This window comes from Achroia grisella, unplaced genomic scaffold, assembly GCF_030625045.1.
Source record: "Achroia grisella isolate CSIRO2021 unplaced genomic scaffold, CSIRO_AGI_Agris_v1 utg204, whole genome shotgun sequence".
NCBI lineage: Eukaryota > Metazoa > Arthropoda > Insecta > Lepidoptera > Pyralidae > Achroia > Achroia grisella.
The window spans coordinates 1,506,159-1,650,337 of NW_026712703.1; the positions used below are offsets into that span (position 1 = coordinate 1,506,159).

The window sequence follows — 144,179 nt, forward strand, 5'->3', positions numbered from 1 at the left end:
TGAACTCACTAGGCTGGTAAGCATAATACTTATCTCGTCTGTGAAGACGACCAGCCAATATTGATAAAAATAAGAACCGTAGATTCTGTACTGCAGTCTGAAAAACGGGATGTCCGAAATCTGACAATATCATAATCATCTAAACATTATCACTGGAAATGTGACTACTATATCGTATTTTTTGAGATCAATTTTCACTGATGATGTAATAAAAATACAAGATTCTATTTAGTTTTCTCAAAGAGCAGAGTTAAAGCAATAATTGCAATATATTGAACTGTATTTAATTTTATAAAATTAATGTCAGATTATTAGTAATATCTTAAAATGAATAAAAGAACACTTAAAGGAGTATACGCAATCTTAATAATAATCTGCATTAACTCAAAAGTTTTTTTATATACACTTAATTTTAAACTTTTAAGTTGATATTTAATCGAATTATGTGTTAACTTTTAAGTTGATATTATATTTTTTTACGTATGTCCTATTATTATCAAAATTGTTTTATTATCCAATATAGTCTTATCCATCAATTACGACTATTAGGACATGAGTATTAAAATATGGTACAGTATATATAAAACAAATTAATAGTACTTTATTAAAAGTGCTCTTGAAGAGATTATCTGTAAATTGCCAACGTGCTTGGAAAAAAAGTTTACAGTCACATTTTGTATTACATTGTATCTTGTATATTGAAAAGATAGAAAATATTTCTATTGCCGACGATATAGGTTTTTTCCCATGGCCACATTTCCGAATAAGACTCTAAAAAATCAACAAATTTGTTAACAAAGTATTTCTAGTCAATCAATATTACCCCATACCATTGACTAAATACAAAATAGGAGGCCTGAATATAGACAAGCTTAAATGAGATTAGGCAGCTAAAGTCCACCGTAATCCCGTGGGTGCCTATAGATGAACAGGGTTACCGAAACTGGCCCACAAAATGATGACATGACGACCTAAACGCATAAAAGGTTCTAGTTCGAACTGATAAAATGAATTGGTGGGAAACGGCGACGAATTCTAATCAATTTACCTAAAATTGAACCGAACCAATCTAAAGTAGCATACTACGGAACAGTAACTTTCATAAAATGAAACTAGTAATTTCTACTTATCACTGTCACCTGTCATAATTTATTATATACCAAATTAATACAAAACAAGACGATGATTATGCTATTTAAGTGAGTATAATACGTTCAAATTAATTACCAGAAAATAACAGAAGGAAGTGGCATGCTATGGCGTGCGTGGCTTTCATCGGCAGAACAAAGTCACCGCGCAACAAGTGACATTTCGTCATTCCTTACTAAGCAGCTTACTAACGGTATATGCTTTTTCTTACCACTGAAAATATTCTAGAAAATTCACTTTTATAACGAACACCGAAATGAAGTACCATCATAAAGCAATGTTTGTCTCATAGCAATTTGGTGTGTAATTCCAGTTTCCACTGCATCCTCTCCTCTTGACAAACAGTTCGTATGAGTTTATTTACTTTTCTCCACTTTTAAAACAGAATGAACGTGCATTGAGCATGCGCGAGTGAGGAGTGAGAGGACTTAAGGAACAGGATAGCAGACAGTTTCACTCGCTCCGACCAATCGATTAGTCGCATAACGATAGCGGCTTCTTAAATGCAGATGTGTCGTGTACACCAACGTCAGTCGGTAAGCGGCAGACGCCCGGAACACCCGGCCATGGCTGCAGAGACTCTATTTCACGCACACGCTGTTCTTTGTAGTGACCGTAGCGTTCAGCCGGGTCTAGACGTCTGGCACTCTGCCGTGCTCTCACATATTCAGGCGCAGTGAAACCATAATTCTATCACTATAAACACAACCTTATAAACTTTTGTAGATCGCTATTTCCTGATTACGAGCCGATCCGGTCTGTCTTTAATCACGCCGCGGACACTTGATAAGTGCGGAAATTAAATTATGAAGTGAACAAAGAAAGGATTGTATCCCAAAAAGGTAAATTAATGCATACATTTAGTATCGAAAATGGTTAGACGAAAATTTATTTACATATCTAAATACAAGGAACTGTTATTAAATATTCACTGAGCTTGAATATTTAATAACTGTTACCCCGGATCGACTATTTACATTTAGCCATCAATTTTTATACTCTGTTTACTTTCATTCGACAATTCCGGGAGAATGTAAAAGGGAAATTTTAATTGCCTTTTTGTCTTTTAACAATTGTTTGGAACGGAAAACAAATTAAATTATCTCAAATTATCTATGCAATACTCATTTTTTATGAAATAAAGCCGACTGAATTATAAACAAGGTACAATACTTACAGTTAATTGCAAAATTCATAAATCTATGAATAGTGTTTTCGCTAGCATATTACTAGCGAAAATACTAATCAGATATTGCCGTCCTTATAATGTTTGACAATCTCATGATTTGTTTAGACGTTAAATTTTGTTGATGTTGATTATTCTATTCTATTCTATTCTAATTAATTACATTTAAGTAATTTATAAATATCGCTAGATCTAGGCTAGTATAACTTTAATTTCATTAGAGATTCAAATTGAAAGAAATATACACAAATATGTTTGTTTTTACTTTAAAGATGTGCAACAAGTTTAATAGCAAAATATAATAATCGGTTTCCATATTGCTTTAAAAAAGGACAAGATAATGAAAAGATTTTTTTGTAATATTTTAATACGCTGCTTTGTTGTCAGAAAAACAATACCTAACAATATTTACATGTTGTATTCCAAATATATGTATTTACAGTCGCATTTACTCTATGCCAATGCAGAGGTTTTCCGTAGATTGTCAAGGATAATGATGTATGTGTTCAAGATATTATTCTATTGCCGATTCTAACTTCGATTACGATAGCTCGCATTAAGCGAATAATAAGACCGCGACCTTCGTGATGGCAAACTAGCGATTTTGAATTAAAATACTATTAATCCTACTATATATAAAAAGAGAGCGGAATTTGTAAAGATGAAAGTAACATTGGAACCACTGGACCGATTTTACCTTTACTACTTCCATTATATACAATTACATTTTTGGAATACAAAACTCACACAGCTGTACCCGAGCAAAGTCGGGGCGAGGCACTAGAAACGACAAACGTCTAGGGCCACTAGTGGTAATAAATGATATTAGGTTTTTTTGCATATAACCTCCTAATAGAAGTGACAAACGTTTATAATAATCAATTAGCGTATACCATTTATCTTAAATTAGTCACATAGATTTATCGCCGAAACGATTAATAATACTAACTTCATGCACATTTGAACATTTGGCAAAAGAATTGAATTAGCTTAACAAGAAAAATAGCGATTTTCACTTTATATTTCAAGTTTATTTGGCACACGACTTCCTGCAGCATCGTTTTCTTTTCAAACTAAACTCGTTCATTGGGTACCGACGTAATACTAAAGTCATAGTCTTATACCTTTAGCAGATTTCCGAACGACAGTTGTCACCTTATATGCTATCTCATAACCTCTACACCATTTTCGTGATATTGAACGTTTTATTTAACGATTCGCACGTGGGTTTGTCAGTAGATATAGAATATGATTACGTTATTGGAATACCTATTTAGATGTAAATTACGATAGAAATAGTATCTATTATAGTCAAGAATCAAAATTACATATGATATAAAATAAATGGAATAATACATTCTTAATATTGTAATTGTAAATACAAGTATATACTTGTTGTTAATTTTCAACGACTACACTAATAGTATACAATACTAGCTGTACCACCAAACGTTGTTTTACTATATAATTTTGTAATTAAAAATAGGGGTAGGTGGTAGTAGGGCGAAATATTTGGGTAAAATAAAAAAAAATGTTAAATAATATATAGCCTGAGTTACCCTTATCATTGTGGGTTTGAAAACTATATAGTGTTGGTTGATTCTCAGACCTACCCGATATGCACACTAAATTTAATAAAAATCGGTTAAGTCGATTAGTAATAAGAAATAAGATTAAGGAGTTTGGTAACAAACATATATAATGTTTGATCTTAATGTTAGATAGGGCTAATCTTTTATCTCAAAAAAAAAGCAGATGAAATTGCTGGTAGTAAAACATAAATCGGAATAGCTATTTCATTAATGTAGTCTAATAGCAATACCTTTTTATGTTCACAATAGCAATATACTATGTTAGCACAGAGGAGAAGAGAAGCTGCCATTATCGACATTGTAGTGAACGAAACACTTGACATGTCCACATTTCGCTGAGTATATTTGAATTCACTGTGGCAAAGATACCGCCGGTTCTTCTATTGCTTCTTTTAGCGCTTGTACAGCTTTTTTTTACCTAATATCGGTATTTCCATCACATTATAGATAATCAGAAATATATATTTACACAAAGTAATGGTCAGAATCGAACTCGGGACCTTTGAGTTTTATTGCGGTTGTAAACCAGGATCGATGCTCTCGAAAATAATTTGTATAAATAGAAATAGAAATAATCTTTATTCAAATAAAAGCACTATAAGCACTTTTGAACAGTCAGATTTTTTATTCTATCACTCATTCAGAATGCAGATTCATCACAAGAAGAATAAGCAAGAAACTTGTATATTGCTCTTTTGAATAGATGTTTTTTTTAATGTTATTATCTTTTAAAAGCTATTACATAGGACATTTACTACAATATTTTTATCTATTACTAATTCCTTCAGTCAGTATTCTTCTGTAGCCCAAAGCCACTTGTAGTGGACAAGTTACGGTTTCCACGTAGTCCATGACTTGACGGTGCTCTAAGTTTTCTATATTGTGGTGATTATGTCATAATTCAGTCCATGAATATTATATTGGAAATTCTCATTTCGTCGTTGATGTACATATACTGACCTGTTATAATAATTAGTACGCTAATCATTATGTTTCTGATATTTCATATTTAATAATAATCTACGTCCATTATTGTAATTGTAATTTCACTTACAACTCATACAATATACTAGCTAGCTGTAGCTGTAGTTTGTAACAGAAAAAGTGACATCGTTTTATCCTACAATGTATATTTTACCAAGTTATATCAATAAGTTTTAAATTCTGAATCAAAACTAGGCCTTTTTATTTATTTATGGCTATACTTGTATATATATATTATCCACAGGCTACGGTAACCATTTACCATCAGATGGGCCGTGTGCTTGTTTGCCACCATCGTAGTACCTAGTAGTATCTATATAAAAAAAGGCTTAAGTGCTTATAATATCTATATGCAGTAAAGACATCTATTTTAATCGATTGTGTTAATTTTGTACTTGAATTGTCAACTTTCTAGTAACCATCGCTTATGGTACATAAATAGTACCACTGTCAGCATGACATATTGTGACGCCTTTGATACCCCTCATGTGCTTATATTCTAAATGACTAAAATGCCTCTGTACCCTATAATTGTAACACCACACACCCATCAACTAAAAGACAGTTTAAAAAGGTGAAACAGTGTCAACGACTAAGTCTATATTTAAAGTTATAGCATAGAATTATCAAGATCAAAGTTCAACCTACCAATAATATTTCAGATACTGACGTTATTCAGAACTATATATATTATTCATATTTTTATAAATAAGTACTAATACTGCCTTTGTACAGTTTATAATAAAAATAATACAATGATAGACCTAAATATAACCGTATTATCGTAACATTGATCTATTATATGACGTTAATCATTAACTATGGACACATACGTCATAGATCAACAATATATGATTTGATTATTCAATGGATTTATATTCATGTGTAGCAGGGAAAGAAACTTGGAAACGAATAGATCCCAAGACGTGGCATGGGTGTACGTTTCCGATGCATATCAACACTTACCTTCACTAATCTGTCTCTAATCTGTCTCTGTGTTGCTCTACATATCTACCCAACAAAATCTGATATGAACCTTCTATTGCAGCTGTACAAGGCCCCCTCCGATCGACCCCCCCTTCCAATTCAAACGGGGATAGAAATTACGACGGCTTTAGCTGAGGCTCAAACCCCTAGCGGTGGCCTCAGACTAAAGTCATATCCGTCAGGCGTAGTAGGCCGTCAAGAAGTAGGCCCTCAGCCGCTCTATAAGTCCATTCGCGGGTTTGGAGTGCCTTCTGTACTCGCCCCCTATCGTCCGAGGAAGCTGCGGCCAACAGCATTAGAGTAGTCCGAAAAAAAAAAGAATTGTATAGCTTCTTTTTTTTCGGACTACTCTAAAGCTGTTGACCGCAGCTTCACCGGACGATAGACGAAAGCATTAGTAATACTGGAACAAGGCAGTGGTACGTGCCGAACTGTACAGTTAAACAGAAACCATGAGATAAAATAATAAGATGTGATGTATAATTTTATCTTCGTGTCTATTTTTTTCACTATAATCTACACTTCTCTATAAATATTTGATGTTGACTCCATTAGTTATTTATAGGGTACGTTTATATTCTGAAGTTCTGACGGAAATTCCAAAGTAATAAAATATAGCAAAAACCAATTAACCTTAAGCGTATTGTCGAAATTTCATACGATCGAAATTGTGGTCAATAGTACTGAATAATTTAAGAGGATGTAACGTAGCATACCGCTAGTTGTACATATGAATTTAAATTATGTATCCTTTGTAATAAAGTGTTGAACGATTTTAATTGGTTCCTGCGTTGTAATTATAATCATTAAGTTATTAGCTAGGGTTCGGTTTCGAATTGTGAGGATAGAAATTACAGGTAGCATGACATCTTAGTGTGATAGATACTCTTATGACTCCCGACATGATAATGTGATGTCTGTGGTACTGTTCTTGTATTCACGCTGAAGCATGGCGTAAATTACATTTATTCATATCCCATATTTTCCGCTGTAAAGGCTTTTGGGGACTTCTAATAACTGAACACTAGAATTACTTTAATTTTTTATGATTCGCACTAGTTCTACTGGAAGACAATGAGCACAAATTAGTTTTTCTTCTTAGTTAACGAATGAATAAGTAAATTAAGTTTCCATTTTCCACCCGTTTAAGTGTAATTAAATACGTAACAAATATCCAAACACCTTAAAAACCTCTAAACTTATATATGAGTTGTTGTAAGTTTTCTAGTAAATATATTTCCTACTATAATGCAGATTGAATTGGGAACATATTGGCATAAAACAGACATCTATAAGCGATAGCTCAGCTTGGGACAGTAGAATTGCCGAAGACACATGAGTCCTTTGACCGTCCCAAATGTATAAAATTCGACTTATTTCTTAAAGGAAACCTATTTGTATAATCAATTTCCTTTAATTATAATAAAATAAATTAAAAGGGATATAATATACAATATATATTAAATAGAATAAATAAAAATCGATATATTAATATCGATCAGGTCTTATAAAGGTTAAATTTTTTTTTTAACTAACAATGTAAAACTGAAAATTGCCGAGAGGCATCAATTCTACTCATTCATAAGTAAGGCTCAATATGTATGACAAATAAATTAACATACATGATATTATTTATATCTTCATTGTTTTTTATACACTTTCTTAAAATAGTGCTTATGAAAAAAACAATAGTTGTTAACTGGCTTAATCATATTGCTGTATTACTGGCATATAAGGTTGTAATTGGACACGACTTCGTCTACTTTTAGGTAAAAATTATTACTTTTCAGGTTTAGCTTAAGCCCGTTCTCGTGGCACAATCTGTCTTTATGTCAAATTTCATTAAGATACGCTTTGGCATTTCATTAGTATAGACTTATAGATATTTTTTTTTACTTTTAAATGTTTAGTAAGCATCGTTAGAAAAACCTAATTAAGTAAAATTGGATCTATCGTACTGTTTTCTCTAATGCAAGTATTGAAGAAGTTAATTCTGTTTGGAAAAAAACTTTTCAAGTTTTATATATATTCGCTCTAATAATTCTATATACTAAAAATATTACCAATCTTTATATTTCTTGTAATAAATAAATTCACTTAAAATTAATATTATTATATAGATATTATTCTATATTCCTATAGCGACTTTCCATAAACCCATTTCAGAATTTATTATAAGGTAATATATTTCAAGATGAATAATGTAGCATCTATATATAGACTTCAAGGAAAAGAATTTAATGTTGAGTTCCATCAAAAGTATTTGTAATATTTTAAATATTATTTGCTAATGTACGAGTAAACATTATGATATAAAAATATATGTATCTCTTTAATTTTCCATAACTTCTGAGAATATAGCTATGACATTAAAATAGAAGGAAAGGATTTTTCACTATTTAATTTAAGATATTCCACAAAAAAAAGATCGCGAATGAAATGTATCCTAATTCAGTAACATTTTACTAATCTTCACTTCACTTTGGAGGCAGTCTATGTTAGTCTTATAGCGTAATATGTATGGATATAGGAGTATTATTTTAACTAGTGTATTTATGTTTGTATAATATTTTTGTATGTTGAACTAGAACAAAACAACCGACTGTGCCCATGAATGTCGTTAAGTTTTATTTAGATTGTCATTGACACAAAGGAAGAAGAGGACTGTCTTTTGGGAGGATTTTTCCCATTAATATTTCCTGCCATCTTCTTAGTAATGATAAGAAGCAAATATCGGGTGAGACTATCACTATCACTAAAATTATGACATTAAAGAAACAATTTTATTGTTGTATAAAATTTTAGTATCCATCGTTTGAAAGGATCATTTTGACACTGTTAAGTATTCTGTGCCTTAATCTAAACAAAATCCGCCATATTGGATTTGGCGCAATGTCTTTTATCCAATGACTTTCGGAGTATTGAATAATATCTTATTCAGCAAAATACGTTAAGCAGTTTAGGAATGTTAAAGCCACGTATTAGCATATCCATATATATAGAGTAATAAAATTACAACTCTTCAAAATCAGATGTATTATAAACACGATTGTTAATTATAAAAATTTCGATGTATGTGTTATCGTATGTAAATAGTAGATGGTAATCTCCAGAAGCAATGCAACATTTGATGAATAAAAACTGAATAAACTTCCCGAATAGAACTGTACCCAGCTGAACAATTATTCGCCATTTAAAAGGTATATTGATCCTGATTAAGATAGATATTCTTTTTTTATATCGCAATGGTGACAAATTGCATACGGCATATCTATTGATTAACGGATATGTAATCTATGGATGCTTGAAATATTGGGAAAAACGTTAAATTTTAATACACCATCTTTAAAAGTATTCTAATATTCCCGAGGGTTCTACTAAACATCAATATACACATATAATCGAAACGTATTATAATTGTTCAACTTAATCAGAGCGCGACGTTAGTACAAATGAAATATTATTATTTCTTAAAGCTCAACTCGCAGGCATTTTAATGGATATTTCTTGTCCTATTTTGTTACTAAGCTACCGTGAATTAATAAATTTAGTCGAGCTTTCCTAACCACTAGGTACCGTATATTCATCGTGGTGAGGTTCTCGCACTAATTTCCGATAAATTTGTGCGTTCTCGCGAGTAAAACGAGCTATGGGGAGAAATTTATGGCTTTTGAAACGGTACTTACCTTTTGAATTGAGTGTTAATCTTATGTAAGACGTGGTGTGCAAGCGATTTTAATCTTCATACCCTACTGAAATGATATACTGAATAACAATAAACATAAACACATAAATATTCGCAGAAATATAGTTCCGGATGGTGTAGTCAGAGGCGAAACACCGACAAGCACAAATTTCACTGAAAACATTTGAAAGCAACGTTGTCCGGATGGAGCCCACTGTTTCTTTGTTAATATTTTTAGTGTTATCCGTCTCCACTTCCATAGTTAGACACCAAAAGTTTTAGTTGCTTGCGTTAGTTTCTAACTGGCAATAAAAATATTTATCATTGCCAGTCAGGAAAAACTACATCTGCTTCATAAATAATATGTAAAATACAATTCAAAATATATTATTAAATAATATTTTACTATACATTAAATAAATGTTTTACTATTTTTACATATCATAATACATATCGTAATACTAAAAACATAGCCACGGCTTTCAAATGAAAAAGTAAGAAGGATTTACTAATTTATTGTGGGTTGTAAGTGGCTTAGGTTGAGTTAGTTTTACATGAAGTTTCTGAAAATAAATTTAACTTTACTAACAGTTAACACTTATGCACCTAATATAGCTATAAATAATAATTTTAATTAAAAAAAATGAGAATTTTAGTAAGAAAGTCAAAGGGTCAATTAAAATAAATTTATTGGCATAAAAAATTCAAACAGAGCACAATACCAAAGTAAGTTTCAAATTAATAGCGTGTTTATAAAGAGTTACCTTGCTGACATTCGGAATAAGTTAACTCTGAATAGAGATCAAAACGTGAACAGATTCTATCGATAGCGTTGAAACGAGTATACCCGTTGAATTATTAACGCTTATCGTTGCGTTCTGTTAAGTAAACAACTCTATTTTTGCTCGAGCCAACCTTAGATAATAGCAGAAATGCTTCCCCTTCCCAACTCATGCGGATTATTTACCTGTATCTGATCCTTTGTCTATTCTCGCTTCACAAACTCCGCTTTATTTGTTTTACGCGATTGGTTCACTCCGCCATAACAAATGAAACGGAGTTATTATTCGTTTGACCGGATTAACTTCTTCACAAAACAATAACGCTGCAGGATTTTGGTCAACTCGTTTAATTGTATTACGAATGGTTGTTTGTTTTGTATAAAACTATTCTAGTGATGAAGCGATATTAGTTGGTAACTGGTTTATCTCTGCGCAAGGAAAACATTTGCCTAAATGAGAATATTCATACTTATTTACAAATCTAACGTTTATCTTCCGTTGCCAATTACTCGTGTAATAATATTCTATCTAATTTCATTGTTTTAATCGATAATATTCTATCTAATTTTCGACAGAATATTATTACAAAACAATATTTAACAAACGTTGTCAAAATTTTCACAATATATGTTAAATTTAAACCATATTATGTCTTTGATTTTACTAAGTATATGAAAGGCATAATATTTATAATAATGAGCGTCAAAATAATCTCTGTCACTTTTTAAAAAGCAATAAAAAGAGTGATAATACTCAAAGGATAAAACAATTACAGCGAAATGTGTCATGAATTTTCTTTGAAATAAAATCAAATAATCTTTGAGTAATAAAATTAGATTTAGATAATATGTTTTAGAATGCTATATCTGTACCTATGGAATCTGAATATAATTATTCATTATTTACACAATACTGTATACTATATATAACAAAGGAATTATATAGACGAATTTATTTTTCATTACCGAAGAGTATATTTAATTACCTATTTCGCTCATTAGAGACTTCTAACTTTGTGCGATACATTTTTAAATAACGTAAACGAATAGAAGGAAAAACGTGGAAACAATTCTATTTATAAGGATTTGATGTAATTAAAATAAAAACCTTCTGTAGTTTTTGTTCAACAAGAACGACAGGAACGTGAATCATTGAAATCACACTAGTATTACAATTAGTGATTTTCATTTTGTATAATTAACATGCCCACTACATACAGATTAATGATCACAAATCCAGATTACGTTACAGAAAATACATGTTCAAATTGCCTGAACCGGAAACAAAGCTTGAAACGTCATGAAATCTTCACTCATGTATTCAAACTACAAGAAATTGGACCTGAATACCTTCCTTAAGCCATTTTAATTTTCTGTAAAGTTATGAATAACTAGCGGGATCAACGTTATTTATGTGCATTTAATACTCAGGGAAAATACTAATTAAGATTTATGTAATTATAACTTTGTTAAATCAACGGAAAGTTCGTAATAACTTCTAAATTTCAATTTCATTATTGTAATGTGAATCGTGAATTTTTAAACGATAAAATTTGTCATTTGCACTTCTTACGCATATATTAGCATTATAAGATATATAATACTACCACTCTTAATGATTTGGGTTGCCATTGATATGTCGTGTATCGTCGTGTCTATCGGAAAATACATTTAGTTGTCATTGAATCTAAATGAAGAAGAAATGAAGACTGACTAGATTGATGAAAACACACACTTAATTATTGGAGTAAATGGTATCAACACTTTTATAATTGTAGAACGTGATGATTGTAAGTAAATTAAAAGGAAAATATCTGTGTGCTTCACTTTCGAAATATTCAGGTTTTGTTTTGTAAGCACATACCGGATCTTCCTTGAAAATCGACATATTGACAGGCATTGTCTACCGATCAATGTCGAGAGATTTAATACGTAAGTACACGTACTACGTAGTTTCAGCTTTCCTATACAATTGTTCATCATACATTTAGAATTATGTTTTCCTTAATTGGTAGTGGTGACGTAAATATACCGTTCTATCTCTTGTCTTTTGTTGTTGTTTTATATATCCATATATGTAGTACTTTGCTATTATCTAAAACATATTCTCGACCTGTGATTTCATAAGTAATAATATTATATACGCCATCTTTAGATACACTTTGCGAATTCCCGTTAATTGAAGCATCTTCCTAATGCACCGTACGTGACCTACTTACGCGACTAGTGGGATGCGGGAAGTCTGACGAAATGCTCATTTATCAATGTAGAGATACAGCTATCGAAATAGCGGGGCGTAAAATTTGTTCAAGACTATTTCCTTTTGATAATGACAATTGGAAATCAAGTGATCAAAAACTATATTTGGTGTTTTCAAATTGTTTAAACCTTGCATATTATTTCTACTACAACTGGAAAAGCAAATGAACCAATGAAACTTCAACCTTAGACTAATGGCTATTAACTTTAAAATCTCATTGATTATTTATTTGTTACACAACTTGTAACGAACGGACAACGAACAGTTGATGAAGATTGTTAACTATTGTCTATTGATTTAACGTAAGCCCATAGTGGGTACCAGTCATATTCAGACAAACGAATTATGTATTTAAGCATTCAGCATGAGATAAATGTAATTGTAAATTTCGTTACAACATCTCATCCTTTTTAAACTGAACTATGGACATAAAGAACCATGCCATGTAGATAATATATAAAAGTCTTCATTTGGAAGATATATCTAATTCTCTTCAATATGAATTCCGATTTATCTTTTTTCAATTTCTAATAAATTTTCTCTTGTAATTGTTACAACAGAAAATTTATTAGAAATTGAATGAAATTGAAAAACCCTTAGTCCTAGGATGTCTGTGTTACATAAGGTATTATCTCTCAAATTTTTGTTTCATACTAATCTGTCAGTATGTTAATATATTTCATGTTATTTCTATTCTTAAATTATATCAATTTCGTAACTTCTAAAAATAAAGAATTCTAAAAATAAAATAAATTTTTAGAAAGTTTTAATTTAGCCTTTTAGCTGCAAAGTCGAAAGACAGGTCTTTTATAAAACTGTAGTAGACTGCTAAAAGAGAAGAGAGATACCGCAAACGGGACCAAAATAAAAGTGATCAATACGGTGGCTGATTAGTCTTTATTTGGGACATAAATCCACCGAACGTGCAAACTTTTGTTAGAACTGACAACCCGAGACGCAGACAGAGTTTGCCAAGTGAAAAATGTTCCAACCCTAAAGTCACTGCACTCTATTTTAACTATAAAATATACTCATATTTTTTGCTGAAACCATTTGAAAATTAAAAGCGCTTAACGTGATGAAAACAGGACAGAACGCAAGTCTGTTTAATGTGATGGATCCATGTGAAAAATGGTCCAAATGGACGACTTGGGCGTTCCCAGACATTTAGGTGTTATTATTTTATATACTAGACTAGCTGAATAGTTGTGATAATTATTATATTAAGAAATTGAACAAAGTTGCAATTTTTGGAAAGGAGACCCTTAATTCGAATGTGCATTCCTTGTGCACCTACATAAACGCGTTATCTTTACTATTTGTGAGACGATTTTGATAATCGTTTTTGAATAGAAATGTTTTAAAAATTTTTGATCTCGTAGAACATTTTAGTCACTTATGCAAGTCAGTTTTTATATTAATATTTTTCCCTATCTTTCAGTTCAGTCTATAGTTTCATTTAACAAGAAACTTATTAATCTGTAGCATTGATATTTATCCGTAGTAATTTAGGTTTTTTGTGAATCAAATATTGCATATGTAAGTACTATGTTATCAATATCCATTATATTGAACAACATTCATACAATTGCATATTTTATAAGGCAATATAAACTCGTCGGTAACAAACCGCGCAAAGCTTCAACCAGTACGGTTTTGAGTATATAAATTTTGTTGGTAAAATGAAAAATGATACGATGCAAGTTATGCTAGGAATAAAGCACCCCGCCTGACTTCACGTAACATGTGCCCGTATCTCATTCTATGGAGTCGACACTGCAATATTGTATAACGTAAAAATGTTACTTGTCCGTGTTTGTTACAACGGTTCTGCCTATTCTAAACTACTTTTAGAAACTCTATAAACCCTTTTGGCTTTCACAAAAATTTCAGTTTGCTGCACATCGGTTTATATGACTTATGAGTTTCCTTTGATTTAGTCTTAAATGAAAACAAAATTAAAAATCAAGTATATGTAGTACTACAAAATCACCCATACGATCGATCTATTGTAGCATTGTTGACTTTAGCTGGCTGGAGGGAAAAGTTGGCGAGTATATAAGGTACTTCAAACCCGCAGAAAGATTTGTGGAGCGGCTAAAGACCATCTCATGACTGACGAATACGGTTTAAGTCCGCGGGTACCACAAGGGTTTCGAATTCCTGCTCAGGCCATCGTAATTTCGATCTACATTTGAATGAAACGAGGTATCGATCGGAAGGGACATAATTATGTAAATACACCGACTCTGTCAACACGAGGAATGACAAATAGAAGAGAAAACTTACTGCGACGTTAGATAATAAGGACGATTATCAAAAGATAATAACATTTTTTTGTTCTTGTTGCAGGCGTGAGACGATCCAGCACTGATGTAGGCGCTGTACCACTAACCATCATGGACTGGGTGATGGTGGCCAGCGCTCTGCTGGCCTTTCTTTTATATTACAATACCTTGGATGCGGGATTCGTCTATGATGACAGGTAATTGTAAATAATGGTTATATGTAGTTAGTAAATCCTTCAGTCTTCTATTTGTTTAATAATAAATATTACCATTAAACAAAATGGTAACGTTTATAAGTAAAAAATAAAATAAAAGTTCTTTTTTCACTTCATGTAAACATATATTTTGAATGGCTTTCTACAGTAAGAACAATATTTTCTATACGTGTTAAATTAACTAATGAGAAATATGTAAATAAGAAGTATTAATTTAAGATTTTAATTTATATCATTACTTATTCTTACAACATTTATATAATTAGTGGATTGCAATCGATATTTAATTACAGTTATAATATGATGAGACAACCCCTCGGTAATTTACTCATTTAGTAAATTCAAATCAATTCAAATCTTAATTCGAACTCAGGACCCACTGGCAATTCAGTATTGTAAACTGCTTCTACATACATGCTTACAGAACAGAGTTAACATTGTCGATGATCAAGACCACATGGATAAAATAATAACATAGTGATCAATACTGAGACTCAATTATGGACAAAAGTTTTTACATGCACACCCAGGGTCAAGTGATTAATGTAATGATGTAGTAAGCGTGCGTATCTTGTGAATGTGTACTGTCTTTCGTAGATATTTAGTCACGTACCTTAAAGACAATGTACAAAGAATTTTGGCATACATGACAGATGTCTACAAATTCCGAATTATACACTACCTACTATTACTGAATAATATGAAATGGGAGATAAGATATCATCTGACGTCGTACCAATTAATCTGCTTATTACATTCAAATCTGGGGGAACTGGAGGTCCCCTCTTCCAAACATTTTATTTTTCCTAAAACGAATTGGCTATATATATCTAACGATATTAATAAATCTATAGCAGCCGAACAGTTGGTGAAAGTCGCACATTAAGAGTATTCTTAAGATGCATAATCAATTTTTAATATACGCATACCCATTAGCATTGCATATCTTTTTAATGTTATATATATATAATAACACCAAGACAACTCTAATGACACAGCATTTGTCACTTGTCAAGTAGTTCAGGTGTTATGAGATAACAAATGGGAACTAATACTTACTTGTCTAAATATACCAGAAACATTCCGTTACCCTATCTAAAAGGCGTTACCCAATTGGGGAATTCAACAATACCGGCAACGTCACGACAAGGCTAAGGGATTGTTAGAGTAATTAATAAATAACATTCCCAAGGGAACTGTAAGATAAAAGTGGTTCGTTGTTATTAATTGCTCAACTTCCGCACTGAGCTTACTACGGTTACCTTATTGAATAACTAATGAAGGCATACAAGTTCAGTCGGCGTAATAGTAAAATCTCAGACTCCCAAAAAAACATCTGTAACAACCTTAATATCAAAATCATATTTTTGCGACAACCATTTTTTTTTTGCTAATATTTATTTTTAATTATTTTCTATACCTTTTATATCTGGTAGTAAAACAGTATTCTATATATAATAATAGTTTTATACTATTAATTTTTCCATGTAACCATGTAAAAAAATGATGTAGACATGTTTATAGTTTCATTAGTTACAAAATTTATAAATACACAAGAGCAGAGATTTATAAATTTACATTCTGAAATTAATTTATAATCTGTCAATTGTTATATACAGTATATACAGCATTGAATTCACTACTATACACATAATAATCTTAATCTGAAGTATCAATGTCAGTGCTTAACTCTTCGTACAGCAAATTCAGTGAAACGAAAAAAAAACATGTGTACAGTCCATTGAATTATATATATTATTATATATGTGGATCACAAAATATTGTAAGAGAATTACTCAGGCATCTACACTGTATGTTCTGAGATACTATTGAAGCAGATTATGGAAAAATCGGAGATCACTAATATAAACTATACCGAAGTAATATTTAATTTATATTTTATAATAACCCGATTAGAATTTTCATTAAAATAGACACACGAAAATACTACTACGAGAGATATCGAAAGATATTCTTAATTAAAATTTTACGTAGCTTAATATTCAGGCTTGAGATATTGTTAAATTTTGTTCGTATATTTAACCTGTTTTACATACGAAATAGAATAAAAGAATATATTTAAAAAAATATGTTTAATTTTTGGTTGTATTTAATGGTACTGTCGACTGTTAACTCTAGTTAACCCAATAGCGGAAAGTTTTTTGTCTATATATTTTATTTTATTCGTCCATCCCAATAAGTTATAATTACCTACATTCTCCATCGGACACGATCAGCATCCAGCTGAACAAGCTGTAACAAGTGAGCTGACTAACTCACGTAATTGCATTCACGAATATTTCTCATTCATTCATAGAACGTTACAGACCGATAATGGTGATAGAATCGATGAACTTATCTGGATCAGAGCTCGCCGAAAACCACTTCAGTGTTTCGTAATTGAGGGCTTACGTGACGACTCGACGCCGCAGCTGCCCGAACTTTTCCTGCAAAAACTTCCGCACTATCCCCTAACTTTATCTCAATCTTCGATTCTACTAGTGATGCGAATAGTTTTACCAATATGCGAATACTGATGTTTTATGATTTGCTCTGATGGCCGAAAAAATCCATTACTTAGTAATGTTTAATATTATATTTTTATATCATTTGTTAGAGCTAACTACACTATATACATATGAACGACAGTATCAACAGTATATTATTATGTCGTTAGGAGTAATCAAAGTTGTAGATCAGGTAAACATGGAATCTATAATACTTCAACGGCTAAACTTGTGTACTTTAGCTATTTCCATAGCATTATGTCGTATGGTATTTTGTTATGGGGCAAAGCAGCTGATATAAATACAATATTTATTTTACAAAAGAGGGCCATTCGCTCCATTTATAGCATGGGTTCCAGGGAGTCATTGCGAGAGTGTTTTAAGGAATCAAATATCCTCACCGTTGCTTCTCAATACGTTTATGAAAATATCATGTATGCCAGGAAGAATATAGACAGTTTCAAAAGAGTTAGTGATTACTAATACTTAAATATATAACAAATATTCGTTTTATGGCAATTCGTAAGGTTTTACAATAAAATACCAGAGTCTGTTATCTGCCAGAAAAAAGATTTAAATGTCAAATAAAACACTTCCTTTGCAAAAAAGCTTACTATAAAATTGAAGAATTCGTTAACGATAATAATGTTTTTCTAGAAAAATTTTAAATACATAGCACTGACAATATTATCTGATTATACTAATAATGAGTGCGTAGCGATTTCTATGTTGATTGTATACTGTAATTATTTATATAAAAAAAAAAAAACATCTATTAAAAAGAGCAACACACAAGTTTCTTGCTCATTCTTCTTGTGATGAATCTGCATTCCGAATGAGTGGTAGAATCAAAATATGACTATTCAAAAGTGCTTGTAATGAGTTTATTTGAATAAAGATTATTTCTATTTCTATTTCTATTTCTATTTCAAATTATGAATGGAACGCTAATTTAAAATATCTAATGCGTACTATATTATATACTGTAAATATATAATATATTCTTTGCAGTCAATAATTTTATAAAAAATATTTTTGATCGTGAACAACGCTATTATTACAGTATTTATTATCACTTTTATTATTTTAGCTATCATCAAGCAGTACAGCTTTGTAGCACTGTGACCATCAGAGATCTATTATGCTCGTTTAATTTTAAAGTTCGCTTTAGATTCCTGTCAGAAATATGTCTACTGATGTATTATATTTAGGATGGACATATATTATGAACTAAGTTATAATTTTTTTTTATAAAAGTTTATGAGATACGAGTATAATATCTATATATAGATAAATATAAAAATAAGGAATAGATATGTGTATATATAGATATAGATTAAATCAAGACCAATTGTGCATGGATGGGTTACAACTAGAGGCCATTTCTCTTTGTTTCCGTGAAATTCATATTGTTATATCGGTAGCATATGTTGCTGTTAGCTTACGGCCCTTATCACAATACAGATATTATTTTTACCAAAACAAAATTATATATGTGAATAATATTTTACTTCTGTTTCTACTACTAGATAGTTAATATATCAATTCAGTACATACAATCATTCAAATGAAATATAGACCACGACTTTTTTTCTGCAACTGACAAACAAGCTGTCTGATGGTAAGTGGTAACTGTCGCCAAAATTACAAATAATAAACAGTACTACAAATTCCATTAGGAAGGATTAAATACTATATCGCACTTTAACCAAATAGGTGATATAGTGGTACCTACATAGTCGACTTTTGACAAAGTTTACCTTGGTAGTTCATAGATTCTATAACACATTACTTATGTATTGTATTTTTATTATAATATAGACACCCTTTTCCATATACAGTTATACAAAATGACAGTAGTATAATAAAAATAAAGTACGATCATTTGTTGTGGTGTCAAATGAGAAAAGTTTCATCGTAAGAATTTTTAAAACAAACATGAGCATGTTTGTTTTGGCATTGTGAAAACAAAATATTCGGGGAGCCAAACTCTACGCCATAAAGTGAAAATGCCAATAAGTAGAGCCTAGCAAGGTATTCGTATTTCCAATTTCATTTTATTATAAGGCGTGGAAGAAAATTTCGAATACGCTTTGATATATATATAAAACATATTTGTCAAAGATTTTAACAGGTACAACTGTACCTAAATATAGTCTCATGAATTTTATTACATTTAATAATTTGATATATATATAATATTTATCACCATTATGCACATTTTTTAGACTTTTTTAATTGTGTGCATATACATGAATCCAATTTATTGTACTCCGGCGAATGCAATAAATTTTTATGTAAATTGTTTAGAAATTCCCGTTTATACGAGGCCGGAAACAATAATAATATTTCGTATTAATGTGTTGGAAATAGCTATATTGGGGCCCACAGCATTATTTTTATACAGAACCTTAATACAGTTGTATTAGAATATACACATATGTGTAATGTAAATTTGGAAAATAAAACTTAAGATATTCTAGTTAAAAACAAAAGAAAACTGGAGGGTCTACGCTGTTTATCTGAATAAAGATTATTCCTGTTACTAATATCGTTATTGATCCTACCTAATATTAATAATACCTAATACCTGTTATTGATCCTACTGTGTCAAAACCTTAGTACCTATTATATTTATAGTAAAAACTTAGTTTTGGTATTATTAGTGTTTATCTTCTCTTTTAGATAACATGTTTTCCAATTGCCTCTACATAAATATAATGACATATATAGACAATAAACTTCTTAAATAAAATTTCGTCATTTAATAAGTATCTTTTCGTAAGATTTGAAGCGGGAAAGTTCGAAACGAAAGTCATTTACGAACAAAATACTCCGAGAACTTTTTATGTAAATAAGTGAAGGGAAAGGCGTCTTTCTCACAATTTGCAATACAATGGCTGGATGTTAGAGATGATTTTTCCTTCTTCGCATAGTAAGCACGATTTTGGTCCCATAAAAATATATTATTCAATAGCCTATTTCACTGGATTTCCACTCCAAATCTAAAATGAAGGGATAAAATGTATGAGGAATCAATATATAAAAGGATAAAGCTCGCATTAGTGACGCGGGTTGTTGTTTAACGTGAGTCAATGGCCGGGAAAAATTGGCAATCGTGGGAAGATTTGAATTTGAAATTTACATTGTTTGATCATATTATTGTTATAGAGACCCTTCCGGCGATTTAATGGCATTTATCGGTGTGCACTGATAAAAGCGAAATCAAAGTGTCAGAAAAAATCTTAGCTTGAAAACAGTTTTATAGTACTTATACGTACACGTATATATTTAACACCGACTTGGACTCCACATGTCATATATTAAAATCTGGCCGATACAAAGAAAAAAATTTGTGTGTCAATTTATATTTCTTACTACCGGTGATTTAAGCACCGATATTGTACCAAATTTATCCCAGACTCGGCTGTGAAGCTGTGATAACAGACATGACAGTATATATTTTATTGCTACACAAACATTTTCTAAAGTACATGAAAAGAAGGAATATTGGCAACAATAAACGTTTAGTGAAGACAAAGTCGGACTAACGAAAATTGAGTCCAAGGAATTGTAGCGTCACAGGTCACTAAGCTTACACAGACGACCATTCGACCGACTATAGCCTGGTGTGAGTTCGCACTTCGCCCGGAAAGCGTCAAATATACGGTTCAGAAAATCAATTCCAGAGAGGCGATTGGTACATTTAAGCATGTCCATTATTTAAACGGCATTGGGCCCTACGTAGTGAAAGGTTCGTATTGCAGGGCACCGAGCCAAAGATTCGGAAAAATACCGTAAGTTCCAACTGAGATGAACGAATACCCGAGCAGGTAGAAGGGTAATATTTTATTTAAATTAAACAGTTAGGGACGCACGTTTGGATTTGTTCTTCCTTATATGCCACTAAATTTTGATGTGTAATGCAAATAAAGGGTATCAGATCCCTTTCTTGCTTAGATTGATTCATTTATACTATATGGTTAAGGATAAAGTTTAAGTACATAAAATGTAGATAGAAATGGTAATATATAGTTTCCGATGTTTAATTGCTAAAAAGTCATCTGCATTAAACATGTACTACAATTTCATTTATTTTAGTATCCAAGCAGCTTGCTGTACTGCAGCTGTAGTAATTGTTTTTTATAGTAGAAGATGCTTGGTATCTTAGTCCTACGGAATGACAACGAAAGAGCGCTATCACGTGATGGCGTGATATGCGTAGTGGTTGTATGGTATAAAATATGGTAGGTCACGGTGATGGCAAACGAAGACTTTTAAGACAATTGGATTTATTTTCGACACATAAATTTTATAATGTTAATTAGAGATATGACGTGCGGTGTCGATCGCATCTAGGTGCAGACTGCGTGGCGTCTGTTGCGCCGGTTATAAGTTTTTTTGAAAACGACTACGACACCGCATGCAGAGACAATAACATAGACAAACATCATTTTAATTATTTTGTTTTTAAAGGCACAGAACGCGTCGCTTACACACCCCACCCCAGTGTTGAGCCTGGCTCAGCACTCATTATCCATCGAAATACGAACGACACGCGTCACCGGCCGTTTCAAAATGCCAGTCTTAGTTTTCAATTCTACGACCCTAACTCGACCATCCCTTCCTGGAAACACCTGCTGAACCACAGCTTTCAGCCAGAAATTACGAGGTGCATCAGGATCGACAATAAGTACAAAATCACCTACCTGTATCGGTGTCTGGTCGTACTGCCATTTACGCCTAGGTATTAGGTCAGGAAGCACTTCTCTGACCCACCGCTTCCAAAACATGTCAGCGAGCCTCTGCGCCTTACGCCACTGTTTACGTAGGTACAAATCAGAGTCATTAAATACACCAACAGTTGGCAAATTTGATGACGAACCCAACATAAAATGATTAGGAGTTAGAGACTCACTACTACCTACTTCTACCGATACATGTGACAAGGGTCGACTGTTGACAATATTCTCAACTTCCGTCAGGAGCGTGTTGAGTACTTCTTCACGTGGTGCACGTTCTTTTAAAATTACCCTAAGTGAAGTCTTTACACTCCTAATAAGTCGCTCCCATGCCCCACCCCAGTGGGGACTGGCAGGCGGGATGAAGGTCCATTCCACTCCATTATTAGCTGCTTCATTTGTTAGCCTATCAAAATCTACCTCATTTATAGACTTCTTCAGCTCAGCATCAGCGCCTCTCAAGTTTGTACCATTATCAGAGTACAGCATACGAGGCCAACCCCGTCTTGCTGCCATTCGACGAAGAGCCATAATGAGGGAGTCAGAGGTAAGTGATGATACCAGTTCTAAGTGGATTCCACGGACGGTCAAACAAGTAAATAAAACTCCATACCTTTTCTCTCTATGTCTCCCCACAGTGACCTCCATGGGTCCAAACAAATCCAGACCACAGTGTGTGAAAGGACGCTGATGATGAGCCAGTCGTGCTTCAGGCAGCTCTCCCATTCTCGGTACCTGTGGTTTTGCTCTTTTTATTCTACAAAACATACATTTATATGCTACATGTTTTACGGTTGGACGTATTCTAATAATCCAATATTTCTGTTTCAGGTTGTTTACAACGGTTTCCTGGTTCCCGTGGGCTGTCTTCACATGGTTGTATCTAACAATTAATTGAGATACCTGACTACGCCCGTCCAAGATGATAGGTCTCTTCATTTCAGGTTCAACATCCGGTGCAGCATCTATGCGGCCGCCGACACGGAGAATCCCGTACTCATCCAGAAATGGAGATAACGTAAGTAACTTACTACCTTTTGACAAACAGTTACCATTTTTAATTGCAGCTATTTCATCACCGAATGACTGTTCTTGTGTATATTTTAGCAGCAATCGCTCAGCCCTCTTCATGACTGTGCAAACAGTCTCAATCTGCTTTCTACACTTGTATATAAATTTTAGAATACATGCCGTAGCCCTCACCAGTCGTAACCAGCATGAAAATCTTCCTGGGTCAGGTACAGGTAAGTTACAATCTTCATGTTGTATTATCATTACTCGTTCTAAACTCATTTCATTTATCTTATCGATTATATTCACCGGCCACGATGACTCATCGCTGTATAAGAATGACGGACCTCTAAACCATTCATTTTTAAAAAGAGAATCGTCGTAATTTTCTCTCGTAGCGAGATCAGCAACATTTAATTTTGTAGGTACATACCGCCACTCCTCAGGGCGGCTTAGCTCGTCTATTTCACCCAGCCGGTTTGCTATGTACGTTTTATAGCTACGTGTATTATTACATATCCAGTGTAGCACGGTACTAGAGTCGCACCAAAAATAACGCCTTACTGGATTTATTTTGTGTTCTCTGATTATTGTATCTGCCAACCTCGCAGCCAATAAAGCAGCTTGCAATTCCAAACGCGGCACGGTAGTATGACTCACGGGCGCGACACGGCACTTGCTAGCTATGAATGACATACATATATCTTTATTTACGTACCATCGCCAGTATGCGACTGCGCACATTGCTTTAGTCGACGCATCGCAACACAAGTGTAACTCTAAATTACTATATTCACTTCCAGCCAAAACCTGTTTCGTAGCGCCTGTCACTACGTCATTGCAGCGGGATGTCGTAGCGCAGCTATTAGCTACGCCAGTTTCGTAGCCGATAGCCCGTTCGGTTACGCTTGTAGATGTAAGAGAGGTGAGAGAGGTTATGTTTACCTGAACTGATGTGCTACGTTTTATCGCTGACTCGCTCCCACTCGTCGCTGCTTGATACCACCTCGGCAGACGGATATTTTTTATTTCACTCGTTAGTACATTGACCCACTGACACCATTTTTTATGTATGTCATCTGTTACTAAGTCGTCCCAGCTGATTCCAGCGCGCCAGGTATCTTGCAACATTATTTTACCTTGTATAGAAAATGGCGATAAGAATCCAAATACATCGAATATTGACATTATGACTCTGAGCATAACTCTTTTTGTTGGTCTATTCTTACCATTAATTATGTCATGTGGTATGCGCTTGAGAGACACATCGAACCCCAACTCGTCTTCGCGCGGGTACCATATCAATCCGAGCGTACGTTCACCTTCGCATTCTTGATCTATTTTGAACTTTACGGCCGTAGTACCTAAGGACTCCTTTGGAATACTATCCAATACGGCTGGACTGTTGCTAGTCCAATTACAAATATGAAAACCACCTGATTTGTGAATTTTACTAATATTACGTACCATTGTTATGGCGGCGGCCTCGTCTGGCAAACTGTCTATGTAGTCATCCATATAATGTTGATTACATATCGCTGCTACGGCGTTTGGCATCGATGACTCATACCTTAGTGCGTTTTTATTCTTAATAAATTGAGCTATGAACGGTGAACATTTCGCGCCAAATATTAATGACGTCATCACGTACGTTTTTTCATGTTCTGCAGGACTGCTTCTCCACAGAAATCTGAGTGCGTTCTGGTCTTCTTCTCTTACCTTTATCCTTAAAAACATATCTTTTATATCGCCGGTCACCGCTACTCTGTTCTCCCTAAATCTTACCATAATGCCGAACAGAGATGTAAGTAGGTCCGGCCCCTTCAGTAGATAGTCATTTAATGACAAACCATTTGTGCTAGCTGCGGCATCGAAGACCAGACGTAGTTTTTTTTTATTTGGGTTGTCTACCCCAAAATGTGGTAAGTACCATGTCCGTGGCGAGACACTGCAATCTTCCAACTCTCTGGCATAATCATTTTGTAATAAATGATTAACACGTTCGACATACCTGTTACCATATTCCGTATTTAACATAATTTTCTTTTCTATACCTTTTAATCTGCGTACAGCGTTAGGGAAGCTATTTGGCATCCTGCAGCTTTCATCTTTCCATGGTAGCCCAACCTCCCACCTGCCGTTGATGAGTGTAGCAGTTTGCTCCATCACTGTCAGGGCACGGATATCATCAGCATTCTCCCGTGGCTTACCTGACACTCCCATGGACTCGATGGTGAATGACCGTCGCACCTCGTCATGGATGTCTCGTAACATGCGCTCGCTCTCGTCGACTGGTAAGCTGTGTAACTCAGAGATAAGGAGGGTCGAGTGGGACGATTGTTTATGTTCCGGTATACCTAAACAACCATGTATACACCAACCTAAGGGAGTGCGTGTAGCGACGGGTTCATTCTTATTACCTAAACTAGTTTGCAAAGGAATTAACAAATGATAATTATCCTGCCCTAATAGTATTTCAGGTTTCAATTTTTTTATACACAATTCATTTTTAATTTTACGCAAATTTTTATACAAGTTGTAATTAACAGTAGATAAATCTTGTATAGGCAAATCTAAATTATTTATGGTACGAGCTTTTACAGTATACACATCATTATTATCATATGAATTTACAGAGAAAATATCAAAGGTTACAACAGTAGTGTTACATAAATTTACAGAATTATTCCATGCACCACACATACGTAATGTGTCGCTGGGGCCGCTCAGTCCCGCGCGGTTAGCGAGATCGGTAGCTATGAGCGACACAGTTGAACCGTCATCAAGTAAGGCGGTGGTATTAATAACACCGTATGGTCCACGAATTTTTACCGGCACTACTTTTAATAACACTTGTTGATTATTTACGTTAATATGGGTCACAGTTTCACTCACGGGTGGACATTCGTTCACTTGTTCGGCGGTGACGTTGCTAGTCCTGCACCCGGTGGGTACGGGGTAGTGCAGAAGCCGGTGGTGCGCTCCGCCGCAGCCATCTTTATCGCAGGCGGGCGCCGGACATGTTTCGCGCTCATGACTTGACAGTAAACACTTGTAACAAAGATTGTTACGCTTAATGTATCGCCATCTATCTTTTCTTAGCGCTTTTTTAAACTGCGTACATTTTGTTAAATCGTGTCTTGAAACACGACAGTATTGACACTTATCATTCAGTACTAAAACAGAATGTGATCTGCTACTTATATTATTATCATAATTTTTATATTTATCGCTGCGTGCATTTATTAAGCATAAGTTAGATGTTGTGGAAATCTTTACTGCTTCTTGAGTTAGAAATTCGGATAATAATTCTAATCTAGATTTCTTTCTTTCTAGTAACAGTGTGTAACTATAATCTGACCACTTAGATACAAGAACAGTTGGCATCTTAGATAATAATAATGTAAATGCATCTATACCTTGTAAATATTCCTGGCGGCCGACGGCTCGTGTTGCTTCCACGAAATTCTGCACTTTCACAGCAAAGTACACTATGTCCTTTTGATATTCTTGTGACACTGGATGTAACTTTTTTAATTCTTGTATCAAGCGTGATATAATTATATCTGGATTACCGAACCTTAGTTCCAGTGTCGCCATTAATTTATCAGGAGTTACGGCGCTGATGAGTAAAGCTGATACCGCTTCCTTTGCGGCTCCACGTAGACATTTCCGTAAACGCCATAAATTTTCCTTCGGATTGAAGTTGCAGACTTCAGTCGATTCTTCATAGGCCTGTTTAAATTGCAGCCATTCCATGGGGTCCCCTGAGTAGTATGGCAAATCCTTCGGCGTGCTCAATCGAGACACTAATTTAGCATTCGAGTTGCTATTCGCAGAGGCGGCGGCCATGTTCTTTAGAGCGCTTGCTAGCATCTGAACTGTAGTACCATTAGTGCCAGAATCTATTGCTGGCGGACACGTGTCACCCTGTTGAAAACCATGATCGTGGGCAAACTGTGTGTTTTCCAATTCTTGCTGGCTGTGTTCGACCCACCTCTCCACATTACTATTAATGTTGGTGCGATTATCCTCTAGGTCTGGACTGTATTCTGCTTCTAAATCAGCTAGGTCTGCTTCCAATTGTTTGTCAATTAATTCCATTTGAATTTTAGCTTTCTTCTGTGCAGCATCGAGTTCTAACTGCTTTTTACGTGCCAGTACAGATGAATACGAAGACTTCGTGGACTTTGCACGCTTCGTTGTAACGGGCGTCGACGGTTGGCATTCTTCTTTACAAGTACCCGCTTTTGAATTTGTGCTCATAACGGTCACCGTCTTCTCTTCTGTAGGCTTCATATTACTCGGCCGTGGCGTATCTTGATACTGTTCAGAACCAGGATGCTGCTCCGTCTGCATGCAGTCCTTATTGCGTGCAGTACTTCGGGTGCCTACCATTTTGTGCGCTGGTGGTGTGCGGTACATAAATCCGGCCGAATGACCAAATGTATGGTATAAAATATGGTAGGTCACGGTGATGGCAAACGAAGACTTTTAAGACAATTGGATTTATTTTCGACACATAAATTTTATAATGTTAATTAGAGATATGACGTGCGGTGTCGATCGCATCTAGGTGCAGACTGCGTGGCGTCTGTTGCGCCGGTTATAAGTTTTTTTGAAAACGACTACGACACCGCATGCAGAGACAATAACAAAGACAAACATCAGTTTAATTATTTTGTTTTTTAAGACAGAACGCGTCGCTTACAGTGGTGTTCATGTATATATGCCACGATCACTACTTTTCATCAGATAGGCCGTGGGCTTGATTGTCATTGTAGTATAAAAAGAAATAATTATGTATGCCTCAAGTAAATGTCTACAAATAATACATAATAGTACAAAAATTGTTATTTAACTATCTTTTTTATTTGTTATTGCATCAGAAGTTTGCTTAATATACAATTTCCCAAGAGACCGTCTACGTTGTAATAGGTGTCAAAAATGTACACAGGGTGGCACAGTACAAGCTGTTTGTAGTATTGACCTTTATGTTTCATTAAAAAGGTAAAACCAAACTCCGTAAAAGTTATACTGAAAAACTTTTTTAATCAAAGCTGATGAATGTGCCTAACGCCGCTATATTTTTAATCTCGGACAAAAACTGGAATGTTATTAGTTCAGTTCAGTTGTGTTTTGTACTCAAGTTTCTGTACAAATATGTTTTCAGTTGTTTACTAAAATTTTAATTGCGAATAAATTTGATGAGGTTTAATATTTCAACAATAATATTATAATATTTTAGAGGGTCAAACATATCAGTAATCACAGTATAGGTGGTATCACGGGTAGAGCTGTTCGTGTATATATGCAATGTTTACCTTTCCTTATACCATAAAAATATATATTTAAAAAATAAGATTATTTGTTACTTTACTGCCCGGTTCGACTTCGCACAGATGTCAATATATTATACATATATTTAAACCTGCCTCTCGAGTTACTCTGTCTATAGGTTAAATAGAATTAAAATCGGTTGCCTAGTTTAAAAGATCTAAACGTACAGATAGCGACAGCGACTTTGTTTTATACTATACTGTGTAATTACGTAGATTTGAATAGAAGCCTACACATCAACACAAGGATTTATTATTTCTAATTGAAGTGAATTTCTATTCTTACGTAACCCTAAAATCATGGTTCTAAAGTAAATGAAACTCGACAAAATAGAATTACCGGCATAAATTTAACTAAAGCAATTTCCATATCTATCTATTAGGTACCATCTTATTATTACATGACAGAAAAACCTTGAATTTATTGCTACCAATAGACGAACGTCATTAACCATTTATTTTTCATATGACAGTCGATTGATCAAACCATAATTAATGGATGACATCTAAATTGATTGATGGTTTTGCGATTATACGATGAGATAAGTTACAATAAAAGTGGACTCTTCTATCTCGTAAACAGGTTCATATGTTAAGTGCAAAGATCATGGTCGAGATTTCATCGTACCTTAAACATATCCTAACTGTATATTAAAGGATGAATATTATTTATTGACAGTATTGGTTTGCACATTTTTAAAGCGGTGACAAGACATTACATAAAATAATTACTAAACTGTACATTAAAAATATAGGTATATAATACAGAAATATAATAAACAACTCTTATCGGATAATTAATAATTGATCATCGTAGTGTACATTACACTTGTCATTTACACATTTCTCATACGCTTTGTATGTTACAAAGTGCACACATCGTATGTTAATATAGTTGAATGATATTATCAGCTTCGCCTTTGATTATCTGTGTGTAAATAATAATCTGCACTCACCTCAACATCATTGTCATAATATAAAGCTTAGCTCCAACAATACTTATTATACTATATACAGAACCTACATCTACTTTTATTATATCAAATAATGACCCTTACGGAGTCCTTATTTAAAGGAAAATATAATAAATAATACTAATTACTCGAAACCATAAGATTCAAATTAAATTTAACACTATAAATATAAAACGACTATCACTGAATTTTCTTTATAAAACACATCGAATATCAAGCATTGTAGCTTAAAAGGCAATTTTATTTGCAGGCGGGCGATCCTCTCCAATCCGGACGTCATCGGGCACACACCTATAGAAGCGTTATTTGAAAACGATTTTTGGGGAACACCGCTTGCAGACCCTGGTTCCCACGGCTCCTACCGACCACTATGCGTCGCCACGTATCGACTCAACTATGCTTTCACTGGATTTAGACCATGGAGTTACCATTTTTTTAATGTCGTACTACACTGCATTGCAACTGCACTGGTAGTGACAGTAGCGCGACGCTTACTGCCTTCTTACTGTATACGAGTGGGAACCGTTGTTGCTGGATTGACATTTGCAGCTCATCCTATACACACTGAAGCTGTAGCAGGCATTGTAGGTAGAGCAGACTTAGCGGCCTGTAACTTCTTTCTACTAAGCTTTTTACTCTATAGTGAACATATTCGCCTACGCGAAGACCGACACAGAGGACAATGCCGACATATTAATAAGAATAGTGTTATTCACCAACAAATATCAACAAGCGATCAATTTAGACTAAGCTGTCACGGTTTAGTACAGCATATTATGATGAACTTTCGTAGGTTGTTAAAAGCTGGCAAAGCTGGACCAATGAAAGTGTTAGACGCTTGCGACATGAACACTGGAACAGTGAGACTAAAGTGTCAAAATAGTGATAGTGTCAGTGAAGATACTTGTGAAATTTATCAGTGGCTTACCTTAGCTGGAACACTATTGTTCGCCACTGCAGGAACTCTTTGTAAAGAACCTGCTATAATGGTTCTACCTCTTTGCATATTCTACGATTTTCTTAAAAGAACTCGACGAGAAGAATCTTATTCCAAGGTAAGATACACTATTTATACTTTGCCCTTTTCGTTCATTTTATAAAAGGGTCTAGTATTTTTATTGTATAAAGTCAAGCATCATAAACTTATGAGAGATTTCGAGATCGAAGGGTTTTTTGCTTTCAACTTTGAAAGCAAATGGCTGAAGAATGATTTATTACTTTATGATATCTAATATTATTATAATGTGCCTTTCTTTTTGTATATAATTTGTGGCTAAACACCGTGAATAGCCTTTGCGAACTTTTTATCGCGTCGATAAAAGGCTCAATGAAATAAAAGTACAAACAATCTCTGACTCGAAGAAAAGAACATGCTGCAATCTGTCTTCTTGAACTAAAGTCAGTACTAATCCAATTGTTATCCCTTGAACGTCTTGATTGTTTCGAAGTCGTGGCCAGAAAGTTTGATCAGATGACTTGTAGGATAACTTTACAGAAACTGTAATTAGTAATTGGCAAACCGTATATCACTAAACGCTGTAATAAATTTACGATTCTTAAGTCTTTTTCTGTAGCCGATAAAGTTATTATTAGCACATTTTAATTGGTAATTTTTTTGCATCAAAATATCCAAAAATAAATTTATTAGCTGCCATATTTGTGAGGAGAAAAATAATATAACTTTAACTTATACCGTTTAACATAAAAGAAGCAAACATTTCAGATAAATTTGCATTTACAGAATTGGCCTGTATTTTGGATTTTGGAGTAATAAGAAAAAGAATATAGTTTCCTGTATTCGTCATGCTATAAAGGATATTTTTTAGAATATACTGTTTCTTTCTTCCGTAAATTAAATAAAAGTAGGGTATGTAGGCCAAGATAATTACTCTTGTCAGTTTCTCTAATTAAATGTAATAAATAAATTATGATTTGATTTTTGATATTGATTATGATACTATGAAAATTTTATTCTTAGGATAGAACCATCTTATTTCGTAGTACAATATCTTAACAATTCATTATCAAATATCAATAACATAATAATCAGTTATATTCATTTTTGGTTTCACCCATATCTGGTGACAAAACCCAAGTTGTATTATGAATTTTTTTTTATTTATTTTAGTAATAAATAGTAGTTTTATTTTTAATAAAACTAAACTTAGGTTTAGACACCAGTTTCATTATAACTTTTTGATTAAGGTTTCAAATTCTATAAATTTCATTACTTCATATTTTAAAGTATTCATTATATGTATCTAATTGACATGAATACATATGTCACGAAGTCACTTGGAAAATTTGCGAGCGGGAACACAACTACTATTTTAATTAAAAATGAAGTAGGTAATAGTAAAAAAAATGAGTATTTTTCCCAAAACAAACACACAGAGAAGGAAAGTAACAAAACAATAATTAGTCAAAAGTGGCATATAAAAAATAGATATCTAAAATATAACAAAATTAATAATGAATTTCTACTAACACTTCCGGCGAGTGAATGTACCTATGCACTTTGAAGTATAATGAATTTTAATTTAATGAATTTATTGCACAGAATCGTTATAGTCATGAATAGTATGTTAATTAAGTCGTAACGAAAATAAAACATAAAATAAAATGAGAAGAGCACTCGCGTATAAAATGCCGTTACCACATGCCTGAAGTGGCCGTTTACAGCGAGCTAATTAAATCGAATTCTCGAATGCGGACAGACCGGGTAGACATATTATGGGCACGGTTTGCACTTAACGTTTATTTGATTTTATATTGCGAAGTGGGAAGACCTATAGTTAGCTTAACTATACGTAATTTGTGTGAGAAGTACCTGCTACGTTTTTCCTATATTTATTTTAAAGCTTTCTTACTGTACTCCATTACACTGATATTTGAATTAACATTAGTGCATTGTAAACTTCATTAATTTAAAGTGAAAGACTTTTCAAGCATCCATTCATTGAGCAGATACGAATAGAACAGTTCTTGGCGCCAATTTATGACGCCTTCCCTGATAACTTAAATATTTATGATTTCCACTTTTTACAACATCGGTTATCTGTTCTTTCTTTCTTTCGATTTTAAACTCTGTATATCAGATATTTAAGTTAATATACATATATAATACACAGCGCAGTTGTATTAGTCTAAGATTATGGAATAGGGACCTGTTGCACTTAGAAAACCAATAAGTAAATATTTTAAGGTCATTCGTTAAACTGCAAATGAACTGTCCGTCAGCGAAAAGCAAATTAGTGAGTTCAAGACAGAGCAATTATAGAGTATCATGATGAAAACGGTGTGGCAACCGAAGTGATTAACGTTTGACGCTTCACAAAGCTAGGGTATGCTAGAGTGGTGAGGCACATTTAAGCGAAGTTAACTATGAAATGTCTACAAATCTTATGGTCTACAATTCTAGTTATAGCTATGAAACTTTGAAACTAACTTATAAAGTCATAACTTCTATAGCACTGTATTTCCAAGACACTTTTCATATGTTTCTGTAATAGGTATGTTATTTTATTACTATAAATGCTCTACTTACTTTCTGTTCGTAGTTATTATTGTCTTAAAATATTCTTCTTTTATAGAAAGCGGTATTACTCGTATACTTGTTCATTTAAAAACGTTTACAAAGGTAAACTGATTGAGTTTAATGATCGGAAAGAGAAAAATAGCAAACTGAAACTATTCCAATTATGGTAGGTAGAGTCGTCTATTTTAACATATGCACAGTTGTATATGTCCTGGCAATGATTCTATAAAAATATTTAATTTTATTATTATTAATATCATAATCCAATTCTCATTTTATTTTGTGTTTTTGTTATCTTGTAGGTGCTAGTATGAAGAATTTTGATCACATAATCAGATCACAAATTTTACTATTTCTATCCTCAAACTAGATTCCAAACTTATTATAGCAATCTTACGTTGGGGATAAGAAAATCTAAATTATAACCTAAAATTCCAGCTTATGACATATAGTTGAGGATTTCATCTCACACAATAAGCAGTTCCATAGTACATTCCCTGTATAGTAACATTTTATTGCCATCGCCTTCGCAAGTTTATGTGATCTCATGCAATAAAGTGATAAAACAGTTAGCTCGCACAACGTTACGAAACTGCCACAGATATATCGACGCGAACAATAAAACTGCCATTAAAAGCGTAAACTTGCCGAATGTTTTGTTTTCTCTTTTTCATAATACTATAACTCATACGAGCCTTGGTGTTATGGATATGGTAAAATATTACACAAACCCGATCCTAATGTCCAAAATACCTCCATCAATATAAAATTACTGAAATAAAAATGAATTCCTACTTTTACTCAGGGTGTAATTTGTCGCGCACTGTATTGTTTAACCGCGATTACACCCTTATCGTTTATGCAAATTAGCATTTAAATTACATTTAGAATCCTAGCGCATGTATAATGTTTGAATAATAAGTGAAATCTTATTGTTATTTGAAAAAGAGGTCACATTGGAATAACAATCAAAACGTTAATAATAAAGTAATTAGCGAATATTTGAGTAAGAATGTATTTTATGGGATCGTTTAAAATATGGTTATTACTAGCCCACTCTGATAATAGAAATTTTATCAGATTTTTTCAGTTTCTTTAGACATTTGAAATAAAAGTAAGACGAGGTAAATGGTATATTAACACATGAACAACAATATCCATAAGTAAATTCTCTCAATCAAGCTGATATTTATATAATTTAGTTTAGAATTCATGCATTATTATGAATGAATTCTAACTAAATAAAGCAAAGGGGCGTCAGCTATTTAACTCATTTTTACTGGTTACTATAAATATGTACACTAATTTCATATAATACATAAATGGACGTATTATTTTAAACACATTAAGTACATTTAGTATTTGCTACTAAGCTATGTAAAGATGAACAAGTAAAATATTAGAATAAATTACAATAAACAAAAATTACTCTGCAAATATTATATATTTTTACTGAGCTACGTAAATAAAAAAATGCGTGTCTTATTTGTTTTTTGAATTGAGCATAAATATTTACAGACCCACATATGTATGTACATAGCTACACATTTGAATACAGTGTTGAACTCGTCTCCCCATATACTCGTACTATATGTTGAACAAAATTGTACGTCGCTCTTGCAAATGTGCCCAAGTTAACCCTTCTCAAGTACCTTTTATACCACTTTGAAAACATTTTTATGAATGAGTTCTTACGGCTTAGCTCGCGTAAAATTGGTCTAACACTAACACAAATAGTTTTATGTAATTTGCTCAATTATAATCGGACACATTTTGTTTGTAAGCTAAGCAAAAAAGCAAATAAGCTGAGTACATAGATCATACATTTTCAACTAATTAATTAAGGCTTGGTGAAGACATACTTCACCATATATTTCATTATACATAATGCTTTCATCAACTATACTATAGCATAAGATAAATATAGTGAATAAATAAAGGATATTCACATTAAAATAAATTCGTACAATAATGAAAATTAGCAATACGCTTAGCCAAATGAATATCGATTCAACATTTCTGCGCCGCCGGCTCATTTACTCCGCATAAAATTAGTATCTGGACCTTTTCGCGGATAGCGTCCAATATTTCTCCCATCTTAAGGACTGAAGCAATTTTGTGTAGCTCTCAACATTAAATTAACATTTGGGCTTTTTCTTCTCCCGCTTACCCTTCGTTCTTTGCCGTCCCTAGCCCAGTATATTTCAGCGGTCGCGTAATTTGTGGCTCGTAAATGTTCTGAAATTGGTCATCCCTTTGGTTGAGGTGAATTTATGGCCTCCTCGGTCGGCCTGTCGAAAGGGGAATTAATAAGTCCCCTCTAATGGTGAAACGTACCCTTACCATCAATTTGAATGCCCCAAGATTGCTGCGGACCAGCGCTGGAACGAGCATCTGGACATGAAATATCTTACTTACAAATTCTTATTCATTTTGTGAGCCCGATAAATTGGATTTCCGATCGATGGCTCTTTTTATTATTATTGCAACCTATATAGTATTATAGTCAATTCATTGTTTGGAAATTGAATTTGACGTAGATTGGTCGTATTTGCAAAATTGAATAATCATTTTAAAATTTATAATTTATTCGATGAAATTAATAAAATTGAGAATTTATTAACTATTATTATAACAAAGCCTCGTTGTATCAGTACAAAAATCTATTGGAAACTTTTAGGACGCATTTATTTCAATACTCATATTTTTCTTTTGACACGGGTGATTATTGGCATTTTGCAAACATATTATGAGCTACAAGTAGACTTCATACGCGATTACTTTTCCTTTATGCATATATGTGTATCTCTTTAGTAGTCCAAAAAAACCATAGTTCGCTCTTTATTCATTTATAAGCTTATGACAACTGAACACATTCATTAGTTCCAAGTAAAATTGTATTCCATTACTTGTCGTGTAACATTGATTTTTTTCTTAATCTACATATTTCTAAACATTACCTACACGTAGAAGCCTATGTCATTACATCTATTGTTATTCAATGTTTATTCGTTGGTTATTACGTATTCGTGTCGAGTTCACGCTGCCAACATTAATGAGTAAATAATGGCTACCGTAACTAGCATGTTCAAATAAAATATAGGTGAGTATATAATTCTTTGCTTTGAAAATCACAGTTATTTGTATCCTTCCTTGCACTGACAAATGTAATCGATGATACTCGTAAATATCGAAACCAGTTTCACATTTTCAGTGAGCGTTTCAAATGATCGTATTTTATGTTTCAATATAATCGAAAAGAGATAAACAAGAATGGTTGTAAATAACATTGGTTGAACGCCTCCTTGTCTTGAGGAAAGAATAATGGTATTTTCTATTTCGTTAGGTTATTCTATGTATAGTTGTGTGCGCTCGGATGACTGCCAGCTGGGCCACACGCCGCGCAGTCCTACTGTCCCTCCCGCACACAGATGTATGCTCGCTAGAACTGACATTTAATTAAATGCATCCACTAATGGAATACATATCGCAACCAACAATTATTATTATTCACATTACACTCGTATATTTCGCGCCGCGTCCATTTATTCCATGTCACTGTCATACATTTAACAACAACCTATTTAATTTTAAAAACTATTTATGTTAGTATTGAAGCTTGAAGGATTAATAAAAAGAAATTACAATGGAACCAATAGCTAAAGTAATGCCGTTGAGTGAGGGAAGGATTCAGTGTCAAATAAAAGAAATGTAGATTTTTAACTTTGTAGAGAAAATATAGACGTTGGTAGCTTAGAACCATTTTGAATAACGAAAGAAAGAAACGTCTCTAATCAGAATGTATAATTGACGGTTGAAATTGTAACGAGAGCAAATACAAAGGACTCGTTTTATATATATTTTTATTTTGTAATGTTTAGTAATGATACGTAATGTCACACAAAATAAATTTAGAGTGAGCATTTCTCCTACCTGATTACACTTTTCTGTAAAGGATTTACAGAAAAGTGTAATCAGGTAGGATTCTTATTTAACCGATAGTTTAACTAGCAACGCACTATGATTCTCTTTAAGATATTTTGATTCTATACGTACTTTGTACGTTTTTTGATGATCTATATTTTTGATAGGCTACTTTAGTACAAACTGCTAGCTTTCATAAATCTATACTTATTACAATGGCAACATTTTCTTCACGTACATAATATTAATAGTAGCTTGCAACTAACATTTACGACCTCTCCATAAATATCTTCAGCGTCCCGAGTAATTGCTACTTCAATTCTTTCTCTATATCTAGTGCACCGCCGATCCTAAATCAAAGAGCCGTGAAGTCCCCCCACACTTCCATATTTTCGCACCCCGACAACGTCGTATAATGGCTATTGACCAAATTTATCGACTTTCGTGTCATATTTTCATCTTTATGTGGCGTCGGAATTGGAATCACATGTGGTAGAAAAAGCTTTGCCACAATAAATTATTCAGATCTTAGTCTTTTGCATAACTATATTTTATTGATGGCGGAAATTGTTCTGTATTCGGCTGTATTTCATATTGATGCTATAATAATGAACGGCTGAATGGCGGATATAATTACAATAATATTATATATGCGATTACGCATATCTTATCATAATAGACAATCAAAAATCATATTACAATAGAAGTGATGAGCAATTAATTGATTACATAAATTAAGTAGTTAACATTAATTTGTAGTATCTCGTAATGAAGGATGGAATTTGTGTGTAGTGTTATTACGATCCGCAAAAATAAACATTACTTACTGAAATATTAAATTTGTATTATTCATTCAAATTAAAAACAAATATAGATGTAACAATAACGGAAAAATAAGTTTTTGTGTGAATTATTTGTATTTGTAAAATTATTTCAGTATATGGTTATAAACGATCACAACACTATAAATGTGGTGTGGAATTAAATTGCAATAAAATATTATAAATAGTTTTCGATTAGTAGTTTCATTTAGTGTAAAAATAGAAGATAAAAATCAACGTATACAGATAACACTACATACAGCCTCGGATGTTTAGCGGTTTAGCACACCAGTTTAATTCAGATGGTCGCAAGTTTAATTCAGACGGTTCAAACATTTGTATTCAGGAGTATGATTATATCGCTCAGCCGTTATCTATGTTTATCGTGTAAGTATTTACAAAAAATATATTCAAGTATTTATATCAGTGGTTTAGTCTATATAACACAAATATGAAATTATTAACATTATATGCATTCAAAAAATTTTTGCTCTACAAATTTAGAAGTCAACTAACTAACAATACATAGCACTACTACTCACTAGTTTTCAAAAACTACAACGTGTTAAATATCGATCCAAACATCCAAGCTTATTATTCTCTTTCACAACCAGAGACCAAAGCACCCGTTACAAAAAAAACTGTTATTTCTCTATACCTTTTTACGACGGTTATCGCAAACTTTATGCTTAGATATAGAAATCTAAGCGTCAAGTTTTAGGAGGATCGGGCTCAAATTGCAAAAGTTATGACGCTGTGACGGATAGATAAAACGAGCGTGAGGAAATTATAAGGGTTCTGTTTTTACACTAGATCGATATTAACACTACAGGCAGAAAATATAACATAGAAAAATGACTATTCAAATGTGCTTTTATTCAGTTTATTTTAATAAAATTTATGTCTACTTCTATTGTTGCTTCACAGTAAAAATTGGTAAGATGCTGATACTAACACAAAACTGTACAGGCCATAGGAATATACATCGGGTGTATACATCATAATTTCCATGCCCCTGTACCATGACTTAGCTCAGTATAAAAGTATTTTTTGTATTCTTCGTTCACAACGACCAACAATGCTGTAATAAGATTATTTGGTAGGTAACAATGCAAGACTGCACTTCTATATCAATACAGTCTATTGATTGCAGATCTCATTATTATACGAGGCCCACTTGCTTCATATTTAAAAATTAAGATTTTACTCCAATTCTAGATAGATAAACATTCCAGTTCTTGAAGAAATGGAATGTTCTGCTTATGCCTTATTGTAATATTGTATGCGCTTTTCATTCATGATCTCTTTTATATATATATTATTATAGTATAAAAAAAACTGTAATAGCTTTTCTTATAATGTTATCTTTTACTTGGTCCATACATTTTTCTGTCCCTCTTCCTCATGTCCAGGGATGTTCATTTTCTATATTAGGTATGGTTTTCTTTACTCCAATAACAAGATTGCTATTATAAGTAATTGATAAAATTATAATCAATATTGATTTGCGATATTAAAATTGGTAATAAAATAATATGAAATAAAATACATATAATCTACTTAACACAAAAAGGAATGCAGCTTGTTGCATTTGCTATATATACAATTTAAACCAATATTTACATTACAATACTACATTCTTTATAATATTGGAATGACGAAGTTGATGTCCTAGACTCTTAGCTGATGAGAAGTCATAATCGTGCCTATAGACATATATATAACACTCGAGGACGACATGAATGTCACATTAAATCTATGACAGACATGTCATCCATACTAGTCTCTTAAGACTATGGTATACTGGTGGTTTTATAATGTTTCACTGAGATTAAGCTGGCTAACTTACAAAACAGAATAATGAATACTGCTATGTTATTATTTATTTCGTATTTTGTGTCTTATTGTAAATTGTATTATTTGTGTTAAGTTGGCAATAAATCAATTATCTATCTATCTATCTGCTGTACAGCAATATATCTGATTGCACTAAGACTGAGTGCATAACGGTTGAGATTGTTTCTATGATGATTATCGCATGCCTATTACTTGTTACTTTGTAATTATTTATTTAAAATCACATTTATTTTAAAATAGCAATAAACAAGTTTCTTGCTCATTGTTTTTGTGAGAAATCTGCGTTCCGAATGAGTGGTAGAATAAAATAGTATGATTATTCAAACGTGCATTGAGTTTATTTTAATAAAGATTATTTTTACTTCTATTTCTGCTTCACGGAAAAAATATGTAAGATGATGATACTTACTCAGGTGAGTAACACAAAACTGTACCAGGCGAATTCAGTCCGTATTCATTGTAACACACGTGTGCACATAATAACGTTAGGGACTCAAAACGTAATGCCTTGGACTATTGTTTCTATCACGTACCTACGCTCCTACGCTCCCATTGAAAAGGGGAAAACACGAACCAAAGGAATTCGAACAACGAAACGAAACTGTTTCGTTAATAAGCGTTATACTTGCGTACTCCAAATTGTTACCGACTGCTTTATTTTGCGAATATGCATTCAAACTTTCCTTTGAGTTTCGCTATGTACACACGAAAGATAACGGAGTTCATAATTTTGCAGAACTTCGTCTGCTTTTGTTTTCGGTAAATAATATATACTAAACTAGTTTATACACGTGACTTTGTCTACATAATGGGGACTAGTTTATAGATTGAAATAAAAGCTACCATACGAGTAGTATATCCTTTTCCATTTTAAACATAAAATGTAATCCAAATTTTATGGCGATTGGTTAAGCCGTTAAGGCGCCAAGTAAGGAGTAATAAAAAACAAACAAATAATCTTACTTTTACATTCATGATATTCGTAAGAATAATAAATTCTATCCTTTCATAATCTAGAGGATTAAAAATTAAAAACAGAACAACTATTTATTTTATTAATTTGTGCATGAATAGGATTCCTAAACAAAAACGTTATTAAATCATTTCGTTATTTACAAAATACGTATTAGTGTCTAATTAATGTTTTGGGAAATTTGGCACACTAAATTATCTTTCTTAATATGATTTTGCTAAGTCATAATGGATATTTATATATGGAATTTACAGATAATGTTAATTAAATTATTCATAATATTGCATATTAATTATTATCACGCATAACATGCATTAATTTTTTATTAGGTTCTCGCATTAGGTCTTGAAAAGGTAACAAATATATGGCAGTCACACTATTCCATTTATTATTTAATATTTGTAAGGATTATCTGTAAATACTAACTTGACACAAATAATATGTATTAGTACTCTTTTATTTGATATTTCTGAATACAGCTATGAAATACATACTTCTATAATTTTACATCGATAAAAAATAATCAATTTACAAGACGAGTATTAGATATTTTATCGTTTATAAATTGTTCAATTTAAATTTTACTCGATTTCGCTCACAGGCGGACCTCTCGTTTTACATTGAAGTCGGTCCGATCCTACTTTTTAGTCAAAATTTTATTTGTAACATGTTTTACGTTCGCCTCTTTTACGCGAGGCGAGACATAATACAGAATGTATTATGTAGGTACATTTTCCCCGTTTTACGATCTCACCTTACGTGTGAAATGAAATTTTATTTTGCAGATGCTAAAATATTTGTTCCGAGTTACTTTTTGGTGCAAATAAAACATTAGTGAAGTGGTTAATATAATGATACCGTGTTCGGGCAACGAAAATGCCGACATCAAACGTGTTACGTATTAGAGATAACTCAAAACTATGGGTCAGATCTTGATTGAATTTATATGGCATCACAAAGAGGGCTCCAGCTTTCATAAAAAAAAGATTTATCAAAATCAGTCTACGTAGAAAAGAGTTCCGAGGTAGCACAAAAATAAAACAAAATCTTATCCTATTTTGATACCAATCGTAAAATGTGGAGTACCCCAGTGGATTACTTCATTGGTGTAGAGTCTAGCTGTATTGTTCTTATTTGGTGGCTTCTGTTTCGTTTAACATTTTTATCAATAAATATGTAAATTATAAATTGTTTTACGATATTTAATAAATGGGGATAAATATAAAATTTGAAGTACCTAATATTAATATAATAGTTAATATACCATTTACGCTTATTTAAATAATATTGAATGTATGTCATCTTCTTTTTGGACTCATAAAACTGAACATTTTACGAGTTGATTTCAGCATTCTGATGTAAATAATATTACAGTCAGCAACTAATTCAATAATGTCTCAACTTGTGGTCCAATATAATATAAAAAAGCTGTACCGAGTGAAAGTAGGAAAATTTATTATAGAATGTTTTTACAGACGTTCCAAGTTCCTTAATCTAAAATCGATAGAAACGACGCCGAACAAAGTTGTGAATAGTACCCAAGTTAGGAATCGAAGAAAGTCGGACCTTTCGTTCGACACCTGCGTGAAGATACGCTCCGTTGATAAAGCTAGTTCTCGATCTACCACAAGCGAGATAAAACGAAACCTTTTATATGAAGTCGACATCTTCCAGTCATCTGAAAAATATTTTCGTACACACAGGTGGCCTCCATTGAAACCGAGGCTTAAGTCACGAATACGTATTATACTATACTACAATATTATACATATAATAAAGTGGTTATTTGTGGCATGCCTATTTATGTAGATAAAATTGGATGTAGATTTTTGCAGTGAATGGTAAACGTGTATTCCAATAAATAGTATCGATTGAATTTAATTTGCAAATTTTAGGCATATCTTATTCCATTGCAGTATTTTGGTTTAATTGTTTTTAATCTTGTACTGAGTGTAATTAAAATATATTATATAATTTAGTAGACTTTTTATTTATATGACAATTTATATGAATTATTTGCTATCAAATTATTCATATTAGGGCCCCACCGTCTATAAATGTACGCAGTTATATATATTAAAATTAATAAAAAAATATCACTATATAGGAGATATTTATGTCAAAATATTGTCTAACTGCTAAAATGGATGCGTTATTTCCTCTTATAGTCGCTCTTTTGTTCTGTACGAGTAGACTGCTAGACTTGTAATTTAATTCCAGCTCCGAGCGAACTGTGACTCGCGACGGACGTTCGGAACAATAATAGCTGCAAAGGTACGTCTTATTATGACGGCTCTATTATCTATATTCAAATTATGAATGGATTCAGAAATTTCAAAATAGAACTCTATCTAGTGTTATTAATGATGACAATTCAGGTGTAGATTAGTAAACCCCGTGATCGTAATGATGGAAATAGACGGATTTTAGGTGGTAATATTTTTGCAATAGTATATAATGATAAACAAAACACATAAAGTATCAAGAACTTATATAAGATCAGTCCATGGTTACTGCGGTCATCAGTATCACAAAGTCAAATAAATATATATTACATTCGAAACATGTTTGAATTTAATGATAAAAGAAAAGAGGTTCTAATTTAATTACTCACGCAAGCGATGGTTTTATTTATTGAAAACAAAAAGGATCAAATAACAGAGAACGCCGCACAAAGGTAACTTTAGTTATTGTCTTTCAGAGTTTCAGTACAACAAAAGGCTTACAACAGAACGTAATACGATCTGTGTTATTCTATATGTGTACAAATTTCATCAATATTGCTCTTTCGCTTTGAAATGGGAAAGAATGAATGAAACAATTTACTTAAATAGAACTCGACACAAGCAACCTATTTCTTTCTCGCCTACTATAGTAATGGGTTTAGTACTCCCCCCCACCCCGCACTAGATCTACCGCCCGCCAGGCCCCCGCCCTTCAGTCTCCGACGCCGTCGGTGCCACCAACAATGACCTCGTATTTTAGACGGAATTGCTCAAACACGGAATAGCGAAAACTTGGAATAGTGTTACAGTTTTATAATAATATACGGAAGGCGCATTTGGAGAATTTGGTAATAATAGCCTTACTGGTCACACTTAGGGTAAATTGACGAATATATTTTTATTAATTTAGTTTTTTCTTAATATGGTTAAGTAATTATGGTACATTACATCCCAATTTGATGTCTAACACATCACATCTACGAATCGCTAATATACATATCTATGTATATTAGCTCTACTTTACAAAAGAATATTTACATAACTTATTTTATTAAGTCGACATCATTGTATTCGTAAATATATCCGGTATATAATTGTTAATTAGACTGACTCTATAAAAATGTAAAAATAGTTTAATAATTTTCTAATAACTTATGAATAGTGTATCGTTTGTAATGTATGTATGCGTGCGAATGTGTGTATGTATGTATCACAATCATCTAATTAACAATTATATACCGGATATATTTACGAATACAATGATGTCGACTTAATAAAAGAAATTATGTAAATATTCTTTTGTAAAGTACAATAAAGTAAAGTTATGTAAAGATACAATATTATATACCTTATAAAATTCAATAAAAATAGTTTGTATAAAAGTACAAAATTATATACCTATACCAAACGATTAAGTCATAAAGACGTTAACGCCCTATTTATCAGGAAGCAAATGTTACACTTTCAAAGCAATTCCCAAGACTCGTCAATTTTTTAAATTATTAATATCAAGTATCATTCATAAACGATGTGTTAACGTATAAAAACAATTTTAGCTTAAAAGTAAAAACATTATAATAAGGTTAGTTGCATTAGAATTTTAAGTAACAAATTTATTTATGTAACTGAAATGGTAAACAAACATACATACGTATCATAATAAATATAGAACTAGTCAAAAGCTTGTAGCCTTTTTAAGCATCAAGTTACACTTATGAGATATCGGATATAATAAGTTGGTTATAACTACGTTCATATCTTCAAGGATGGTGTGTCATAAGTGAGCTGAGTACATTATTAAGTACTACAACTATATTATCGTAACTTGTAAAGGTAGTTAGCATAATGTTCAGTAATTTTTATTGTCCGTAATGTGCACGCAAAGCATTACAATATACAGATACTGATATCGCCGGCGACTTTTAGTCTGAATAGTTTAATAATCTGTTAGTATATTACACAATACACAATATGTATAAATTTGACTGTAGTATACTCTTAAAAAGGCGCTAACACTTAAAGGCTTACGTAACCATACATCTCATAAAAAACGATATGGTCTCATTTTTGGTGCATAGTCCCACTGTTCCCGAAGAATTCCGAATGCAAACTATTGTTCCGCGTTTATAAAATGACCTTGTAAAAAATTCTCTGTAATAAACCAATGTCCTTAATTGCTATAAAAGTAGTAAACAAATTAGTATTAGTAGTCGGATTATTCCTCAAATCAATAAACTGACTACAAATCTATACAATAATTATAAAAAGTAACATAAAAAGATAGTAGGTATATTTATTGTAAAAAACAAGAACGATTCAAAATCCGATTAATTTTGGAGTTTATTCATAATGTCCATAAAACAGGAAACATAAACGAAAAGCTTTTAAGCTAATTTGTAATTATTATAACATTGTATCATAGAATAACTTGTGATATTCTAGTATATGTTATGCACTAGAAATAAGAAATTATAGTACAGAGAGAGTAATTTAAATTATTTTCTGATACTGTAATTGTTGTTGTAATTATAATGATGTCCTGTTTAGGGTACAAACATATTATACAATATATTAAGCGTTGAGACCGTACTCGAATAATTTTGATACTTTGTGCATGCGTCGAGCCACCGCTCATTGGTCCGTGCTGGTTTGTGGATCGTGGTATACACATTACTCTTGTTTATGTGACACTTCCAGACAGGTTATTGCTGGTCCGCAGTTTATTTTTATTACGTGCCAACGTTAACGAGATCTCGCCCCCGGTATTATAATTAGGCATAATAATGAGTTCAGTTCATCCCGCGATGTTAAATTACTATAGACTTTGTATAATGTTTATATAATTTTATGCTGGGACTAATTAGGAAAAAAATGGAATAACAACTTCTTACAGTTGAATATTCTTATATTGAAATTTCTGTATTTATACTACATATATATATATAAACGATTTGACCGAAGCCTCCTTTGTCGAATGGTTTCTGCGTGGGTACCTCACTCTCTACCTATTACAAATCAGCCTGCTTTGTAATTAAGGTATGTTTCTTTTGAAGGTTGAGGCATGAATTTAAAGGACAACAGAAATTAACATCTTGTTCATGCGGAATGGTAACGAATGAGCGGTATAACAGGCATCGCATAACGTGATGTTTGTAGTCTATATAGACTAGTCATACATGTATATAGATGATTATTAACACTTACCATTGAGGAACCGTTAGCATTTTGCCATTCCAATTACTTAAAAAGTCATCTATGGTAAATTACAAGGAGGACAACCTTCCTTGTATGTACAAATATGTATATATTCTAACAAATATTGAAACTTGAATTTGCTATAATTAGATAGAACTTTATATGGCACACTGGTACTTCCATATAAAGTTCTGCCTAATTATTGAATGAAGTCTAACAATAGACTTGACATGTGACACAGTTTGTGAAACGGGAACTTGTTATTACAGTTCATAATAGCCAATTAAATTTTACCAACATACATGACACAAGTGATGTTCTAGTTCTTAATTATTACTACTCCCAGTTATTGTTTACATCTTTCGAGTTAAATTTTTGTTGTTTGTATATAAATATATCGACTTGTTTGTCAATATATTTACTACTAAAATAGTTATCATTATTTAACTAAGTATTGATAACAAAAACAAAAAGGAATACAGAAAGACATCCAAATCAGTCAATAAAGTTAATCAAATCGATTCTTTATTTTCCACTCAATAAGCGATGACATAATGCTGACGTTGCTGAAAGAAACTAATTTCACGTAGTGAAAAACAAATTACTATGCTATTCACTAAGCTAAAGAAAACACAAAATGTGTCAGGATTAAGGCAACTTGTGTTGTTGTCTTTGCTTGCATAGTAAATAAAAAGCACTCGGTTTGGTCGGAAATGCAAAGAAGGAGACTTTTTCCTCCACTTTTCTACAAGCTTAACGTAAATTTATAAGACAATTGCCAGCGACGGTAGCTTGTTTGCTAATGTTTCTTTTACTTTCTTTACTATATTTCTAATCTTTTACTATAGGCATTCTAATGATTTATTAAAATTATAGTAATATGGCTTCGCTATTTTCGCCCCAGTTTTCGGAATCGGAGGCATTGTCAAATGTTTTCAACGTGGTGAACGAACGCGTCACTTGACATGTCCACATTTCGCTATATTGTACTATTGCAGTCAACATGGCACGCCTATTTCGTCTCTTCTGAATCTTATTGATTTAATCTGTTATCTATATATTACTATCTATCGTTATATATAATATATAGTGTCTGAATGAATGAAAAGTAATTTATTGACACATTTATTTACACATTGATTATTGATCACAGAAATAAAAACAAACATACACCGTCATGTACAAACATTGTATCAGAGACTGTTATGTTCAAGCATATTATGTTTAAGCATAACAATGTCTGACTCTTTTATTTTGCAAACCTGTTTCTGGAACTCACTGCCTGTAGACATTTGCAAACTTCCTACAACATATACTTTTAAAAAAAGTTTAAACTTGTCTTTAAATCATCTCTCATACAATACAGTTCGAATAAATAAATGAGCAACACTAAGAGGTGATACGCCTATACATATAATAAAGGAATCATATAATGTAGATAGAATTTTATAACTCTCAGAAATAACAACAGTAAATAGTCGATGAGTTGATGTAATACATTTTCAGTAGTTTACAATTACCATTTTTCATTAGGTAAATAGGTAGCAACATAGGTGATATAATACTATATTAAAATACATTTCTAGTGTAGCGATTATAAAGTATAGATAAGCGATTTTACGATTATTACGTCAGCGTAGATATGTATATACTTTTTATTCCGATTCAAATCTATTAGTGATGCATACTCCAATTAGCATACATTTTACTATTAATTAAGTATTAATATTAAGTAAAGTTTAATACACTTTATATGAATATTATAATAATAAGTGTAAATATTTAACTTAGATATAATTGTAACTTAGGATATATATATAAATTCTACATTACTGTTATTAACTACAAAGAAATATCTAGTTATAAACTTTTTACACCGCACCGCACCAACCATAGTGTGGAATCCAGTATTTCCGAACCGATATGATATTGAAACCTTTAAGAAAAAAGCTCATACCTTTAAAAGGCTGACGACGCAATTGCAATTTCCCTGGCAAAATCTAGTTGCAAATTAGCAGGGCATGTACTATGAGTTAAACTGATAGTCACATTTAAATAGTTTTTTGTAAATAATATACATAGAGCACGGATTGAATTTTTGAACACCAAACGAAAGATAGTCTGATAAACTGCTAGAAATCTTAGTTAATGATTATTAAACTACACTATAACACTTAAGCAGTGTTCGTACACTTATATTTTTACTCTACTATTTAAACTCTAACAATTGTCTTTCATGTCACCGTTTCACACACAAGGTTAGGCGGAAAGTCTCTAAATTAAATTTTAATATGGCCCTCCACACTTTTATAAACTCGCCGGCTGTTTAGGGATCAATTTACTAACAGCTTGTTTTCAAGTTTCCCCGTAACTTTGTGATAATTTTATGAGTTCTACACACGAAAGTTCAAGTGGTTATATTGCGCGTAGTGACTGTTATGTTGGTATATATTATAGACATCACATTCTTTCTTTATAAACTGAACATGAACTCATTTTTGTTAAATCGTTTGACCTACATTGTTAACTTTAATAGGACAAATTCACAATCGAACCTTTCCTATGTATATGTTTAAAGAAAAATAAAATATTCAGTGACATTAAATTGGTATAAGAAATTCAGTGCATTGTCACGCAACTGAGGCCTAAATATTTGACTAATATTACAACAACCATTATTTTTATATATCACATTTGTACATTCACATTTAAATACTTATTACACTAAAAATAGACGTGTTTTAGTCTAATTTAAAATACCATTGGATTTATTGGATTTTATTTTTAAAATCACAAAACTCGTAATTTTAATTTACTTTCTTAAATGCAGATGTTATTAGTTATGAAATAAATGTTACTTTATTATAATTGAACATTTATATAGAAACTTCTACTAGCAAACCTTCAATATTTGAACTATATTTAGGTATTAGGCACAGAGTATATCTTTGGAGCCTACATGTTTTATTTGTAGTGAAAATCAATACTGAGCAGTAATTATACGTCAATGTTATAATATCGGTACTGATAGGTACTATAAGAATGTAACTATTATACATGAAATATACGATTGTAAACTTTATTCAGTATATATAGTTATAAGTTTGTAATGCATAGTACTCAACTTCGACTTGCATCAAACATCATACCACATTCAATGATAAATCAATCTATTATTTAATTATACTATTTCTGACTTACTCATCGACAATGTAAAATGCTAAAACGAACGAATTCTATCCTATAGACTACGGTATACTCATTTACTATTACATTATGTTTTTGTGAAGGAACTCCTGAAGGTTTTAATTAATATAATTACCTAGTTAAACCCCAGGGAAAAATGAACTTCGTCATGCATTTTGAATAGCACTAACTACCCAATCTGGATTAATAGTAGTAAGGTAATAACAACTAAATCAAGTTGAATCTGGTCAGTCTAACTATAGTAGGTACTGTTGTGATCAAGAGCCATTGATTTCGTAACAAAGAACCTGTCAATATAAATCTATTGGGATTTGAAAATTGGCTGTGCACGCCGAACGCGTCCACGTCTGCGTCTTTATTGCTACATAAATTCCGGAGTCGCAAACAACATTCAATATGGGAGATTGAAAAATAATCTACAATCAATGCTCCATTTTTGGCTTGTGAAACATCTTTCTTGTGAAGTGTCTTCCAAAAGTATATGTGACGTCTCGTGGATGCGCGGTGGGGATTACCTTTGTTTGCTCTCCGAGTCGGTACAAAGCGAACATTCTATTGACATTGACTGTCACTGTAAATACTCGGTTTACCGTTATTTACCGAGCGGACGTAATACTCCGAACCATACTACTAAGTAAATAGGAGCGCGAAAGAATGTAGATATATGTCACCCAATATGGTAAAGAGAAATCGTTTTTTGGCAATATAAATTTACATAAACCTTAAATTTGTAATTCTCCCGGAAGAGTTAAAAATGTTTGTGATATAATTTAACAAAATGGTCTGTTAGTAAAATCATTTTGTCTAACTCTTCGCGGCGTGAGCGTCTTGGTCTAGTCTGAATTACATCTAGCAGCTCATGAGTTGAAATCTGGCCGACAACATAAAAAAACTTTATATGTCAATCCTTACTAATATTATAAATGCGAAAGTAATTCTGTCTGTCTATCTGTCTGGCTTTCATGCCGAAACCACTGAACCGATATAAATGAAATTTGGTACACATATAGTCTAGATCCTGACACAGGACATAGGCTACTTTTTAATGCAAAACAAGGGTTGCAAGGGGTTGAAAGGTTTTATGGAAGTATCGTCATTTTAAACAGGCGAAGTTGCGGGCGCAGCTAGTACACAATAATTTTCTAACGTGCTCTCTAATTACGGAAACGATTTACAATAACGTAATAGTATACCTACATATGTGTATACTACTTACAATATATCTACGTCTAAACTTTCCCTTCAGAATTGATAAATAATCCTAATTAATTTCTCGTTTAGAACACTAGTATTATATTTTAGGGACGTGTTATATAATATTAATCAGTATGTTCAATCTACACCGCATTACAGACATTTGTTGTAATTGCAATTAAAATTAACACATATGGATAAATTATAATTAATATTTAATATAAATATTAATTGTATAGGTATCTACTATATATTTATACGGTAATTAATTATATATTATGTACTAACTTCTTTAACATGAGGAAAATCTATCATAAAGACTCGTTTGCCTCAAGGGTATCAATAGAGCATATCCATGGATTAACGGGTTCGCTGGATTGCGACCAAAACCAGTATGGTATTCTTCCTCTTCGCCATGGTCCTGGGATCACAGGGTTGTTTGTTCTATTTACCGTAACATGGAGGTATATTACATATACTATGTATTACTAATTCATTATACAGCTATATACTTATATTCTGTGTATTGTCACATAAAATAATATAGATCGCAACTTACTTTTACTTTAATCCTTATAACTTAGCCTAATTATGTATCGGACGATGTTGCGACTAGAACAAAAAATGAATGTTGCGATAGTTCAGTCATGTCCAGAGGATGGATATAAGATCGATTACGTAGACAGATTTATAAGGAAAATGTAGCTGGGCAAGTCGGTCGAGGGCACCCTCGACAAAGGGAAATCGACCAAAATGGCGATATTCTGAAGAGCGGGCAAGTTAAGAGCACCCGAAACTGATCATGAAGGGATATTTGAATGTAGATGAAGCAAATACTATACCTTGCTTTTCAAGACGGTTCAAAATAAAGTCATTTCTGCGGACTCTGTCTATTTTTGGCTCTGAAAGGCTCTCAAAGCGACCCAAATTTAGTTTGAAAATCAAACTCAACACTATGTTATTAATGTTCTAGTTGTGCTTTTAGCAATTTCGTCTATGAACATTTAAATGAATAATGTTATTGGAAACAATATAAACAGATACGTATTTATATGACTTACTAATGTTACAGATATACGAAAGTATATATGTACATGCATTCCTGTGTTTTTATCTTTTCATGACAAAATGACTGAATGGATGTTAATGAAATAGAAGAAGATGGATTGTATCCTACGGACGGACACAGTGATCTTTTATCCTAAGGAATATGTTGTATGTATCATAAATAGATTTAATAGTAGTACCAATTTATTTCATTATAATAATGAAGCACTGTATGTAATATTCTCTCAATATGCAAATTTGAAAATACCTACCACACAAATTTATATATCTTGCGAATAGATTACAATGTCTAGACATATTAATCTCTTTCGAATATAGTATTTAAACACTGGACCTAGTTTTCATATGTAAATTCTGTTATTTAAACGATTCAGGTCTAGAGAAATTGTAGAATAATTATTTTAAATTAGAAGTGGCTCATGTATTGAACTAAAATTCACATGTGATAGTGTCTGTATTCCTAGTCTAGAATTTTATGTTAAATATGTAAACAATGATAATAGTCCCTTAATTTACTTTTTGTTTAATCTTTTCTTTGTTTATTCATGTACATCAATTACATTCAATATTGTTAGGACAATAGAATAGAATACTTAATTTACTTAAATAGAACTCTTAATCTACTTTTGTGTAGTCATAACAATTTTTTTTATCTACCGCTCGTTCGACAAGCCATCTCATCACAAGAAGAACGAGCAAGAAACTTGTGTGTTACTCTTTTAAATAATCCTTATATGTTTACATTTACAAGTCAAACCTGTGAATACAAACTACCAACCAGCACAATTTTTTTGGGTCAAATATAAATATACAATAAGATTAAATCAGTTGTAGTGATAAGAGCAGACCAGTCCCTACAAGCAGCACTCGTTCACGAGTATGACGGATGGGCCAGACATCACTGCGCTTTTAGGGAGCCCAATGACCCGGCCCACCACGCCGCCGCCACATTTTAGTGAGCATGACTACTCATTCCACTCGACCACGTCACAGCTACTTAAATTATAAGATTACATACAAATTAAATTTAATTAATCAAATATGAACTCTATTGGTCAATGGAACTAGATAGGGGCTCTTCTCTGAAGGCAATTATTTGATTTATTTAAATGGAATAATATTTTACACTCGGACTATATAAACTTATTGGCATTGATCTAGAAACATACTGAAAGACGATAACTACTACCAGTTTACAGGCTGAATTAAATATGAAATATAATACACAATAACAAACACATACTACTACAAAAAATAATAGAGTAATTATGTATGCAATATATACATATAGTGTATTATTAGTTATATTATGATATTATATTATTAGTTAGTAGTTATATATTATTAGTAATAACCCACGACAATTCACGTAGTATTATTTAGCTCCAAAATAAACAAAGCTTGTAGAATGAGTACTAAATAATTAATAGATGTTTCTATCACTTATTTAGTATTTCATTACATTATTACTTTACGTCGTATGATAGATAGATATATCGTTTATTTGTTTGTTACTAATCACACACAACATGTTCATAAGAATATGCAATACATAATACGACATAATATTTATAAAATTGTGTTATTATGTGTGATCTGTAGCAATACACGAAGCTCAGCGTGGAACATTGTTCAGGGAACCAGGGAAAACACTGATTTTCAGCTTCAACCCATTTGAGGGTACGTGAAAATAATAATTAAAATAAATATAAAATAAAAAGAGCAACATTATTGGTGACTGTCTGTGCGGTGTGTGTATGAACTCGTATTCACACTTAGCTTTATATTACGAACATCTAGCTACCAACGTTCCATAGATTCCTAGCAGCGCCCGCATTTCAAGCGCGTTTATTTCACTTTCATTCTGTTGCATACCCAATTCTCGTTTCACACAGCACCGTAGGGACAAGAATCGAGCTACTGACATAATAGCCAACAAGTGCAGTTGATATACTGCTGTTTATTTATTCATTCCGTCACTTTTACAGTCTAATATTTATATCTGAAGTAGTATTATAAAGATAGAGAGAGCGGATTTGTTACTAAAATAAAATTCGGAACCGCTGCACAGATTTCAAAAATTCTTGTTTCATTTTTAAGCTACTCTGTTCCAGAATTATCTAGGCTATATATTTATGCTGATATGTAAAAGTCATAAAGTTATGAACACCCGGGCAAAGTTAATCATTTACATAAACCTAATCTCATAATAAGTATGTATTAATACTGCAAACAAAGTCTTGTACTCATGTAATGTATTGTTAAGAAGTAAATTAATATAATGAAACGTTTTTTCGTCCATCAGAGGGAATCATTCTATTTTATTTTCTTACATACCTTTTGATTCCAAATAATATTTTGAATGTTTGAGATTACAGAAACGGTTACTTTAATTTATTCATCTAAAAGAAAATATTTGTATAAATAGTAGATTTTATAAATTTAGCTATTATAAATCCCGTATTACACTGAATTCGACGAAAATTCTTAAAAAAATATCGTCCTCGTCAGTCTTTAATATGCAGTAGGTAAGGATTCTTTTGATAAAATATTCAATGTTCAGATTCGACCTTTCTACGACTTTATATTACGAGACGTTATGTCGATTTGTAATGCTTATCAAGGTATTTGATTACAATTATTTCATTATTAGTTAACCCCACAATTTCACCTGCGTAACTACTTCCCCGCCCCTGTGTGTGTACCCAAAGTCTCTTACAAATTATTATTGTTATTTCTGCAACAGTTCTCATTGCAAATTCGATCTCATTAGCGTCATTAAGTCGAGTTGCTTATTTTCTTTTTCTACATTTATAGCAAAATTCTGTAAGTAGAAATTTGGTTCTGCGGTCTCGACTACTTTGACAGACCCTTGCTATATATTGTATAATGTATATAAATTGAAAATAAGTATTTTTGAAGGCGATTCCACTAATTGCAACAAAGAAAGCGCACAATAATAAAAAACTTACTATAATAATTTGTAAGGATAGATGTCAAACGTCAAATTATTACAATATTTGGCCAAAAGAAGAAGTCTGTTATGACTAAATTTGCTTTAGAAATAAAGTAAATTTTGTTATTGTATTTATGGTTCCACTATTTTACCGATAATGGCTTACACATAACACATAGATACAAGTTGTGGCAGATATTTTTGTAAGACTATTGAAGATGAACATTTCTATTATACATTATATACGTGTAGCTCTAACGGTTTTTGCAGTGCTAGCTACAATGTCTCGCGTTGCCCTGGATGGAATGGCTCTCGCAGATGGATGAGTTTATCCGACTTACTTGACATTGATCATTATATTTCGCCCAAATCACAGAATATCTTTTAAAATTACAGCCCTTGTCCATTTTCAGGCTCTACCGTTGTACCAAATTTTAACTTAGGTTCAGTCGTGTAGTTGTAAAAAGTAACAGACAGACAGAGTTCGCATTTACAATATTACTAAGAAGTATTGATTTAGTAACGACCAAAAAAAAAAAAAAGAATTTATCAGGGGAGTAGGTACCGCTACCCCTATTTGAAACAGCTTTGAATACATGTACTAGTTTGAGGGTGAGATGTGGCAGTGAAATTATAGGATACGGAAGCAGGGGGGCTGATGTGGCATCAGATGGGCCGTCAAATTATTTAGCCACCGCATCTGCCTGTATTTTCGCGATAATGTTGAAATCTACTAAACGCATTCTCATGCCGTTTTCATATTTCAACAGAGTAATTTCTGAGGAAGATCCCAAAAGTTTAAGATTAGAGGTTTTGTGTATTAGAAGATATATGAGAAAGTGAGGCGGGGCGCTAGTAAAAATATTTATAAGAGTGACATATTTTAATACAGTTGTATTTAGAGTCACAACGGATTAGTATAATAACAATACATATAATAACTATATGTACATCGGAGACGGAAGGCCGATAAAGTTGTGCTCCCACCAGACACGATTTCTCTCATAATATTATTTGCAGCCGTATGGACGTGACTCGAATTCTGCCATGTACCTGGTTATGAACGATATGGAATTTATTCGTGGAGGGAAACTTACCTATTTACTTTCGGCGTTGCACAAGACATACTGTAGAAACTACGCTCTTCTTTTTAACTCGCTATACACAGAGGGAGGTTGTTTGTCATGTATTATGTAAGTAAGTAACAAAGTAGTAAAGTAATACAGATTATTCCGAGATTTATCTATTGGCATGTTTTTTAAATTGTTCACGTATTCGTCCTTTGACTTTGGTTTATTAGTTTTATTTAAAAGAAATCTATATAATTTATAGAATATATTGTAGCATACCTATATAGTATTAAAATTAATCAAAAAGGCATTTTTCAAATTATATCTTAATGATTCGTAGTGTGGTACAAATATACATTTTAAACCAACTTAAAAAGGCTTTTAAGTTAAATTTTTATACACAAAACTAATAATTATATTTTCCTTTAAAAACTCGTTTCTACCAGTTTATTTTGTTTATTTAAAACTCATTTAGATTTGTTCTTATTTCAATGTTGAACATTTGAAAATGAATGACTGAACTTAATCTACTCGCAAATTCATGATGACGCAACTTTCTTAGCGCGACAGCTAGTACGGAGTTGGCGTACAATGGAACTTAAAGCAAAGTAAATAAGATATACACATATAATATATAATCCGTAGCGTTCATAGTAGGTATTTAAATACATGTGTTCACGTACATTATGTAATTCCTGTTACAATTTTGTTGGTTTGAAATTTATTATATAAACCATGTCCATATTGTATTAGTAGGTACTTCTGCAGGGTTAAGTACTTGCGCTTTATAAAATTAATGTACATTATGTAAAATAGGAAATAATATAATTTTATGACATTGATCAGACTTTAACTAATAATTTATATTCACGCTATACTACCATCTATTTTTATGATCTTTATTGTCCAAAATCATTCAGCTTTATTGGCATTAATAAAATTAGGTCATTTGACCCACCCGAGTTTTGAACTAGATAGATATATCTATAAGCTCACAAAAGATACTATATGATGTATGATATACAAATATGACATTAATAATGTTTTTAGAGCCTCAAAGGACTGCTTGATAACCTTTTTATTAGTGCGGCGTAAAAATATTATGACATTTTTGTTTCAAACACCTAACAGTGGTCGGAATTAAGAAAGCTTTTTCCTGTTGTAGAGATTTCGTCATGTAGTTATGAGGGCATTAAAGTTAATGGACCCCTCGGCACCGTCGCCTACGTCGGTGAGTTTATGGGTTTATAGGCAAGGTATCCCACTGGAAACATGTTTGTAAAATATTCCGTCTTCAGCCTTTGAAAACCTTCAAGGTTTCAAACCTTTTCTTAGTTTATTTACGTAAGATTATTCTGTGAACGTAAATTAAAATTAAGTAGGGTGTGTATATGTATGAACTGGACGGGAAACCAACATTATGATAGCGTAGAAAGTAATATGAAAAGTAGATAGTTTTAGATTGTAGATATTATAGACAAAGATCACTTTTATTATATATAGTTCTTGTTATATAGCAATACTATTTGTAACAATAAAATTGTTCTTATAGAAATATTAATTGAGGAGTAATCCTCCTTAATATAAAAAATATATAGTTGTTTTCACTTCAAAGTACGTTATCCATAATTTATATTCGTTTAATTGAATTTTAATTGAGAGGAAAGCTATCGGACTAAAACTTTTAAATTAAAATTTGTTTAAAAAACGATAGTTTACTGACTATCGTTTTTTAAAATCGTGCTTGTGTATGTTTAAAAAGTATACATTAATAATAAATTATAGTAGTTAAGCCAAGAAATCAAACTTTATGAGAAACAATCCTTCAACATCAAGAAACAATTCCAGAACCTTATGAGATACAGTCCTTTCCTTGCAAATATTCTCAAAATAATTTGTTTCTGATAATCGATTTTATGATTGTACACAGAAGCAATTGAGTGAAAGCCATCAGACTAAAACTTTTTAATTAAAATTTATCTAAAAATCAATAGTCTTTTGTTCATAAGTAGGTATAATTTTGCTTTCTATATTTAATTCAGAATTGAATACCAATAAATTGACTCCAAAACAAATAAATGTTAAACTGGTACTTTCAAGTAAACATTCGCAATCGAAAGACATACTGCCACTCTATAATCGGATTTTCTACCATGTTAAACTCAAACGCGATTTATTATTATCTTAAACTCAATGCCGGAAACTTTTCCTAACAATGCTACGAAACCCTTTCCTCGAGTTTTAATATCTTTCATTTCTATGTATATATTTATATACGTAAGCAAATATTTATCTGTAACACTGAGTAAGTTTATTTCGATATGTGAAATACATATGTAGGATCTGTGTGATAAGTATTCTCAATTTATGATTCGGAAAAATATCAACTTTTCTATATGGTTGGAATGGTTTTGAAATCAGAAAATGGCTATTCAATAGCATGAAATTATAGTTCAGGTGTCAAAAATTTCTGCATCCATTTTGACAGGACATTGCTTTGGTCGTTACAGATGGTTGGTTTAAGTCTCAATGTCGCGAGCTCACTCAGATGATTGGGTGATTTTTTCACCTTAAACACTAAAATTTCACTTTTTTACACATTTACTTGCAAATAATTTTACAACTCCTCCTGTCCTCGATTATACTAACACCTAATACCTATATTTCACCGAAGTTCAAATAAACAAACTTGAGCACCTTCAAAATATCTGTACTAGGTTTATATTTGGATTACGCAAATAAGACTATGTGCCTCAGTATCAGTCAAAATGGCTTGCTATGCGTTTCATATCAACATCCACTGGTGCACATTTCAATAATATAAGCAAGTGTACCATTCTCATCCATAAAAAAATTAGAAGGAGACTTATTAGTCAAACCAATTATGATTTTTAGGAATAACCTTAATAATAAAGACCTAATTCTGATTAAATTTCAATTAAGAAAAAGAAAAACTGTATGAGAAATATACAACAACGCTTTTCTATATAAAATTATTCTATATTATTACACTGAAATGCGAAATTGTTGCTGCTTAATGCTATGGGTTTTTCGACTGAGAGCCGGTATTTGCGAGGCGAGGTTAGTAATGTCAGTCAGCCAGTAAATTTTCCAGATAAGAACCCTCTGACGTCTAGCTCGCTTATTTCATTAAGATATTTCCTTTGACATGAACACTGACGAAATGGATGAATTAAAATTGCATAGATGAATGTTTAAGGAGTATGTCTCATTACATTTCTCACGATTACATACTATCTAATTGTTTTAAACTGTAAATCGAGTTATTCTTATGAGTTCAAAAAAGTTAAAAGTAGGTTTCTTGCAAATTTCGATAAGTATTATTACTGACTACTACTGTGTATGGCAATTTGTGAGAGGCATTCAACACTTTTTGATATAATTATCCCTTAATTCTTAAAAAAAACGAATTTTTCTAAAATATATTAAATAATAGGCTTATAAGCGATTTGCTATCAGGTGAGCCATAAGCTTGTTAGTACCCTAATCTATAAAAAAAAACATTCGTAATTATCTATTTTAATTATTCAACGATTATGCCAAATTTTAATTAAACAAATATAACTTAAAAGAAAAAGAAAAACGGTTCAATATTTAAAGATTGACGTATTTAAGAAGAAGGAAATAATATTAAATGAGAAATTGATTATGGTACCCGAAAATAAATAGTGCCTACATGACATTTTATATGAGGTTTTCATAAATAATAATAAAAATAAATAATACAAAAAAGTACTAAAAATGTACTACATATAAAATTATTAACATAGCATAAAATAGAGATACAAGACTAGGTAGGTAGACGAGTAGGTGAGATAAACGTGTTTATCCCTCCGCGGGAAACAAATGAGGGTAATCTCTCCGCACGTATATTCACATTGTGAGCCATCCAAATGTAACAAATTGAACATCTTATTTTTAATTAAAACGAAGGAAAGGTTTTTGTATTAGTACGCTAAATATATTTCTTTGCATATTATACTACTTTTTATGGGATACACTGGACACTGAAAATTGAATAAACACATGGCTAAACTAGGGCTCAGCTTAATAACAATTTGTAGATATTGCCAAGCAGAAAAGGAAACGCTACTATACATCCTATGTGGTTGGTTGAAGCCCACTCATGCATAAACGAAATATCTCTTTTAGAAAGTATAAACTATATCCTGAGAGGATAAAAACTATCGCTCCTAAGAATATCCTTTAAATGTCCTTGACGGGTCTAGGTAGCAAATTTTGAAAAAATGCGAGTACAATTGATGTTAGCATCTGACAATAGCCCAAAACTGTCAAATAATGGAATAGACAGCACAAAAAGGTATTTGCTCTGTTTTAAAGTTAGACAAAGAAGGATGCATTGGACCGTTGGAAACTCTCGGCCCTCCTGCATGGAACTAGTCATACACGTGTGTCACTCGCGGTTTCTTTATGCATTCTTGAATTGTCGTTTTATCCCTGAGAAATGTATCAAAGTAAGTTTCTTCTTTATTTTATAGTTAATCCTTAATATCAATATATGTTTAAGAATAGGTTATCATATAACGTAATACATAGTTGGCAATATTATTACCGTAACTTGATGCTCTAAATGAAATGAAATATTTTATACGATTTTATATAATTCCCATTAGAAAACCTGTCAATCCGAACATTCCATAGACATATACTAGTAAAGATGGTCGTCTTACCAGATATATTAATGTTAACTTTATGATTCCAGTTTTGATTATGTCTATAATTTTCCATTAAACACTTTTTATCAATATATAGTAGAATAAAATAACAAATGAAAAGCAGAAAAATGTTTAATACAAAAACAAAATAAAGTCCGGTCACTGACTGGTCACGGAACCACATTCTGCAATTATGTTAATATATTAACTCACACAATATACGAATCGATATCACCATTCATGGAACACAATGTTGATTTATTGTTAACATATACATTACTTACCTATTCAATAATCTGTAGGTCGTATTCAACTAATAAATAAAATTATATATACCCAACCACTATAAATCTACGTTCATATTATCTGATAATCCAGTGAGTGAGGTTATCAGTCAGATATATAAATTAAACATTTTTTTTTATTATCGGATAGATTTCTGAATAATGTCTCACAGGATGTCCAAGTTAGGATAAGTTTAAATTCAGTGGTTTAACTAGACCACTTTCACGTGAATTATACTTTCAAATAAAACATGGCAAAACTCATTTATTATCCAAACATAAGACAACTGATCAATAGCCATGTGTTGTGTACACACTAACTCAGATAGGTGCGAAAAAGGTTCGTTGTATTATTCACTATTCTTTCCTCATTCCGATTGATTAATTTGATGTTCATCTAAGTCTCCCCGAGATTTCCGTTTTGCTCCACGCAGTCTCGTGTAAATTATGCTGGAAATCGGAAACGGCATCGTTAGTTCTGCGCAGGGGTTTCCCCTGGGTCATGCAGGTCGAACAGGGACGAGGCAACCTTCATAAATCTTTTCCTCGAGCTCCCCGCAACTAACAAGCCGCCACGGCACGGACTCGCATACATCGAACCCGTAAGCCAGTAAATAACCCTGAAAACTTTCATAATAACACCACTTTAAGTAGATTAGAATACCTAACTGATCGTATTTTCATATTAATCATGTAGTGAAAGAGGGTTCCCGCTTATAGGTGGCATTAGTAATTTAATAATCTAAAGGGACGTCTTACCACCGTTCACCCCTTTTAAATCAATTTTATCGAGCCGCCTTCACTATGGATTAAAATTATTACAGCTTTAGATACAAGACCCTCATTTATTTACGGTCTCATAGTTTTATTCATGTATGTTATAAATAGGATTTAAATTATTACCTATTCGCAAAATAGGGTGTTATTTGCATGAATTAATGATTAAAATAGTGTTCTGTTAACTTGAATGTTGAATTTTATATGTATAGTAAAAGTATATTTTTGATTCGATTCAATATAAAATATGACGCTGTCATAAAAAAAATTAACATATTATTTGTAATATTACAGTCAGTTTTGTCATGTCCGTGATGCTATCCATGTAAATATGTAGGTGTCATTAAACCATTACATCAGATTGACCTATATTTGTTCACTATTATATATAAAATAAGTATATTAAAAACATATAAATAATTTTCCATTTTGTTAAAATTATTAATAGACTCACTTGAAATAAAAAAGAATCCCCAAAATTATCATTTATCCCTGAAACTTCCTTCTTTTGAAGTATATATACATACTTCTTCGAAAATAGGTGTACTCTTCCAATTAGATGATTAAAATTAAAAAGAAATTGTATAAAAAATATTTAAAGCATTTACAGTGTTTCATTAGGTATTATTTCAAATTTGTATACTTACATAGGAAATGGGTCAAAGTTATATGAATATTGAAGGTCCATAAAGTATCACAGTTCTGTAGTATTGCAGCAAATTCTTTGGCAGATATTAATGAAATATTCCTTCGGGGTAATCAATCAATAGGAAGTTAAAAAGAATTTGAATAATATAAACAAACTGTACTGGGACCTTCATTTGGGTTTTATTATTAGTTACAAATTGTGTTATAATAAAGTACTTATTTAACTTTTAAATTAATTGAACTTTCAATTAAATAAAATCATTTTAGGAACCTATAAAAATACTATATTTTTTACTTATACAGTTGATTATACCTCTTTATAATCGCATTTCAAAAATGGAAACTGTTTAATTATAACGGACGAATGAAAATATGAATACCAAACACTTGACTTGCATAAGTCACAAAAATGTGACTAGACTATCACTAAAATGACATAAAAGAATAAAAGTTTAGATCAATTTGAAGTTGTATTAAATATGCGTTACCCATAATTTAGAAATAATTATTATATTATTTAAAAAACTAACAGAATACTGATAAAGAAAAGCAAATTATTACGTATTTTAGAATATCAAACATTTCAAGTTTCTACCTTTTCAAATATACAGTCTACTCGCACATAATATAAACAAACAAAATATCTTAGACGAAAACGAGATATACTATAAAATGGCCATGGAAATGTAGCCAAAACACTTGCTTTCCCCTTTATGGAGATCTAATAGAGAACGTACTTAACTTATATTTATTTACGAATAACTTCATTTCAGATACTTCATGACTTAGACTTCTATCCTTACATATGTATATATCACATTTCATAAATTTTCTAAAGAAGTCTCAAACCTATCCAGCAGGTCTGATCTGATCTACGGTGTGAAAAAATGACAAATGATAGGAAATACTGCAGTTTTAAATGCATGGCATAGTTTCCGTATATATTTCTTATATAATTTTAAGAAAAATATTGTAGTTTTTTATAAAATTAATATCTCTGCAAAAATTAAGATTCCAAATCGTATTCGTAGTTCTGAAAAGACTTCATCATTAAGTATATACTCGTGGATTGGATCTATCATATCTACTAGCAAAACAAATGACAACAAAACTCTTACCGTGTGAATTCTAAAATTATTACTTTTTTGTGCTAAAGAAAGTGACCCGTTCTAGATATTTAACAGAATTTATAATTCAAATGGAAATAGAACCTAATGTCTATCGACCTTGTCTCTAATAATAAGAAAGAAAAAATATTTAATGTATTGGCATGTCGTAAATAATGTTGTTTTGTTTGTTTCAGAATCGCTGGCGCAGCATCTGCTTGTTGGGAACTGGGGGGATCGCTCTATTATACTGGCGATTGAGAATTGCTGGAACACCGTCCCCTTTCGCTGCAGCCGACAATCCTGCGTCTCGCGATCCCTCGATGCTCACAAGAATTTATACGTTTTCTTATCTCCCAGTTTTTAACTTCTTCCTCCTTTTATACCCTTTGCATCTAAGCTTCGATTGGTCTATGGAATCTATACCAAGAATCTCATCTATTTTTGATACCCGAAATGTATCCACAATCATTTTCTACGTAGTCATGTCAAAAGTTACATGGAAAGCTGTAGTGAACGAATTCAGAAAATGCCAAGAGAAACCGCTAAAGGAAGTGAAATATTATAAAAAACAGAATTGTAAGATAAGGCACAAGTGGAATTACAATAGCAAACAATATAACAAAGGGCAGGATTGCGTTGAAAGAAAAAGCTACCATGCGCCACACAAAGAGAATGTGTCATCTAAAAAGCTATTGTGTACATGTACGGGCTGTAAACATTCGTTGACTGATGAGCACACAAGCGCATGCCGTGCCATTAACAACAATAATACAATGATGCACAATTCTACGTGCGTTTGCCCGATGGCGAGCATAAAATATAAGTCACCTAATATCACAGTGAGACACATTTATCGCAGTCCTCAAGTTGCGATGTTAATGTTCATGGCATTTATGATTCTGCCATTCGTGCCTGCTACTAATGTTCTGTTTTACGTTGGCTTTGTGGTCGCAGAGCGTGTTCTTTACATTCCCAGTGTTGGTTTTTGTTTATTGCTCGGACTAGGAGCTGGTGCCTTGACGCGCCATTGGCACCGAAATGAAACACGTAGTCGTGTTTTTATGTTGGCCTTGCTTATCGTTTTGTCCGCAATGTGCGGGAACACCATGCGGAGAAATCTCGATTGGCGTGATGAAGAAAGCCTATTCCGTAGCGCTCTACATATTAATCCACCAAAAGGTAAGAAGACATTATTTTTTATTAACTTTTAATTATTTTAATAAGTAAGTATAGGTTAACTATTTGTCGTATTATGAGATTTTTTTTTTAAATAGTTATAACCATTGTTTTTAATATAATAATTTAAGAATTTAATTATCACAAAACCGCAATAAAATACAGTAAATGAAGTTGAATAAATAGCCACCATACAATAATCACTTCTTGCTTACACATATATATATACACTAAACAAATATTTAATAATAAAAATCCAAGCACGAATCTCTACAATATGGATAGAATGGATTTTTTTAAATAAATGTTTAAAAATAGCAATTTAGATGAGTTTAACATTACAGTTACATATTATTGATTGCATCTCCAAAGATTTTTACTGATAATTAAAATTTCTTTCAAACCACGTCAATTGGTTTGAAGGTAGGAGAGGAGACATTCTTCATTAATTTGACTTTTTCAAATTACTTTAACTTTATTAAATTATTTACCTTTTCTTTATACCTAAATAATACTATAGTATTTTTAACGACATTATAAGCCCTAAAATTTGATGATCGATTCGAAATACATAAGTTAATATGTCATTATATCTATCGGTCATAGATACCGATAGATATAATGATATATTGAAAATATCAGTGGTTTTGCATTTTGTGATTTAAGTACGGCACTCCAAAACCGTATTAAAGTATTGCTTGAAATATTTCCGTGACTACGAGATATTATGTTTGAAACATCACGGAATAAAATTACGAGTCTAGAAGGACCACGGGAAATTTTCAAGTTCTCAAAGAACTTCGTCTTATGTCAGCGTTGTAGCGTTGTATCAAAATTTTGCGAATTCACGCCATAACATTTGAAGCTGTTTGCTAGGCACTTCCATTCCGTACCTTGCTCAAAAGTTTGTTTGAGTTACTCCCTCGTTACAGCTCAAAACTAAGACACAATTAATTTGTTTGAGAGACAGCTACAAACTACCTGTCCGCGGCGTGTTAGTTCCTCAAAGTTGGAAAAGAGGTTGTCACGGCACGACTGCCTACCTCGGAGAATGTATCCACATGGGAGTTTGTAATGTATTCACTACCTCCACAGTCAGACTCTTGACCTTTCTAGGACGCCATTAAACATGCATGTACGGCGTCCCGAGGGAGCCCGCCTCGGGTTTCTGTTCACATCACAAACTTTCGCGCAAAGAGAAAAGTTTTGCCTGATGGTTCTCATTTTGCCTCTCTTCATACGGCGAATGTTGGACTCAATCCCGAATATTATATTACTTCTATTTTTGGGAATGTTTATCTATGAATATTTTAGAAAATTATTTCGTCTAGTTACAACTGTTCTTAAATAAATAATCAATATTAATATGAGTAGATAATTGAAAATGTACTTATGGAAGTTATTATAATTTTATATTTAAAATAATACCTATGTCTACCAAAGTATTATTCGAAGTATACTATTAATAGGCTAAGGAAACTAAAAAAAGTTCTAGGATTTGTAGATAAACGATCTATTGTAAGACTGATCTGACAGCCACACCTGAGACTAAAAATGACGATGTACTATCAACAGGTTCTGAACTTGGATTTGGTAACAAATATACTATCTGAAAAAGAAACTTATGACTTATTCAGAAACCACAAATAAGATAACAAAATATGCTTCCCTTCCCAGAAAAACAATATTTCACGTAAATTATGACACTTTATCGAAGGGTCCCCGATGTAAAACTATCCAACTTTTGGCGATGGGTTTGTAAGGAAAAAATAAGAGGCCTGAGTCGCTTTTTAAAAGTTTCTTTTAGAACTTCTTGTATTTTTACGATATCCGAAATCACTTGTAAAATATTGAGGACCGGCGCGGCGATGCGACAGCTGCGCCATAAGTTATTTTCTCACGAGGATTAAATACCAGAGTAATAAGACTATATACATTACACTACGCAATCGATTATTAATTGGAGACACATATAAATAAATACATAAGAAAAAAAAAAATAGATGAAATGAATAGGACAATCATTAGATAAATACTTTCGAATTTACAAAGTCCTTTTTTTTATGATTTCAAATCATGTGGACCATAAAATGACAGAAGTTACATTAATATATAGAAAATTATAAAACCTTTATAGAAACGTTTACTAATTCAGTTCAATTACTTTATACTTATTGTTATTGATATTCCGTGAATTTAAGTATTCCGTGATCTATGTAGGTTTAACGCTTACATACTATATAAAAATATAAATGTAGCAAGAGATGCCAAAAAGTTAATAAGTTGAAGCTTGGATAGCTCATGCCTTATATTTTATATAGCGCCTATGAAAGCTGCGAAACTACTATCATCTCATATAAAATACATTAAATTTGTTTGGTACACGTTAACCTAATATCGAAATTTGAACATGTACATCCATGTATTCATTGTTCAGTAGTCGGATAAGGACGATAATAATAATAGTTACGATAGCACATATACAAGCAAACCTGGATGAGAATAAAAATATATGGTAACTCTACCGTAAAAGAAAATCAAAACACGTTATATAATTCTTTTATGTGAAATATGATACGTACCCACGAAACGAATTCGCCGAGATGCGAACGGCAAATTTTATGAACTCGCGTCAATAATCCGCCAATTCCCACTCGACCCTACTAAATTATTAACTAGGCACCTAATATATAATATGATCTGTTCAGTCGCCAATTCTACGCAGATTATAGCCCATTACTCGCACTTTATGTGAGTTCAATATACTGATCAAAACTCAAACGTACCACAAAATATATGAAAATGGCAGCCAATTTCCGCCATGGTTATAAATCACAAATCAAGTGTTCGCGGTGAACTACGTCCTATTACACTATTGTACATATCTTGGCAACAGCTTTTGGCATCCCACTATTCTTCCCCTCGCCATATTTCAATATATTTGAAAATTGGTGTTGCTGCGTGGACACTTTAATATACTACGGAATAACGCATTGTTATTTGAACAATTTCCTCCAGAAGTTTTATATGTATAAAGCTGTAGAGACTAGACAAGACATTGAAACTTGATTCATAGAATAAGTGTGATTGCAGATTCAGTGTAATGTATATAAACTAGTTTGGTATGCACATAGAGATATATATTACGTATCGAGAAATAAGTCAATCCATCATCAAAATAAGCTTGAGTTTTCGAAATATTACAAAAAAAATAATCTACTTAAATTTTCAAACAATAACAACAATATTACGATGGTCTTGGTGATCTAGCGCTTTAGCACACCGCTTTACTTTCGATGGTCGCGGGTTCGATTCCACGCACGGCACAAACATTTTTAATCACATATGTATGATTGTTTGTATCAGTCTGGGTGTGTTATATATATTATGTATGCATATAAGAAAAAGTATCTATTTATTCGTACAAGCTGTCTAGTACCCATAACACAAGCTCTGCTTTGCTTGGGACTAGACAGTACTCTATGAATTGTCTATTGAATTAATAATATAGTAACTAGTATAAAACTATATTGTCATTATATATTACGCATATATTCATGTATTAAAAATTCTACGAAACCTAGAAAAAAATCGATAGAAATACTTCCCAATAATTTATTCAAGTAGGTACAAGGTAAGGGACAAGGATACCATGCGACCTAAAAACAACGCCATCTGTATTAAATTATTCAATCAATTGATTCCAACTGTGCCAAATGAGCTTACCCTGTGATTACCTCTACAAAATAGAGACCGATAAATTAAACACATTAATTACTTTCTTAATGTATTGCCTTGCTTTTATGTTGCCTAATTACATACCTAAATACTTATATGAGTTATAATACCGTCCAATCATGATCACGCTATGGAATAGCAAAAAATCCTTATGGACAAGCGTTACTAACCTTATGTGGACTTAGTGAAGTTACTATTAATGCAAGATTATTTGTTTCTTTGTTACATCTTGACTTATTAAAGATTTATTCACTCTGAGGGAACTATTGGCTTCCTAGGAAGCTATTGGCTATTTTTCCCGTTTAATTACTGTGTCCAAATTATTCGATATCAAACTTTCACTTATATAGCTAGATGTAAAAAGTTATTATGCTATTAATAGTAGTCGTGTATATTCACATCACCCCCAATCTTAATACTGGTTAATAAATAGTTTTCGAACTGCTCCTATGACTCTCAGTGAACTTTACGAACATGACGACACAATATGTGGTCACATCGCGTCTAAGTGTTAACATGCTGAAGTCAACATAGTATGTGGTTTAATAATTCTTAGGTATAATCTTATAACATACATACGAAATGTGTAAAACGCTGCTAACTTTAATAGTAAAGTAGGAACTGTTGATTTTTTTTTGTATTGTGTAGTATTAAAATTTGATCCTAAAATTACTCGATAAGGGACATGCATTTAAGTGTTACATGTTAACGTGCTGTTCATGTACTTGTATATTGATGATGCTTGTTCCCATAACATGAAAAGAAAAAAATGTCGACGTGGCTTATTTGTTTACTACTTAGAGGTGTAGGGGTCTATCTCCATTAAAGCCGAAATTACTGTTGTAACAATCATGGCAGATTTTGGAGTACATCTGCGGGGGACTAATTATATTATATGGTTATTAATAGTTTGTAATGACAGGAGGATTGATACAGATAAGGGTCCTGGGTTTAATAGCCATCTAGAGTTCTGTCAGTAACACGTTCCACTTTGAAACTAAGCGGCAATGTTGTGCGTTTCATATTCATATCATATTCTTTGCGGCTACATGCTCAGCAATGAGCAAGTATCAACAGCATATTCTTACACAGTTCTATAGTTTAAATTTTATAACTTGTGGTCAGAACATAAATATATTAATGTAAATTTATATTCTCTGATTTTCGCAATGTCATAATTTTGTCTTCTTTTTGCCAATATTTCTTTTTTTCTCAACATCGCATGCTGTATTTTATTATTTTTATTACAAGTTATTAACAACTTGTACTTTATATTAATCTTAAAAAAAATTAAACACATTTGAACAATAAAATAGTAAAACGTTGTTTCCCGGCTACAGTCCACAAAATACCGTATATATTACACTTTAGTATATGCCTACAGAATAGAAAATCATTTATTTAAATAAACTTACATTGAACCACTTTTCAACGGTCAGTACATTTTTTTTTTATCTACCGCACATTCGGAGAGCTGTCTCAATTACAAGAAGAGTGAATAAGAAACTTGCGTGTTGATCTTTTAAGAATGAAAGAAACATTTTAAATGTTGATAGTTATATTGTTTTAATTCCACTTTTCATATAATTCGACTACATTACAGTCAACTATTGTTAATGACATAAATAAATCCTTAAACAAAAAAAAACAAACAAAATACAATACACCTATTGGAGACTAGGATTTGTGTTCATTTCATTTTACCTTCGACTAACACGACCTACAGGCTAACTCAATCCAATTTGTCTCCGCGTATACGAAACAAGCCAATCACGAAGCTCCCCATTACACGATTTCGCCGGGACAGGAATGGTGCGGCGATCTAATCGGCTAAAGCCTTCGGCTTTATCGAATACACCTTTTGCAACGATAGCTGATCTATCGCACAGGGGCCTTCAAGGGATTAACACTTTAGCTACTTATTTAATAGGTAACGAAATAGATTTTAAAGATGTCTTAAAGATAATATTACATCAATTAACCATTATAAAAGTTAAAAGCGTACTAAACTATGTATATTTTTTTTAAATAATTGGTAAGTCAAAACAACTATCTGATTATAAATGACTACCATTGCCTATATTAGAATAATAAGGAAATACAAGGACACACAACTTACTAATAAAGTTTGTTAGTTAGTTGTTCACTAACATAATATGATAACAATAAATAAATAAAATATGAACGGCACCGCGAACAATACGACATCATGTGATGTTCTTGGTACCACTAGTATATTGCCTTTCCGGAGAACTAAGGTCTCAAGCTTCAGTAGACTGTAATTTCACTGACATATCTCACACTTCAACAACGAACTAGCAAGCAGCTTGGTAACTCAATATGTGACGCAGACGACTTTATACAGTCTGTTTACAAAGAAAATTTTGTTATTATCATAATAATAAATTATGATAATTACAAAATTTTCTATATAAATAAGGACCCAGTGGCCCTGTTGTCAGAACTAAAATAATTTATCATTGAAGAATGTCATTAAAAAAACATCGACATAAAAAGTAACAAAATCAGGATGAGTCATCACAAGAATAAAAAAATTACATATTGTGAACCTGTCGTACTGTTTTGTGGTGGATTAAATAATTTTCTTCTGTATATTAATACTGTCACATAAAAACAGTTGGATAGCTATTTATTACTTGACAACAGAATAACTTAAGCTAAAACAACTAGCACTTAATTGAACCTCCTTACTCCTGACATTTGATAGAATAATATAATATCTTTAAAAATAGCACCTTAATAACATAATTTCAAACTTCAAAGTTGAACGTTGAAGCTTTTGTCTTTACCACAAAGAATACTAATCAAGAACTGGAGATATCTACTTCCAGTAACTCTGTTAGTTTATTGTACTTGGCTAAGCCTAGAGGTTTTATCAACTCCATCTTTGAGCCCGATACCAAAGTCTTCGAACGTCGACTCTTGAGAGATTAACACCATTATCTCAGTTGCAAAACTTGTCACACAGTTAGTTCGATGTCGAAACTTAGTTACACTCGGAAACCAGAAGCTTGCCAATAGTCAGCAGGTCAGTTTAACAACTGAATTATAAATACTATGTAGTTGGTGTCCGTACATCTTTGCGCGCAACGCTCTATGAACGCTATATCTCTAACGCTATAACGCTAAGATCTCGACAGTCACAAAAATTACTGAACGCATTTTCATGCAGTTTTCATCCATAGAAATGGTGATTATTGAGGAAGTTTTAGGTATATAACTGACTAAGGTTTTGTGTAAATTGAAATACCCATTCGAAGTTGGACGGGTCGCTAGTTAGCTTTTCAGAGTTTTCTACATTGATTGATAGTCAGTCAAGACTGACAATATTTTAATAGTTAAGAGTATAAAAATTTATAAATTATGAACTAGTTAGTTCCATGACTATCATTTTATGGCATAGGCTAGTTTATTTAAAAATGAAAGGAATGTATTACATTTCTGAGATAAGATGTGGAAGGGTAACAATCCTTTGAAACGGCAGTAAATAATTGCGCTACACGTTGGGTATCACAGTGTATTTTGTGATATACCATGTTCATGTCAATAAAAGACCCATTATATTATTTTACATTAACATTTCAATTTAAATGTGACAACTGAAATAATATTAAGGGACTACAAACTCTAATGTAATCAGCAAAAGTTATTATTTCAACTAAGTAAATATAACTTCCGGGTGTCCGGATTTGTCTTTTAAAACGATTTAATTCCTTAAATATAGAAAATACCGATATGAAATTGAATTTCAGTATTCTATAGAATGTAAAATTTCTTCGGCGATCATTAATTTGAAGTTAAACTTACTTTTGCCAGTAACTTTAAATAAAACAACCACAAGCAGCAAATTGACGTAATATACTGGGGATTTGAATATTTCCAAAAAGGTTTATTTTTTACTAAAAATGAATTATCCCTTAAAGTTGTAATTATTACACTTATGAATTATTATTGAACTTTTATTTAAAAAAATATAATAATAATATATTAACAGAACGTAAAGAGAAAAGATATTATGATTTGGGCTAAATCATTGAAATAAAATTATTGTTCAATTATATTCGAGATTAGGAAAAGGTCTTTTAATTCATTTTAGGGACGTATCCAAAACAATCCAATTATTACTCGTGCATAATGGCGTTTGTAGAGTGCCTTACCCCAGAGATTTCGACTTGATATATTTTATGTCCCAGAGTGTACTTATAATATTCAGATTTACATAAAATTATAACATTTATGGGTTACACACGTAGCTATAATTAAGGCTTCATTGATGTCAACAACTTTGTTTATAAATGGTCACTAAACAACGAGATAGGTAATTGCAATTAATGTCTAAATTAAAATAATAAAACTATTATCGCACACAAACAGAAACATCCGAATCTCATCAATACAATATATATGGAATATAATGAATTTGTATTGATTTGTAGAGAATAGAAAAACAACACAAAACTAATATGTACTCATATAACTCCTCAAGATAGAAGAGATTTATGGCTACCACAGCCATGCATACTGTAATATCTATATCTCTAACTATAAAATATAATGTAAACTCTATTATCATTTCATTTTTAGGTTATTACAAATTATTACTATATTAGCATCTCAAGCTAATTACTTAGAAGAAACTAAGGCATGTTTTTTGCAATATACTCTAATTTTGGCTACAACAGACATAATAAATTACTCGTATCTCTCTGTAATCAGGAACAGTTCTAGATAGAAAAGTTAAATATGAAACTCTATACACAAAATAAAAGATACTTTATAAGATTATTTTCACTTGTAATAAACAAGTCAAATACTACGTACGAATTGGAATAATAGATGGCAAGGGTTTACTTTAGCTTATTTTATATTTTATTACTTTATTATAGAGATAGAAATTGAAATGGTGTATAAACCATTCAATAGTAATAAAAGTCGTGAGTACAAATCCAGCAGACACAACAAGAAAAACTTTGTATGTAATTTTTATTTTTGACTGACTTTCCGGTGAAATACAGATATTAAACCAAAAAATACACAGAGAAACAACGGCGAAACAACGGCTCGCTACAGCACGTTGGTTTCACATATACCCAGTGAAATGTCTGCATGTCAAGTGTTGCGTTCACCATGACATCAATAATTGTCAATGCCTCTAATAGACAATATAACAATATGCCGTCAAGACGGTATGTTATCCTCCCTCTGTCTGTGGCATATTGTTATGTTTTTCTTAAAATGTGAAACATTGCAGGACTACGTAGACAAGTTTCACGTCACGTGATGAGACACATTTCTGTTCTACTCTTTATCGGAATGAATCCATTAATCTGATCTGATGATCTTTTTGAATTGATGCGAAATCATTTATTTTATATCTACTACTATCTTTACTTTATTTTTTAATTATTCTAACAGTTCAACTGAGGATAAGTACCGCTACCATTGCCGCATTCGGAAAAATGGTAGCAGGGCAGAATTTACCCACTTATTAACAGAATACTGAATTATGCTCTTGTATTTCAAAGAACACACAATGTTTCAATGAATATAACTTTGTACCGTGACTAATCTTGTATGCAATCGATCTGAGATGTTAAAGTGATTGTTATTCCTTCATATTCTTATGAGAGTAAAGTTACACTACAGCCAGTATTTGAAACTTTTATAACCAGAAGAAGCATTTTTACTCCACGACCTTTATTGTTTTAGTTCCATTCTCCTGTACCTCATGTTTGTAAGTTCATAAATAAATGCAAAGATAAGATTGAAAATGACGGTGACGTATTACCAGTTCTCCAACATAAATGTTTAAAATTGTAATCTTTATAATCGCAAACACAAAAAAAATTAACTACATATACATATATAGTGTACAACTTATATGTTTATGTTAGTTATTTTTTCTCAAGTAATTTATATTATATTTTTTATTAACATGCTTTTATTAGTTTTATATATTTTAATTGTTAGTGTTTATTCCTAGGCCTGGCTTTGCATGGATGTACATGTATTATATATATATAAACCTTTCTCTTGAATAACTCTATCCATTAAAAAATCGTTACAAAATCCATTCCGTAGTTTTAAAGATATAAGCATACATAGGGACGGAATGCATTAATATATACCTAAGTTGTTAGCAGTTTAATAAATTAATTAATTAAAACAAGTGGTCTCAATCCTATCATTACAAGTTATATGTTGCCTTTATACATTCATTACAAAGACGCTGCTTATCATCGCAAATATTAAAATTTTCAAGAATCCACTTTCGATATTTCAAAGGAGGTTTCAAATAAAATTAATTTCACGCTTTATCCGTTCTCAAAAATAATATCGTTTCACTTTTTATTAAATTCACCCTTCTACCCGTACAATGTAGTAGCATTACCACTGCTAACGATATTATGGATATAAAAAAGATATCTGTGCAATAAATTATTCTAAACGATAATTATCATCAGTTATACAGAAATGTTATACGATGTTTCAATTGAAAATGATGCACACATAATTTGAATCTCTTTGATTACAAGATGTAAACATGGCTGGGTAATATTATACATATACACATAAACGACGCCGGCGGCAATATTCTGCTTATTACCTGTGTAAGTGTACACAAAAAAGCTTTCAGTCCGATATTCCAATCACCGGAACGCTAAGTAACGTCATGTCTCTTATATTTTTTCTTTCTATGTTTTCCTTACAGCTAATGGTGCCGATCGTAAATGGGATAAGATTTTTATTTTCTTTTTTGATGTGCGCTATTTAAGGAAAGTACCCTGTTACTGTTTTATGTAAACGTCTCTTTACAGGCGAACACTTGCAATAAACACACGTGGAAATGCTAAAAGGGGGGTTATTACTGGGCTCTGCCGGTTGGATAGTTATCGCCTTTGCCAATGATATAGTATACATTGCATTATTCGCTTTAATATAATTGTGTGTTGCTAAAGAGTTGGTTTATTTATTTATTTAACTTTTTGTTGCTTATTTATTACTTATTGTTTAGTTATTTTGAACTCATGGCGGACTTAATTGATTAGAACCTTTGATATTGCCTAGAAACATGAGGATTCAATTTTCGTAATACCGAAATCTTCCAGAATTTTAAAAAACTTGGGTTTGTTTCAATTATTTCATTTTTATATTTTATTTCTAGAAATGTAGTATTCTTTTTAAAGTGCAACTTATTATTTGTTTAATAATTGAACTAAAAAGCATTAAACGGAATGTAAAATTAAATTAAAATTAAAATACTTTATCCTTTAGGATCTATGTCCCCAAAAGGACTGTGAAAATACTTTCAGGTTGACTTCATTGCTTTTATTTGATAATATCCTTTGTTAGCATAAGTCCTCATGTGCCGCTGGGAATTTGCTATCCCTTACCCTACTTTTCAATGGACAAACAAAATTTCCACGTTGCTGGATCGTTTCTTGTAGCTTGTTAACCTGCACAACAAACTTTTAGGAAAAACTTTTCAATTCCCTTATCGCAAATATTTAGTTTAACTTCGAATAACTACAACCTACTTACTACACTGATATAAAAATGGTAATATTGTAGAAATATTTCCTTTGCCTTTAAAACTTTTCTATTTTATAAGCAAATTCGATGTTGAAACCAATTTTACTTACGGAATAAGTATATATAATGCATAAGGAAAATATTGAGGAAAAAATGTATAATAATATATAATATAAATTTACTACAGATATCATAATATATTTATTTATCTTATATTATGATATACATCACCATATCATTCAGCAGGTTTATAGCACGTTTCCGATCGCGTAGCCGATTATCTACAAAATATAACACAGCAAAAGGTACCTTAGTATACATAAGAAAACATGTCACTGTTATGTGGTGTAGGTGTCAAATTGGATGTTATCTTTCTTACTTAAGAGATTGCTCTGTCAATGTCCTGTTAACTTATACAATAAGTAGTAGGACATAAGCATATTCTGACTATAGAGTACAAAATAAGGTATCATTTTTAATATTGCAAATTTAACCGCCAGGAAAAGAAATGGACATATATAAGAAATATAGAATAAAAATAATACAAATAACGTTCAAAATCTCATACAGCGTAAACCAGATGGGATATTTAATAAATACATTCGACTATATGTTTTATTAACAAAAACACTAAGACCACATACTAAGACATTCATTTATTTCATATCTGTACTTGCAATTCATAGTACGTAAAAAAATAGATATGATATTAATGAATATCAAAGTAACGGCTGCTAAGTGGGCATGACAGACAAAAAGTCATCAGTAATCAATAGATATAAAAACCTATACAAATAAAATAAGACAAGATGATGATTTAATTTTCCAATTCATGCAAGCATTGAAAATTTCTCACGCATGAACGCATCAAAAACTCATTCATAAATTAAATCGAATCGAATTTAACTCATTTGATCAAAAATATATTGTCCACGATATTCTGATATTCTCTTCTATATTTTACGGTCGTATTAACGCTTATAATATTCAGCCTCCAACGAGGGTCGCTCGAATCGAATTTAATCGACTAAGCTATTCGCATCCAATATCCAAAACCACTCTTAACGGACTGTTAGGAAGGCTATATATTTTAGTTGAAGCGATCCTTGGGGTTACGAGTTTGATACGATAGTAACTAAGTGAACATTTGTTTAAGAGCACTCCACAAATTGTTTTTTTACAGTTAAATACATAAAAGGATGTAGATTTATCTCAATTAGTTAGTCAAGAATAATTGCGTGAGGTAACATTATTACACTAAGTACTATATTGATCATAAATGGATTGAATTAACAATTCATGGAGATAGTCAAACGATTTTAATATTATTCAATACTGCTTGTTTTTATCTGTTTCTTGACTTTTCTATAAATCACACAATAAATATTTATATGAAATTCACTGTCCTTTAACATATTCACAACATATTAGACGTGTAGTTGTTTTAATAACATTTATTTATTAATTAATAATTGAATATTATTTGTAGTATGCACTATCAAAGACAAAAGATAAATGTAGCCTGTCAACTGACTTGAAAAGTGAGGAGGATCCTATTTTATTTTATTTATAGATATCGATAATTAAATGACAAAGAGTTGTCCACGCGTTCACTACCTCACAAATAAACAGGTCCACGGATTGTATGGTTATTTTTGTTTTAAAATATATTGTATCATGAGGACCGGCATAGGCTATCTTTTATTTTAGAAAATATAAAAACTATAAAGGAGACCAAAGTAATCGGACCAAAATATATTGTCTGATTGAAAAATGCCACAGATATGAGACCTGACAGCGCATGCGCGGATAACGTGTCTCATTCATTCGCTTCCAGCAATTCAAATAATTTGCTCTCGCTTTATTCGTCCCTGATATACAGATTTTCCGTCTACAAAATTGCAAGGCGTCACCTTCGAAATGTGTCGAGAGACACCGAATAATACACTAAAATTTCATGAAATTCCGCTCTCCGCGTCGAAATATTGTTAATTGGATATTTACCTATTCAAGTATAAACACCGTATTTACACCTTTATAAAGTTTCATTCGTAAAGAGTATAAAACAGAGTGTAATAAGTTTTATACAAGAATATTTAGAGCCAAGAAAATGAGGCGCGAGTAATTTCTATTGCGAGGAGCTATAGGTTGAAATTGATATTTCTACTAAAACATTTTAAGTTTTAACGGGATAAGTCCAGCGTTTCTCTTTCTATGAGTGACCCAAATAGATAAATAGTACCTATTCATGAAAGTGAACTTTCGCCGAAGTCCACAGTCGAAATAATATAAAATATTATTGCATCTTTCATGCAACTGTAAACTACGTGATTACTACTTTCGTAATTTTTTTAATTTATTCTCTGTTATTACGATTTCGCAACATTTGACGTGAGGCGATACGCTACGGCGAATGCATCGTTCTCACGCAGAACACAGATTCCGGATTAAGTTAATATGTAAATGCCTAGAAAAATTTCCATACATACCTAATTCTGTCAAAATAAAAATGTGTCTCAAGAATTATTTAATCGCAGACACTTTAAGATTTATATCGAATTTCACTTTGTATGCCCTTTACAAGTAAACCTCTATGTGATGCAACTAGAAAAAGCTATTTAATATACAAATAAAACAAATAATATGATGAAAGGGTTAATTTTCATCTGACGACAACAATGCGAGGCGTCACTGCTCGCGTTCGTTATGTAGCGCGGCGGGGCGCCGGTTGTTATAATAAAAGCTTTATGCTCGCTCTACATCGAGCGTGACGAATGAAAAATAAAATGTTCCACCTAGGACTTACATTTCTAATAATACAAGCGACCCGCTCCGACCTCAGACGGGTATTTCACTTAATTTACACAAAACTTTAACAAATTATACATGTAAACATAACTAATGAAGCATTCTGTTGATGTATTAATACCATATCAAAATCCATTAGGTAGTTTTTGAGATTATGTCGGATATACATACAGACGCGTCGAGTTGAATTTGTTTTATAATATACATATAGAGAAACCTACTAGTATTATGTTGACTTTCCTGCATTGCTTTATTATATATTCCGTAATTCTAATAATAACATATTAATTCATAAGTCCATAATGCTTTTTAAAATAATGGGACTTAAAAGAAAACATGTAACTTTTTTCAAAATGCCGTCGTAATTAATTTTTCAATATATTGGCACGACTTTTTCTTATGTAGATAAATCAGAGCCATAATCAATTGTCTTGACATATACACATATCGCTGCGTCGTTCGTGTGAATCCAAAATTCTTGAATTAATTTTTGGTTCATCATCGATGTTTCGTTTTCGTTTCGTCAAACAGAAATATAAATTAATCACTAATTCGTATTTTTCTTGCATATTGAGCAGTACACAAAATTCTTTTGGTGGCGTTTGGACTTACGATCTTTTGTATGTAAGAATGGGACAATTGGCAACTAGGCCATCGCTTTTTTTAATATATTCAATAAAATTTAAAGTACCAAGAGGTTGAAATAAATTTGATTAAGTTTTCACGTTTAGTCCCAGGGTAATCGATGAGTACGGTCGATGGTACCCTTTAAGGCATTTCAAGAGATAAATTTATTAAGTCTTAATACAATAACGACTTACACAGTTTAAACCAATTTTAATAACTTAATAGTACTGATAGTATAAAGTAAGCCAGTAAATATAACAACATATTCCACTTTTTGAAAGCTGTCTCTATTTACTACCCTCTTACCATACGTAGGACATATCGATACATTTTAATTTTATCTACTCAGACTAGAAATTTGGATATTTTATAAAAGAACAAGTATTTATGTGTAGAAATATTCTTCATTATTTTTCACTCCGAAAATGTACCTGAAATAGAATTTCATGAATCAAATAAATCAGCCTAATAACGTATTGGTATTTTACCACAGACTTGACTTAGTGACATGCTCTTTTAGAAATTAATGAAATATTTATTCATAGATTTACCACAAAACTAGTAATCAAATTGTTATAGGACATTGTAAGTTATGTTCTATGTCTACCTATACCTACACAAACAGTTATTATACCAGATATTTGTGGAGTTAGTGAAACTAAAACAAAGGTACCCCTATATTAGAGGTTCCCAGATGGTTTTGTTCGCACGTAGATTGTTTACATATTTATGGCACCACCTTAATAGTTCATATAGGTACCAAAGTGAAACCAGAGCAGTGATATTGATCTTTGCCTGTTAATAGCAAGTAGGGATAGCAAATTAAAATAAATATAAAGATTTAAATTTCGAGTTTTATTTACAAATGTAATAACTGCTCGAAATTATATGATATATTAATCAAAAATATACTATTTATTAGAGATTATAGTCGGCTATTTATGGTAGTTAGGTACGTCAGGAATCATAACGTATTTTTTATAGATTTTATTGCGTATTTATAGAGAAGTCAAAACATTTTCCTGCCTGTCAATATATTTATACCTACAGATAATATATTTTTTGTATTGAAATTTGTTCTAAATTCAATACTTGGTTGACAAAAAAAACATTTTATTATCTGAATATTACTTTCAATAACATTGGTCTATTTATTTTATATAGATAGATATTAACTATCACATTCCATCCAATATATATTGTACTACGCAATCTGTTAATTTATCTATCTAACAGTAGATATATACACTAATACGACGAAGGGTGGATGAGACCGAAAACTAACAGTATATACATAGTTATCTATCTACACGGCGCTGATTTTCTGCTGAAACGTCAACATACGGCCGTAAAATCGTTAGCGATATCCGAGCAGTAGTTGTCAGTACTTTAAACAGCCTATAATAAACTCCAAAATCAGAGGTAATAACGTCGCAGTGATTAGGAACGTCCTAAATCCCTTGCTATATCGCCTTGGCTAAGATTTCGTAGTATGTCACTTACTGAGTTTATTTCCACTACCATTGTCCCGAAATTCCTATTGATTATAGTGTGCTGTGTAGCCTGTTTTGGATCACCTTCTTCATCGCTACGTATGTAGGTAAAACATAATCATTGTTATTATTATTCGCCCTGACTATTCGTTTAAACACAAGGCGATCAGACAGCTATCTAGGGCACTCCCTACCAGTACTACCAATTTTAGGACCGTGTGCAGCTGCTTTTACTCCATTTCCCATATACATATTCAATTTATTTGACGTCTGCTAGTCAACATTATCTTATTGAAGCTCAAGGATTATGCTAACACGTAACTATATAATAAACAACTTCATATGCTACGCTTCCTTTAGAATTTCCGCCGATTTTCGTCTATCCATTGATTTATGTACCTACCCGAATTCAATATTGAAGTAACAGTTTTTATATATGTTTATTAAAGCTATAATGCATATAGATATTTCATTTCATTAAAATAAACTTTTTTTGTGGTCTGCGTGGGTACATAAGTTGTACGTATTGCAGCCACCAAGCAGCTTCCTTTGTAAGTTGTGATTTGGTCAACGTTTGAGATAAAAGCAGTGAAATTACAGAACAAGAAGCATGACATTTTAGTCTATCTAGAATAGCAAAGCATGAGTCGTCTCACGGACATCACTTCATAACATAATATCCGTAGTACTGTTTAGACACATAAGGCAACGGTTACCACATACCATCAGATGGTCTGTTTCTTTGTCATTACTTATTATTTTTTTTACTTCTGAATCATGAGAGAAACAGATTGATTTATAATATTTTTCCTTTGGTTTATTATCATTAAAAATATATCTTGGTAGAAACGTGATATACAATCGACTATATCAAGTGTTTTCTTTATTAAATATTTGTGTCTATTTCTTTGAAATGTTAAAATTTATATCTTGTGGAGATGATTTTTTTATTGAAGAGAAAATTTGAGTTCGATTACATTTTCAAGTAAATTACTACAATCAGGTATAACTCGGAAGACACAGATATAAATATAACTGAAAAGTATTTCAGTAATATTGAATATAATTTGCTTGTGAATCGTATTCACAAACAAGTTATTTATATTCAAATCATCAAGTCATCTAGACCGCTTCCGAAACATTTTTACTTTAAAAAACAATAAATTTAAACTATTTTTTTTGTTTGCAGCTTACGGGAACCTAGCCAGTGTGCTGACCGCACAAGGACGGACAGCAGAGGCGGAAGTCGCCTTCGAGAGAGCGCTCAAACATAGACCCAATATGGCTGACGTTCATTATAACTTGTAAGTATACTTCATTCAGAGTTTACGACCAGCCTAATGTGTATTGTGATCATTAAGTGCTTTGTGAATACAAAGGTTGACCTCATATCGATTCCTCTCGTATTACTGACATGTAGCTTCTATTTTCAAATGAGACTTCGTTTATAAGAATCTTTTATTTATTTAAAACATTATTATACGAAAGGTAGATATGATTATCCTTTCTAAATAATCTTAATGGATTTAAAATATAGACATCCCCATTATAATCACACCTGTGTAACACTGAGGCGAATGGCATTGGCGCATGGCGCTAAATACATTTTTCATTAATTCCGGAATAAAATACAGACATAAATTATATTACTAACTAAAAAAGATATAATCATAATTAATGACGAAATATAACAAACAATATAATTGTTATTCATTTAATATATATTATGACGTTAGGTAATAATTTTATAACTTCACAATAAGATAAGTACTAGGTTTTATATAATCTATACTAATGTTGAAAATGCAAAAGTGTGTCTGCCTTATTACCTTTCGAACTAAACGACATAACGTAAATTTAACTTGATGTTAGACTGTTTCACAAGGAGACCTAACTTTTATAAAATTTTAAAAATCATTTGAAGACGCAGGTAACAAGTAGTAAGAATTATATAGATGGTTTGTTGTCAATCCACGGTCTCTTTCAAATATTTGGCTTTTATAAAAACAATTGTAAAAGTTCTTTAAAAATATAAAATAACAACATAAACTTAGGAATGTAGATAGAAAATGTTGTATATTTTATTATTGTAAAAACAGAACTCGTAGATCATAATAATATACTTAACACTTTTATAACAATAGGACTGAGACAATACAAATGGACAATGTTTACATAAGGTCTACACATTCCTTTGTCTTACGTTTGTTTGCGAGCACATTTTATAGGACGACGGACGTCCGACGAGTTTGCGTATGTAGTTGCGTAAGTAGCTGGTACGCTCGTAGCATTTCATAAAGCTTTTGTCCTCCTCTATTATACGTTTACAGTTAGTCAAATCAAAATAATTGGTATAAATTGTACAGAAACGTTACTTACAATGAGTTTTATGGGTAGGAAAGTATTTATTCAAATGGAAACAGTATTTTTGGAGAATAAACATTCTGTGAGGCCGTCTCCATTGTTACTTAAATGTTGTAAAAAGCTAAAACTCCTATATAAGACGATAGGTCTGATTTAACAGAGATAATAAAATCTATTTTCATTGTTTTTATTGAATTATTTAGCCTTTATGAAAATATAGATATGCATAAAACGTTAAACCTGTAATGGAAATAATATATTTTACAGACTCTGAACTAAGAGGATTTATCGCAGTCTGAAAATACATAGTTATTTACTTATTTTAATATACCTAACATGCATCCATTAAAATATGAGATTAACACTGATCATCGAAATTGGTTTCACAAAGAATTGGTGCGTGTAATTTAATTAAATTGTGATTAATTAAGTTATGCACACACACAAATAATAATATTAATATATTATGGAACATTATCTACTTATTATTAACCTTTTGTTATTTATACATATACTATTTAGGATCCAAATTACTAAAATTTTGTAAAAAGAAATGAACTGACTATTCATTTTGTTTACAGTTCTGAACTATCTATAAAAATCGAAAACACTCATTTATTGCTTTGTAACTGTATCATAATCATAACCTTACTGTAGAACTTTGTCAGTAAACTAACAATGTATAGTGTTGGTACTGTCAAAACAACCACACGATTTGTCAAATTATTTACGAGCGCTGGCTGCAGTGGTTAGCAATGGTTTGCTTACTTAATATTTACGATTAGTGCCTCAAACATGGGCGCGTATTTCTTACACATGAGTGATTTGGTTACGCTATTATGCTTCTGCCCAACATTAAATCTAAACATACCTACTGTTGGTCTTTGTCCTTTTTTTATTATTCCTTGGGTATGTTTACCATAAACTATATTTCAATATAAAAATGTAAATGAAATGATTATAAAGATATTTTATATACAAATGCAGGCGTATTAGAAATAAAAATATTTTAATAATATCGTATAGCTTAACAAACATAGCTTCTGACGCCTTCGTCCCAGACTCCTTATGGGTTACAGAAATATTTGAATTGAATTAAGAGTTACAATTTCTTCTTCAGTTTAAATGCTATGTATGTATTAGTAAAAACTTCTGTATATCTATAAATATCTATAAAATAACTAATAGAATTAATTTAAAATTTATGAAATACAAAAGGTTCTTTACGTATTATAAGTATGCTTAATATGTATTTCTTCTCATATCATATAAACATTTGTTTTCCAAAATTCTTATCCCTCCTAGTCAATTGAATCGAAAGCACATAAAATGTTTTACGACACAATAGAAACAGCGAAGGAGACGAAGATTTGATGCGGAGCCCATATTATTCTAATCCTGGTAACAACAAAAGTTTAATAATACATTCAAAAGGTCCGAGTTTACCCTTAGTGTAGGGAGAAATAATATTCGGCGTGTCTTTCCCAAGGGACTAAAAGGGCAAAAGGTCCAATCCCTATTAGGGACAACGGAAAAAGAAAATATTATAAAAAATAAAAATGTATGATAATAGTAATATAATTTTGTCAGGTACCTCGTCTGCGTATTTCGTGAAAAAGGACATTGTATATTTATATGGTAGGTGTATCTACTTATCTACTATTATTACATTGTTGACAGAACTAACTGATACTTCAAATTGTAATCTACTACATTTATTTTACTATGCCATTTACCGAATATTCCAAGATAATGTATTTAAGATGACTCTTAGTGGTAACTTACTCAGTTCAACACTTAACTTAGATTTGGACATCCGCGAAAAAATTTCTATACTGAGATTTTATATAATTGAGAAACTCCTTTGAAAGGTATTTCAAATTACAAAAAGTGGATCATCAGAAATACATGTTCGTTACCTTAGAAAGACTAATCCATTTTATCAGATCTCTTATGAAATAGAGTAATTATATCATAGACAAGAGAGCCTTTCATCAATTACGTTAGTAACTTGTCACGGATACATGATGTTTTCAGATGTTCTTAATTTCTTTTTCAGATATAACATGCAGTCTGTTAGTAATTATTGCTTAGGTAGTAATTTCTCTTATTTACATACATAGTTAATATTTGAATAAGATAATAAACTTCCTGCCACTGGTAATATTTTACTATCAAGTTTGTACTCAGAGGAACGTTACTTATAATAAGCTTCTTACATGAGAAATAACTGTATAAAGCATGATAAATCAACTACGTATAAAGAAATTGCGCGCTGTATGGCTTACGGAGCTGGATAGCACCAAGGATGCCAACCATACGCGGATATTCGTACAAATACGAGATTTTTGACCTTCGATACGAAGACATTTTTCCCCGCACTGGTTTGCACGAGATTTTCATATGATGTACGGGGTTAAGGAGCTAAATTAAGCTAATATACATGTTATATCAGATTTTTTATTTTTTCTTACGATGCTAGGTGTTTTAAAGTTGGCAACCCTGGATAGCACAGACAACGCTGCCCGAAAACTTCCTGAATGCCTTTCACTTTGCAATTCTAATCACCATTGCAGTTACAAACGGAATCTCAGGGTCTCTATTTTAGACAATCTCTATTGCGGATTGATTCAAATACGTTTCAAATGAATGAAGATCTGGATGCTAATATCTGCTCAGAGTCGATATTTCTGTAGTTTAAAGGATTTTAATGATGAAGTCTCCAGAAATTTTATTATATGACACAATGGAATAGATAACGTGTTGTTTACAGGTTGTTTCTAATTCAAGGAACATAACTCGAAGAGAATAAAAATTCTTATATTATTTATAACTACCTGTTTATTTTTTCACGCCCAGTCCTAGGGGAGGACTGAGAACAGGTTATCAAAGGCTGAATTCAAATAGAAATTCTTACACGCCTTTCTTGTTTCATCCACTTTCAAAACTTGTCTCGTGTATTACAAGTCGAATACTCTTGAGTCTAACACCGACATTACATACTTTATATAGTTTATATGATCAGGAATGGCAGTCTTGGCCTTTTCTTTTCACATTGTATGTACCTATGTGTTTCACAATTCTTTCATATAACATTCTTTCCACATACCCAAATCAACCTAACGTGCCCTTTTTTCATTATAGATCTACAAATAAAATACACTTCAAATCATACATTAAATTAAACACAATGAAAAATTCAACGCAAAATTAAAATACTCAATTCTGATTTAAAATCCTGAAACGTTTAAAATGGACTGTTATATGATTATGAATTACGTATTCGAATTACATATATGAACCAAAAAAGTATATGTCTAGAAATAATATTTTATTCATATATATACACACTTTAACTGTTGTTTCAGTAGAAATTAATAAAATGTACAATTATACATACTTAGTACTGTAATGTTTGCTTCGTGAAGCAACACAAAAAACCTCTGACTCAAAATGTTACAGTAAGTGGAAGCACAAACAAATAGGAATACTTTCTAACAATGATGATAATGATAACGATGGAGAGTGATAAAATCCAAATTTTAAGTTCATACGATGAACAAGTTTTAATTACCGTTCATGTGTGAATCTGTCCTGTGACAACTCCAAAATACTCAATCATCATCGACAACTTTTAACACTAGTTCTACAAACGAATTTTATATTTGACCTACTATTATAAAACTATGTACGTTACTTCTATATAGCCATGGATTTTCAATTCTTAAAGTCTTTCCATTGTTTTCTTTCTCTTATCACTAAAACCACTTTTAATAAAAAAATTCGTATCAATTGAAAAAGTTAGATAACCTTCTTAAACCGCCATTGGCTGCAAACTGAGATAAGAAATACAAAACAGAATTCTCTACCTGGTATGTACAACAATACGATTGTTCCGGCTCAGACATCGAGCGATCAATAGGCACAACGCGACGGACGATCCCATTAATTCACGTAGGATTCCACTTCTTGAATTAATCGGGTGCGCTACTCCTGTCCTGCCACCTAAGCGTTGGGTTTCCGAGCAGTTTCACAAATTAACGTCAACCCTCTACGATCATAATATAATTACTAGAAGAGACCGGAGCGCAGATGGAACGGGGCACTCGACTTGATGAGATTTCACGGACAACGGCCCCCGTTTTGTGCACCGCAATATTTAATATGAATGCTTGCGCTTGGAAGCAAGGTTTAATTTTGGAAGAACTTTATATACGTTGAAGATTCTTTGTGTTGTATATTTTGAGGTTTATAGTCCATGTTTATGATTAATTTCTCTATTACCGTAATTTGTTTCGTATATATTCGTATATCAAAACTTATTAACTAATTCTAATATCAGACATTTCGTAATAATAGGCATTCATATTTTATCTACAATAATCAAAATGCTAATAAATATTAATAAAACATGATTTATTCATACATAGTAATAGTATAAAAATTGCTAAATGAAATTGTATAAATTTTATTCCTGCTTTAACTATTAAAGAATAGTAACATCTTGATATTTCATCATAGAACAGAACCATCGTATTAAGTTTCAAAAAGTCATTCAAGTATAACCATATTGTGTACACTACTTTTTTTTCATGGATGATAATGAAATGATGCACCCGCCTACACTAAGGGATGATAAGATGAGCATGAGGTCAGATCAGTTAGCCCTGATGGTCAGGAAGAACAGCGTGGGTCCAATCTGACAACAACATTGTTAGCAATGGGGGTCAATCCACTTCCCCCCTGTGTACACTACTTGAACAAGTTTAGAGAATACCTGATAAGCAATACGTAAACTTAACTTAGTGACAAATTTGAACCTACGCGATACCCTCAAATCATCACTATTACTATCATCATAATGGTATAAATTTGAAGGTGTCGTGCTGATTATGATGATGAGTAACCTACACGACACCCTCAAATAGTATTATCATATGTGCCACTGACAATAATACAAACTCAGACTCTGTCCCCTTTGTTCTCTCATTGTTCAAACACCGATTGAACGGGAGCAAACTAGCTAGAGTATTTTGATGCATAACACTAGGTAAGATTTACCTAAGAATTCAGTCACCGGTGTTATATTCTTCAAGATCTTATAAAACTTTTTTACTCAACTTGTATTCTAAATATTTTCTAATTTATTCATATACATATAGGCATCATAAACCACCCACTCTCTCTCTCTCACACACACACACACACACTTTTTCTTACATGCAAAATTTACCAAAATAAATCAGACAAATGCAGGCAAAGGCTCTTTTTGCTAATTTTTTTATTAAAAAATTGTACCGGGTCTTATACTAACGTCATATAAGTAAAGTCATACATATATAACATATTCGAATTGTATTAATTCAGAAGAGGACGTCGATATTCACAACACAGTTTTATACTTCTGTAAATGTCATCGTTTCTTCAGTAATTTTGTACACATATTTCTGTTTCAAATAATTCTAATACATAAGTATTATTAATTCATCCTTGTCCATCCATGTCTACCCTGTATGATAATAATTAAAATCTAATATGTTTCCGAGACTTAATCCGCTAAACATACAAAATTTTCAAATATGTGAAATTAATTTAATACCAATCACAAATAATATAAGAAGCCACTCAAATCTTATTGAGGAAAATATTTAATGAAACCATTTTTCAGACGAAGCCATTATTCGGCAATCAGAAAAAGAGAATAAAACAGTTTATAAGCATTGTATTGCTAAAATTCTACAAGTAACTCGGATGATAATCGGATAATACGAATTCCACACATGTTCGTAACTATACAAATTGTATGGATAACTATATGTTTTCTTTTACATGATTAATATGTCCATGTAAAAGCCTACCATTAATATTTCATTGCCTCAAATTCAACAGTATTAAAACACATTGGATACATTATTTTATTTAACTTTTAAAATGAAATAGCACTAGTTATTATTTCATGTAATTACCTACCCCGTATCTAATATATGATAATTGAAAGTATAATTTTTAATATTGTATTTATTGATATTGAATAAAATTTTTATGAATACATAAACACAAATTCACAAAACACAAAGACTCGAAGTGCCATAAAGAACTTTAAATCTGAGCTGAAAGCATTTCATTTTTTTAACTTTTGAAAGTGCATCAAGAAGTTTTTAAAAAAACGTCTATGAAAATTGTTGCAGTAAAAGTCTCAACTCTACAGTGGGACTAATGAAACTTCTTTATGTTTTCCCCTCTTTCACTAAAAATGTTCTTACATGATTTCAAATAAAACTGGTAAATATTACCTACTTTTATTATTAACTTGTTTGTGTAATTATAATAAATTAAAAAAAAAAATTACTAATACTAACATTTAGTCGACTAAAAAATGTAACTGCAAGTCAACAACTAACTCACTAACTAGCAAATTAAAAAAAACGTCAAGAATGAAAAGAAAGAAAAAAAAAATCAAGAACATTTTTAAAATAAAATCTCTATTGGGGAAATATTTTTAAAAACCAATTTTGGATATGAAATTAAACCCTGGCTCTGAAAAATTGGTACTGGAAGTTTATCTGTCGATATAAATTATGATTTCCGGTCGTAGACGGTCTTTCGGTGCCATTTTGTAAAAATATGGTAGTGGGGTGTAAGATCGCTACTCAGTGTCAGCCGCGATCGCACCCGAGACTAAAGAGATGACAGTCATTATGATACTGATAATATTTTTAAATATGCAGGCAACATCTTTAGGGTACCTATTGCAAAATCTTATTTAATCATCAACTGATTATAGCTGTACCATAAATTCAATTTAGTGTTTTAAGGTCTCTACATACTATAGAGATATCACAAACAAAATATCATACCATTTTTAATAAACGCCATGGTCGTGTAATAAAATAAGCAGTAATTTTTTTATGTAATATTTTTATTAATATTATACATTTTATGTAATTAGAATGAGAAAAAAAATTAACGGCCTACCTGATGGTAAGTGGTAACCGTATCACGTTGTCATGTGACTAAGTTTGTGACTAACAAAGTTATAAACAATATAGTTGTTTATAACTAACTTTAATAAGTACGTGGTATTGAATTTCACCAGAATCATATCAAATTTGATAGACATTAAATCTTTTTCAATATACATTTGTATTCTAACTGTACTGTTTCAGTAGTAGCAAATACCATTGACAGTCAATTAATTGAAGAGACATTGGTTTACAGACATGCGCTTTCCTCCTCTTATATATATCTATGTATATAAGAATATGCTCGGTGACATACATATGGTCATTAATTGGAGAGACACCAAACTCGCTCCTTTCCAGTATAGTTTTTCTTGTGTTATAGCACCAATATTATATATAATAATATTGGTGAACTACTGTAGATAACGGGGTATATAATCATATCACTTATGTAACGCAGCCCATTATCATAAAACTAAATTGAAATTGAGGCGGTTATACAGACAGACGGACAGATTAACACATAACACAAAAACTTTCTTACCTTCGGTAAGTTTCATCATCTATTGAATTATACTGACCTAATTCTGAGCACAGGTCTCCCTATAGGAAGGATATTAGCCTACTATTATTACTATTTGACACGGGCCTGATGATGATGTCGTGTTTTATTTCAATTTTTCTTTTCTTGTACCAGTATACTTACACCCACTAATCAACTTACAACTTCTTGAATGTGAAAGGAAGTGATAATAATTAAATATAATATCTATTCCAGCTGCCTACCAGTAACTGTTCATGTCTGTCCAGCCCAGGCCTGATTTTGTTACCTTTAGGTATATGATTTTACTTTGTACTCCTAGTCACTTCGTATGACACCAAAAATCGAAATTTAGTAGACGTATAGAGTAGCATTTTATGCACTTTAATAACAACATAATCATCTCCTAATTTCATAGTTTTATGTCTCAGCCTTTGATATTATAAGAAAAAACCTGTATGGCAAAATGCACTTTGAAAGAACGTTTTTATAAATTTTAAATAATTAGAAGTGTAACATGTATAGAATGGAATCCTTGGCAACAGAACTAGTAAGCAGTAATAACATTTATTACGTTGCTTTCCCAACCATCATAATTATAGATGAAAACTATGGAATATATTTTAATTATATCCTCCTTGCCATCTTATGGAATATAGATGTATTGTAGTACATTTTGACATATCCCTCATAGCATTTATTGTAGATTGCAGATCAACTTGACGATGAAACAAACTCAAGGTTTGTCAAACCTCGGCGAACTTAACAATCGTGCTTTATCGGCTTCGGCAACGTTGAACGTAGTGAAACATTGTTGCTCTTTCCTTTGTATCATCTTCTTTTACTTTATGATATTGTCATGACCTGGAATAGGACGGAAATATATTCAACGTACCTGGATAATCGCACACTTTCACACCTACATAAATAAAATATATATGTCCGCAAATAGAGAAATATTATAGAAGATAAAATAAAAATTACAACCTCTACGACACTATCTAGCTACCGTGAGGTTTGTAAACCAATTTCCTTGTTATTACGATAAGAACCTACGCGAAATTAATTACAATAAATTTAATACGGTACCTACAAAGGTTATTTATTTTGTACGGCACTCGATGCTACATGACTGTGTGTAACTCCAATTTAGTTCCCGGATAACCCTGTACCTACCTACGTGATGATAGCTATAATAAGCGTGAGTTTCACGTGAAAACTGAATGGGGGCCTACATTGTTCGCATCTCCTTATTCTATTAGGGCCCATGTATTACGCGCGTGCCCCGATATAATCTTTAATAGGTAGCTTACGCTCGGCATAAATTCAACCGGAGCACAATATCGGTTCACATTAAGTTCAATATTGAGAATCTCGTACACAAATCGATATAAGAATGTATTAACGTATTGAGAAAAATAAATACACATTTCCTAGAAACGAAAGAGATTTTATTCTAAACTAGATATAGGTACGAGTCTAAAAGCACGACTGCTTAGAATTTTTATTATCCACGTAGTTTCTCTTCATATTAGTTCATAAGTCTAAAAATTTCTAATATCAAAGCGAATCATCTTAAAATCTCTATAAGCAAATTTATAATGTATTTAGAATTGTTTATGACTATATGATGCGGTAATCTGTTAAGAAAAGAGTTTTAGTAGTTTCTAGTTCATGCATATATCCTATCCATCAGATATCTATTGATGATTGTAAAGTTTTTATTCAATGTCCATCCCTTTAAAATCAGACATTAATTTACAAAGCTCAACATTTCAAATTTCAAATTCTACACAATTTCTGACCAATTTCTAAATACTGATATCCAATTGTTCTTTGTAAATATATCTATTTAATCTGAGTAAGAAACCGCAGTACCTAAGTTCGTATGTGTCACGTAACCAACAAATCTGGCCCTCGGTTTTTATGAAGTCGTATTCTATAGTACCATAATGTGGATGTATTCAACTAGAGCAAAATATCTACTATAGAAATATAAGGTTTTCTTACTTAGATATTTATTTTCGTATCACATCACATAGCAACGTAACATCACGTTCCTTCATAATAGTCCGTGAAATAATCTTCAAACATCATATCCTTGAGTTACCTCGAGTAATGCTGGGGAAAATGTTCTATTACATAAAATCAGAGCCAAGAAGGAAACATAATGAGGATCAAGCTGTGATTTCAGGCAAAGATTAGATTATTCTAATTCTGGCGCAAGAAATCACTTGAGCACGTACATGTCGCCGGAGAATTTGTGTAGGGGAGGTGAGAATACGCTGCGCCCGAAATCCTTAGAACCGGCCGTGATGAGCATGTATTTTACGTTAAACACAATAGAATTAACCTTCTATGTATTTGTAATTTAATTAAATTTTGCATATACATCAAAGGTAAATGTATTTATTACCCCTTATGGTATTAGGTTAATCCGCGTTACAATTTATTTCACCAACAATATTTTTCAAGCATGTTTTATCACGTAAGACATGTAAATGAAACTACTTAAATACATATTTTGTCTGAGAAAAACGTAGCCAGAAAGTATTGTGTTCTTAAATAATCTAAAGTAATAATATCGCAGGAAAAAATAAATTACCACGTGCGTCAAATGCTTATAAGTAACCTATGTCGCCGGGGAGGGGGGGGGGGGGGTTTAATAATGTGGACTGTTGACTACAATGACGTGGTAGATGTCAGGTTGAACTTCACGCGGTTTTCCTTAGAAACCATCATAATAAATTCCTAGTGATTTTGTCACGATGGGCTAACTGACCTGACCTAATGTTCATCTAATCATCCTCCACTCATATCTCTCGTATCCCCTCCAGCGTATACCTACTGTTAGCATAGGCGGGTTACCGGGGATGGTATTCATATTTTAAAATCAAACCTCGGTGACATGGGTTTTTTCACTTAATACCGCAGTAGTACCTTGCTTGTACACTTGATGGCTAAAATGTCTTTAAAAAATTAAAATGTTAATAGGATTACCTCACAATCTTGAACTCAAATTATGGTTAATGAAATAAGACTACATTTATAAAGTATTCTGAGTAATATTGTCAATCTTAATACGATTTATTTATTAGTTATTTCATACAACTGTGTCCGTTGGGAACCATCAGTTTTCATTTCAATGAAAATTGAAAAATCTATTTATATAAAATTTATAGATACTACATTGTAGTTGTAACCCCGGCTACTTCCGGATGCTCAGAACTTTGTGTAGGTATGTATATTTTTCAAATAATAAAAGAATTTATCATATTGGTGTAGGCATTCTACAGTTTACTTTCCTCAAAACGTAATACGCTGTGTCTCTTTTCATTATGAACAAGGACCTTATTAATGTTACTAAGTATATGTAGCTTTCGATGTCGATATTTTTCAGTCATTTTGACAATAAATATAAGAGACGCTTTATAATTATTGTCAATTGTATACAGGATTAATATCATACATTTTATGTCAACGAATGAAAACTCACTTTCTATAAATATACCATTTCAATTTTCTGCGTTGAATACGTGCATTAGTATAGTATGATGCCGTTGTTTTGTTTACGGTATTATTGTGGAAAGAAATCTGCACTGGTCGTATTGACAGGAAGAAGCAATGTACCAGTATCTCAACAATTTGAGACTACGCGAGGCAACGAGATGGGGCGAGGCAACGTAATACTGCAGTACCATAGGGTTGCGTATACGAAACCACATAATCAACTTAAAAAGTTTACGGGTTTTGAAAAATGAGGTAGTAACTACTAATTCTTTATATACATAATATGAATTCCAATTGGAATTCATATTATGTATATAAATTCCATAGTAATATTTTTTTCTATTAAGAGGATCTTCAAATTTTTGCTAAAAACTAATAACAAAATAAATAATCATAAAATTTTATGTTTGTGATGTTTGTGAAAAGCGTAGTCGTATCGTAATAAAACGTATTTGTGTAAAATAAAGGACGTACCGTATAACTTTAAAACAACAAAACAATTTACAAATAAATTTGGTATCTCGACAACCCTATACGGGAAGCGTCCAAAGAGCGATAAGGCGTAGATTAAACTTGTGTTTGCACACACACACATATTTAACATTCTCGCCTGGCCCGCGACAACGCTTGCTATTGCTATTTGCTTACCTACTTGTTTTGTAAAGCGATTTTACTCTGGACGTACATGCAAATGCAATATCCGTTGATTAAAGTACTTGCTGCTGATTTAAAGCTCCTCAATTTAAATGTGGTTAAATTGTATTCTTTTACCGTTTTCATTATGTCTTATTTGTTCTTATTTAATCTACCACAGCAGCAAGGTGTTTTGTCTAAATGTTGTAAAAGGATTATAAAGTGATTATTTTATATCTCCCAAAAACTTTTATACTTACATACATACACGCTGAACACAGGTCGATAACAGTATCGGTCATTTTATTTTCTGAAAATAAAGCACAAAAATACAATAGGTAATATTTTAGACCTTTAATCATGGAAACGTAGGTACAATTTTATTAATGAAATTAAGTAATAGTTGCTACTATGTACTAGCCATTATGTAATAATGGCTACCATTTCAACTGTAAAAGATTTTATAAAAAGTTAAATGGAAAAGGGTTTTCCCGTTTTAATTTACCTTATCTTCTACAACTTATCTAGTAACGTCAAATAAATCTATATAGGTACCTAAAAAGTGAAAAAAGATTAAAACAACCGTAGCTGTAGAAACAGAAGAATGACAAATACCCCCAGAGCGAAAAACGTAATAGGGCTATCTCAGATAGGTTTATATTTAAACCTTGTGCCAACTATCTTGACATCCCACGCCTATCTGTTTAATAATTTAATTATGTGTGTTGTGTGTAAAGTTATAACCCGGGGACGGTAGTATACATTAATTCAATTCACAATTTGTCACCTCGGCTTAATCGCGGAATGTCGGTATCGCGTGACTCGTGTACGCGCGCTGGCAGAGGCATCCAAACCGTTTCGTGAGCACTCACTGCATAAATTACTTACAATTTATCTAGGGTACATTTACGTCGTAGCTCGAACGTGACAAATTAGACAAATATTACGTCATCGCAATTAGACTTGGTGATAATCAGAATATAATTGTTTTGATGCTGCAACAACAGTGCTATTATCTTGTTACTATTATATTCTAAGGGATGTAATTATACTAGAAACTTAATATATAAAGGCGTTTTTCCATTATGCTTTGTATTGCGTATCACATGATATACTTTTGACATGATATCTACCTACAGGTTGCACTTCCCCCATAGGCGGCCAATATAACATTGGCAACTCCGAAATTACTTTCCTATCATTCTGTACCACCATCACAAAACATCAAATAATCTCAGAAACTTTGTGTTGTAAGTGATCGGCTAGTATGTATGATGTAATTAATGTATTGTTACGACCAATATAGAATCTGTAGACGTCCTTTTTTTATTATAAATGTTAGAACAACAGTGCTTTGTCGCTATATGGTTTATACTTCATATAAATGTCATTTTATATGAGTACAGAAATTAATTTTATAAAGAATCTTCAAAACGATAAGGCCAACAATCTTGGCATTTTGAACAAAATTTCGTCAGGTAATGTAAATATATATTTGAATAACAGTATCTAAATGTTTACCCGTATTTGGAAATTTCTGAAAGAAATAAGGAAAATATTGTTATTCTTGAAGTTATTAAATTTTATGTTCACAATATTATAAAAATAGCTGGAAGTTAATAGTTCTGCACGTGTAAGTCTATTTGAGCTTTTTTGTAGTCTAAATTTACCTACTACTATTAGAATAATTAAGTCATATATTAGGTATTAGGCAGAACTGCTGTTCTGTAGAAATATGGTTTAATACTCTATCTATATAACAGTGAGAATATTACATTTGTGCTCAATTTTGAGCGTATTGTGTACATATAATATTAATTACAAGTAAAGAAATAGAAATTAGTGAGAATAATATAATATCTAAATATAAATAAATCTAATAGTAATAAAATTTATTTAAATTTGTGATTAAATATATTTCCGTATTTTACGATTTCAAGTTAGAAATTGATTAATTGAATATTTTATATACTGATGCCTGGAGGTTTGTGAAAAAATATGATGTATAAATATATAAATTATGATGTAATTTGTTTACTATTTTCGATTTTCTTGAATATAAAATCGACTATTTTTATACTGTAAGTTCATTATTATCGTCCATCATTGTATGTACCTATTATAATTGTATAATCGTGCATAATAAATACTTAATTCGAATTAAAAAAGAAATAACTCACTGAGATTGACTATTATCTGAAGTTAGATACATTGAAGCTTAAGTGATCATTGCTCAAAAAGATAACGAAACCACATCCTTACCTCTTAAGAAATAACGTCAACTTTCCTTGAACATGAATGCCATTCTCAGTACTTACATAGATCGCAAAATGTTTCAAGTAAAATGGATATAATAACACCCATTTCATTTTCATCATCTAAAGCTCCACTGGAGCTCTTTCTAGCGGTAATTTAATCAAAATCTCACTAAGTAGAGCTGGATAGTTATTTATTTAAATTTTATAAAAATCCATTCAAATATTACAATTATATCCTTATACTTCCAAAACGTTTTAAAATCCCTTATGTCCTTTTTTTATATTAAAACCTGCGGGAAAGAATTACAGTATTTAATTTTCTTAGGTAAACTTCCGTTACTTACACATAATATTATATAAAACACAATTATTTTATGGTACTTACTCAACTTTTAATAATAAAATGTATATCCAATATTATATTTGAACAAAATAGTTCCAAATTTCTCTTAATAGAATTTGTGTGTTGTAAATATTTTACTTTAATATACTTTAACAACTTCTGAGTTAGCCCTTGTAATGGACGGATATAACACTAAAGTATAAAATAAATCCTAAATATACACGAAACTGCTTTCCACTCTAACTTAGTTTCAAGTCATCGTCTGTTCAATTTTTTTATTAGATTAATATTTTTTAAACATTATTACTAATTTATTGAAATTGCCTAAATTTTAAGTCATTATATATCTTTTAAATCGAAGGATCACAACAGTAAATTGATAAATTATCTTTATTGTGATTATTATGTTACGTAAGTAGGTAAATAAAAATAAATAATATTTCCAAAGTTGCGCTACACTAAACGACCTACAATATATACAATATATTTATTATAAAACTTACAATGGTACTAGCACAAAAAAATACCACAATAATTAGAAGGGAATTACTAACAAATTATTGCTATAGAGGGTGGTATAATAGCCCCGCCGAGTTGGATGGCTCTCATTAGTGTACGCTGGGCTAGCGTTGAGCCCGCCTCGTTGTAGAGCCTGCATTATTCATGCGGACAATATTGCTCTGCCACCGCATCTACAGGTACAGGCGGGAACAAAAGAAAATTAACACAAAATTAATGACAAATATTCCATCTGCGGGTTGTACAGTGTACCTTGCTATTGTATTATAACCAGTAGTAGTTGAGGGTGTTTTAGTTTACTTGTCTTAATAAAACATATACTTATTATTGATATATATATATATATAAATTAGTAAAAACTATATTTTTTAAAATACATGATATAAATAGAATCATCATATAAATACAGACTCTTAAGGGAGTATAGGATATTGTAAGTAATGAGAAATAGCGTCCTTGTTGGTCGCAATATATTATGTCAGATCGACTATGGTTAATTCCTGTATGTAACTTAGTGCGACGGGCCAACTAACATGACATCCTATCATCATCTAATACAGTGCAATAATGGTATGGTGGTCCCCGCTATGATATGGCAGGAGAACACTTTATTAAACCATTATCATCCATTTAAAAACAACAACAAACAAACATTAATACAAATGTTTGTATTACGTAGGTATTGAACCCACGATTATCAGCAAGTGAGGCAATGTGTTAAACTGCTTCGTCACGTAATATAACAAAAAAACAAACTGCCACATATCATATATCATATATAAGTGATTTACTTTTTCAAAGAAATAAAATTAATAAAAAAATGTCTGGCTTTTTTATTTAAGATAAATACCGTATGTGTTATACAAATCTATTTATTTATGGTATATTGTAACTGGCAGCAACAATGATAATTTTCAACTTAGGGAAGTATAATATTGTTGATAAATATAACATTGTTGGCTTGTAGACTCGCGGGGTGTGGTGTGGATACGAACAACGTCAAAATTACATTACTTATTCAAATTAAGTATATACTCTCAATTGCGGTAGTCGTGTAGTTTATAGGTCAATTATATACAGAAGACATATTCATATTCTATACTGATGTGAGGCTTCCACGTTTTTGTCGGATATACTATATGTACAGGTAAATAGCTATTACCCACGATTGATAATCTTACATTAAATACTGCTATATATACTTGTACTATAAAAATAAATTTACGATATATAAATTCTTTTACGCATTGATTTCTTGTATATATTGCGGGTCTGAGAAAGAATTTGCCGAAATACCCACGGGAACGGAAAAAGAATTTATGGTGACATTAGTACGCACAATTCTATTTTTAGCACTCGTAATATTGTAGTTATAACACTAGAAGTTCCCACGACTTCGTATGCATGGACATTTCTAAATCGCGCCCTATTTATTTATTTATATAACTTTCAAGCACACCGTACAAAAAATAATAGTAGTTTTGACAGACTAGGTATTTTCTATCAGTCAACCATAGGTAGTGCTGAGAATAATTGATGAGAATTATAATCGAATGACAACCAATAAGAAAATATGCGTATCTAGTATTACTAATATTTTGTATTATAGGAATATATAAATGTCAAATTTGTTTAATATTTTATTAAATTGGAATGCATTATTGTAGTTGATTGTACCAACTTGATCAATGACGTTTACATAGACACATACGTTAGGAGATGTGACATTTTGTACCAGGCTCGCGTACTAACATATTCTGAAAGCAATTGAACATTGGAGTTATGGTGTGGAAAGTAAAATGGAATAATTATTGTAATATTAATATATTACAATAATATATTTCATTATCTAATCCATCATATACACGATATCAATCATATTCTGCAACATACTGTTACTGTTATATTTTTTGTACAATTGTAATGACAAACAAATTGAAGGCTAATTGGTGGTAAATGGTAATCGTCGCCTATATAAATACACATGAGCAGCATTAAGACATTACTTTATCTTGTAACACTCGTAGCACCTTTCATTCATTACCATTCCGGTAGACTACGTGTAATATTCCGGTAATACTGTGCCTTCGTAACCTCTAATTTCACTGACTTATCTCTCCGCTATATTATTTATAATCTAATATTTTTATAACCATCAATACCACTCAAAAATAAACTAACATTATCCAATATTATTATTTTTTTCATTTTATGAAGAAAGTAAAATTTGTGATAACTGGAAAAAAATATTACATTATTTTTCACATTGTATATTATACCTGCAAATTTTCATGTAATTTCAGTTAAGTAGTTATTTATTTTTTCTGAAGTACGTAAAAACCCGATCACTATATATACTTCATTAAAAGTGTTAAATTCTTCAGCATACTAGTTTTTTTTCGTTTGACACACTATACTTCCTTGCAAGGTATATGAAATGTCTTGTCTAAAAACAAGTTTTTGTAACTCACCGCTTTTCTCCATTGTGCTAATTTGATTAAATCATTAAAATGTTTATCTTTTCCTATTAGTGTTTGTTTAAAAGAATTTTCTCATTTTTTGTTATTAAAGTAAAGAAATAATAATTTCTTCATTATATTTTGGCGATATAGATTATATTTACTGTAGATAAATATGTTATTTACCTTGTAGCACGATATCAAAGCTGAAATGAGTGATATTATCAAAAGCTTTCTGTGTTTGTTATATTATTGGAGATAAGAAATAGCTACTTTGACAGAGGCGGTCTATATTTCCTAGTACACGTAATATTTATATTATCTCTTCCATTCCATTTTAACTATGTGTATGTGTGTTACACATATGTAGTTAGAATGCTTTGAACTAAAGAAGGTTAATAGATATGTACTGTATATTAAAATATTAATGTTATACATTTGATATTTTATTGAGGGTGTTTTTGTTAAATGTTATGACATAAAAAATCTGCAAGTTAATATATAAAATGTAGATATAATATAAATAAAATCTATAAGAGATATTGAGCTATGTAATAAATAACAAAATAAAGAGTTAAATTAGATCTTCATTTCATTAATATCGAACCTGTATTATACTAGTCGTTAAGTTGCGACTCTGTCTACATCATTCAATATAATATATATTATATATTATGTACAATCATGTAATATAATCTACCTACACGTTAAATTTACTACGATCCGTTCCGCCGTTCATTCATGAAAGTCTACAAAGAAACAGTCAGATACAGTTTGGTGTTTATAAAATTACTATGAATTTTACTAAAGATACAGGCCAATTATATAAAAAAATCCATAAAAACGACGAAATGAGTAACATATTTATTTTTCTTTATAAATTACTATTTCATCTCTAGAGAGAGAGGAAATAAGCCAGGCGAATTGATGATGTCCATAATTGCACTGAGCTCAAATTACCTTTTTTTTGTTTCAGAGGGATTTTACTTCAAAACCAAAGGCGGTACGGAGAAGCTATCAAAAGTTTTGAGAGAGCGATTTATTTTCGACCATCAATGGCCTGTGAGTGCTAGCAAATTTAATCAGAAATAATGTACATTCCCATTTATGGAAATAATTACAAGAGTTAGAGTAGTGAAGTCAGTTTCGTAGTTATGTTATGGTTATTTCATTTTTACATTAATTAATTATTTGTATTTACTAAACCTATTTTTTACTGTATTTACTACTCCTATGCACAAATTTATATAAATAAATTTCCAACTTCCTGTAGTTTATACGTAATTACAAATATAGGCCAATTTTATTATTTTACTATTTAATTATATTTACTTTTTATCTTTTCATAAATTACTATTTTAAAAATATACTCCACTCTTCTAGTGGCATACGTAAACCTGGGAACATCACTAATGGCTGATGGAAGGCTAGCAGAAGCAGCGAGTGCACTCCGCGCCGGTTCACGAGCCGAAGGGTTCCGAGTACGGGACAGAAGAGAACATGAAGCAGCTAGAGTCTCTGCCCTGGTGCAACTTGCAGCTTTACATTCTCAACGTGGACATTGGCATAAAGCGCTGTCAGCGTATAAAGAAGCATTACAAATGCTACCTAATACTAATACACCAATAGTAGGATGGACGCGACATGTAAGAAAAAAAAATATTAATAACGCGTTTAGTAAATTATAATATATAAACGTATAGTAAGATTTGATTCTTAGATAATGCCAAAAGCAACTCTGCTTTTGTATATAATTTCAATAAAGCTTAAATAAAAATAATACCAGCTATGCTACTTCAACCATAATGAAAACCTAAATGAATAAATATGAGAACTGGCCTTTGAAAACCGTTATTTTCTTTTGTTCTGGTACACAATATAAATTTAAAACCTATTTAAGCAATCTACATGCTACTGCACGTACCGGTACAGAATAATTATTTCTAGGATATAGTTGAATTCTAAATGTCTATGTATTATTTAAATTTAAAAAAATACAAAGTTAGTTTTTGATGGCAGTTTTATATTGTAATTTACATGTTCTTCTCGCTTTTTGATATTTTTGTAATATATAAACAAATATATCTCTGCGATGTTTTGTTGCAGAACGTTTTATCAATGGCTGGAGAAATCTATGTACAGTTACAACAATGGCCACAGGCGGAGCATAGTATTCTTTCAGCATTAGCTGCCGCACCGCGTAACGCTGCTTCACATGTTACTCTAGCGCAAATAGTGGCCAGGAATGTAAGTACCTAATCAATACTAATACATTAGAAAGTGTATCTGTCTGTCTGTTTGTTACCTATGTTGTCCTAATAATCTGATTTAAAAAAAGTAAAATTAATTGTTAAATTAGATAAATGTTTGAATATGGAGTCAATCAAAAACTGTATATTATTCTCTAAAGACTTACATGCGATTTACTATTAGGTATGGGTTTTCTGCAAAATGTGTATATTACAATTTATTAAATGACATAGGTATATAAGTTTTCTTAAGGTGGCAACACGTATTTTCCTCTATCCTGATGTTTCAAACGTCTAATAGCTATTGTAATTTTTTACTCTCAGATTGGTATACCCCATATGAAGCATACTTTTCCCACCATTCTAATATAAAAAATATATTTATAAATGTATATATCCCGTGCTATTAAAATACTAGTACGACAGAAATCTGTTTGTTGTTATCTTTGTATAACGTTTCTGATTTTTCTATCCAATAAGTATACACCAGTATTGTGTACTTTATCTCCAATAGCTTCGGCGAACCATAACAAAGACGTCGAAACATTCCTCCGCCCCGTACATTTGCCACTGACGCTTACACGTCGACCGTCTCATATCTATTTTTATTTTTCTTGTTCTCTTATATAACGTCCCATATGGTTTTGCTGCGATATCAGAAAAAATGTGGGCCGTATACGATCGCGGAGTATAGCGGAAAAAATGCCATTAACGGCATTCAGTATATGTTATACTCTTACGTTACACAACCTTGTCTTCTATCTGGAGATTAAACCGCAAGTAAAAGTATATTTATACAGTATATTTATCTTTGTATTATGCCAAAGTATATAAAATTATTAGAACAATTGATTTTTGTACCATTATTATTGTATTTATAATGTAATTGAAACAAAATTACTCAGTATTGTCTAATAATAATAAACATGTATGGTTTTCCGGTCTTTGTACTGTAAGGAATGGCTTAACTTAGTGAGTTTATTAAGGAGCGATACATCACTTTTTGCGTCGGCATTTTCAACTCTAATACAACATACTCGTACACAAATTACTTGGTAACAGCAATAGCTGAGATATTAGTATATGTACTGAATATCCTGTTAATCTTTAAATATGTTAGAAATATAATTAGAAAGACATAACTGTCAACTTTTGACGGACATATTTAAATACTACGTTACATAGATAAGGCTACCGCCATCTCTCTTTTTAATTTGATTCGATATTTACTTTTCATTAGCAAAGAGTCAGTCTAAAATACAAATTTATGTATAAAAATGTATGTATTTATTTTGGTTTCCACCGAATTCGATATCAAGACTTTGTGACCAACCCATGGTGGTAAACTACTAGACCACGACTCTCAACATTTAGAAATATCATGTTTATTATATTGTTGCAGGCCAGTCGAATAATTGAAGCGGAAATGTGGTTCAAGAAAGCTTTAATATTAGCACCTAATGATCCATCAGTTAGAGATCAATTCGGTAAGCACTGCAGATTAATTAGTACCAATACGACATTCACTTCATCATAAATAATCTTGATAAATAGGACAGTCCATCAATATCACGTACGATAAAACAGTAAACCCACAAATGTATTGTGCTTTTGACATTTTGATGCATTTACTAACTACGAACAACTTAACAAGCTGCCAGCCCTAAACAGAAATTCGATCTAATTTAGGCATGTAAATTGCACTAGCTCTTCACTAGTTCCGTGCAATCAAATACGTAATTTCCTTGTCCATAGTATATAATGTATAAATATTATTAACGCAAAATAGCAGGTTCCATATATTTTCACGTTTTTGGTGGATAGCATATTGCATGTTCTTATTATAATAATTAAAATAATAATAAAACATTTTAACCTTTGATGACTTTATTAGTGACGCCGTGGAATGTACGAGTACAATGTATATAAACCAAATATAAAAAAAACAAAACAAAATGCCGCTCTAAGTTCGACGTTCTTTTTTCAAAATTATGCTTTCTATATTTTTAATGTTAAAAGACTATAATAACAAATCATAAAACACAGTAAAGGAATAAATATTAAGCACTCAATTTTACTTTTAACCTAATATATTTCCCATATATTTCACTCTCTTCTACTATGGAGAAATTCTTAAATATCTTCGTAATCAATAAATTGAACGAACGTCAGAGCTCACGGCTCTCGTCAAAAAACAATCGCCCTGGAGTTCGCGTTCAATTGTTTTATTGCAAACGATTATGCGACCCGCCCTCAGTCACGCAGCCTACGGGCAGGCCATGCCTACACCTGCAAATTTCCCCTCAATAAATTTCGTTCGTTACTAACTTTCCATTCATTTTCCGCGGACATTTTTTGCTAAACCAACTATCAAACTTATGCAAAAAAAAGTCGACCGTTATAATTTCCTACTGGAAACTAAAAAGATTTGCATCACGAACTATTATTTCCCTTATATAGACAATGCTGAGAATGTATTTCTGATAAGTAATGAAATGAAACTTATTTACAGAGCTTGCTATGTGGAAATACTTTAAAAAAAGTACGACGCTCGTAGAAAATGTGTTGATGTACTGAAAGCACTACACGAGAAATACATTAGTGTGTTATACCTACTAATAAATGCACCAGAGTTAACCTAGCTCGTGGGTTAATGCAATATTTCTGCTACAGGCAACCATACTTAGTGATAATTTCATACCGTACTTTAAAAACGTTTAATGGCAATGCAAAATAACTAGTGGAAAAGCGTAATTAGGTCAACATGTTGCTAATTCTTGTTAGATCAAAAAGCTGGAGGAGTGGGAAGTAATATGAATAAAATTTGCGTAATAGTACCAGCTATTTTAACGTATGTGTAAATGTTCTTATCATCACCGTCTGCATTACTTTCAATCAATTACCAATTGACATTACATGATTCATTTGAACTAATTATTTTTTAGTCTAAGAATATATTAAATAACTATAAATTAAACGAAGATAATTATTACGACAGTATTTATGTAGATATTGTTAGAATTATAACATATATATTATATGTACCACACTAGGTCTATTTTTGAGATCGCAACGGCGACTCCTAGAGTCAGCAGAACAGCTCGTCACCGCAGCGCAACTAGCACCTACGGACAGCGGGCGGGCTGTGTCCGCTGCACGAGCGTTGAGAGACGCACGTCGTTGCCGCTCCGCAGAAAAGTGGTACGCCCGAGCAGTACAGTTAAAGCCTGAGGTAAGGGTTGATAAATTAGCTATCGGGATATCTCATCTTCAGTAACCACCAATACTACAAATTGAAGAAACCAGTGAAATATAAACCTTCTGATAGTACAGGGTCGCTTTACTCTTCATCACCTGTGACAATATCGTAAACACGTCGACAAGGCCTTCGTAGCAATTTTATTATCAAGTCTCGGCACCATTCCACGCGAACTTGTCTTGAGCCTTAGTCAGATTGTATGGCACCCATCGCGATATTATCACCGTAGATATCCATGTCATATTTCATACACGTTCCATATGTAATTTGCAATATCTTTATGAAACTACGTATGCTGTCAAGATGTTATATTTCATGACAGACGTTGAAAGGCGATAAGAGAAAGATAATAGAGAAATCTAAAATAAGAAACTTTGTTCTTAGAATAGCTCGTCGATATTTGTACATATTTATTCTAAAACCGTATATATGATAATATCGTACACTTGAAAACACAAAAAGATATAATATTAATTGTATAAATAATAATTATGGCAGTTCTAATACTTTGCCATATAAAAATATATTTTTATTTCTATCGTAACTTACAAACATGTACGTATATTGGCAAAGATAATGTGTGTACAACATTGAGTACCTCTTGTGTTTGGTACATCCATGTAACAAGATACTAATTGACCAGCCTTTGATATATCATTTCAGGCATATTCAAGCTAAAATATTGATGTAATTACGCTTGTTAATAGAAATACATGCATATATTTGGAAGATAAAGGCAAATATTTGTCAAAGTATTATAATTTAAACGCTACGCTACGCTAAATTCAAACTGCTCTTTATTGTTCAGAAGAAAAGCTTACAGGCTGAGACTCAAAGATCACATTGAACAGACATTGACAGAAGATTATAATTAAAAACAAAATATTGAATTTATTGCTATTAAGTTTTATTCAGAATTAATTAATGTGGAGTAGATATTATTAAAATTATTCTGAAATATTACAATTTATCAAACAATAAATTCATCAAATAATTATTCTTCTCTGCGCCATTAACAATGCTTTTTGAATCTCTCCATGACAATAAATTATAATATTTTTTATTAGGATTTTGAATAGTTTTTTTCATTATAAAGTCTCAGTATTCATTATAGTTATTATTATTAAGTGATAGAACTTGCCTCTCAAACTTAAATACAAATTTATTCATGTAAGATTTATTCACATACTTTTTTTATAGCTATCATTCAATATAATTTCTGATAAGAATTACATCGTTCAGATTGTAGTTAAAGCAAATAGCATTTATATTGAACTACACAATATTTGATGTTGGGCATCATATTTGCCAGATAGTATAATATATATTTATTTAGAGGTAGGCACGTATTTTATTTTAAATATCTGTGAGGGTGTACAACTACAAGAAATAAAGTAAGAAGTCTCACAGCTAGTACTTTAATAAACGTATTTTACCTTAATTTGTTCTCCGCGTATGTAATCCGTTAATATAAGCTAAAAATATTATACTAGTATTATTATAGTAGATAGCTATATTGACGACAAAATACCAATAAAATCCCAGTATCTCAGCCATTACACTTGTCTACAGATTGCTGAATACCATTCCAATCTCGGTGCAATACTGCATCTAAACGGCAAATATGCAGCGGCGGCGACGTCATACCGGAGAGCTCTGCAACTACAACCAAACGATGACGTCACAATGACCAACCTAAAGAGAGTACGATCTCTAATTAACAAACAACGCAGAAAATAATTTATTAAGTGAATACACTGATAGAAAACACATCAAATAGAATGTCAATTGCCAAAATTAAGGTTAAATCAGAATTCTTTTCTCTACTATTTACTGACATTATAATATTAATATATATATTGGTTTAAATACTGCCTTAGACAACATGGTACGTAGATAAAACTACTACAGTTATAACTTCTAAATAATGCTAATAGTACAGCCAAACGGAATTTCATAAATGAACTACATAAGGACATATTTATAATGTTAAGGATATAAACCTTTATCTCATAAACTTATTGCATTGAATTATCTATTCAGCTACACTTAAATATATATATTTATACATATATATTTCCAAGCACAATGGTGAATTCTGACAAGTTTATTATTTATATACCTATTACTTACAGTATATGAACAAATAATTTTATCATACACCATAAGGGTTCTAAATAAAGATTGTACGAAAGGGTCTTGAAACAACGTTAAAAAAGTAGGTAGTTAGAAATTTATTGTAAATAGATCATAAATAATAAGACGATTTTATACATGTGCAGATATTAATCTATATTTTAAAAAGTTATTTCCCATAATTTATGAAATTGTTGGGAACTGTACTCGTATAATTTTTATTTTGTCTTCCATAAAAAATTTGCATTGCCGTTTCTTTGATTCTTGTTGGCGAACGGTGAAATGTTTAAAGTTATAGTAAAAAAGAGAAGGCTAGTGTTTGTCTGTTGTACCTCTAATAACGTTAAATTATACCTAATAATTCCCTTTGTGGCGAGGTGTTTAAAAACGTAGACAATTTTTAATTGAATGCAGACACTATTGAATCTAAATAATTGTTTTTAGGCAATTTATTATTTTACTGTTACCAATTTAAAATATCTGTGATGAATACAATTAAAAAGAATAACATCAAAAAGAACTATTCAAGAGTTAGATAATAACTCAAAATGATATTAAACAATATCTTATTTCAACGAATCGCCTATAGACTGTGTTATTTTACTATGATTAAGATAGGCAATAAATACTTTATTTTTCAGTGGAGTTAATCAATTATATGTATATTATTATATTATGCTTTTTGCTATTATTAAACTTATTCTAAATTTCTTAGTATGTCCACTAGTTTAACACCATGTTCTTATTGATACAACGTACTCGAACTTTGTGATCTTACATTTATTATGATACTTTTGTTTTTGCGTAAAGTCTGAAACATATCTATTTGATCTTTGTATAGATAGTACTCACACATTGATTGTTAATATCTTCGTAAGTGCTACAATTTGTATAAAGTATTGTTGTAAATAATGTTTAAGTGGCATATTTATATTGTAAATGTAATAATAATAAAAAATATTTTATTTTTGTCGATTTCTTCTCACACCTGTGACAATAAATGTAAATTACGCTTTGTAGTAATAGTTAAATGCCAAAATAATACCGAAAATTATTTTCTTCAATCTTCATATATCGTTTCATAAAGCTAAGTTCAATAAATGTCTGAACATAAAAAGAATTACTCTTTTATCATAATGCTCATTAACATATTATTTGAGAGAGACGTAACAGAAACCACGACATCTAAAAACGTTTTCAATATCCGATACACCAGTCTTTATTATTAATAATATCAGTGGCACGGTTTTACATATGAGTTAAATACATCGTAAATTTGTAACTTCAGAGCGAGAATAAATACATGCGAAATAGAAGCCATTTTTGTATACCATGTGAGTCAGAAAAGTGTTGCTATTTTTGTTTTCTTAATTTAATAAGTGATGTCAGTCACAGTCACTATTAACCAGTATTTTATTCAATCATGTTCACATATTACTACTTTATTTTACTTATTCTATTTTACTTTTTATGGAGTTACATAAAAAGTAAAAGATTAAGTGTAATAAAAAGATAATACAATTATTTAATAATATTTCTAAATAATTTAGGTTGATATCGAACCATTTTTCTGATAACACTAGTAGAAATCTGATATAGAAATGGCATCAAATTTGTAAATACATAGAAAGTTTCTGTACAAATTCTCTATTTTTATGATACATAAAAATTATCAATTGTCATGTCAAAACAAATAAAAACATGCTCAAAATTCTTTTTCCAATCTATACCATTTACTTCACCTTATTTTGATTATCGGATTTTTTCCTTTAATTTAGACTATACTAAAATGTATGAGGTAAAACATATGAATATGACAATGGCAATATTATTCGAGTTGTTTATGTTTATTTCACGTATATATAATAACAATAATGATTTAGTTATTTTCGTAAATCTAAATATAGATATGACCGGTATATTTTTCCACAATATCTATTGTATATTATTGTATCATGGCAAATAGCAATCCGACATCGACTTATCTTAATAAATACAATACTTGTTAATATTTTAGTTCTAGTATACAGATATATAAATTTGCATATATTTTGTAAAGTATGTAACAAACTATTTATCATATCACTTTTATTAAGCGTTGTTTAATTTTCGAAGTTTATTATTATATGGGTAATTATCTACTACATACTGCATTTTACTGTACTTCCATATAATATTTGCGTAATAACAGTTGTCTTGTACCTAAAGAAATAGGCAGTTTGTATAAATGAAAAGGAATTGTAATCAATATTGTTTTTATTGAGTAGTAACGTATAAGCATGTATATTTATCGCGTTATGCAAGTAAACCTGCAAATTCCCAAAGTGATATTATATGTTGGTAATTTTGTAAATAAAAAGCTTCAATATTTTACTGTTTGTATTTATTTATGACCTATCCTAAATTATCATAATAAATCAGGATCTTTTTTATCTTGTAGAAAAATTTACAATAGATCGTCCCTCCGCCAGATAGTGCGAGAGGCTATATGGGATTCTTTCCCACTAAAAAACCACACTGTGTACCTACGAATGTCATTGCCAAAGCGATCCAACTAACTAATACAATATATATATAGAGACTCGGCAACTTAATATGAAGCCATTATAATTATACAAAGTACATACTATCTTTACAGGGGTAAGTAATAAATAACAACTCATGGTACATAACACTCCTCGGGTAGTGTACCTATGTAGAAAGTGGACATGGACATTCATTTTCATTATCATCATCATCATTACAACCGTTACCCCATAAAACTAGACATTATAATATAAAGTACTTATAAGAATATATTACAATATTCATACACTAGTCCAAACTAAGTTCTAATGTAAAGACTATGTATCTAAAATATGTAGTGTAAAAATAACAAAGAATAAAAGTAGCTAATGATGTTAGGTACTTGGGGTGTGCTAATTTATTTCTCTATGCAATCCAAGCTGAAAAACTCGCCGTACCACCTCATTACCAAACAACAACACCTTACCTAAATAATTATAGTATTTATTTCTTGAACAAATATTTTTTATTTTATGCGTATATAAAATAAAAAATATTTGTTGAAAATTAATCTTAAACTTATTCGATAAAAGTAACAATTTGTTTTACAGTTTTTTTTTTTATAAAAATGTTAATTCCATCAGAGCTTTAAATAATTATGTAAAATATATAAAGAAAACAAACAAAAGTACCTACTAGTACGAGTATATAAATATATTGTACAAATCAGAACATTAAATTGATGTGATCGTAAATAATTAGGACTACCTAATGTTAAATAAGCATTTTAAGTCGAATACGATCATAAAAAAGCTTTCTATTATTTGAAAGTACACAAACAAACACTACAAATATACAATACTCAGCTGGAAGTGTTTTTTAACATAACATTTACCGGCTATACTCGTATAATATGTAATTTATTTAACAGTAGAAAAGAATGCTTCTTTAAAAAATGTAATAGTCTTTTGATGAATGAAAAAAAAATCATCCCTATTCTTGTGACGTCCCAAAGCTACAATAAAACTTACTTTAGCGGCTGATACGAAAAGTGATTACATTTTTTGCGAACGATAGAACGAGCTTGTATCGTGTGGTATTTTTTGTGTTGCCCGCGTCGGAGCATGTGCTGCGGGGAAAAAGACACGTCAAATAACTTGGAAAAAAGGCACTTAGCCTCACACACTCCCATCTTTCCTACGAGTCGGCAGTCGCCTGTGCTTTTCAGTAATTTCCCTGGAAGACATTATTTTCCATGCTTAGCGCTCACCCCGGTGATCGCCATTTTGCTTTATCTTTCTTTCCCCTTGTGTTTCTTCTCGGCATATAATGCCTTTTTGTTTTATACCTTTTATGGTTTGTCGTGTAACGTTGTTTCACTTAATACACCATCTTACTGTTTGTTTCTTTATTCTATTTTCATACAAGGTAGGAGTGAAATGTAGATATATATGAAATGTATTATGTAATTAGGTTCCAGGATATTCACGATATTGTATTAATACTTTTTTATTGTATATTTCTTTGTTTTCTTAATTGTATACTTTTACTATTTTACTTGTAAGATATTAGTGTAAACGTTAGTAGTCATTTGTGTTAGCCTAAAATAGGGACAATATAAAATAAAAATCTACATGACTAATTACAATATTTACTATAAATATACCGCGTAAATTTTGCGTGTGTCCATTCATCATCATAAATCTTCGCATTTATAATATTAGTGAAATTACAGCATTGTTATGGTTTTTCTATAATAAGCAATATAATTTAAATTAAAAAACATCCCAGTGTCGAAGAATGCCGCAAATATTTCGATTATGGTGCATACAAAGTTCCTAAAGCTTTTTTTCAAAACTGCAACTGTTATTTATAATAGTCATGTTGACTAAAAAGTAAATGTTAAAGAATCTAGAAAACCTTTGCAAATAGATATTAATAGAAATAATGTAATTGAAAGCTCATACATATATATTTTTGGTATTATACTTTTAATGAAATATGAAGTGAATAGATAGATACTAAACTAACACAAGTACATAAATATATGAATAAATGTATTAAATAAATTAAACTAGAAATCTAATAATTATTAAAAGGTATTACTGTAGTTTTAATGTCAATTTATTTTGTTTTTAATCCTTTGTTATAACATTGAATTTTCCAATAACAAATTTTAATATATTAATAACAATCAAATTGTTCAGTAACTTATATTTGTATTAAGCATAAAATAAATGTTTATGGAAACATATTATTGTTTGACAATGTATCTACATACCTACCATATTTTGCAATTGTACATATTTTTTACCTGGTAATGGCCGATCTGGTAGAAACTAGCGTAATAGAAATAAGCGTTAGACGCTTATAAATACATGAACAACACCATGGACATAAACTGTACTATTCATATACCTCTATTTATATACGATGCTATTCCTGAAGAGCATATGAGGGCATGCCTCTAAAGCTATTATTTATTAAATATGTACAATTTGCATACTTCTAAAATAAACAAATGGCTATTTCCTAATTAAGTGGATATAACAATAAGTAGATATAAATACTCGCATCGACATATTTTATTGATATTATTATTATTTGTAACAAGTAAAGACCTCAAAAAACAACTTTTTTTTAAGTAATATCATAACGTCTGGTTAAATAGATATGCCATGTCATTAAAATTATAATTTTTCTATCTTAAATAAAATAAAATATTTTACAATAACCTTCCAAATTTATTTTATGTTTATACAGGCACAGATATTGTATTTTAATAATGTACATACCATACCATACCATACCATAATGTACAGATAATTCATTTTGAATATACAATTATTTTTATAGTATAATTAGGTTGAGGTAGGTAGGGGACTGGCAAGTATTTAATTAACAATTAATTAATATATAAAGTTGAATCTAAATACTCGACAAGGTTATGACACTCTCATGTCAGAAGATAATATAAAAAAAGATGTGATGTTAGTTTTAATTATTATCTGTATAAAATTAAGTTCAAGTTGTTGCAAACACGAATAACGATATAAAACAATCTATTAGAACTAAAATTAAATTAAAAATATAGAACAACTTATGTACGCAAAAGCATAGTTATATTAAGTATCTCCGCCTTTTCGAAGTCAGTTGCAAAGACTATGTTATATTTTCCATGTTTTAAATTAACGCTGGCTGTTCAAAATGCAACAAGTTCACAAACGAAGCTCAGAATTTACAATCAAAAGAAACAGTGTCGACGCGTACTGGCTGAACGGCGTGTCACTGTTCATTAATATTAATCGTCGCACCAAACCAACCGGGAGGCTACTGCTTTCGCTTCGTGCATAATTTCAGAGCTACCCCCAACAAATTTTAATTGCTCGAATTTATACATTGCAACTTTGTTCTGTCACAACATAACGCCAATTCGTTGTGCTCACAAAAACGGTTTATATTTAACTTCTGCAAACTGCAATGTGTACTATAGTTTGGTTATGTTTAAAAAGTACTTTTAACCAGTGCTTGCAGATGTAAGTGTCTTTTAAATTTGTTTGCTCTGAAATTATTTCGAGTAAACTTACATTTTATTTTTTTATATAATTATACAAAAATTACTTTTAACAATTATTTAGTATATTTAATTCGGATTCTGTAGCACCGGTTACAGGCAGGTATGTAACTATAAGCAATCGCCTGACAAGACCATACTACACACAACGCGTATATTTTCATGGAATGGAAAGATTCACTCTCCTATGTCAACGTGATCTATTCACAAGAAATTGACCGGGGCGGTTTCCAGGGAAACCATGTGGAGGTCGACCAGATACATTGTTAGCAATAGAGTTACTAGTCCTTATTACTAGCAATTCTCTTTCCTCAGATCACGTATTTGATATCGGAAGTAAAAGTGTTCCTATCGCACATTCTTTGTAAGCGAAGCTCACAGTAGTTACTTACATAATACTGGACTTTGATAGAAAAACAAAAACCGCCAGAAAACTAGGCAAACTACAAACATTTGACTTGTAGTCAAATATATACATATAAGTATCTTAAGTAAACGTAGTAGCTACTTTGCAACTTTATAATCGTTTCCATCTCGATCGTTCCGTATCCCGTTTGATTATCTTTATCATCACTATATGGTAAATAGCATCGAGTCTGTATGTTTCAGGACAATTTTCTACTGTTGCTATAGATTCTGTTAAAGTATCTAAGATACTGTTAACCATTATACATATTAATAGAAATTAATATAAAAATATATTTTTAGTATAGGTATTTACAACAATATTAATATGAAATTTATTATTTATCTATCCTATGTCTCACTGTCTGTATCATTTATTTATGGAAACTCACTTTTTGTAACATTGTTCAGCATATATCAATATATACTTTTGAATAACAATATAATTTTTTCTCCTTGTCAAAAATAATTTTCATTATCTCGAAGCCTTCGCTGAAGATCAAATAAGCAATAATAGGGATAATAGCATTAAAGTTATTTATCTTTTCCGAGGCTGAATACGCCGCTAAAGCCCAAAGCCTATTAAAATCTGACACAAAAAGCTGGCTGCAATGGCGTGAGATCCCCTATGGGTAAAGGACGCTACATCCAATAAACCATTTTCAGTACGAACGTGAACTGGGAATATTCGATAAGCAGAAAAATCTTTAATTAAGTTACCTATCTCAAATGAATCTAATAAAGATATGATAGATTATATTTTAAATTCTTTACTCGTAAATACATATAAATTTGTGATGATATATAAAGATATCATAAATATTATTTACACTTGATAACAAAATTCTGATTTTGTTGATAATATTACACTGTCAAATTGATTATATATATTTATTATTCTTTAAATTCCGATGTATAATGATATATACTATTGACATTCTTCCTTCGGACCTCATTTCCCTATAAAGCCATCCACATATATTAACTTTATCTTCTACATGAAGACTTTTTTACAAATAAGATTGTTACAACATAAAGAGAGCTTAAACAGGTAGCCAAACTAGGTTTTTCTATGTGCTCTCCTGCCATCCCCCTCTAGATGATAAAATCATATACATAAAAGGAAAATAACTTCAGATATAACGGCTGTTAGGAAACTGTGTAAAAAGGATGTATACGCGCCGACCCCAACAATAAGATAAAAGCACGACAGTGATTTATTCATATGTGTATACCTATATATGAATGGATAGGTGCGAATAGTAACAAACACAAAATATAATTATCCTCCGCCTTACATATAAATGACCGCAGCCAAATAACGCTGCATCTCTACAGCGTAGTATTTTTAGGATATACAAAGTTGCCAAATGCCTCGAGTAAAGGGAGGAGGTTTCTGTGTCGGCACCGCCTACAAATGCATTCTCTAGTGCATATTAGTTTGAGCATTCCGAATACTTTGTTTCGGTTGAACTATTTTTTAGTTTTACCTTTTGAAAATAATGAAAATATGCCAATTATTAATGAAGTAAAATGTATATATCTTCGTGTCTACCTCAGTCTTACCCACACATAAGATAATATTACATAGTCTTACCTGTTATTGAGGTTGACAATAAAAAGTCCACTGTGTGGGAACTCAGTGTCACCTATGTATTTGAGCCGCCAATCAACTTGCTTTGTAAGCCGTGTTTAGGTTGAAACGCGAGGTAAGGCAATGAAATTACTGGATAAAAGGCAAGCCATCCAAGTATTTCAGAATAGCAACGGACGTCACATAATAACGTGATTTTCATAGCTGTTCATGTATGTAGGCGACCGTTATCATTTACTTCTTGTTGTTCTTTGTTGTCTTCGTTCCAATTACTTAAATGTAATACACTAATCCTCCTTTAACTTAAAATCAATAATTTCACAGATACTTATATAAGCAATTGATATTAATAAATATTATTTACATATTTCATCTAAATAATAGAGTATAAAAAATAAGGAGTTTGTCATTTCCCATTAGGGGACTATTAATTCCATTTCTAGTAATAGCCTTGCTCGATCGATCTCATTGGATGCTCCCTGGAAAGTGTCGTAGTTAATTATTGGTAAATTAACCTTGATGGGTTATGTTACCTGATCTCATCCTCATGCTTACAACTTTTACTGGTGCTTATCAGCAGAAAGAATTACCTACATCATCAATAGATATCTTTTTTTTTCTCTAAGTAGATGGCAAACAAGCAAACAGTCCATCTGGTCGTAATCGGTTATCATAGCCTATTGACGCCTGAAACACCAGGGGTCATGTACGTATTGCCGACCGTTAAAAAACCTTAAAATACTTTAGTATATCAATACAACAAATAAAAATAATTATAATCTGAGACGCTACTGTAACCAAATATTGCTACTACCTAGTAATACAGATACAGTCATTATCGATCTTATCAAATAATAACAAATCGCTGCTAGATTTACTTTAATTACATCTTATCAATAATTGCTTAGTCCGTTTTCCTCCTTTTTTAATTAATCGTTCAAATCAACTTCCTACTATTACCTTTGAAGTTAATCATAAAAGTCAATTAATTGTTGATTTCAAATTCAATTCCTGCCAATACACTTTAAGGATGCTTTTCAAAATTAAATTAAAAAAAAATGTTTATTTATTATTGATTTATTGGAATTACAAACGACATATAGATATATAGTTTAGGATTAAATTAGTTATGGAATGTATCTGATACCGTTTGGATGCATAAACATATTGTGAGACGGTTGAAATTACAACTTTAGAAATCTTTTGTAAAAGGTCTAATCATAAGTAGACATGTTACATGTGTAATCTTACTTAAAATTAGCCCCGGTTACACATGGATATTTAAATGAATTAGCATAATTAGTTAATGAATTATATACCAATTTTATCTCTGTTCTGTGTAAAAGTCGCTCTGTTCGAATGACATCGGTTCAATAGTTTTTAAGATTATCGCGTACACAGAATAGCATACAGACAGACTTTTTTTGTTACATATATTTAGAAAATACACAGCAAAATGTGGGCTTATCAACACAACGTTAACAGCTAAAAATACCTCTGACTACTTTATTTCATATTTCTAGTAGGAGTTTATTATTGTAACATTAATAAACATATTCATTTTAATTAACTAGCATATCAACCTGCACTCAACGCTTAGTAAAGGCTATTAGTTATTACCAGATTAGATGGTTACTACTGAGTAAATAAGATCCCTTAGGTTTGAGCATTCATGGTTCGAGTTAACTATATCATTAGAGGGTGGGGGAGGGGGGTAGTAATGTGGACAAGTAACCCTATTGTTAACAATGTATGGCACATTAAGGGGTACGTCAGGTTGACTTCCACATTGTTCCCCCTGGAAACCATCGTGATGAATCCAAAGTAAATTTATCATGATGGTCTAACTGACCTGACCTCATGTTCATCTTATCATCCTCCATTGTTGTCCCTCCAGCGTAAACCGTTAGTGTAGGCGGGTACACCATTCCATTATCATCCACGAGAAAAAAAACTATATCATTATAAATTTACCCGATTCCTTCAAACAAACTTCCAAATTTTACAATACTTTTCACCAAATCTAAATTGAACACCAAAAATGTGAAGTATCATAGTTTGGTAATAAATCTCTTTGCCAGACAAGATAAATTAATTGGTACCACATCTGATGAGGGTTGCGAATAGGGGAGCAAGTGGTAAGACGACCTAGTACAGAATATATTGTTCAATGTAAATGAGTAGGTAGTTGCAATAAAGCGGCGCCGCCTAGAAAGTAATTGTGAATTTGCTGCTGTTTCAGTAGGTAAGGTAAAATTGGAACTGATACAAGGAAGTAGGTACTATAGAACGCGTAAATTAGCGTACTTTATATTATCGACACTTCCATGCTAATATTATAAATGTAAAATTGTATTTATCTGTCTGTGTATTATTTTTTCACAACTAAACGTCTAAAAAGTAACTTTTTGTGTAATCAAACGTCGATGTCAAACGAATGCATAATCCGAGAGGTAACGGTTGGCTCTACCCCTGCCACGTTTAATTCAAATATACCAAGAAATTAAAAAAAATATGGACATATTAATATTGTGTTCATCACAAACATTGACAGTTGATAATGCACCATGCAATAAATGTCGTGACAGTAGGTTATATTGTGTCAAAGTTAAAAGAGCGGAAATGAAATGAATTAAAAGAGATGAAATTTAACCTGAAAATAGATTTTGTTACAAAGACGCAGGCTATTTATTTTCTTAAAGAAGGCAAACGATGTAAAACATATTTTAATATGCCTACTATATTTTTAATTCTTGTATATCAGCCCCTGAAATAAATTCCCAGGAGTACCTACTTCAAACTTCCATGACCTAGCATCCTGTACAATATATTGATCCTGTAAAATATATTAATCTTGTAAGAATAGAAATTTAATAATTTTTATTTTCACAAGATCAATACATTTTTCTTTAAATTATGTAAATATATATTGTAAGTAATCAGTTTTTAGAGCCTTCAAGTATATATTTTATATATTATATTATATATTTTAATTTACAGTTGAAATTGAAATAGAATTATCTAGGTAAATTTCATTATTAGATACTACATTCAAGTCCTCTATAAGAATTAAAGGATAGAACTAGAAAGTGAAAGCCTACGAAAAAGCCTACGAGATTAATCTAAAAAAATATTTGTCGAATCAAATATCCTGTTTATAATAAGAAATAAGAGTAGAATAAATATGGAAAATAAATTACACGATGAAGAGTTTTTGTATTTTGTTTAATGTATATCTCTTCTTGCACATTGTAGACTGGTCTCGTCTTAACTCGCCAGCCCCGGGGTCTTTTCATTTCCCAACTTTTGGCGCAATTACGAAAGTAGTTGTAAAGTTTCCCATCGGCCCCTTTAGAGATTTTCATTTGCAAGAATGAATTTTCAAATTACAAATGAGCGGTTTGCTTAAATATTTTACTGTATTTACAGATTTGCTGGTGTAACTTCGTTAAATTGTAAATATCTTTTGTTGTGCCTAAAATAACAATTTCAACGGAATATAAATGTTAAATTCCGTCCCTTTACGGAATGTTATTAAGGTTATTTGTAAATACAATGCAATTACAAAAATATCATCAAATAAATACAGCCTGTTTGTAAATATTTTTGCGACTGACATGATTCCTTTTATATTTTTTGTATTTGTTAGTATGAGTACTTGTTGTTGTGTGTATCCGTAACAAAATTAAAAACGGACGTGTAAGAATTGTGTTAACGAAACATTACATTATTTTATTCAAATTCTCTATTTAGTTATTACTTAGTTAACTAGATAGCATTAACAATAATCAATTTTATTTTATAAATCAGATTTACAATTTTCATAATTACTGCCTTCTACATTTATGAAATATACTTGCATATCCATATTAAAAAGGTACCTCTGCCATTACCTTGATTCATAAGAGTGATGTTTGACTTCGTATTCTTACAACTCAATTTTGAACCAGGTTGAATCATAGCACAGTGATCTAAAATTCTACAATAACCATGTCAGGTAATTATAATCACAATATATTTTAATTTTAAAATATTGGGGCATAATGTCAGTGGGTCTCTAATTAATCTGTATATTCAGAAAATATCAGATTCAGAAAAGCTATCTATATAAACTATTCTATTAGTATTGTATCTAACTATATATAGGTACTTTAAAATCACATCCCCGCCTCGTGCCGTCACCGCCGCCGTCGTCTCTATACCGCTACCATAAACAGGTAAAATAATCCGTTCACCGCAAAGACAAAGTTTTAAATACCACTAATAACTTCAACTTTCAACCTGCATATACCCAAACCAAGCGCACGTAAAGTATTAAATATTAATTAAAATATTATAATTTTTTTGTGTGATTACTTATTTTTTAAGATTATGGATATAATTTCGAGCTGTAAGATGTATGTAATATACAAATCGTTCTGTCACATATAATTCATCCTATATGTATTAAAACATTTTTAAACGTACACATTCCCAGTTGACATGATGATGATGCCCCATGGATTCACACATAGATAGACACTATGTATCGTATAATATATAGTCACAGACCAATGTTTAGCGAAGTATGGACGTGCCATTATGTTACTAATACTATAATATACCTAAGTAACTGAGACCTCGATTTCGTACTCGTAGTATTTGGAACAAGTATTCTATCTAAATTTTTTGTTTGTAAATCGACTTACTCGTTTATAAAACAAACACAAAATTTTAAATGAAGCTTATTATAATGTACTGTAATGTAAATTAGATATTTCAGCACACGAATTAGTCAAGCTTCTTTAATTTCTTACAAATGCTTATAAACGTATAAACAAATCCCGCCATTATTATTTTAGATTGTAACACTTAAGTAAAGTCCCCCAATAATATTTTTTATCATAGATCTTCTATGTACAGATATTCGCTATCCATATCAGTTACATTTTTATTATATCTATGTATAGTGTAGTTACTTCTGATTCTATTTCTATTTTATATTAATCACATCGCAAAAAGTTGTATTATCCATGTAGGATAATATAACTTTTTATTTACAGTGTACAGTTCCTATATTCGTTAGTATGTATGTAATTCTAATTATGTAGTTGCTATATACATCGTCACTTTGTCTGAACGCTTCTTAACTAACCGTAAAATACGTCTTTATTTGGACCATGTACGAGGTTTTATGATACGAGAGTTTACGGTAAAGGAAACTATAAAGTTTCCTATAACTATAAAATGGATTCTAAAAATAAATACATAGAGTTGTGGAGTAGCGTTGTATAAAACTAGTTCATCAAAAACAGAAAAAACATCTGTGCTTTTAAATTTAATTTTGTTTACATAGTATTTTCAGCGCACTCGCTATTTCCATTTGTGTGATTTTTCTTCAGAGATTTTATGAAATTTATTTCGTAATCTCATTAGAATGTAATATAAAATATATAGGAAACATTGAAAATTTCTGGCGCTAAAAATATATACTTATGTCATAAATAATACTGAAATAGGGTTTTATATTGCTCGAATTAATTTATTTTATTTAAAATTTTATATTGAAAAAATATTTCTTATTGTTGAAAATATATTGAATAAAAGTAAATTATAATTATAGTAGTCAATTTCTTAATTTTGGAATATCAAGTGATTACACTTGATATTCCAAAATTTTGTCAAGTAGCTCTATTTAAACAGGTAGGAACTTGACCTATCACTAATTCCATTCTATGTAACATTAATTTACTTAAGTACCGTAGATACTATTAAATCGTTCCTGCAAATTATTTATCTTACCCTTATCGTAACGTAACGGTCAAACCGATCCACTTAATTGCCATCCTAGAAAATAAATTAAATTATGTAACCTAAGTGAATAAATAAAGTTACTACTTTCAAAGAGAATTTTCGAGCTCATTAAAATTCGGAGAGGCAATATTCTGTATAAACGACGATGATAGGATTATGATTGATTATAAAACTGTGGAACGCGATACTAGCTCGTTTCAACGCGCCTAATGATATTACAGTCTTAAAAGTCCAATATTTAAATTTCAAATAAACTGACTAATTTACAAAGCACTTAATCAATTATTTTTAATGAAGCTTTACAAATTAAAAACGCAAAACCAAATCAATAGTATATTGAATACTGAATATATTAAAGTAAATGTAATTCTCTCTTGAAATTTAGATAACTTAAGAAATTCAATTCAATTGAACGATAAAGAAATAAAATTCAGAAGAACGCAACTTGACACATGCGAATCTCAGCTAAAGAAAAATCGGTGTCCATAAATTTAAATGTGTCCCTAACTCTTTGTATTATTCTAAATATGTCAAAATTAAAACCTTACAAATAGTTGGATCTTTCCTTTTCGATGTTTATAGTTCGACTTTTGCTTTAATTAGTCTGCAGAAAACCTTCAGATATAGCTGTGTACCACAACAATATCTAAAAACATCTTATTATAAGTGTATTTTTTGAGAAAGCCAAAATATAATTGAAACGAAAATAAAGGACAATTAATTTATAAATTTCATATAAAGTTTCTTTGAACTGAGGTTTACCTAATTCGCACTTAGGTTGTACGAATTAAACTTGTGTTCTGCGAACTTTGAATTTCATAAATTAATTGCTTTTTATTCTGTCTACAAAAACGATGTTATTATTTCATTTATGAAATAATTTAGGTGCTTAGGTTAACTACTGTGTGCGTCTGCTAGATGAGTAGATATATCTACATAATGTAATACTTTAAGTATTCATATATATTTAATTTAACTTCACACCTAATATTAGTGTACACATTTTTTTGTGTCCCGCTGATATATATACGTATATAAAATAAAAATAATTACATAAAATGAAAATATATGTATAGATACATTTTTTATTTTATAAGCAACTCTTTAAAGATATGCAAAATATGGACTTATTTCATTGTAATTTTATACGTCCTTACACCTCTATATCTATTCTCTTTTCTCTGGATCGTTCAAAATACTGCTTTTACGATAGTTATTTGATAATCACCACGTAGTACCTATTACCTATATTGACCTAATACCTGTTTGAAACCTACAGTTCCAAAAATAACATTATCTTATATCTTAAGAATATTCATTCGCGCACGCTGTGGCCCCACACTGACTCGCCTATTTCTGTCATTTGGAAGGTACATATCTTATTTGTTGTGTTGTTAGATAGTAACTAAACATCTATTTTATTTGTTGTCACTAAATATTACAACCAACATGTACAAAAAACTGTGTTATTAAATATATTACATAAAGAAAATTTCAATTACATGACAATATTAATATTAATAAAGACATACATTAAGAAAAAAACTAATCTATTCTGGAGCACTTCTTTTTATTTGTATGTTTCACGGTGGTCTTGTGGGTTGTAAATTGGATGATACCCTAAGAAGTTCAACAACATCTATTATATAATAATAATTAGTAAATACAGACTGTTAAAGTGAAATCATATTATTTAAAGTACTATTTAAATTCAAGCAACATCAGTAGGTACTCAACTTCGTTCTTGTTAATATCGAACTAAATCGTCTTTGGTTTCAATTTATTATTCATATTTCATATTATCGTAAAATTAACCGTGACAAAAGCTTAAACAACGAATGGACAGCTTATCAAAGAGTTAATTAGAACCTCGGATGTCCACTGTCTCTATTTTGAGGGCATTAATATTCAATGCGGGTAAACCCGGTCACTGCTATGTATAATTAAAGATTTCATAAAGTGGTCAAAGGATGTAATAAACAAATTATGCCTGTAAAGACATGCTTCCTTAGTGAACGATAATAATAAATGATATATTTTGAAGACTATCATCTCAGAGGGCGTTGTAAGAGACGTTGTTACTTGACACATTAATGGTAAATACAACATAAAATACACTGACTACATTTCGAAGTAATTAGAATATAACAAGAAACAACCACTGTCTCTAATTAATTTGTTAGTTTGTCAGTGTTTCCATCACCAGATTGTCAGTCAGAAATATAAATTGAAATATTCGCTTAGAAGTTGGGCAATAAACTGCTAGGCTAAGACAGACGCCCACACTCATTCATTGTAAATAATAATTATTTATTCAGTATAATGATACAGCAACTATTATTATTACAGTAATTATTATTTATTTATCTTATTTCAGTCCTTGTCTTATCCTTATCTTTAGCTTATAAAGTGGTTAGGTTATCATTTTACTTCCAATTTGGTCAATATTTACTCCATTTATTCCATTTTTTGACGATCATATATCGTATTATAGAGTAGGATAAATTATAGAGTAGATATATCTAAATTCGTCATATATATATTATCTGTTACTCTTAGTTAACAAATGAAATAGATTCTGTTATTACTATAATAAATGTTAAGTGTTCATCCGATATAACCAGTCGCAACGGCGGGTTCTGTTGTTTTTATGTAATATAATATTTATATTTCTTCATTTTATGTGAACCGGTTTTAAAGTTGTATACATAGATGTGTGATATATTGAGTAACGATTTCAAATTCATACACTTAACATAAGCTCCAAGCTTTGCGACTTGTTATTTTAGGACTGATGGATTTGGCGACCAATCCAAGCTGATAAATAATAATATAAAATGGCTCTATAATGTAATATCAATATATATAGGTATATTGTTGTCCTATCTAGTATATATAAATAAACTCAATTCCTGAAGTAATGACACGTTGTGAGTAATTTCTTAGATTTAATAAACATTTTATATCTATTTATTAAATTTTTATCTGTTATTTCATTTAATCCATTTTGTTATATATTTCATGTTATTTATATGTCATTATAGTATATATAAAGTATAAATTATATTTACAAACATTTAGAAAAATAGACTTTATTATTAAAACACAGTATAGAAAATGAAACTGGAAAAACTGTGGTGAATTTAATAGAAGTTCATTATAAAGGTCTCAAGTATTTGCAGAGGCTATTAATATTCCACCTTACACACAGACAGCAGAAATTACAAGCAAAATGCCCTTAACTCGAAAAACTACATAATTAAAATATACCTGTGGGTAATCTATATCGTATATCGCAGTTAAATTTAGAAAGAGTTTACATTTTTAATACTATTCAAATTAATTAGTAGTCGTAAGAACATCGTAATATTTTCGTTCATATTTTCTCCTGATAGTAAGAAATATTTACCGGAAGTAAACTTTTTATTAAGACATCTGTTTGGGCACCTCTAACTTACCCACTTTAGCCAGCCGCAAAGCAACTCCTGTATTTCAATTAGAGGGAAAATGCGAGCGAAATATGGCAGTAAACTTATATGGTACATAACACTTTAGTTTTCCAGAATGGCAAGAGGAATTCCACGGGGTCACATGATTAAGTGATATCTGTATTGCTGTAGGTACTGGTTGCTACTTACCATCAGTCAGAGAGTCTTTTTGCCATGCCAGTTATTTAAAAGAAACGCTAGTTATGAACATGGATGAACCAAACTGTGTAATAATGTAGAACTCTATCTGTCTACCCCATGCGAGATTTGAATTGAAAGTAAACAAATGTTTATAATTATCTATAATATCTTATAAGTTTGTATTTATCGTAAATATTTATTTAAAAGCTGTGTATTTGTTTAACTGTTATAATGTATAAATGTTGATTATGGTGATGATATATAGTCTATGCTGCATTTTCTTTTAATTTTATTATATTTTTTAGACATAACATAATATTATTTATTGTAAGTAGTAAGTTTTTCGAACTGGAAATTTCGTGTGTAAGGCCCGGAGCCGGTCCTACGCCGCGGGTTGTCACTGCTAATTTGCACACAATTGTTCATCCCCGGCTGAAAGTATAGAAATAAGAAGAGAAATGTAGTCGGCAGTCTATGTAACTCACTAATTGGACCCACCAAATTATATTCTGTCTGTCGTCTGTGACAATGGGTCTTCGTTAAAAGTTTACATCAAATGTAAATGCGAATACTCTACAAGTGATTTATTTAACTCTCATGACCAATGCTCGTAAGTACATATATATATTTAGCTATCTACTCATATGATACTGGTATTAAGTTTAAAATGTTTAAATGTTATACCTAACCACAATATATGTATACCACAATCACTTTTAACAATGTTTGGATCTTACTTATAAATTGTAGTATATAAATAGACATTCAATAATGAATAACGGTCATTGATCATAAACACTAAACAACACGAACTAGTGACTAAGTCACATGTACCTAATATGTAAATAATTCGAATTATATAAGACATAACGAAATGAAAAATGTTAATAATAATCATGAATCTGATGTAAAATCTTTCAGAAGCAATGTCAACTGTTGTTACCAATACTTGACATTGCCCACATCGCTGAGCATCAACGTCACCTATCCTAGTAATGAACGAATCTTATACTATGAGTAGATTTACGAATTTCCAAGTTAGGAAAGCTCCCGCCGTTACTGTCCCACTGTTATGACTGATATTTTGTTAACAACGGTTTCCGTACTAAAAATTCCATTTTAAATAAAAAAGCCATACTCAGATTTAGTAAGGCTTGTTTTTGTATATGGATAAATATTAGTTACTTGAAGTAATGGTCGAAATATATACTTTATATGTGAGACACTTTACATAATCATACTACATTTAAAATATGCATATTTAGACTATTATTGAAGAATATAGTAAAAATATATAAATGTATTCGGATATTCTTGGAATTGTGGCTTCATGTCTGACAAGTATACTGCTAAAAGAGTTTCGTATCTCAATTATTACTTTAGACAAATCTTAATAAAATTAATTTAATCAGTCTTAACCGCTAAAATATTATTTTATTGAATTAGTTAACATCTTAATTGAAGCCACAATTATGTGTGACCTAATTATTTTCAAATAATATAAAAATTTCGTTTCAGTAAGAATTATTAGTAGTAAGTACAATAACCTAACACACTACATATATGTACATGAAAAATATCTGGATAGTCCTCTGTTCACATAGATATGAGATGAGATGATAAATCTTTCATTGCTTAATTATTTGATAACTAAACCTTTATCGCATAATATCAAAACTATATAACTGATATTTATTTGATTCAATATTAAATACTGGAATATTTCATTTTTTATATACAATGATGTATTATGAGAACAACCAATTGCCATATCATAGGCCTGACACACCACAGGGATCACATTAACGTCCCATAAGAAACCTTAATACAGACAATATTAGAGTTTCTAAAACTACATGCAGTAGTCTCAAGACAATAATAACAATATACATCAAATTAGACAATTGCAATAATTACACTTAAACATGCATATAGAACTAAGTGTTATTATACACTGTATAATATTATTATTACATATGAAATGAAGCACTCTACATCTATTTATAACCCTCGCATAATATAACGAGTATTCTGAGTAGCAATCTGCGGAATACGGTTTGGAAGCAATTAACACAACTCAAGTAGGACGATGAAAGAGATCGCGTGCGGCTGATGCAGATAGTAGTTTCGAGTAATTACGATTGTTGTGAGCTCCGACAATCACTTAGAAGCAGCTTATCTAAGGCCTACTTAACGCGCAGACTTTGCTATTAAGTCATAAATCGCGGGCTAGTCACGCAACGAACTGACGATTTGGCCGTAAGCGAGTTATCTTCACCTTGGCTTCTAATTAAGGAAATTTTTATCTTTCTCTCTTTTTCAGCGTTGTTTTTTTTTTGTTTATTTCAGCGACTAGGAATGTGTAAATGAAATGTAAAAAAGTACCTAAGAAAACTAATTAAATTTACAAGATAGCACTTATACACATAAAAATTGACATGTGATAACCATTCTAGCTCATTATTTAATCGCAATTATAATAAATTTAAACAATATTCAAATTATTAACAACTCAAAGAAGTAGAAATAGAAATAATCTTTATTCAAATAAACTTAATATAAGCACTTTTGAATAGTCAAGTTTTTTTATTCTACCGCTTATTCGGAATGCAGATTCATCGCAAGAAGAATAAGAAAGAAACTTGTGTGTTGCTCTTTTAAATGAATATTGATTTACTTATAATTAATTAACAACAAGGATAGGCATGCGTCAATCAATATAGAAACCGCTATGCACTTAATCTCTATTCAATCAGATAACATTGTTAGCGCTATGACTTTTAAGTTAGATATTTTCTACAAAAACATTATTATCATTTATAAATTCTTCAATTTTATAAGAAGCTTTTTTACAACGAAAATATTTTATGACACATTTTTTTTTTCTGTCAAATTGACTACAGACTCTGGAAGTTGAAATTGAACTTGCAGTTATTATAAACGAAATAACAATTAAAGCATACTAAATGAATATACAATTAAGTAGTGTTAGTTTTTAAAATAATAATATGAGTCGCACTGCTCATCGCCTAGTATAGCGTTAAAATTTTTTTACTGTAACTATACTTGAAAATTTCCTATACATCCATTATTACAGTGCTTATTAGATTTGCCCTCACCATATTAGATTCTGGGTAGGATATCCGCTTTTACGATACGAAGCGAGGTTCATGCTTAACATAGCTTTACAATCACATATGTTGATAATTATAATATTAGCTTACGAAGAGCTATAAGGTATAACGGTAAAATAATTAATTAAATGAAATATTTCATTCAATACTTTATTTGTATCGACTGAGTCGCAAAATACATTCGACTGTTCTGTAATTCTTTTGTTAAATAATTAAATAGTAACAATAAAATAAATGAAATGAGTTGGATAGAGTTACTATTTTCAAAAAGCAAACGTCTTAACGTACAATATATGTATATTTTCGATCCTTTATCAGGATTGTATATTATATGTAAATGAAATATTTCTGTTTAATATTTAACAATGATGTCTGCAATTTGAGTATAACGAATTCTGTGCAAATGGCAAAAGCATTTTATCAGGACTCTCCAATTTTTTAATGGTATTTCTGTACTGGAACGGAATTGCAATTTTAATTATAGAGCCAGTACGAATTAACACACTAGTGAAAATCGATTAGTTTTAAAATAGGTGTACCTATATTGTACTCGTGCAGACATATAGAGTTGATTTAAATTGTGGTCGATCAGGAGTTGATCGACGTTTCGACGTTGTATCTGCGTACAGGCAGAATAATCGATCAATTAGAGCACATCACGGCTAAAACAGAATTAACGCCGTCCCTGTGGATGTATCAGCTTAATGGTCACTATCCGTTTAACAATCAAACAGTCAGTTTGACATGCGACAGGATATATGGATCCCGGCGACTGTCAGCTCAAGTTGCAATAATACAGAGCGGATTATTCAATTCATTTTCATAGATAAATTAATATAATATAGGTAGTTCTTTTGATTACGTACATAAATTAATAATATTAGAGATTCTTATTTTCACTCCGTGCGAGTGTTATTGGACAATTGTCGGCCAATTTTCTTTGCCAAGTCCTCCAAACAGATATTTTCCAATATATTCCGAAATTGTAGAAGGATGTAGTGAAAATCAAAGGTAAAATCATCTATATAGGAATATTCATGTCACTTATGCAAATTAAATTTTTTATCACTATCTCTATCTATAAACTTGTTTAACTCAACAGTTATTTTTTTAATACGTTATTTTACTGAAATAAATATAATGCTATTTACTTTGGCCGTATTGCAATCTTACATGTAGGTGTAGAGATGACATTTGATGATTCTGTTAATTAATATCATAACTATGATGGTATTAAATAACTTTCTAGTTTCCTAAACTTGATACACATTTCAAATTAACTTTGAGAATGATACCCATATCAAATGTCGCTGTTTCGGACTTACGCATTGTCATCGTGACTGAGTAGCTGTGTTAAAATTAGAATAGCAAGCACGTGTTCTTCAAAAATTTTCCTAAGATGTTATTACCCTAAGAGTACTTTTATCTAAAATATTCAGTTATTGCCATGAAAAATCATACAATTAACAAATAATTAAAATTAATATTCTTAGAACAAATTTTTAGATAGCCAATAAAATATTTCCGTTCTACTTTGAGTACAAAAAGGTTTGCGTGCTTTAAGGCGTGGTCGTGTTTTCTAGTAAGCATAGTAATCGAAAGATTGAAAACACACGTTCCAGCCCCAAACAAACCTTATTCTGTTCAAACAAACCAATTTAGATAGCAATCTTGTAGATAACTCCATTTCTAGGAATTGCAAAATAGAACATCTTTAACCATATAAATCGTGTCTGGTAAGTTTGTCGATGAACTTAAGCGATAGTTATAGTCACATGCAGTACACTCATTGATTAGTCTTTGAAATTTTAAGGCATGATCTCATGCGCTTTAGTTCAAAATACATGAATGGAAAATGGACACCAATGTACGTAATCAGTACAAATAAACAGTAGAACTTATCCTAAATATAATAGTTATATTACTTTGCAAGAATTTAAAGGAGACTTTAATTTATATGCCTTTTTATAAGTTAAAAAAAAAGACTTCAACCTTGTAACTCATGGAAGATACCAAAGTGGAAATGTCAATCATTCGTCATCAAGTATGCTATAGTCTATTCAACGAGTAGGTCTTGACTATGTTTATATACTCACATATAATCCGACATAAATTTCATGTATGCAATGCAATACACTGTTTGTAATATAGAAATAACCGTTTTTTACTACATGCATATAAATATAAATACGGTACATACACCAAAATAACATTTTTTATCATTTTTGTCTATCTGTCTGTCTGTCTGTTTGTTCCGGCTAATCTCTGATGGCTGGACCGATTTTGACGGGACTTTTTTTGGCAGGTAGCTGATGTAAGTGGAGTGGAGCTGAAGTAGGTGGAGTAATTTAGGCTACTTTTATTTTAGAAAAATAAAAACCAACGGTGCAGGTAGTACTAAATAAATATAAGAAACCCCATCTATGTCACATAACAGATAGCAGAACAACCTTTGTTTGCCATGTAAGCAAGTTATTTCTACATTTTTAAGGGGCACTTCGCTTTCGCGGAACAAATTCATGTGACCTCTCTCAAAACATTATTTATGAAAACGAATTGCTTGCTATGTACATTAACAAATTATTTTTGCAATATAGGGTGATATGACCTGTATACTTTAGAGTCCTTTACGTAATCAACAAATAGCCCGTTGCAGTACGTTTTTGTATTCTGTACTAGAAATTAAAATACTATTCTTAACTTTACAGATAACGTTTAAAGAAATCCATTTAACGGCTCTAATTGCATATTGAATCTTATTTTAGAAAATAGTGTAATAGTATAATTCTAACAATACAATTTTGTAAATGCCCTTTTTTTAATTACTACTTTCTTATTATTTTCATAAATATAGAACTATGTTATTATTGAATAATAAATATACCTTTTCTCTCTCTAATCTAATCTAACCCTTGGTATTATATTCTTTGAAGAAAGTCTTGGACATAATATTTTATACAGCTTCATCTAAACATTCTAATAGAAAAATAAGTATGAAAGCCCAACTTGGTTTTATTATTTTTCTACAAGAATTCTAATGTCGCGAAAATCGAGTTAAGACCTAATGTAAAGCATAATGTATATAGATATACTACATGTATATAATAGATGATTTCATATGTTTATAGTTCGATTAGGGTCGACAAGCCTTCGCCCTTGTCCTGTAATATGATGGATGGGGCCCACATAAGATTTCGGATAGTTTTTGCATAACATTTTTTCACAAACATAGCAGTTTGTCTCTTGTGTGCTGCTAAAAAAAGCTGTTAGGTCAATGTGAGTAATACGTTTTAATAGAAATCCATTACAAATACCACCGAGTTTAGAATTTTAATGATAGTTATCATAGAAAAATTAAGATTATATCTTAAGGAATGGATGTCAAGGATGTTTTACATATGAATGTGGATGTTTATAAGGGCAAAGGGAGACTGAATTAGAGATGGATGGACTGTGTGAAAGATGATATAGTAAAAAAAGGAGTAAATAAGGAGATGACTGCGAACGGGGATGTATGTAAGAAAAAAACTTATTACTTCCTCCGTCCGTTCGTATTATGTAGAAAACTACAATAGAATTTGTTACTATTGAGGAAAAAAATTACATATTATATAAACATTATGGTTAATATTTAATGTCTCTCTCTCTCTATAGTCGTCCTGTCTCCTGAGTCGTCGAGTCGCTTTCTTCCGTTTTCTTCAGGTCGTTCATGATAAAGTAAATAGAAGTCTTCCTCGTCTCTTTGGGCCAGTATTAGGATACAGGACTTTTTTAGTCATATGTCCCTCTTCTCGCCTCATTACGTAGCCATACCACCTCAACCTTTTCTCGGTTAGATTGTCTTCGAAGAGCCGGACCTTAAAGCTGCTTAAAATGGTTAATATTTAATTAATTACCATTAATTAAACACTGAGTTTTTCTAAGTTACGTTACACATTGAAATATAGGAAAATAGGGTATACAATACTCCATTAACGAGTATGACGTCAATTAATAGATCGAGATGTTTTCTCCTGTGCTTAACTTGACTTAACATAGACTAACTCTTACCTTATACATTTCCTTTTATCTTGTTATGATAACAACATTAAAGGAAATATATAAGGCACGGGCTAAGGTGAGGTACTAATACGGGCTAATACTAGCACAAATACTGATGATATTTTATAAATAATATAAATTCATCAAGTTCATTCGCTGTTATTCACAGAATCTGGCGACTCACCTAATATAAGGTATCGACTCTTATGTAATAACCGTAGCCTGTAAAACTTATTATGTGTATACATATTCTATTAGTTACAAAATGATACTATATTGTCTCTTGCATTTAAATCGATTCCCATACTGATAATTATTATAAATGTGAAAGTATGCCTGTCAGCTTATATTTTTATGACTAAACAGCTAAACGATCTTATTGAAATTTAATGTTAAGATAAGTTAAGGGTGGATATATACTATATTTTTTATAAAAAGAGCAAACTAACTCTCAGAAAATAGTATGAATGCCATTAGATACATGAAATTCAAATAATACTTAGAGAAACTAGGACTAAACTCTCAAATCTGTGAAGTGACCGAAGAATAGTCATAAAATAATGTCTTGTTCATGCAATCATGGATGAAGAAAAGACTCGCAAATTCTGACACTTACGCTTTGCATATTTTCCCGATATCTAATAACTTCATGTTGCATTTAACACCTAAAGAGTATGTGTAATGGCTTGTAAACCTTTTATAATGTGCTTGTAATGCACAGACAGTGTAACTTACGTAGAAATTACAAAGGCATGGTAACTACTAGATCATCATCAAGTAGTATATGTATTGATAATGTAGACGTTTATAAGTGCCAGACGTTACCAATAAATGAATAATTGAGTTATATAATAGCTTCAATGGTCCTGGTCCTACTTTGGGTGCTGGTTTGATTCTCTCACGAAACAAACATTTAGTACGATTGTTCATGTGTTTAAAAAAAATATGTACTTAAGTATCAGCTGTCAAGTACTCACTATATACATAAGCTTTGATCAGTTTGGAACTAGATGACTCTATGTCAATTATCCTGGATTTTTACCTGTATTAATTAATATGATTTGCCACCACCATCACGATTACCCCAAGATATTCAATTCTTCTCACAATTCATTACACAAATCGAATTAAATATATATTGCACCCCCAATACTCGATCAATTGCAAACAACAGTGCTATCCCCCTCATCTCGGGTACCTATGTAAATTGGGTACTTTGCGCACATTTACATACGTACATACATTTCAGTAGGTTATTAAACACGCCGTCGCTTGAGTAAACATCGTAAATCACACAAAACTAGGGGCTTTGCACACAGAATTTGCGTTTCTAATTTCCCTCTAGGTAGGTATTGTTTGGGAACCATACCTTGATAATATTATCGTAATAGAATATTCGGAAAGCCACTGTGTACTTTATCGTAAGAGCTTCTGTTATTAGTTTGTATTTTGGTATAACTCCGTGAAGACTAAAATTGAAACTGTTAATACGTGACGCGAACTCGCGTAAGTAGATTATAGTCAACACGACTACTACTCTGTCACTGTGATATTCCTAATTATTTCTAGAAATTTCGCAACTAGTCGAGCTAATTTATATATTGACTTATTTAGTAAATAGGACCAATTACTATTACTATTTACATTCTAATTATAATAGCATTGTCATATTCTGTAATTGATAAGAGTAATGTTGATATTGTATTATGATTAATTGCAAAAATACTACACGTAGAATTTATACAACCTTTTATTTAAATAATTTATTGTTTCAGATTAAGCACTATCTGGAGCATCTACTAATATTGAAACAAGTGTTTCAACCAGCTTACCGATGAGCTACAAGACAAATCTGCGAGGTAATCTAATGCCATGGTACCATCCAGAAGTATATATGCAGTTCTACAATGTTCTAAATGAAAATTATTTCCCTGATATCACGTAAGATACTAAGAGATTGCTTTACCTTACATCCATATTGAGTTCTATTATGTTGTCTATATGTTCTTTTCATTTAAATACAATAACATATTAATGTTACTTCATCGATCAGTTATATGTTTCCATAATACATTTGTAATCGTCCGAAATTCGATACGAGCGTCACGAAAAATACCAATAAAGAGGTTGGTGACAAGTAGATACTGAGATGGTCTATTTTTGTACGTGTCTCTATTTACAAATCTTTGAACGTGAAATATCTAATGCCTTATAATCAACGTTTGACATTATTCCATACATTTGATATATCCACGTATTATTCATTATTTAAGCGACGGAGAGTGACAGTCAATAATCATCGTAATAAATCATTATCATTTCTCTTGGGCATAAGTCTCTTCTCATATTACAAGGGTTTAGCCTACTATTACTACGCTAACTAGCTTGCCAGGTGGCTTGGTATGTAATTTTCAAATTTTTCCGTATCTTATATTAATTTATTTGTCGCAAAACAATTTATATTTCGTTTCTATAGTTAGCTTACAATATTCTAGACATGAAAAGGAGTAACAAACCATTATATGATTGTAATTGTGGCTACTTACATGCTGTGTAGTGCAAGCACAAATATCATTCCAAAATATATTACAAAATTTTTATCGAGTGCCAAATTACTACATACAGGAGTACTGTATCTTTCCGCACCATTCATTCTCCAAAGTAGTAGCAATGGTGATTTTATTAGAATTATTCTCAATATCATGCGATATTAAGACCAATTTTAATAGCCAACCACTGCAATTTTTCCTCGTGACTCATTCAATTTTATGGTGTTGTAATAGAATGATAAAAAACTGCGTTAACTGTCACCACATCACCATACCATACACCAAGATATCGTCTCAATGTTTACATTATCTCGAATTTGTAATTGAAAGTATTTTGTTACTAAATTTAATTTTGTCTGCTGTCTAAAAAGTTTCTTATAGATCTGGAGAGAAAAGGGATCACATTATTACTCAAAATAAATTAAGCGAAATAAACCTAAACAAATACCTATTAGCCAGATAGGTACGTACTACTCGTTTTATGAGATCAAGTGCTTTTAGTCGAATGAACACAAAATTGTACACACTGTTCCTTTGTTCTGCGTACAAAATGAATATAAATATATATACTATAAATTAAAGCTATTCTTTTGTAATCATATCACTGTTTTTATTTCATAACCCATAAAAAATAAATACCTAATTATGCGTACTAGCTGTAATTGACGAGAGTATGCAAGTAGCATATTAGACAAAATTATCTATTAAATTTTTTTTATAGGATCTGCATATTGTTTTATTTTGTAGTTATTTTATTTATATATGTTGTAATATTATACTACAAATTCAAATCTATTATACTGTTACTAGCAATTCTGAAGCATGTTCTAAAGGTTGTAAGTATGCGAGATATGTACCTAATACTGTATATTAAATACTGTACGTAAATATTCCAAATATTTACGAATATTTCCAAGTATTTTTTAATATTTACGTACAGTATACGTAATATATTTTTGGATTTGTATTTAGTATTTACATGAAGAAAATATATTTTTAATTTTGATATCTAATCTTTTTCTCGTCATATCATAGTATATTATAGAACACATAGTATATACACTCAGCAAATAGTACTCCATTGCACTCACAAATTCAGAGTGGAAAATGCGACAGCGAAATTGCTGTATGAATTGTGTCATATTCAGATGAAAGGGATTTTATGGCCGTATCTCGTCTGTAAATCAATGCCATGTCATTCATATATAAATAATTTCGTATGTGATAGTCGTAACAGTGAAATCAAAATTTCATCTCTATGTACATATGCTCTATAAATCAAATGGAGATATACAATAAATAATAATAATTTAAAAAGATAGATACAAATAAATGATAAATCTATAGCATACACCTTGATAAGGTTATTATTTTTTTTATTTTATAATTGTATTTGTTTAACATATTATTTTTGTAACATTCTGTTATATAGTATACCGCTGTCGTATTAGTCGTCTTTGCTTTTATCTTCGTTTTTTTCCTCATAAAATCCTCAGTACCTCTCACTCAACAAGTGCTTCAAAATCTTTACTAAATTAGTTAAATTATATTATTATTCAATTGCACTGTAGTAAGAACAATCCGCTTGAACGATCTTCTAAAATCTAAACACTGTAGTTTTGAATACCTGTTGACTAGTCAGTCACAATTGTCTTTTATGTATGATTATATAATAGATGAGTATGAATAATAATAAAATATATATTTATTATTTTTGAAACGTAAAGCAAAAATGTATATAATTATTATTTAGCGACCTGTTTCAGTTCTTTGGCGTCATTAATTCTATATTTTATGAAGACATAAAGACGAAGGTAGAAGGTAAATAAATCTTCCACGTAGCTCACGACTTACCATTGAGCGTTGCATGATGCATCAAACTCACGTAAACCAAGCTTTAGAATTTACGGTCATCTAAATGTGATGTTTATGTACAAAATAAAACGTATGTATATAAAACTACGGATTCTGAAACTCCATCAATATATCACGTGCCATCTAATGCAATGACGTTACGTGTCGGAAAAAGAACTAAGAATAATTCGATTTGACAGAACATGATCAGTCTTTACTTATATCCCACTATACTACTTTACTACTTACCTCTTGACGTGCCAATTAGTAGAAACCCGAAAAGATTTGTTAATTTTATCAGTTCTGTCTCGATTTCGAATGGGTACTATGTTTTGTATATAATTAATTGGTAACCAAGCTGGCCTACCTGATGACAAGCTGTAACCGTCGTCCATAAGTGTACTGAAACAGCAGTACGGACTTGTCATTATTATATATTACTTTCATACTTGTCATTGTTTGCCATTCCAGAGTACTAAAATGTATGGCCTCTGTAATTTCACTACCTAATCTGCGCCTTACTTTCATATTTATACATATGTACAAACATTTTTACAAACTTTGCGAGTGATATAAGCAAGACTAACCATACAAATAGGTCGTTATACTCGTTAGTATAAATTAATTAATATGATGATGACTCATATACCAAACACGTTAATGTCGTTAGGACACCTACCCATTTTTCCTGTCCAATTCCGTTTTCATAAAGGTAATGCCCTGCAAATTGGATTAGGTAAAAAGGGCAAACCCACTTGTCAAGCGTACGAAGATCAACAGTCAACGGTACGAATCGACAGAATTGTACACGCGATTGTAACCTTTATGTCAATATAGGAAAAATGTTGTGTTTGCTTGATAGTACAATGTGTAATATACGACATTATTTATATAACTTAGATACAATAACTGAACGTGATACAAATACCTGTAATATATAAAAATAACAATATTTATGGAAAAATCAATTAATTAACGAATTGATCGTGGGGTCACAACGAGAATCATACTGTTGATTATTGCTCATACAAGATGTTGATTACTAGTTTTTACCCGTGGCTTAGTCTGCTTGTTTAAGATAACACGACTGACAGGGATAACACAGAGTTGAGATGCTTTTGTTATAAGTAGGTACCCACCTCTATTTTTAAGACGATTATGGTACGCGTCAATGTTATGTCTGTGTTTACATTTGTGGAACACCACTAGATGTTAGGGTGATAATAAAGTCTGGTCTATTAGACCGTCGTGGCGACTTACCTGCAATTTATCACAATGATTTGGAGAACCGCTCGGAGGTCCTGACAGGTTGATACCTTAATTGCTGAGTTTCAGGCATGAAGCTTCTACGTGAAAATTTATATTACTATCTATAGTGCTCCCGACAGAACACAGAATTTTGTTTTGTAGTAACCCCTAATACTTACAATAGTTTTAATGATGAGGGGTACTCAACTGCATTGTTATAAATTGACACAATTGCCATAACTGAATATTATTTAAAAAATATATTTTAATCAGTTTAATCATATACTTCGTAATTTGAAATACGTTCTATACTCTTTTGACAACCCCTCGTGGTCTAGAGGTATAACATAACGCCATACTTTCGACAGTCATGTGTTGTGTTCGATCCCTGGTAAGAAAGAAAACAGTAGACCTCCTGGAATGAAATTTATAGGATGGTATTATGTGATGATGGTATAATCATAAATGTATAGTCTATATACCCGTGACCTCTATCTTCGACCTCATCACGACTTCCCATTAGGTGAGATTGAGGTCAATTACAGGTCCCTTCAATAGTAGCTCCTGCTTTACAAGTTATGCTTCGGGCATTAAAATTTTGACATTAAAATTACGTAAAAAATCACAATATTCAATCACGTATATAACACGTAAAACAAGAAACTATCCTATTTTTACAAATTACTCAAAGAAAGATACAAAATAAAATATTAAATTTATCTGAGAACAGTTATTGTAATTGAAAATAATAAATAAAAGCCGTAACTCTCTAAACTTCTAACTAGTACTAAAGTGAAAGTTTCTGATGTTTAATTGAAAGAAATAGATTGTCTAATTAAATTTGAGGAATAAATAAAACGACTGAACTTGTATCTTGTTTAAATAGAATATATTGTACTAGTCAAATACATTAAAAATAGTATGTAAATAATTCTTGTAGCCCAGTAATAGCTTGTAATTCACATTTTACTTAACGGAATGAAATTTCAGTTGCCGCCTACTCACTCAGGTCTTGTAATTACACTAATTTAAATTAAAATGAAAAACAATTACTGGATAAAAAGTACTCAAACATTTAATGAAAATTATAATCAGGAATGTTATTCGGATGGGCAACCATTAGGTCAGGGCGAGCGGTTGAAGCGAAGCGTTCATAGATAATAACACTGGGTTCGGAATACAACAATGGCTGTACTTAGAGGAGCGTTATCTCGTCAACCACCTCGTTTGTAGCGCAGATCAGCCCACCTGCATAGCCGAGATATTATACTGAGGTGACATTAACGAAGCTGCATGCAGAGCCAACAAGCGAGCAGGCCAATAACCTCACTTCGTCTCATATTAAATGGTCTATATTACAGACGTGCTTAGTAAGTATACATCTATGTAGCCATCTACACAGAAAATAGAGAACATTGTTGTGTCTTATTCTACATTAAATTGGTTGAAATACCTATTTTGTTGTAGTTTAGTTCCAGTTACCTAACAGTTGTTGTAGTTTAGTTCAGTTCTACTCAATTAAATCTATATACCTACTGACTGGACGATAGGAAAAAAATATTGATAAAAAAAAACTTGACGTTCATAAGCGGCTAAATATCCTACATGAATAAATAATATTAGATTTGAATCTTTAAAGAGTAAGAGTAACTATTTTATATAATAGAATGACAAATAAGTTAACGATGCAGTAGGTGATGGTAAGTGGTAACCGTCGCCTATATATAATATTAACAGCACTATGGAGAGAATATTATTCTGTAACATCCGAGTGGTATTCTAGTTCATTGTCATTCCTGAGAAACTAAGATGTCATACTTTTTATCTCATAATTTCACGGCTTTATCTCACTCTTCAGCCGAAATAAGTAAGCTTAGCCGCTGGCTATTAATAAAGAATATGGCTATAAATAAAGATGAAATTAATCAAAGTAATACGAACGACTCAAAATACCGTAATACGACTTATTTAAGTAAGCAAATATGGAAACACAAAACAAAAGAATATTACAGACAAGGTTTTCTATTAAAATAAGATGGCGGATGTTCGTCTGCACAGACCTTTAAATTACAGTAAAACTGTTGTGCTGGAAGAAAACTTTTACAGTGCACAATTGTACATCTTGTCTAAACTACTACATGTCTGAATGTGATTATTTGTCCAAAGTTACAGTAAAATAGAAACTTAAACCTTCTAATGTTATTACTTTAAGAGATGTATAATTTGATAACTAATATACTTATACTATACTCTAACTGAATTAAAGCATTAAAGTTTCGATATAGTTCATTACAGGTAATAATAAAATTCTTTCCCCCGTTTGTCTTCGTAAATTCTACAGATTTTGCCGAAGCGTCGTAAACTCTTGAAATAACTTCAGTGGAGTTACGAGGATGAACAGGAATCAGCCAATTTTATAACACGGGAGGCATACCATCTGATAACTTACTAGATGAATAAACGTATTCATGTACTTGTCAATGTTCAATGTTACTTATAATTTAATTATTTAAAACGGGGAATTTAGCAATAGATATTGATAATTACTTTCAACCAACAATAATAGGTCTATGTTGTCGCTGGATAGTGAGTTCGATTCCTCGCACGGTACAAACATTCATGGTTATGATTATTTGTATAGATCTGGGGGTTTCTATGATATATATATATAACACAGCTTGGAGCTAGATGGGGCTATGTGAAATATTAAAGGTTATTATTATTATTCATTGTAATATTAATTAATTAAAAAATCAATAAAGTGTACAGCAAATGTCAGGCCAACTATTAGTCGTAAGATTATTTGCAAAATTCATATTTATAAAATTACAATATTTGTAAATAAATATATTTATAAAAGTTTTACATAGAAGAAGACTTACTACTTTACTAACCTACTTAAGTAGAGATCTTAGTACACTTGAATATCTTAGCCCGTGTCCTATTTGCTATTAGTACTACGAGTAAATACTCATTCCCTCATGATCTATGGTGAATCCCTGACATTATCATTTGTACCCAAATTCCCAATGCCAAATTATGAATTAAGTAAAGATTGATACATTTAACATCAATTGTAGGTTTTTGATATTAAGACGCCACTCGTCTACCAATTGTTTACTTGCGTTCAGCGCTGGAAACTATTTCCAGCATTATGCTGAGTTGTGGTCCACATTGACTCCGTTTTTTAATGTGTACATTATTCTTGTATTTCTTATGTTATTACTGTAAAAACGAGTTAATAAAATTCTATTCTATACTTCATAACTTGTTTTTTTCTTAGTATGGCAGCAGAGCGTTTAATAAAATATTATTTCATTAAAATTTTTAGTGATGGGTTCTCAGAGAAATGAATTCAAAATTGTAGTGTGAGGAAAAATTACGAAAACGTATTCTGCACATGCGGAAGCTGTAGAAAGCTAAATGAACTTTCCAATTATATTCAATGAAAGTTAATTATGCGTACATACGCATAATTAACTTTCATTGAATGTAATTGGAAAGTTCATTTAGGAACATTCCTAATCCAAGAGAATTTGTAGCAATGCATAGAGCGTACATATGTCATGACAGGAAAAACAATAAAGGTGTTAGTGAAAATATGCTTGAGTTAGAAATGTGTAATGTTTTTCTGATAAACAAATTGTATCCGACTTCAAACTTTCATATTCCAAGGATTGGCAAGACGCTAGTGATACGTATGGCGTTATAAACGTTTAATAGCTAATCTCACTTAATACTATAAGTCAGTATAGTAAAAACACGTTATAACATTCCTAAAATATATTACAGTTATACCATCGTTTTATTACGTGAAATACTATATCTATAGTGTAATAAAATTAATTAGTTTTTGTATAATAAGTAGTCAGTTGGAACCATAGACACAGTATATCGAAAAGACATTCTCTGTCTAAGGTTACGAAAACATAATATTAATCGAAAAGCTTTTTCTTTAATTTCATTATAAGGGATAGAGGACACTTTCTCAGAAAAAAGATTACTAGTTATGTTCAATTGGTGACGTCATTCCACTAAACGACTAAATAAGAGTAAATAGACGAAATAAGGATGTTAAAGTGTCAGTCGAATGGACCTCTTGTGAGGATCGGACACAGGGTTTGTCCATTAGGCTGATTACGGTCAAAATGTTCGCCCTCTGGGGAGACTGCGGCCTACCATTTTCCTTTCGGACTGAATGGACACGAGAACTATTAAATTTTGTCTCTTGCCGACTTTATACCATACAACTTGCAGGTTTATCTGGCATTGAAGAACTCAAACGTCATGTGTTATGTAATATGCGTGTCAAGTGAGCATATAGAAAAGTTATAAATATGGAGAGTATATATATTTGCACATTTGGTATGTACAAAAATAAATAATGACATATTATTAGATTTTACGCCAATCATTTCACTTTATTATTATACAATTTAGTAATAATGTTAATCAATAGATACATAAAAACATACATTTTCTAATAATTCTTATTAATTACTTAAACTTAATCACTTTTGTGACATGGTCATCAAAATGTAACTTTAAAGTAAGTCATTTAGCCTTATACATATAGGACAATGTGGGCATAATTAAATTTATACATGAATCAAATTGTAAATCATTAGATGTTAATATATTATAAAATTTAAATATTTTTAACATTATTATTGTCATAAGTATAAGTGGTCAATTATTTCCTGAAGGTACGTGTTTATGTACCTTTATACTTTATACAACAACACAAGTAGTTGCAAAGCATTTGTAGAGATACAAATTATTAGTCCAAACTGCTTTACTTCACAACTTGCAGTCAAGGTAACTATGTATATTAGAACAGCTGATATGGGTTCAATAACTGCTTCGACACACTACTTTCTTAGATTGCAATAGTTCCTAAAACGCACATACATATATATCCTACCATATTTTGTTACAATATTCGACGAATCGTGATATGATATATCTTGATTATGATCAATGTTTCCAGGCTTTCCATTTATTGATTTAATCAATCCATAGCATTATGTATTATGTTTTGTGTACACAATACTTTAGTATTTCATTAAATGTAATTATTTAGTGAAATAATGTCTAAGAGAAGTAGTAGTAGTTACAAGCGTTAATTTCATCAAAACAAATGCTTGTATCTACTGTTAATTAATACTAAACGATCAGAAAATCAAGCAATCTATTAAACTAAAGTAATAGATAACTAATCGCATATCCCTTCATCTAGTAAATACTTATAATGAAACAACTATCTTAGTTAAGAGTTAACACTCGGTAAACAGTCCATTAAGTATGCTTCGTATAATATATCTACTCACGCCTTGTATCATCGGCTTTCAAAGCACTCGAGTATTGTAGGTAGAAACTAGACAGTTAACGTAACTAACTAAATTAGTAAGCACTTAATCACGCTCCAGTTTCCTATGATGAAAGGAACCTTAACCTGTAGGATCTGGCTAACAGTTAATAATACCAGCATCTAGTTTTGACTGAATAAATTAAAATGACAACTCGATAGCAAATATTCTAGATAGATTTACCAATAATGTTTAACTTTAATGGTTCATAATTATATATATATATATACACCACATTTTTTTATGTGTTTACAAATTGGGGTAAAAGTAACACAAACTTTTACGCGAAAATTACAAAAGAATCTTAGTGGAAACGTCAACAAATCGCTTAGAATATTTATGAGAATAGCACTCAAGACCCATAGTTAAGCAGACAAATATTCTACCAATCATTATCTTCGGTTCTGTTACAAAGTCCCCAACGGTACCTTTAATCTTCCATACTTGGAAGATTTAAAAAAATTGGTTGATTTAAAATAATTAGTTACGTTTTTCTATAGATGAAAGATATAATGATTATATATATCAATTATACATTAATTAATTGTCCTTATGACTTTTACATATCATTATAATACATTATGTAAAAGGCTTTGCTATGTCAATAATGGC

The 144,179-nt window shown here is 31.3% G+C and overlaps 2 protein-coding genes across 2 annotated transcripts; one reads left to right on the forward strand and one right to left on the reverse strand.

Moving 5' to 3' along the window:
* The first annotated feature begins 1,696 nt into the window (after positions 1–1,696).
* LOC131841904 (protein O-mannosyl-transferase TMTC2-like) lies at positions 1,697–107,510 on the forward strand. The gene is made up of 11 exons (XM_059190277.1): positions 1,697–1,991; positions 14,977–15,109; positions 29,951–30,755; positions 63,438–64,422; positions 81,829–81,943; positions 101,205–101,290; positions 101,612–101,874; positions 102,335–102,475; positions 103,880–103,964; positions 105,531–105,709; positions 107,309–107,510. Exons 2-11 carry the CDS (start codon positions 15,024–15,026, stop codon positions 107,474–107,476), a joined length of 2,913 nt encoding a protein of 970 aa, XP_059046260.1. The 5' UTR covers positions 1,697–1,991; positions 14,977–15,023; the 3' UTR covers positions 107,477–107,510.
* LOC131841905 (uncharacterized) lies at positions 26,356–27,177 on the reverse strand. Its single transcript, XM_059190278.1, has 2 exons — positions 26,807–27,177; positions 26,356–26,438 (listed from the first exon to the last, which is right to left on the reverse strand). Exons 1-2 carry the CDS (start codon positions 27,144–27,146, stop codon positions 26,419–26,421), a joined length of 360 nt encoding a protein of 119 aa, XP_059046261.1. The 5' UTR covers positions 27,147–27,177; the 3' UTR covers positions 26,356–26,418.
* Positions 107,511–144,179: the final 36,669 nt, after the last annotated feature.

What these genes read in the sequence shown, in the direction of transcription:
- LOC131841904 (XM_059190277.1), top strand. Translation starts at nt 15,024, where the DNA reads ATGGACTGGGTGATGGTGGCCAGCGCTCTGCTGGCCTTTCTTTTATAT. An exon ending in ACATATTAATCCACCAAAAG is followed by an intron (nt 64,423 to 81,828) that starts GTAAGAAGACAT and finishes TTTTGTTTGCAG; the next exon opens with CTTACGGGAACCTAGCCAGT. An exon ending in ATCAGTTAGAGATCAATTCG is followed by an intron (nt 103,965 to 105,530) that starts GTAAGCACTGCA and finishes GTACCACACTAG; the next exon opens with GTCTATTTTTGAGATCGCAA.
- LOC131841905 (XM_059190278.1), bottom strand. Translation starts at nt 27,146, where the DNA reads ATGGAATGGCTGCAATTTAAACAGGCCTATGAAGAATCGACTGAAGTC. An exon ending in CCGCCAGGAATATTTACAAG is followed by an intron (nt 26,439 to 26,806) that starts GTATAGATGCAT and finishes CTTTGTTACAAG; the next exon opens with TGTTTACTGTCAAGTCATGA.